The sequence below is a fragment of the Eublepharis macularius genome, chromosome 9 (genome assembly GCF_028583425.1).
Source record: "Eublepharis macularius isolate TG4126 chromosome 9, MPM_Emac_v1.0, whole genome shotgun sequence".
In the NCBI taxonomy this organism is placed as follows: Eukaryota; Metazoa; Chordata; class Lepidosauria; order Squamata; family Eublepharidae; genus Eublepharis; species Eublepharis macularius.
Genome location: NC_072798.1, coordinates 39,532,790 through 39,662,806, shown reverse-complemented (window position 1 = coordinate 39,662,806; position 130,017 = coordinate 39,532,790). Strand labels below are relative to the sequence as shown.

The 130,017-nt window shown below is 41.7% G+C and overlaps 4 protein-coding genes and 1 long non-coding RNA gene across 7 annotated transcripts; 3 read left to right on the top strand and 2 right to left on the bottom strand.

The window, feature by feature from the left end:
• Positions 1-39,496: 39,496 nt before the first annotated feature.
• RBX1 (ring-box 1) lies at positions 39,497-46,922 on the bottom strand. The gene is made up of 5 exons (XM_054988517.1): positions 46,814-46,922; positions 44,681-44,759; positions 41,751-41,821; positions 40,635-40,720; positions 39,497-39,678 (listed from the first exon to the last, which is right to left on the bottom strand). The coding sequence occupies exons 1-5, from the start codon at positions 46,889-46,891 to the stop codon at positions 39,666-39,668; spliced, it is 327 nt and encodes a 108-aa protein (XP_054844492.1). The 5' UTR covers positions 46,892-46,922; the 3' UTR covers positions 39,497-39,665.
• Positions 46,923-49,540: 2,618 nt separating this feature from the next.
• On the top strand, positions 49,541-52,581 carry LOC129335726 (uncharacterized). The gene is made up of 2 exons (XR_008597639.1): positions 49,541-52,101; positions 52,402-52,581. It is a non-coding gene; the product is annotated as an uncharacterized LOC129335726 (long non-coding RNA).
• On the bottom strand, positions 52,496-82,846 carry XPNPEP3 (X-prolyl aminopeptidase 3). Of its 2 annotated transcripts, XM_054988514.1 has the most exons (11): positions 82,653-82,784; positions 79,263-79,379; positions 75,914-76,312; positions 73,804-74,006; positions 72,999-73,061; positions 70,585-70,698; positions 68,165-68,250; positions 66,939-67,122; positions 62,355-62,475; positions 53,754-53,937; positions 52,496-52,578 (listed from the first exon to the last, which is right to left on the bottom strand). In XM_054988514.1, exons 1-10 carry the CDS (start codon positions 82,711-82,713, stop codon positions 53,777-53,779), a joined length of 1,509 nt encoding a protein of 502 aa, XP_054844489.1. In that variant the 5' UTR covers positions 82,714-82,784; the 3' UTR covers positions 52,496-52,578; positions 53,754-53,776. The 2 variants fall into 2 exon arrangements, with proteins under 2 accessions (XP_054844489.1, XP_054844490.1); XM_054988515.1 differs by lacking the exon at positions 52,496-52,578 and having other exon boundaries at positions 52,635-53,937; positions 82,653-82,846.
• A 468-nt stretch (positions 82,847-83,314) lies between these two features.
• On the top strand, positions 83,315-105,426 carry ST13 (ST13 Hsp70 interacting protein). Its single transcript, XM_054988513.1, has 12 exons — positions 83,315-83,637; positions 87,306-87,366; positions 91,801-91,873; positions 91,977-92,047; positions 92,394-92,460; positions 93,663-93,747; positions 95,287-95,397; positions 95,910-96,012; positions 98,029-98,145; positions 101,023-101,080; positions 102,205-102,305; positions 103,888-105,426. The coding sequence occupies exons 1-12, from the start codon at positions 83,528-83,530 to the stop codon at positions 104,014-104,016; spliced, it is 1,086 nt and encodes a 361-aa protein (XP_054844488.1). The 5' UTR covers positions 83,315-83,527; the 3' UTR covers positions 104,017-105,426.
• Positions 105,427-109,170: 3,744 nt separating this feature from the next.
• On the top strand, positions 109,171-129,143 carry SLC25A17 (solute carrier family 25 member 17). Of its 2 annotated transcripts, none has more exons than XM_054988562.1 (9): positions 109,171-109,314; positions 113,103-113,163; positions 117,270-117,336; positions 118,343-118,494; positions 119,800-119,916; positions 122,875-123,020; positions 123,129-123,224; positions 124,779-124,861; positions 126,272-129,143. In XM_054988562.1, exons 1-9 carry the CDS (start codon positions 109,261-109,263, stop codon positions 126,417-126,419), a joined length of 924 nt encoding a protein of 307 aa, XP_054844537.1. In that variant the 5' UTR covers positions 109,171-109,260; the 3' UTR covers positions 126,420-129,143. The 2 variants fall into 2 exon arrangements, with proteins under 2 accessions (XP_054844537.1, XP_054844538.1); XM_054988563.1 differs by lacking the exon at positions 109,171-109,314 and adding an exon at positions 109,736-109,861.
• The last annotated feature ends 874 nt before the right edge of the window (positions 129,144-130,017 follow it).

Sequence of the window (130,017 nt, the reverse complement as noted above, 5' to 3'; positions counted from 1 at the left end):
GTTTCTTTTGTAGTCTAGAGAGAAGATGCCAAATTAAGCATGCAGAATAATCTGTGACATCAAACACCACATATGCTTATAAACTAACTTATCACAGTTAGATTTTAAATTCTATTAGTATCTACTACTTTAAATCAAGATGGGTAGCTGTGTTAGTCTGTAACAGTAGAAAAGAGCAAGAGTCCAGTAGCACCTATAAGACTTAACAAAATCTGTGGTATGGTATAAGCTTTTGTGAGGCACAGCTCACTTCTTCAGATACAGCTAGAATGTGAGTCCATCTGTCCTTATATCTTGGAGAGTGGAGTGATTGAGAGGCCAAATCATAATAGCTGCTGAATGACAATGGCAGACGTGATGGAATAGGGTGGGGTATGCAGAGGGGTAGTGGGTGTGTAAAAATTAGCATTGGTGATGAGACAGGAAGTAATGTCTCAATTCAGTCCAGGTGGATGCATTGTCTTGAGCTTCATTGTCAGTTGCAATTCAGCAATCTCTCTAATCTCCCTTTGAACTTCGTCTGCAGGATAACTGTTACTTTTAGGTCAGCAACTGAATGTCCTGGAAAGTTAAAATATTCCCCCACTGGTTTTTGAGTTGAAGCTCAAGACAATGCATCCACCTGGACTGAATTGAGACAAAGGTTTTCTGTCTCATTACCAATGCTGATTTCTCAACACCCACTCAAACCAGCTGTCATTTATATTCAAAGAAGCTACTTCCCAGGGGAACCACACAACGGCAAATTTTAAATTCCAGATTCTTTAGAGATGATAATGGATTTCTGTATGAAAAACAGTAACAATCAAATGTAAAATATATGTGCAAAATTGAATGGATATCTTTAGATTTTATAGTAGATTGGAAAATGTATATGGCTCAGCTACATGATTCTGTTGCAGAAATGCAAATGCTATTTAGGTTATATTAATAAAAGCTTTATATTAAAAACATGGGAAATAACAGTACTGGCTCTAACTGTTTTGGACTTAACTGAAGTATTATACAGAATTTTATTTTTAACTATTAAGTGACTCCTTAATGATTAGCACATTTATTGAGGCGTAAGCTTTCAGTTGCCCTGACCTGGATAGCCCAGGAGAGCCTGATCTCATCAGATCTCAGAAGCAAATCAGGGTCAGCCTTGGTTAGTAATTGGATGGGAGACCTCCAACGAAGACCAAGGTTGCAGAGGCAGGCAATGGCAAACCACCTCTGTTAGTCTCTTGCTATGAAAATCTCAGCAGAGTTGCCATAAGTCAGCTATGATTTGAGGGCACTCTCCATCACCAAGCTTTCAGTTAATTTACCAACTATGGGTATTCCTGGAAGAGCCTGAGATGGATATAGCCACATATCCCTTGGTAACATCCTGATTGGGTAGGGTTGCCAGCTCCAGGATGGGAAATTCCTGGAGATGTGGGGAGTGGAGCCTGGGGAGAGCAGGGTTTCGAGAGGAGAGGGACCTCTGTGGGGTATAATGCCATAGAGTCTACCTTCCAAAGCAGCCACTTTCTCCAGGGTAACTGATCTCTGTGGCCTGCAGCTATAATTCCAGGAGAACTTAGCTAGGGTTTGGCAACTCTGCAGTGAGCATATTCCAGCTATGCCCAGGCCACTTTGAAAGTTCTGGTATTGACCTTTAAACCTTGAAACTTCTTAGGATAAAGGATGGCTTCCAATCACATCAACCTCTTCGTCATCTAAGACCTACTTTGTGCATCCACAGTGAAAGAAGTGAGGCAGAGCAGGGCTTTTTAAGCGGTAGGCCTACCTATGGAATTTCCTATTTATGTAATTGTTCTGGAGTTATTCATGACTACCTTGTTCCAGAAAGCATTTAATTCCTATTTTTAAAAACCTTTTTCAATGGCTTTCTGTTGATGCTAATGTTAAGGTTGATTTTGCAATTGTTATTGACTGCTGTTTTACTTGCTTGTCTTGCCTGCTGTTGCTTTTATGAATATTTTTATCCATTGGTGATTTGCTTTTATTAATTTATGTTGTTTTAACTTTTTCAGATTGTATTTTTAAGCCACCTTGAAAGTTAGTTTAATAATAGAACAATAATATACTTTTTAGTAGTATAAATAGCCTAAAATAAAATCAAAATTAATGAATGAATGAACCAGAGCCCACTTTGTCAGATGCTTTTCATCAGCGGAGTGGGATTAATCAGAGAAGCTTGCAACAGTTTATGGCATGATACATTTGTTTTTAAGGTGCCACTAATTTTTGTTGTTGTTTTGGTTGCAGTGGACCAATATAGTCCACTCTCTGGACTTATACCTCATTAACCACTACACCAAACTTTACTCCCAAGATGGAGTCTTAAAGGGAAACATTTATGTAGGATCATTGTAGTCATTTACAAATGTCTAAAATACTGACATAAAGAAGGAGTACAGTTGTTTACCAGAACATTGCAAGAAGCAATGGCTTCAAGTGAAGCCGATGCTAGAATTCAGGGGTGAATTAGCTGTTTCACCTACACAGGGCCAGATCGAGGGGGGGCAGGGGGGTAGTCTGCCCCGGCGTTGCCAAGGAGGGGGCACCAGGTGCAGCTGCCAGCCCCCGGGAGCGCGTGGGCAGCCTCCCATTCCCCCACACTGCCATTTGCCTGCCCCACAGGACAGGGGGCAGCTGGCTTGCCGTGTGCCCCGTCCTGCGGGGCAGGCAAAAGGCAGTGCTGGGGGCTGGGAGGCCACCCGCGCCATTCGCCTGCCTCGCAGGACAGGGGGCAGCCAGTTTGCTGTCCTGCGGGGCAGGTGAATGGCAGCACAAGGGGCTGGGAGGCTGCCCGTGCTCTCCCAGGGGCTGGCAGGGCAGGCAAATGACGTGGGCGGCTTCCCAGCCCCCCGCGCTGCCGCCGCCAACTCCACAGTGCGCCAGGGCACCCAGCTGGCCACGCAAGTGGCACACTCCGCCTGAGTGATGATGTCATGGAAGTGATGTCATCATGCAGTGCATGTGCGGGCGCACGCAAGGGGCCAAACTTGGGTTGCCCTGGGCACTGGCAACCCTAGATCCAGCCCTGCACCTACAGGGACATTTCCCACTTGGCCACTGCCCTAAAGAGCTGCTGGAGGCCAAGCCCCAACAACTCTGGCACTGCATCAGGGGCCACTTTCTTTCATTCTATGATAATTAATGTATATTCTGTAAGTGCCAGCACATCAACGATGTATTAGTGTTATCAACTTTTCTGTTATTTACTTATTTACTTCACTTATCGTGCATTCCTGAGGCCTGCTGTGCCACCAGCGCCCGCGTACCTGCGGTGCATCTTGTCTACTCCCTAAGGACCTTCACAGGAGAACTACACTAGCAGCCAAGCCTGGCAGGGCATGGTAAGGTCTCACAAGGTGGCACATGCCCCATTATTTCCCTAACAACCCTGCCAGCATCCCCCAGTAGCCCTGCCACACCCATGACAGGCCCTCGAGCAGCAAGCAAAGGTGAAGTCGAAGCGTGGACCACAATTCCTGCTGCCCATTGACCCCCTGCCAGAAAGCAGGGACCACATGCCTCGACAGTCCTGGTACCATATCAAGGCACCCATCCAGTGGGAAGCCATCCAGGGGAGCCCCAATGCCACAGGGGCAGCCCCCGTCACTGATTAAGCAGGTCATGTGCCCATAGTCCCCTAGACACTGCTGAAGGTGCTGAGCTGCCTGATGGGGCCCAGGTTGCCCGACCCTCTCTGCATGAGTGGGGGCCATTTCCCCAGCCCCATCACTCATGGCCTCACAACGCCCTTCTGTGCAAGCATCACACGTCCCACTTGATGGCCAGTCTCCCCCAGCTGGCCACGCATAAGTGGGTGCAAAGAGGGTGACCTGCTTCCTGACCCCCACCCCATTGCCACAAAGCATATCTCTATGCAGATGAGGGGAGGCGCCCTGGTGAAATCTGCTCTTCAGCATGTCCTGTTGGAGGTGCTCACAAGGATCTCACTCCAGCAGTTGCTGTGGCTGCCCCGTGTCCTCCCACAATTGCTGGCTGGCCTCCCCATGCTGGGGGAAAATGGCTGCTCACTGCAACCAAAAGGACCCTCTAGAGATGGTGGGCAGGGAGACTGGGAATGGGAAGCATCCAGCTCAGGCTTGGGTAGCTTGGGCTACCTGGGCCAGTGTGATTGGGACTGTTAACCTGGTGAGTACTGCAAGAGAGCTGGCGTGTGCTTGCATCACCACACACATGATCCAATCTCCCTGATATCCAGGGGAGGCCATGGCCTTCCCTCCAACTCTTTTTTTTCTTCAGTAGTCTCTGGGTTAACAGTCCCAGGTGAAACGAGGGAATGGCAGGCAGCCACCTGTCCAGACCCCCACTTCCACTGGTGAAGAGAAGAACCTCACGGTGGCTGCTCCCTTTCAAGGGTCCCTTGGGGATGGGGGGTGCCCCCCCAGCATGTATATGCATGCAGCACAGGGATGGCTGCTCCCCCAGTTTAGCCCTGTCACTGGACACAATGGCTATGTGCTTTGCATCTCAGGCCCCAGTGGTGCGGAGGCAGGTTGACAGCCCTCCCCTGCCCTCACGGGCAAGACCCTATGTCCCACCCCATTTTCCATGCCGCAGTGTCAAGGGGAACCAGGGAGGGTGGAGACAGCGTGCAGCAGCACCCCCCACGGGATCAACGAACCCCTCCCCTACGGGATCGAGCCACCCAATGTGGCAGAGGTGCCTGGTGGATCCTCAGGGCCACCACTTCCCTGGCAGTCTAGGGATGGGGACTATCACTGGGGATGTGCTGTGGGACTAGCTCAGGAGGGAGTGGGGGGGGGGAGCTACTGTCAGCCACAGGTGAGCAAAGAGGCGGAGAAGGAGTAGTTGTTTGACACAGACTTTATTGAATTGCCAAAAGTGAAGAGGATGTCTGGCTGCATGTTGCGAACTTCCCTCAGCCGCTGCACCTGTTTGTGTAGCAGTTGAAGCCACAAGAGCCATTCCTCATGCTGCCTTCTCAGGAGCGGGCTGGGCTCAGGTGACAGCTGAGAAGGATCACCAAGGGCTGGAACAGGCATGCTTCTTGGCCTCTCTGACAGGTCATGACCTATCTGAAAGGGAAACAATCATATGTGTGGTGAGGGGACAGGCCTTGCATAAGCCCCAGCCCAGTCTGCCACGCCCTGGGAGAGTGTCCATGGGTGGGGGCAGCAGCGGCAGCACCATTGTCACAGGTGCTACCGGTAACCAGATGATGGATGCCCCTCTGGTGGGAAAGTGCTCCTTCTCTGCATCTGACTGTTCTGCACCCGTGTCTGCTTGGGCCTCTGATCCTGTGAGGGAGACAGTCAAGGTGTTGTGCTCTCACCATCACAAGGGAGTTGCCAGTTGTCACCCTGAGCTGCGGCTGCACTCTCTCCTCTGCCTGCAGGGTTGGGGCAGCTGAGGGAGTCTGAATGGAGACCTGGCATGAGCTGCTTGGAGCCCTCCTTCCCAAAACAGCTGTGTCAATCATGGCTCCCTGGGGAACTGACTCTTTGACAGGCATGGGCCACACCCCACTGCTGGCAAGCCTCAACCACAGAGGCCTTTGTTAGGGGGACGCTGATGAGGGGAGAGGGTAGGCTTGTGTGAATGAGCAAGTCAGGGCAGCCAGCTCTTTGGCACTTTCTTACTTGTTGGTGCTCCCTCGCCCCTCCCTGAGTCAGGACTCAGGAGCTGGGTAGCCTGTAAGGCAACTTCTATGGTAGTTGTTACTCAGACATTCTGGACTTAGCTCTTTCCTCCTGTGTGTTAGTGCAAGGGTCACCCCGTTTTTCTCAAATCTCTTCCAGCACACTCTTGCTCCGCCACCATGTGCACTCTCTCTTGTCTCACGCTCCAAGTCCACATGGAAGAGAGGTCTTGAGCAGAGACTCTGGCCACGTCCCTACTTACCTGGGTTCATGGGTGCCCTGGCTGGAGGTTATGTAGGGTGGGCAGGGGACTGATTGGCTGCTGGGGAGAGGGTGCATCCGCCATGGGGGCACAAGTGGATTGGTCGCTGCAGTAGTCAGCATTCTATGCTCCACTAGGCTGCTTGGGCGGGGCGGGGCCCAGGAGTGGGGGAGGCAAGTTTTCCCCTTCAATGAGTGCCTATGGGCTATGTTGTCATTTTTCATGCTGTAACTTTCCGCCACTGCAGGGGGCATTCCCATGCCCGGAAGGGCTTAAGAAGCAGACTGACTCACAGCCTGCCCCCAGGCCCACCAATGCAAAGACTTACGTCCTAGTTATGCCTGCATCCAGCCTCTGTTGATGTGCGCCAGTGGAGGACCTGGACGTAGTGGGGCTGGGCACCGTCGTGGTGGAGGTTACAACAGCGTAAGTCTGGGATACGTTGATGTAACTCTTAGTCCACTTCTAGGGTGCTTTTGACCCCCCCCTTCAGGATCGCGTTGCCCCTTTCTTACTTCATTTATACAAAACTTTTCTCACCAATGGGGACATCAAGTGACTCACAACATTATCTCCTTCTCTATGTTAACCCTGTGAGATAGGTTAAGACGAAAGTATGAGACTGACCCAATTAGTTTTTCTAACACTTTAGGACAAATACTAATAGGTCCTGGAGACATTTATTAAAAATATATTATGTGTAATCTTAGTTTTATTACATAAATGTAACAGGGATTCTACCAACATTCTCTTTAGTGAACAAAGACTTGAAGGTGCAAATCACTCACCCATTGTCCTGCAGGCTTCCTGATTTTGCTGATAAAACGACAATACAGAGTGTGTGCCATTACAGGATTGTTCTCCTCGCTTATGACTTCTGTACTTTCAGATTTAATTTATCTTTGTTTTTCTTCCTTTACAGTTCCACATATGACAGACCCGTTTTGCACTAAGTACATGTATTTTGACAGGCAAACACCACTACCACCTTATCATGCAATCTGTTCTTTGTCAATATCTTAATTATACTACGAGCCTACAGAGTTCTGTTGACTCTGGTGAAAGTTGTCATTGGTGGGGCTACTGTGGGAGTGAATGGGCTATTTACACAAGGCTTTGGAAGAGGGGCTTTATGCAGGGTCAGTGTGGGGACCTGTAATCAGTCTGACCATATAGCTTTGCCACTCTCCTAAGAGATCTAGAATGTCACAAGACTTTCTGTCAGACCTGAACCTATTGGCTGCAGATCTGCAGCGGAGAGGAACCTAAAGGAAAGTTAGCCTGGTAATCGTTGAGCTGAGTTAGCCTAGAAATGTATCACATAACTCGGGGAATGGGAAAAAATTGTCTACAACCAGGTGGCAGGAGATGCTGGAAATGACCTAAAGAAATTAGGTCTTTGGAAACATACAGATTCCACACATTGACTCAAGTGGCAACACTGAACCAAGGAGGTTCAGAGTGCAAAACACTGTGCAAGCCAGGACAGATTGAAGAACAATCTGATTAGGTTCAAAATTGGGAGGGGAGGACAGTTCATGTTTGTTCTGGGAACCATAAATCCTCTGAGCAGCCCTTGTATAAGCACCAGAGAGACATCCAAGGAGAACAATAAATAACAGGACTAGAGCTTATAAACAAGAATGTAGAAAGACCCCCTTTAGGATTGCCAGGGCTTTTAATGTGTGTAATATTCTGTGTTTAAGGGAATGTCCCTTAATCTGGCCTCACAGAATAATAGGTGTGCTTTATTTCAGATAAATATACATTGTATTCCTATATTTAACAGAATGTGTTGCAGAGAAAGCATCTAGTGTATTCACTTTTCTATATGATGTGGATAAGTTTGCTATGAGTTTGCTATGAGACTCTTTTATTACTAGTACTTGTTATGACGGATGTACTTAACAGGGAATATAATTTAAAATTTTATGGTATGGATGTAATTATATTATTAGAGAAGAAAGCCTTGGGTTAATAATGATACAACTAAAGAAAGAAAGGGGGAGCCTTGAATTGAGATCTGAGTTGGACCTTGCAACTGTGATGTTGATATAGATAAAGGTTTTGGGACCATTCCCGTACTGTATTAAATACCTACATCATAATAAGACTAATTATTCTTAGTTTCACCACCCACACACAAAAGTCTGATGACATGGGCTCCAACCTTCAAAATCTCATGCTGCAGTAAATGTGTCAATTTTTTTCCACACAGGGCACTCGTGGCATGATTGTGATCAACTATTTCCTCTCATATTATAGACACTCCACACAATGTCATGACCAAGCCAATATTTTCCCCTTCTTGCATAGTAGCATTCATATTTTTTCCCTTTTTCTCATTGTTTGTCATATATTTCTAGTAGTGTAGAACTAGCACAATCTTATTAGTGTGACTAAAAAAACAGCTATCCAAAAACCATGTTCTATTGTTCCATAATACTCCAAGAAGGCCTCTTTGGGGACATGTCAAAAGGCAGCTTGTTTCCTGTTCCAGTAGATAATAATTTCCTTCTTGTTCATTGGGATTTCCTCTTTCAGCATCCAAGCAGGGAAGCCACCAGTGGTTGCCATATTTTTTAAATTGGCAGCAAACTACCATGAGAAATTGGTGCTATAACAACAAAGAATTGGTGCTAATTGGTGCAGTATCAATGGCCTTGGAAGTATTCACCTATTGACATTTGCAAAAAGAAAGGGAGGTATGATCCACCCACACAGGCTGAACGATGCCCTACTGCCATATGAACCTACCTGACCACTCCATTAATTTTTAGAGGGCCTTCTTCAGATGCTCCTACCATCTGAAGCAACCTGAGAATGGGCCTTCCCAGTTGTGGCACCAAAACTTTGAAACTCTCTTTCTCCAGGGAGATTCATATGTCTCCTTCTATCGTTGTCACCGCCAGAGGGTGAAGACTTTTTTGTTTTGTTTGGTGTTCCCTTGCTAACTTTTATTAGCCCACCTCCCTATTGGACTGCTGTCCAGTCACAATGATTCTCTCATAGACAGTCTCATACGTGGTCTATTAGAGAATCATTTTGACTGGACAGACAGTTGAGCAGGCTCTCCCTAACTTGTTGCATCCACTTGTGAGTATCACTTCTCCTCCCTGCTATAGCCCAGGAAAGGAAACTTCCAAAAGCCAATGTAAAAAAAGCTGTCACAAACAGCTGCAGCTTCAGGAGTGCTGCCAGGTTGGTTCTACTGGGATTCTCTGGTTCTGTTGGGCTTTGTTAGTTCTTTTAGGGATTGGTCAGTGTGTTTGGCATTGGCTTCTTTGCCCCCCCCTTCATAGGAAACAATGCAGAGTGCCTGGGGGCACCATACTCAGGGGCCCATAAAATTGGACCCATTGGCCCACTCTTCCTGAAACTTGTCTTCAGATAATAGCCTCCCCTCACTTCACTGCAATGTCTGTAGTTTGCTCCAAAAATGGCCCCCCAGCCTCCTAGTCTCTGTATCAGGCATCTGAAGAAGAGAACTTGATTCTCGAAAGCTTATGCTAAAATAAAATTGGTTAGTCTTAAAGGTGCTACTGGACTCTTTTTGATTTTGCTACCACAGACTAACACGGCTAACTTCTCTGCATCTACAGCCTCCTAGAATGATTCTTCCATAGGGAATAATGTACTTAATTATTTCCAAATATTTTCAGATTACCTGGGAAGGCCAATATCAGTCTATCTGAGAATCTGAGATTTGATTGTGATTCTCAAGTATTCCCCAAAAATACCAATTTCAGGTATATTTTCAGACCAGATATACTAAATTGCACATCCTTAGGAGAGACTGAACAGATATAATCAAAGATAAAATGTTCATCTCTCTCAGCAGCCACAGAGCAATAAACTTAACATGACAGACCAGCTTGGTTGCTGTGCAGTAGATCCAGACAAATGTATAATCTTTGTTAGAAAAGTCATTCTCTTATCTGCCTTCTGATAAACTCTGCAGAAGAGAGGAAGTTGCTCCCCATGAAACAGATTGCAGACAACTTTCAGTGCTGTGGATCTCTGAAGCTGGGCCAGCATTTAGCTGTGACACTGTTCCAAAGTGTCAGGAAAGATTACAAGATACTTTGGCTACAATCCTAAAAACACTTTCCTGGGAGTAAGCTCAGTTGAATGAAATGGCACTTAACTTTTTTCAGATAATTCTACAAAAGTTATCCACCCATTCAGATTTTTTCCTAGCCTGCCTATCCCTATATATCTATGTTGTTCCAGATGAACAATCTGAAATAAAACAAAAATCACCCATTCTTTTCCAGTTTGCAAAATCTCTGCCTGGTTACTGGAAGTCATACTTGCTACTGACAATCAGATAAGTGGCTGTTTACAAGCTTGTTGTATACTGAGCAGGCAGGTCACTAACCAGTACAAAAGTGGCTTTACAGACAAGGATCTTAGACCACCTCTGCTAGTGTGACTCCCAGAAAATCCTTGAAGGTTTTTTGTTCTTGTTTTTTTCTGTTGGATATGCTACTAGGTAATATGAGTGATATTTCTTTCCCGTATAGTTGTGCATTTTAAAAAACTCCATGAGGCTTGAACTGACATTGCTATTTTCATCTGTGAAGGAAACAGTTTCAAAAGTCACTTTGTGGAGGAAAACATCATACTACATTGGCCTCAAAATGTCTCTAGTCGCACCATTGTCACAGTGTGCAAACCCACAACTATGTTGCTCTGCTGTTTACCAAAAGAATTTCCCCCTCCCCCAGAACACATGTTTTTGCTTAAAATAAATTATCGAAAGCACATTATTGGAATAGCTCATGTGATCCAAAAACTGTAGCAGGCTTACAATATCTATTCACTGTATAATGAAAAAGGAAAAGACTGATTTTCAGAGCTGATTGATACATTACTAGAACAGGCTGGGTTACCCTTTGCCTTCCAGCTTCTTCCCACACCACACTGGCACTGTCTGTCTGTATTCACATGGGATGGGTGTAGTCACAACACAGAATTTGTTCATAAATTAACTTAGATGTGGAGGGGGGGAGGATGAAAGTGCAGTGGCCAAGTTTATAGATGATGCCAAATGACTGAGATAGATTGTAAAGAGTTCCAAGAAGATCTGTCTAAATTGGGTAAGTGGGCAACAACATGGCAAATGAAGTTCAGTTTAGGTAAGTGCAAGGTGATGTGCACTGCAATAAAAACTAGTGTGGTGAAAAATTCCAAACTGAGGATGATTAAGAAACAGACTGAAAATAAAATAGCCAATATTGAGATGCCCCTGTATAGATCAGTAGTGTTTCCTCATTGGAATACTGTATACTGTTCTGTTCACTTTGTCTCAAAAAAGATACTGCAGAGCTACAGAAAGTGCAAAAGGCAGCAACTAAGGTGATGAAGGGGTTGGAATACCTTTCGTATGAAGAAAGACTTAAACTTTTCAATTTAGAAAAAAACAACAAAAGCGGGACAAGATACAGGATTATTGAATTATGTGTTGGATGAAGGTGAATCTAGAAAACGTTTTCTCCATCTCCCAGAAATAGTTGATGGGTAAAAGATTTAGGATGGACAAAAGGAAGTACTTGTTTACTCAACAAGTAATTAGGTTGTAAAATTCACTGCCCATGGATGTAGAGATGGCCATAAGTATAGATAGGTTTTCAGGGCCGGTGCCAGGGTTTCTTGCGCCTGAGGCAAGATACCTACTTGCACCCTGCCCCCCCCCCCCGCTAACCAATTTTTAAAAACAGAAGAAATGTAGGAAAAATGAAAAGCACGAAACTTGAAACTTTTTACATTTTTAATTTAATTTTTATTTCTTAATTTAAATTTTAAAATAAGTGTGAGGATAACAACAATTTTTGTTTTTCTTATTGTGAGCCAAAAATCTATTTTGTGAGCAGAAACAGCAACTTGCATTGAAGTTTTGTGCAAACCTCCTTTCTTGTGTGTGTGTAAAAAAGTTTCCCTCTTTTTCTTCCCACCTCTCTCTGAACCCAGACACTCTTGGCAGTAGAAGGAGGGCTTCTCTTACAGGGCCCGCTTGGAGGAGAGAGATGTTTGGAAGGGGGAGACTGAGCTGAAGCCTTCTCTTTCTCTCCAACCCTCTCCAAGCCTTAAAATATTGATCACCTTTGTCAGAGATCCCTTTCAGGAACTACCCTCCATGATCATCCTTCTCCCCACTCACTCCCACTTGGGTTTGAAGTGAACGGCAGCTGACAGCTAAGCATGTGGTGTATAAATATTGAAATAAACTATTGGGGGAGAGGAGGAAGGTGGGGTGATATATGTAAACTAGGGAATGAAAGAAGGAAGGTGATAAAGGGGGTGTAGTGTGGGACGCTGCTCTGCTGGAGTGAAGGGGGAGTAGCATTGAGATCGGAGAATAGGAAGGGGGAAGGAGAACGAAAAGGAGAAGGGAGAGGAAAGTAATAGAATTTAATACAACAACTTTAAACCCAACAACAGTGATTTGCTCCTACCTGTTGCACAGGGACTGAAAGGGAATTGTGTGTCTCTCACCTCACTTCCTCCTTCCTCTGTGGTGGTGCACACACAACCAGCCACTCTTTCCACCCAAAGCAGCCCCCTTAAAAAAGCCTGAGGAAAGGTAAGAAGTAGAACTGATGCCAGCTGGGGAGGGGAAACGGGATGTACTAAAAGGAATGACAGGATTACCCCAATGGGCTTGAAGGCCCATTGGAGAAAATGGGAGCCAGGAATGCCAATTTACTTGCATGGGCTCCATTGAAATGCATTACAACACAAAAAAAGAGCAAGAGTCCAGTAGTGAAGAAGTGAGCTGTGGGTCTTGAAAGCTCATACCCTACCACAAATTTTGTTAGTTTTATAAGTGCTACTGGACTCTTATTTTTTTCTACTGCTACAGACAAACACGGCTACCCATCTTGATCTATCAACACAGCCCCAGAGTGGAATGACAGTCCTTGGGAGAAGAATCAGTGGTCTGGGACAGGAAGGGCAGTGGGTGTGGAATGACAGGGGGTGTCATTCCAGTCCCAGAGCCATGACCATATTTCCAGAAGCAGTCGTTCCACTCTTCGACCTGTCATTCCAGTCCCTGAGCACAGGTTCTATTCCTAGGGACTGTCATTTCATTCTGGGGCTGTCATTCCAGTCCAAGAACACTTCTGCTACTCCCAGGGGCTGTCATTCCATTGTGGTGCCTGTAATTCCACTCCAAGAATGCTTCTCTACTACCAGAGGCTGTCATTCCACTGTGCAACCTGTCATTCCTTCCCAGAGCACAGATTCTGCACTCTGGGAGTTGTCATTCCAGTCCCAGAACACTTTTGCTCCTCCCAGGGTCTGTCATTCCAGTCTAGTGCCTGTCATTCCAGTCCCAGAACACTTCTTGCACTGCACTTTGGGGGCTGTCCTTCCAGTCCCAAAGCACTGAGCCTATTCCAACTACTGTCATTCCACTCTGAAACCTGTCCTTCTGGTCCTGGAGCACAAACTCTATAGCTAGGGACTGTCATTGCACTCTGGGGGCTGTCATTCCACTCTCAGAGTATTCCATCTGGTCCCAGAGACCTTTATGGAAAATCCATTCCGCATTTCCTTTGCAACTTTTTTTATGTTGTGATGCATTTCAATGGAGCCCAAGCAAGTAAATTGGCATCTCTGGCCCCCATTATCTCCAATGGGCCTTCAAGCCTCTCCTATTATTTCCAATGGGCAATTCTCCTGTCATTCCTTTAGTACATGGGCGGGGAGGAGCAAGAAAGAAAGGAGGGAGCAAGGGGGACAAAAGGTTAGACGGGAGCTTGCTGTTCCCCAGCCAGCTAGAGTATCTCTTACTCGCAGAAGCTTCGCCCAAGGCTTAAATTAAGAGAGACAGAGAGTGGAGTAGGGGAAAGGGGCAGAGAGAGAAATGTCCCCGCTGATGGGGCTGCACTCGAAGCTCCTCAGGCACTAGCTGAGCAGGAAGACAAGGCTGCCCTTCTGCACTCCAGAAGAAATGCCTTGCTGCAAGAGAGGAGAATTCCTGTGTGAGCGCACAGGAGCATGCACACTGCAAGGAACGCTGGTCAATGGGGGGCCTCAATGGAAGTGCTGGCCCTGTAGGTTTTGTTACAACCCCTTTTATTTCTCAATTAGATTTTCCCTTTAATCCTCTTCTTACACCCTCTGGGTAGATTGCTGCCATCAGGAATTATATTCCAAAACAATTTAAATTTCCCTTTTAATAACATGCCGAAGTGTCAGGCTCCTTCGTGGGACTATGTGGCCCTGAGGATAGGAATGGGATACATAGGAATACCATATACTCTGGAATAAAAAAAACCAACAAAATAAACAATTATTTTTACAAGAAGTGTATCAATTTGACAGTTTCATACTATTTCTTAATCTTGATTAGTTTCAAAGATAGTTATTGGTTCTTAAAAGTTTCTTTTCATAGGCTCAGTCACACAGATATACATAAACTTTCAGGTGCACACACAGTTTGCCTGCTTCAGATAGATCAATCACTCACTCAAATGTACATAAACTTCTCTCAGGTGCACACACAGTTTGCCTGTCTAAACCAGAATCAATATTTCTCTCAGAAATGCATAGACACCCTCAGGCTGCACACAGATTGCCTGCTTTGCCCAGGCTGAATGTTCTCTCTCTGCACTCAGTAACTAAAAACAGCAGTTCACTCCACCCACATTCTCAGTTATCAACCAATCATCTCACTTGCACATCATGGTCTTTCACTCCCATTGTTCATCCCCCCCCACACACACACTTTTAAAATCATTACAGTTTTAAAAGAAGATTGAATAGATTAAGAGAAAATAGTCCATCACTCACTACTAGCCATGGTAAATAAAGGCAGCAGACTTCTAAATACCAGTGCTAAGAGGCAACGTTAAGGGAAAAACTTGGCTTCCATGCCCTGTTTGTTGATCCTTCAGGGCAACTGTTTAGCCATTGTGAAATACGATGGATTGGATGAATGATCCAGCATGGTGGTTCTTATTTTCTTAACAACAGTGCAAGTAACCCCTAAGCTGCATCTTGTGCATTCCATGCAGCATTCAGCAGCAACAATTATCAGTGTCAGCTCTCCAGTTGTCTCTTTCTGCCCAGTCACTGGTTGTTACCAGCCTGGGAGGAGGCAATGGGTGAACCAACACTGTTGGCATACTGTCCAGGTCTAAGCTGTGTGGCCAGACTGCAGTGCTGGCTTGTAGGACTGCAGGGGATCCTCAGCTTGTCTTGTTCCTAAGCCATTTTAACTTCCCAGTCTGCCCTGACTCCACTGTAGCCATCAAGACTCAATTGTGTTGGTCTTTCTCTTTCCCTCTCCACCTTTCCACAGAGGCCAGATCTTTTCAACCAGATCTTCTTGGTGAAATGCATTTCAGAGCGAGATAAGATAAAAGCTGAGAATCATTAGAGAAGGGGCAGGATTGGGCATGATTCAGCATTATCTATTTAGGTTTACCAGGAACAAAGGCAGCCGGAGAGAGAAATAAGCCTCTTCATTTTCCTAGTCCCAGACCATTAATTACAACGTCTCCTTAAATTAATCAAAGTACATTTAGGTATGATGCATTCTGTTTTTTGAACATTGCTATTGACAAAGACCTAGCCTCACACTAACATTCTTAACCAAAAGGTTTTTCACACTCACTGATCCAATATTGGCCACTTGGAATTTCCTTTAAAAATCCCACCTCAGTGATGCAACTGGGACTGCCTCCAACATACCTATGCCCAGGGCTTTTTTTATGGGAAAAGAGGTGGTAGAACTCAGTGGTGGAACTCAGGACCGCACAATGATGTCACTTGGGGTCAGCTGGAACAAGAGGGGAGTTTTTTAAAGTTTAAATTGCCCTCAGCGAAAATGGTCACATGGCTGGTAGCCCCACCCCCTGATCTCCAGACAGAGGGGAGTTTAGATTGCCCTCCACGCCACACAGCGCAGAGGGCAATCTAGACTCCCCTTGTCTGGAGATCGGGGTGGGGCCACTGGCCATGTGACCATTTTCAAGAGGTGCCGGAACTCTGTTCCATCGCGTTCCCGCTGAAAAAAAGCCCTGCCTATGCTGCACTCCAAGACTTTCCTCTTTTTCTTATTTAGAAATATATCCAGGACTGTGAAGCCCCTTCCTCTCACCTTTGGCCAATCAGAGAGCATATATGTTAGTTCATCTGCATTCTCCTCTTTCTCCAAGCCAGAAAAAAGGAATCTTGTGTTTTCATTCAAGCCTCAAGCCCTATAACTAAAATCAAAACCTGTCCACAAATGTTATCCTTATGCTTATGCCTCATTCCTGTGGTATATCCCAACTGCAGCAATTTGCTTTGCCTCAGAAGTGCTCAATATGCTGCTTAACATTGGGGAAAATACAAAACTATAAGAACCTGAACCAGTAGTACTTCAGACCAAGAGGTAGTGGGAAGTAGTTTTGTTCCCCTTATGTTCAGGGTATCATACTGTTGGGACCAAATTGGAAAGTGGGTCTTTCTTTTACTAATGGCAAGAGGAGATTATCATGTTTGAATAGGAGGGAAATTTCTGTAAATTCCCATTTATTTAGTTCTCCCATGTGATGTTTGACCAGCAACAAGAAATTACCAAAGCTAGGAAGAATTCAGGCCCGTTTTCGTGGAGTAGCAATTACACTGTTTGCCACTCTGAAGGAAGAGTTTTGAAAGTCTGCATTTCAGGGGGGAGATTTCACTAGATGTTCCCCTGACAATTTATATTTGTCACATATCTCCATAACTGATTATGAGGAAGTGAGATCTCAGAATCCAGCACAAAGGTTAAGATGGAAGAGGGTTGTTCTGAAACCTATCTCGGTCCCTCATCCAAAACCTAATCTTACAGATGTATAAGCTGCATCCTCTGGACTGCAAACATGGGTACAGCAAGATAAGTCAAAAGGTAGCAATTTCCCTATGAGATCAGTATGATCTTACCCAGCTATAGTACAGTACTACTACTAGCACCAGCACAATCTATGCTATGCTATATTTATATCTTTAGTTGATTTTTCAGCCAAAGATTAGCTCACAAAAAGTGGCTTACAAGAATCAAAATCCAATACAAATGACAATATTCAATACAAAATGTCCCTTGGGAAGGGGATTCTCTGCTGGAGCTGAATCTAGGCACACTAGAAGAGTATCTGGCTGCTGCTTCCCATTCCTGTGATCACTTGGCTATGATACATATCAGCTTTGTGTAGAGGGGGATTCTCAGCTAAAGTTAAATCCAGGCACAGTTGAGCAGCGCCTGGCTACTGCTTTCCTTCTCTCTAAAAACTATGCTATGCTATGCTAAAGTGCCCAGCAGTATGCTATACTATGCCATTACGCAAGGTGCTATATAATGGTACACGGTACCAGCATCTTTTCTCGCAGTACCAACACCTCTTTCAGCCAGCAGGCTTGGGCCCCAAGGCAGCAAACAAGGCCTCAAGGCAGCACCTCTTTTTTAAAAAAATAGAAAAAAGCACTCCCATTATTACACATTACCTGATTTGTCCTCCTGCTTTCTACGCTGCACTGAATTGTCCCACTAAAAAGAATTTACCCAAGTATTTCTTCCCAGACTCCAAAGTGCTAAAAATTTCCTCAGACTACTTAGCTAAGTGCTGTACCCCTAGGATATTTAGTCTACTTTTAAAGGACTATTTATGTGATCTGGATTCTCTATAAATTTAAGGTACTGGTATACCAACAGACCTTTACTCTAGCATAATTAACACATCACCCCACATATACAAAGTATCATGTAAACACTCTAGGACTTACTTTAGTGCAGAAGGGCGTCACCCTACAGTACATGCAAGATAATATATTCTCAATGAATCCATACATCTCATCATCTCACCTTATCCTCTCCCCCATATTTTAATTTCTGTTTCCTGAGTTGTCCTTCAAAGTGCTAAACCCTACACATTATGATTAATACAAGATATCACCATATAACTGCTTAAGAAGCAAAATCCTATGGGTGTGTTTATTATGCATTATGTCTGTCCTCCATATCCTTTAGGTGTTTAATTAATATCAGATCTGTAATAACTCAATGGCCTGCTGATTGGAACTTTTGATTGAAATGTTTGCAGACTCGTTTAACTATAATCAATTGCCACGCTTCATAGCATCTAGCATCTTCACCTTTGCTGATGATCAGGAGACTAGTAACATTGTCTCCGTTCTATCTATTGGTCCTAATGCTGTGAAAATTATGAATGTGTTAGCCTAAAAATGTAGTGAATTATTACTATTTTATATATAGTAATTAACTCATTAACCAATGTAATGAGACTATTTGGCAAACTATAATCTTTTAAAAATAGAAGAACAGTTTTTGTATAGATAGTGCCATTCTTGCCAGTTGCCTGCAGTTGACATTGTTCATGTCAGTTATTTGCCATGTCAAAAAGAAAGGGACAAACCTTGCCTTCATCTCTGCTCAGCTTCTATGCTGAGAGGTCAATAATTAACCTATTCCCATAGCCCAGTCATCCTTGCACAGAGAGTCTTAAAATAATAGGATTCCTAATCAATTAATCCCAAGGTCTTCATTTATTTATTTCCATTGTTCCTTATCTCCGTTCTCATGCAGCTTCTATTGCCCAACTGTTGTTACAATCAATAATGATTTTCACTCCATCTCATATCCCCCCTCCATGCCTATATTCAACCAATTATGAAATTCACTTGCAGCTTTTGGGGAGGTGAGCACAGACTATGAGTTCTTGCTGGTGAACAAACATTGCATCAGTTTAATAGAGAGATTAGAAGGCTTGAACATGAAAAAAAGGACAGTGTTACACTATTATGATCTTACCATTTCATCAGCAAAAGAGGACAGAACCTTCTGTCTTTCTGGATCTCAACCTTCATATGTACCTTATTTGATTGTTTAACAGATGACCATCAATAAAAAACATAGGGAATCTCTATCAATGACAATTCAGGTAAAACTGAGTTTTTAAAATAAAATTTAAAATAGTATATTTGCAATATGGACCTGAACCTTGTAAAAAAAGTTGATTGGCTAAACCTCTGAAAGGATATTTTGGGAGTAAATCCTAAGCAGGACTACTTGGATGTAAGAATCATTTTATTAAGTGGGGCTTCCTCCCAGGAAAGTAGTCTGAGGATTGCAGCCTTAGTTGTGAAAGTCTTGTTGGTCATAGCAATTGGCAGCAAAGAAAGAATTCTTCACTTCCATCATAGGAAAACTATTTCATCAGAATCTTACTGAATTCTTTGCCTTCTAAAAAAGGATAGCTTAAGAAAATTGACACCAGTGAAAATTAAATATGTCACTTGATATACATAGGTATTCCCTCCCCTTTTGGAGAAACCATTACATGCAATCACCTACATTTTCACTCTGGAAGTAATCCTTCAGAAGAAATTAACAGATATGTTACAGACTTCATACAGCAATCTTCCAGATATAAGTTCAGAACATACGACAGAATAATTGATGGGATCCAGAGAGTCCCAAGTGTGCAAACATTATGCATGGGGATTGACCATATTTTAGTTTCAGAAGCAGCTCCATGCACCTCATTGAGAGCTCCTAACCTTTAGGGGCATTTATGGGATTCTGAGGGCTGCTGCAGGGAATGGGAGGTGAACAAGCCCTTGTGCACAAGCAGAACACAGCAGATTTCTACAGGTTCCATAAAAATTGACATCGCTGAGACATGGGTCAAATCCACATTCACCCATTACCCGCATGTTTATCGGATATCTTCCGTTTGCCTCCAATCCACAATTTTTTCCTCTTCGTTCACATTCCTGCTTCCAATCCGTCTTTCTCGCGTGTCCGTCCGGTCACACTGCTGCTCGAAAACGGCTTTTTGGGGTGGGACCTTTTTCCCCGCTCATTTTTTTTTATTTTTTTGAGCACACTTTTCCATTATTTCGATCTTGCCTTATAAAGAAACATCATTGAAGATAATGATGCCTCTCCCCCACTGACAGCACTGATGGCTCTCTCCCATTTCTCTTTTGGAAATTTGGAAGCATGTGGGAAGCTTTCATGGGCATTTCCTATGCAGGACAGTTCAGTGCCTGGATTTTACTGAAGTTTCACTTCCTTGAAGTGTCATTTCGATATTTTGTAATTTTGATATTACAGTAATATAAAATAAAAAAAATAAAAAACAGTTAAAAAGGAAGTTTCGCGAGTCCGTTCTGAGGATGGATTCACCCCAAAATGATTTTTCAAACTACCAGATTTGATTCAGAAACAGCATAATCAATAAATCCACTGCTATGAAGTCAAAAACAGTCTTTTGCAGACTACGGAGCACTTGCAAGTTGAATCAGCCAATAGGAACTCTCGGAACGGCCGGAGAGACAGGAAGGGGGGTGGTTTTTAAAAAAACCACGTAAATTGCGCATTGGCCCGTTCACGGCCACCGTGAAACTCCCGTTGAAAACCTGTGACCACATATTCGGGAGAAATGTGAATGAAATGCGTCTGTTTAATGAGGTAATGTGACCGGCACTCGGGATTGCGTGGGGAATGCGGGGAACATGCGACTTAGAATGAGTAATGTGGATTTGACCATGCTGTCCGGGCATTCTCTTGTATCAATATGGCAACTTATCCAAACAGATATTAAAAATATATCAAAGATGCCCCAAGTACAACCATTTCTAAGGAAGTTGTGGAAATCTGTGTAGAAAAAGATAAGAGGATGTATCCTATCACTCTGTTCCATTAAGCATAGAGACGACTTCTACTAGTGGAAGAGATTCTATCTCTGAAGACAGGCATGAGAGTGGTAGGATACAACTCCCAAGAGAGATGCCATAAATGCAGAAATAACTGAGGAGCTTGGGTTGGTATTTAAAATAAGGAGTAAGATATACTCCTAATATACATTACTTAATGCTCCATTGAGTCTCTGCCACTTGGAATTATGCCTTTCAGGTTTTCTTTAGGTAGCAGTCACGTCCTAGTGCTGTACTAAGAAGAAACAGATTATTCATTGTCACAACAAGATACAGCCGTCACACATCATTCATGTGTGTACAGAGGCAGCAAACCTCTGAATACCAGTGCTAGAAGGCAGCATCAGGGAACAGCCTTACCCAGTTTGTTTGGTCTTCCAGGGCAACTGGTTGTCTGCTGAACTAGATGAACCACTGGTCTGATCCCGCAGGGATCTTATGTTCTTATCCAATTGCAAATAAGATGTATAACACTATTGTTTATTCAGAATTAACAGTGAAATCCTAAGCAGAGGTCCCCTCCAGTGGAATGGGAGAATCAGTGGAAATCACTAACTCCTCTTTAAAAAATTAAGTTTTTGAAATGTGTAGTTGGATATAGGCTAGGGTGATTTACCGTGTACCCTAAACATACTTTTAGTCTACCCTTCCGCTATACCCTCCCCCATTGAACTGCATATGCTGTTGCTGAGGGTCTGCGGACTTCCAGGTCATGCAAAGGGTTGCATCCACAGGATGGGGGGAATCTGCAGAATCCACCACCACCTCTAAAAAAAAAATTAAATGCCCTTAAAACTTGGGTGCTATACAGTTGACTACAGACCTTTGTCTTCAATGGGGTTTGCTCTGATAAATATCAGATTGCAGCTTTTATCAGGCACATATGGCAGAAATGCTGTTTTGCTCCAGATAAATAACTAATGTAAGCATCATATCAGACAGGGAAACGTTCATTCTGTAGTTTTCAAAATGCAAGTTATTAGAGCGAAGTTTGCTCAGTATAAATTTTTTTACCCGCCCTCCCCACAAGCAGGTTCAGGGCTGGTGACAACAATTTAGTATCGAAGCAATAAAAATACAATACACAGGAGTAAAAATAGTCACATTACCGAGTTAAAACCAGGTTACCTGGCTATCCTGGCTAAGATGGCTATCCATGTTCACAATACACCCCGTCGCTCAAGATGTTATGGGGCAGGGCAAGCAGATGATATATGATCACAGCAGGAGGGGGCCAGTTGGACAGTTCAGTTCGCCCAAGCCTCAGTCACACAACCATAGGCCTGGCGGAACATCTCCATCTTACATGCCCTGCGGAACTGTAACAAGTCCTGCAGTGCCCTCGTTTTGATGGAGAGAGAGTTCCATCAGGCTGGTGCCAGGGCTAGGTGAACATCCCCAGGGCCAGGGACTACCAGAAGGTGTTTGTCAGCAGAATGGAGTTCCCTCTGGGGAACATATGGCAAGAGACAGTCTCACAGGTATGTTGGTCCCAGTGCACTAAGGGCTTTAAACATCATAACCAATACTTTGAATTTGACCCAGAACTCAACTGGAAGCCCATGCAGCTGACACAGGTCTTATATGCATCCTAACCAGAGTTCCGGTGAAGGTCTGTGCCGCTGCATTCTGGACCAGTGGTAACTTCCAGATCAGTTTCAAGGGCAGCCCTGCGTAGAGTGAGTTGTAGTAGTCTAATCTGGAGATGACCATTGCCTGGATCACTGTAGCAAGGTCGTGGAGCATGAGATAGGGAACAAGCTGCTTGATCTGGCAAAGATAGAAAAATGCCGATCTGGCAACTGCTGTGACCTGGGCCTCCGTTGAACTCCTTACTATTGGCATACGTGTCAATGGTGCCCCATCCAAGGATGGGAACTGAATTCTCAAACTTGTCGGCCCATGGCCCAAATACAGCTTCAGTTGGCTCTGTTTTAGACATCCAGTCATAGCTCTCAACCCAATGAACCTGAGGGGAAAATGGACAAAAAGAAGTACTTGTTTAATTAATGAGTGAATACAATGTGCAATTCACTGTCAAAGAATGTAGTGATGGCTACAGGTACAGATTGCTTTAAAAGGGAATTAGATTCATGGAGGGTAGGCATATGAGGCTGCTATCCATAATGACTAAAGGGAACCTACACATTCTGAGCCAGTAAATTGCTGAATACTAGTGCCAGGAGATAACATGGGGGAAGGTCTCAGTTTCTATGCCCTGTTGACGGCCCTCCAGAGTAACTGGCTGGCCACCATGTGAACAAAAAATACTGTACTAGATGGACCACTGTTCTGATCCAGCCGGGCTCTTCTTATAACTTCTAGATAAAGTGCATGACATGGCTTCTAAGCAAGCTTCACCTGACCCCCCCCCCCATAGCTCTCTTTTTACATCTGAGTCAGTATATACTCTTACCTCTCTGTGATCTCTTTTAAACATTTAAGGTGGAAGGGGATTGAAATCTAACAAAGAAGAAAGTGGAGGTAGCAAGAAGAGATGAAACAGACACACTGTAAGATCCCACCAATAGTAGGCAAATTTCATGACTGGAGTGTATAATCCTTTTCTGATTCATTTGTTACTCAGGGTGACATTCATGGCATTGCTGTCTGTCTCTCATTTTATCTTCATGAGGTCCCTGTAAAGTAGGTTAGGCTGGGATAACCTGGGATCAAATGACAGGCCCAATGCCACCTAGTGAACTTCATGGCCAAGTAAGGATCTGAATCTAGATTTTCTGAGTCCGTCCTAGACACACTGTCCACTGCACCATACTGGCTTACTTCAAATACAATGGAGGTCACTGTTAGAAAGGGATCCACCGTTTAATGCATTGAACTGTTCAAACACCTCTGCTTCATTACTAGAAACAGCTAGTGCTTAATTTCCAACATACGGCCATTCACCAATTAATATAGCAAATTGTAAAGCCAGGTGATGTAGTTTGATTCCCTGCAGCAAGGAGACTGTGATGCTTCGCTACTATGTTGATTTGCTTGTGCCTCTGACTTTGTCATGTGCACTTAGCTATACTCTTTGATGCCATTTCTTCATTGCATCACTTTGGAAGTCTGGTTGCTATGGCAACTAAGCACAGCTTTAACAATCTGTTTGTGATCCACCTATTTGAAGTAGACATTATTCTGGATTCTTTATATTTCAATTCTTGCTGTTCAGTTAAGTATGTAGCACAAGAGTTTTTAAAAATAATACTGGTTATTTGGTAGCTGGTAACCACCTAGAAGTTAAAGAAAACTGTCTTATAATGTCTTATAATGTTTGCCTGGGTGGGGGCAGCTTTCTATTAAATAACAAACTGTCAGAGGTGTGTTTATTTTTTTAATGAATCTCCTAGAAAGAGAAATATTTGTTTAGAAAAATCCAGTCACATTTTTTTCTGATTTTCAGAGCTGTCCAAAGCTTGTAAATAACAAGCTTTAATAAAGTTTACATGTAAAGTTTCCTACACGGGCAGTGCAATCCTAAGGCGGTGGGTGGGGAAAGTGAATAGGAACTGAACTAAGGCTTGCGACGGCGGAACTGGCTCCTATGTGAGCATAAATGCCATTCCATCGGCGGTGGCACAAGGTGCAGCACTGCTGGCGGGCTGGCACTGCCGCGAGCGAGAGGTGGCCAGGCGGAGGCGGGGAAGCGGTGTAGGGTCCTGCGTCAGCACAGCAGGGGCTGGGGCGGAGGGCAGGGCTGGAGTTAGTTTGCTCCCTAAGCCCTTCCAGAAGCGGGAACTCCCACAGCGGCGCAAAAGAGCTATGCCACGAAAGAACAAGGCGTAGCCCATAGGCGCCCATTGAATGGGGAAAACTCGGCCCCCTCCCCAAGCGCCCAGCCCCGCCCCCATGGCCTGAAGGAGCATAGGATGGGAACTATCATGGGGGCCAAACCGTGTGTGCTTCCGGCATGGACAAGCCCCCCTCCTCGCACCCAATCACCTGCAGACGCACTCTACAAAACACCCGGCTGTGCTGCCCGCACCCTCAGGTAAGCGAGCACACGGCTGAAAGCTCTGTCCGTTTGCGGTCTGCCATGGGCACTTTGAACACAAGGCGGGAGAGAGGGTGCCCACGGTGGCAGGCACGGAGTGCACTTTGGGGACTTTGCGAGAAAAGCGGGAGAACTTTGCATTCGCTGAAGGGAAGAGGCTAGATTGTCTGGCAAACTAACAATACTCCAGACTGTCTGGCTAACTAACAATAGCCACTCATGTTTCCTTGCAGGTTATCTGACTCTGAAGTTCCATCTCAGTAAGGGGCGAGGTAGCGCTTACTGGTAAGAAGGAGATGGGGCTGTGTTGGCCGCCTCATCACCTGAACTTGCCTGACCACTAGCCATGGCAGGGGAGAGGACGGTGGCAGCAGCCCCTGCCTGCCCCAGAGGCAGTTGCCCGGAAAACTACTCTTGACCAGGTGTTTGTAACTACCTGCTTGTTTTCTCCCTTAAAAGTAAAAGCACCCCAAGGCAGAGCGCATCCTCGCCAGAGGGTCTCGCATCAGCCGGTCACTGCCGCTGCCGCTCTCTACTATGTGCATCTTCTCAGATGCTGGAATGCGGGCTCTGCCTCAGCCATGGCCTGAGGCAAAGCCCACGTGTGTCTTTCTCTTGCAGGCACATTGTGACCTGTCTGGGAGATGACCGACCAAGCATGTCTGCTTCCCCCTCCCCCCGTAATCCTCTGCGAGTGACATTCGGATCCAGCCCAGGAAGCAATATCTCACAGCAGTCTGCGTCTCAACCTCACCCCTGGGAGCGAGAAGGAGGGCCGCGCAAAATGCCTTGGCTCCTTTCCAGCCGAGGGACATTGGCACTTTTTCCAGTTTAATAAAACGAGTTGAAAAACAAGAAACTTTTGTGTTTGCATGCCTCACTGACGTTGTCATTAGCCTCTCCCTCAGCACCCTGTCACACATTTCCACTCACACATCGCCACAAATGTATCCAGCAGACCCTGTTCAGCCTCCCCCCCCAATGTTACATCAGGCAGAGGGGTGGGAATTGAACCGTGGCCCATGGATGTCTGCGGGGAGGGGGGAGGCACTGAGGACTTTCATTCTCTGATAGGCTGAGCAGCTGGCATCTGATAAGCCAGGAAGATGGGGTGCAGGTGGGGGTTGTGTTTGCGGAAGCAGGGATGGGCTTGGCATGGGGAGGGTCTCTCAGTTCACTCTGGGGGGCATCTCCCCAGTACTGGGACATGACTGTCAAGGTCCGGCCCCTGCTCTCGCTTTGTAGAGATGCAGTGATGTGTTCACGTTGTGCGGCAACAAGTCTGAGCGTGCTTTTCATTCCCCTCGTTTCCAAACGGCCTCCTGGCCTCCCACGTGGTTTCCAATGGGCGTTTCTGTCACTCATTGCTGGCTCCGCCTCCCCCCCACCTGCTTCTCCGGAACCTGGGGACTAATTAGGATTGCCCGTCTCCAGGTGGTAGCTGGAGATCTCCCGAAATTACAACTGCTCTCCAGGCAACAGAGACCAGCTCCCTACTGTCTGGCCCTACTTTTCAGGGGGGGGGAACCTTTTTCTTTTGGTGGTGGCAGCGGCAGAGGGTATGTGCAGGTGCATTGAGCTGCAGCCACCGGCCTGGCCCTCATCAGAAATGGGGGCTGGACGGGCGAGGGTGTGTGTGTTGGATCTGGACTGTCACCTCTGCCCCCCTCCCTGACAGGGATGCCTGCCCTCTGATGGGGACCTATTGGTGGTGGTGGTGGCGGCGGCGGGGATTGCAGCCTCCCCATTGGCTGTGCCGCTGTTGTTCCCTCACCTGGATGTGAGGGGAGGGGTGTAGCCATTGGCTAGTGTGAGCAGGGTTGTCAGGGGAACAGTGGGTGGGACCTCCCAGGGGCCGCTGCATTTCGCCTTGCCACGCTCAGGCGCCAGCGGGACTATTCTGCAAAAGTCAATAGGGTGCCGTCCAGCGCTACCCCATTTGCCCAGGCGCACGAACAACGGCACTGCCTGGGGGGTTAGGATTGCACTGTAAGAAAATTACAAGAGTGTTTGTAACGTGGAGCCCAGAGAAAGGCAGGTCAAATCCAAACTGTTCCAGAGTTTATCTTTTAAGAGTGTAACTGTGCTGAGAGAATAGTCGTTTCTTGACATACACAGAAGCTTTCAGGGAGGAGTAAAGAATGGGAAGACGAAATGATTTTTCCACACAAAATTTTTGTTGCAAAACTTGTTACCATACCAGTCAAATTCTGCCAATAAAAATTATAATCTGAACTACTTTGGATCCTAACCTCAAATAAACAAGATTATATTACTGTGTACTCCTTGTTAATTAGCCAAGGATAATGACCACTTCTTTGTTCCATACTACCAATGATTAGCATGAATTAGAATGGCTACCACCTAAAAGCAAGTATTAAAAAACAGGGGAATAAGTGTTCCTTTAAACTATTCTTTGACCATCCCTGGGAAAATAACTTGCATCAAAAATGAGTCTTTTTAAACAGGGGGTATTGCCATTGCATTCATTTATTCATTTATTTTACTGAATAATCTTTTGTCATGTTTTTAATGTGGGTTGTGAGTGGAAAAGACACATTTTTTGTTTATTTGATACATTTATATTATTATATATCCTCTTTCTACCATTGCATCCAAGGTGGTCTACAATTCAAAAAGACTGCCTACAGCTTAATACACACAGCACAAAATGAAAAGGATATAGACAGCAATGATGTATATTCAGCTACCTGGCATTTGGAATGTATATTTTAGCTAATGTAATCTCACTGCAGGAAATGCAAAAAAAGTGTTTTTAATGTCTTCTATTAAAAGATACATATTTGGTACTAGGACTACACCAGCAGAAGAGGTGCGATTGCTGTGTGTCTATGTTATGCATAGAAAATGGACCTTAGAAAGTAACACTCTTTAGACTGCCAATCACCAATCAGCTTTACTGACCTCTTAATCATGTCTTGGAGCTTGTTTCAACTTGAGATTTACTCAGTCATTGCACTCCACATGATGTCCTGTGTCTTTCTGCCACCAGCCTTGAATATTCCTTTATGCTCCTTTCCTAAGGAATGGTAAACAACTGGACTTTTAGTAATGGATCTCTTGCATGGGTTCCATTCGCACTCCAATGTGGTTAAGCATATTGGGATTTCAGTTTCACCCAATGACAAGGTACAATTTCTTTCAGAGAACAGACCATCCGCTGCCTAGCTGTATTCAGGGTCTTCTTTTTTTTACAGAGAATTCTTTTCCTTATATTACCATGGCACTGGCAGCCATGTGGGAACATGTTTTTGCAAGACTCCTCTTTCTAAACAACTATTATTCATAATTGCTTATATTTAAAATTATATTCCACTTTCCATCTACCATTTGCTCCAAATCAATTTACAAAAGAAATATTTAAAAAATCACAATAATTTACAGATTCAAAACCAATGAGAATTTCAACTTTTAAAATGATTAGTTTAACACAATTTAAAAGGAGTGTATCAAAATCAGTTAGCAAAAAAAAAAAAAAGAAAGGCAAAACCTGACCTACATTAAAAGATCTCAGTAAGATGTATTTGGTGAGTCTCCCTGGATAGAGAATTCAATAAGCACTCCATACCTATCTGTGGTCACATTATTGTACTTATTATAGACAATACTGGCACCTGAAGCAGCACCTCTCCCAAGATGTTAATTCATAGTGGGGTCTTTATAGGAGAAGGTGCTCTGTAAGGCCACCGAGATCCAAGATGTATAAGGTTGTAGTGGATCTCTTTCCAAAACCAACACTGATAACCCATTAAAATAATGAAGGATCAGTGTCATATCACCACAGCATCTGACAGAAGTCATGCTGCTACATTTGGGATCAGCTGCGGTTTTCAGATTGTCTTCAAGGACAGCCCCAAGTAGTTAATTAAAGTAGTAATAAATTTGAGAGGTTATCATTGCATGCATTAATGTGGGCAGATCTTTAGTCATAATTAGTCAAGTACATTCCTTTATTATTAAAAGCATGAGAATCTTGTCCTGTGTAGATTCTTGTAATGAAACCTTGAGGTAATTTTTTAAAAAAAAGATAATTGGTATTGACCTATTCTTTCTGTGATTCTGTTCTTCAGAAAGTCTTTCCAATTCCCACAAGCAAATAGCTAGGAAAAATGTGTTTATAGGAGTATTAAATAGAGAAATGTTATAATATACAACTATTTGAGGGAAAGGGGTCCTATCCCACATGCAGCCCGGGAAGCCCATTTAGGGAGAGCATGTGCGATTCTAAGGCCTTTTAAAGGACCTGCTTGTGAAAGAAGGAGGCCTCTTCTGGGCACTGTTGATAAAAGAAGACTGGACTAGATGGACTTTTATGGGTCCCATGGCATAGGCTTATCTGGGCTCTTCCATCACAGTTGCCTTCTCTCCCCCAGTTGTGGCCACATCCCCTCCTATTGTGGCTCCCTTCTTCCGCCAAGAGTAATTCTATTCTCCCTCTTCCTAGTCCAACTTTTTTCCCATCACAGATGAGCTTACACTGGAGGGAGAGGAGCTTGACTTTTTCATCTCCTTTTTAGCCCCGTCTCAGCTGATAATTTTTAAAGCGGCATTATAGATTGAAGGCTCCACTTCCTATGCTCCTTTTTGGCCCACTAGTTCCCTGCAATATGAGAGAATAATATTCTGCACCATCCAGAGCCCTCCCTCTGCTCTCCCTAGAGATTCTCTCACATTGAAAACCAGTATAGTGCAATTGCTGTTCCCAAACTAGAGTTGGCAATCCCATGTTACCATGAAGCCCATTGGGTGACCTTGGGTCAGCCACTAACCTATCTCACAGGATTGTAGTGAAGATAAAGAGTGGACTGTGTACACTGCTCTCCGCTTGCTGGAAGAACAGTGGGATAGAATTGTACTAGACAGACATACAGACAGACATTTTTGCAACTGATCCAAATTCCACTGTGCTTGCAGGTAATATATGATTCATACTTATTTAAAATGCTGACTGAAAACTGTGGCCAAGAGGTTAAGGAAGAACAAGGTAAAGTTGAATACAGGTAAGACAGACATGATGCTGGTCAGAAACATCAATGCCCTGTGAGAAGAATAATACTACCACCTTTGGATGGGGTGTTTTGGTTTTGGCCAACTCAGTCTAGAGCTTAGAGGAGTTCCTGGATCCAGCTTTGGGGGTGGAGAAACAAGTTGGCATTGTTGCTAGGAATGCCTTTTTTCAGTTACATCTGGCTTGGAAGTTGCATACTGCCTTCTATACAGTTGATCTGGCCATACTGATCCATGCCACAGTAACCTCTAGGTTGGATTACTTTAATGCGCTCTGTGTAGGGCTGCTCTTGAAGATGACTACCTTATCCCTGCTACTGACTGGGATAAGACTAGATTTTTGAACATCCACCGTGGCTGCTAGTGTACTTCTGGGTTCAGTTGAAGATCTTGATTTTAATGTTTAAACTGTGTCAGCTAGGGGTGTGCATCGAGAAAGTTTCCATTTCAGTTTCATCTCCAGAAGTTGTGAAATCAACCCATTTCATTACCAGTTTGTTTCAGTTCAGCCGGTTCTGTCTTGGAAATTATCCGTTTGGTTTTTTTTGTTTCAGTCCATTGCATGACCACATGCACTAATGCACACTGTTCTTTTTTGGGGAGGGGGGGGAAACAAGGGTTTGTGTGTCATAATTAGTTTGGTATTATTACTGGAATCATATTATCATTGCAGGGCTGTAATTCCCAAGCTGAAGACAGAAGCTTGGGTTCTAGTTTGTTCTATAATCAAGAGGACAGCAAAGGACTCTGGCATTTGGTGGAACCCAAAAAGTTGGACCTTGCTTACCCTGAAGTGGCTTCAAAAGACAACCAGTTACTCGGCTGAATGTAAAGACATTATTGGCTCCAAGTTCCTGTTCTTTATTGTACCTATGAGGTTGGCTAAAAATATTAGTTGTATTGTTCTGATTGTTAAAAGGTTTGGTTTAAAGAAATAGTCTTAACTTACATTTGTGTTGCAAGTTTGGTTCCTAAATTAGCCCCACAGAACCAAAACAAAGAAGAGGTTATGCAGGCAGACAGAATGATTGGTTGAACCCATTCCTGCCCCCCCACAACAGATCTAAGTTTTCCTTTTGCAATGGGGGTAGGCACAATTGTTTCTGAAAGGGAGGAGTTACAAAGACTCTGGAAGCAATCCTAAACTGATCTACTCAGATGTAAGTCTCATGTTATTCAATAGCGCTTACTCCCAGGGAAGTCTCTTTCAACTTGCAATGCAGCCTATTTCTTCCAAATCTTTCCAAGACTGATAGGAGGGGAGAGGTCTCCCCTTGTGCAGACCAGATTGGCAGGGAGGGAGACCCATGTCCTGGGTAGCTATGGTGTGGGGAAGATGCACTCATACCATGCACATTGGTTTCATTCAGCCAACAGAGTTAATTAATAATGTAAGGTCTCTCTTCCCATTAGGACCTGATTGGTGCTGATCAGCAAAACTGCTGGAAGGCACGAATTGAAACAAAACACACAAACTTCTTAGAGGGAGAGACTCGTTTGAATTTATTTTCCCGGATTTGATTCAGCATTCCAGAAGCAGGTTTAATGAGCCAAACCAATGAGTTCTGTGCATAATTTCATCTTTCCCCCCCCATTATGCACAGTGTCAGCCCAAACAAAGGCTCTTTCTGTGGCAGCTCCATTTCTATGGAACAGGCTGCCCAAGGAAGTAAGGATTATGGTATCTCAAATGAGTTTAGAAGAATGTACAAAGCATAACTTTTTAAAAAGAATATTGATGAGCCTCTGTGACTTCTCACTCGGTAAGCTGTTACAAAAGTTATGAATTATGTTTTAGGGATTGTTTTATGGAAACTCCTTTGAGTAAAATGGAAAAGTGGTATATAAATATTTCAACTAAATAAATAAATTTGCCATTTTGCGGCCCTTTACTAGTGCTCCACATCTGTTGCCTGAGGCAGCTTTATAGCAGAGCCAGTTATGTACAAACATGAATGATGTGAAAACTGCTGTGGTCAGGTGGACTATCAGAGTTTTATTTAAGCCAGACCTGATAATGTTTTAAATGCCAGGGTTCCACCACAGAACATGTGAATCAGTGATGCAGCTAGCACATGTAGTAGTCCTCTGCCGCCCCCCGCCCCCCGCATAGCCTGCAGGTTTCTGAATGCTGACTGTAGACATTTTCACACTTCAAGCCAAAACCACACTGCCCCTCCCTCCCTTTAGATTGGAATTCATCAAAATGACATCACCACCTTTTTCGCCTGGAACTCATTTGGGGGAAAAAAGAAAATACAGAGAGGCAAGAAGCTGAAAAGGGGACCCCCTATGGAATCTATACTTCATGACAACTTCTGCAGGCTATAGAATCTCGACACTCCCCTCCCCCCCTCCTAAAACAGTGCTGTAGGTTCATCCTGCAGCGGGAAAAGAAGGGACTTCGGGGTCATAAAATAGCATAATTTATACCTAAACTCATATATGCTTATCCCTAGAATGTTGTTCAATGCCAGCCATGCAAAGTAATACTAGACAGCACCCTGAGGTGTACACAGTACGTTTCTCCTCTCCTGAGTAATCACATTCTCCTAAGGCTAGAGGTAAAGACTTGAAAGAGTTGATGGTTTGCAGGTAGTCCTCAACTTCAGAATTTGTAATCTGAGAAATCAAGACGGAATTGTATCTTGAAATAATCTTGCTACCTTTATCTGGGAAAAACAAAGCACTTCTTGTGGTAAAAGGAAAAGAGAAGTGTGCATTTCAAGAACAAGTGGAGTCTCTAACTTGGTCCCATAACTGGGGTCGTGTGATTATCCACTTTTTATGTCCACAGCATTTTCACTTAGGTCTGTCTACCTTAGTGTTCCTTGCCTCCATGCAGCGGAAAAAGAAGCACCAACTGGCTGCTAACAAAATATTCCAAGGTACTTATTAAATATTATGCTTTGTATAGAACCTTTCAATTTAAAAATAGAAAAGAACAAACAACAACCCCTCCTCCTTTATTTAGATCTAATTGTTTGGTCGGGTCCCTTTAAGAAATGGACTACCTTTCCTTTTTATGTAATCGCTGAGGGCTGGGGCGAGGCTTCAGCAAGTCGTGAATCAGAAAGCGCCCTTCAAACAGCGATAGCTCAGGTTTCCTATATAATGTCCTGTCCTTCTTCCCACCCACCAACCTACCCACAAAGTGGTGCTTGCTAGTGCCGCGCACAGCAGCTCTTGCTTTCATAGACTGCTGGGTAGGATGCGGGAGCAGATGTGATGGTTAATCCAGTCTGTGGTCCCCCCCACCCCTTCTTTCCTAAAAGGCATGAAGGAAAAGGATAATGCAGTTTGCCATTTGCGAGAACGGCCAATCGAGTTACAGGCAATTTCACTTCCAGCCAGTCGGACAACTGGTGATTTGTGTCTCAGCCAATCAGATTTACCCCTGAAGCTCCACTTCAACTCCCCATAGGGAGCTGGTTAATTGCAGGTTAGGAGCTGCCAAGATCTGTTCTTTTACGCCTGATGTTTCTCGACTGGTAGAAAGAAGGAACATTACCTTCTCCTAAAGCGAGTCTTTATCCGTGGTCTCTGCTCGCTCCCCCCCTCCCCTACCAATCACCTGGAAATATATACACGAGCAGAAACGGCATCAATTTAATTGACCCTCTGGGCATACGCTTTGAGCCATTATTAGAGATTTTGCATTTCAACAAGAAATATTCAAAATTTAAATACGTTAAAACAGCTGTGCGCTGGATCAGACCAACGTTCCATCTACTGAGGTCTCTGTCAATCCTGCCCCCCAGGCCTGGTCTTCAGAGTTTAATATTCAGAGACAAGTACAGTAAAGTCACTGTAGCTACTGATGAACCCTTTTTATCTGTTCTGAAACTATTGCCCTTTAATTTCATTGTGTGATCCGGGCATCGCCCCCCCCACCGTTTAGTGATTTTGTTTTCTAAATTTGAAAATCTTGGACTCCAACCACTTAATCATTTCGGTGTCCCCTTCTGCACCTTTTCTTGTTCTACAATATCCTTTTTGAGAGGCAGTAACCAGAACTGTACACTGTATTCTAAATGTGGCTGTTCCATAGACCCACAAACAGGCATTACAGTACTGGTCTGGCTGTTTTGTTTTGAGTCCCTTTCCTAATAATCCTGAGATTGTATGTGTTGTCAAACTGCTTCCGACTTCTGATGGCCACATAAATTCATGACTTACCTCTTCTGCTACACTGATATCCAGAGAAGGGCAACTAAAATGATTAAAGGGTTGGAACACTTTCCCTATGAGGAAAGATTGAGGCGCTTGGGGCTCTTTAGCCTGGAGAAAAGATGACTGAGGGGAGACATGATAGAGGTTTACAAGATAATGCACGGGTTAGAGAAGGTCGAGAAAGATGTGTTTTTCTCCCTTTCTCACAATACAAGAACTCGTGGGCACTCTATGAAATTATTGAGCAGTCGGGTTAGAACAGATAGAAGAAAATACTACTTTACACAAAGGGTGATAAACACATGGAATTCGTTGCCACAGGAGGTGGTGGCAGCTACAAGCATTGCCAGCTTCAAGAGGGGACTGGACAAATATATGGAGCAGAGGTCCATCAGTGGCTATTAGCCACAGGAGATAGATGGTATTCTCTTTGTGGGGAGGTGGTGCTCTGTTGTCTTGGTGCTGGAAGGAAGGCAGTGGGAGGGCTTCTGGTGTCCTGGCCTCACTGACAGTCCTTTAGATGGCACTGGATTTCTAGCCACTGTGTGTGACAGAATGTTGGACTGGATGGGCCACTGGCCTGATCCAACATGGCTTTGCTTATGTTCTTATGTTCTTAATGTTTTCATGAAGATGTTCACTACAACCCCAAGGTCTCTTTCCTGGTCTGTCATTATCAGTGTCTATGTAAAGTCAAAATGTTTGGCCCCAATGGGTCTCATTTACTTATATTAATTCTCATTTTCCATGTTTCCAAGGGCTGGATGCCTCACAGTATAGGGGCTGTAAACACAGAGTAACATGCATTAGAGGTCCCCAATTTTTTTGAGCTTGTAGCTGTCTTTGGAATTCTGGCATAGGATGGTGGACACAACTACAAAATGGCTGACCCATGAAGCAAAACCAACCACAAAATATAAAGGGAGGCAGCCAGCTAAGCCCAGTGGTAGCAAATGCAACAAAGCTGTGAACCAGGTTGGAGTATGTGTGGAGAAAGCTGCAAAGGAAACAGTTTGTAGTTTGTTGCCTAACTGATGCAGTTAATGCAGTTTGTTAGGTTGATAAAGCCCATTAATATATAACATATTTGTTATTTAACAAGTGAACTGCTATACTATTTGCTCACCTAAATTCCATTTTTTAACCCTCAAAATAAAACCTACTGGTGAAAGTATTCAGGAGTGTAGGTATTTTTCCCTGGTTGTAAGAAATGTAAAGAAATTACTGCAAATTGGGGGAAGTGGCAAGATCAGGAAGGATAAGGGATCCCCTTGAAATAGTCATCTATTGAAACATTCAAGTATAGCTAAGTGATTGATAAGTATTTAAGCATCTTTTGCTATGAGCAACTTCCTATTTGCAGGTAGGGAAACGCTGCAGACCTAATGACAATCCAGTATGCTTCAATTGTTCATTCTTTAATGACAAAGCTATAAAGCTGGACTTCTTGGAGAGAACACAAGATGGTAGTTGAAATAACTGGCTGGCTGGACTGAGTTTGATTAAAACTCCCAAGTTTCTTCTTGAAAGGAAAAAGTCATGAATCTTGTTTGGGGCAAACTACAGAAGCATAGCTCAATTGTGGACAGCTAATAATTGTTTGTGAAGAAAATTAGGGCCAGCAGCATCACCAGAATAACACTGATCTGTCCTATTCAACTATAGCAGAGACAAGAACCAGGGATTTTTCAGCAGTGGCCCCTCACTTATAGAATGTTTCCCCTTACAACTCACCTGGCACCTCTGCTGCTCTTTTTTAGCTGCCAGGTCAAAATGTTTGTTCATCCAGGCTTTTAAATTAAGGAGTCTTTTAACACCATTTTTGTGCGGTTTTAATCTCAACCTGTTATTTTAACTGAGCTGTTTTTCTGCTGTGGCTGAGTCAGAAATGCTGGATTTAAATTAATAACTTTTAATGTTTTGCATTATGTTTTATCTTGAAAGCCATCTTAGGCAGGTCCCCCAGTGAGGCAGCATCAAAAATTGGTAAATAAAATTTTTAAAAACCAAGTCATACATGACTATGGATACACTTCTCAAGGCCTGAGAATGAGAACCTATAAAAATCTTGCCTGAAATTTAGATGCAATCTCTTTTGCTAACATCGAAGTTACCATAATGCAACATGTTTCAGAGAGAAAACGCCAATGTTACTACCAACCTTGAACTAAATTAGTTAATGTGATGCTGTGCATTTGATCTCAACAAATCCCCAGAATGGTTAGCTCATTAGAAAAGGCACTGTTCCTTTACAAGTGTTTGTTTACATGATAGCGATTGCTATGCTTATTCATCACTAGTGGCTGCTAAATGGGTCACACCTATAGTAATCAGATCTTGCATTTGACTGGATTCAGTATTAAACTGTGCTCAGTATGGTTCTCTGACAAATCAACTGCTATTCCTTGCACTGCTTAACCTTTCGACCTCACTTTTAAAACAAAAGTCTCTTCTTATCCTACCTACGTTCACCTACTGGCAGGGGGACTCCTTCATGCATCTGCTGCTAGGATCTGGCCCACAGAAACTTATCACGCAACAAATATATTAGTCCTGAAAGCACCTCACAGCAAAAACTCTGCAGTGATTTAATAGTTGTCAAATCCTGTGTAACTGTGATTTCATGCCACTACTTGCAGTAGCAGGGGTAACAGTAGACTGCCTTCAGCAATTCACACACAGTGCCTTCAGCTACTTTAATGTGATTTGCATAATTTTTCAAAAATTTCTAGCAGTTCTCAGGCTGCTTCTATAGCCGTTTTCTAAATTAAACAGCTTCATAAATTACCAGGTTTTTAAAGGATGCAAATACAATTTCTAGCACATATGACCAAGTATGACCAGCACAACCACCCAACTTGTGACAATTTGAAGTAGCACAAATATTTGATCAACATAACCCCTTGATAATGATCCTGAAAAAAAATTAAAATTGAGGTTTAAAAGTCCACTGGTGACTGTACAATATAATGTTGACCTCAAATATGCTTATGGTAAAGACCTAAATCACTGATCATGGAAAGATGTGCTTGCCTTAAGCTATAGTTTATGGGAGATAAAAACGACAGGTAACAGTAGACTAGAACAGTACTAATGGAATATAAACTTTTCAAAAGCAACTTTTTTTAGAGATTACATTGTTTTGTGTCATTATTTTCTTATCAAAATTTCCATTCAACAGCCAATTGGTACTGGAGCTCCAACCTAGTTTTTACTGTTTTCTATACAATGGGATGAATATCTTATTATCAGGACAGAATAGTCATGCAGGTTTTGTTTTCAGAGTGGTTGCATGTACAACCAGAAGTACAAATTGTTAAGGAAGACCTCTTCCCTGCTCTCTCACTCGATGATTCATAGTTTACTTTGCCCTACAGAACTGGTAGAATTGCATGCAACCTACCCACTTGAAAATGAAGGCTGTCAACAGCCTTGCAAGGGCTTGGAACTGGGCCAGTGGAAGAGGAAGTTGCTGTACAGGATAGACACCTGAAGAACAGGAAGTATAGGAGATACAGGCTCCTGACTCATTACAAGAATTTCTCAGCTCAGCCAATGTTAACTATTTTGATTAAGGACTTGAATTACATAATCACAAAACCCTAAACTAATTAGTTTAACTATGAAACGTTTTCCATAGCCAACACCATCTAGAGCCTGCTACTGAAACACTAAAGTGTTAATTTTCATACTTTAAAATAGAAAAGTATTATATGTTCATCCAGAAGCTTCTGGTTGTTCTTCCCATATGTGCTCAAAGCAGCCCCAGCCATCTGACCAGGGTTTATTAACTATTCCCTCACTGAAGTCAGTAAGAACTGTCACTGCTTGGGCTTTCTCTGTGGCTGCACATGTGATGTGGAACAGGTTTCCCACAGATGTAAGGAAGGCCCCAATCCCACAAAAGTTTCAGAGGCTGTGTAAAGCATCATGCCTTTATTAGCTCCTAAGAGAGTTCTGGCTGGCTTGCTCCCATTTATTTGTATTTCTTAGGTGGTATTTGTTTTTAAATTTAATGTGAGCTGCTTTGAATCCTGGATTGGGAGAAAAGCAGGATATAAATATTTTAAACATTGTCTTACACTTATGCTACAGCATACATAAGGAATTGCAACACTTTATGCTACTTAGTTCCTATATGAATCCGCATGTAATCCCGTGTAGCAGATGCATGAACTTTCTTACCTGGATGCATTATAGTGGTGAGTGGAAGATACCATGCACAGCTCTATGCCTCCACCCACCAGCAACTACTCCAGACTGGGCAATAGGATTTGAGTCCAGTGGCACCTTAGAAACCAACCTTCTTCAGATACAAGGAAAAGTGGAGATATTTGAGCCTTTATATACCAGTCAGGAGGTGGGTGGAGTGAGGCAAAGAAGGGAGTCAGGATGTAAAGATACAATGCAGCTTGATTAGAACAGAAACTAGCATCTATATTGACATAATCTTAAATCTCTGTTCAATCCAGGGTGTTCAGTTGTTCTGAACACCAGTTATACCACCTCAGGTTCATTTCACTTGTTTCTCTTCCAATGCTATATATGCGATCAAGTGTCAGCCATGCTTTCAAGCTTACACACTGAAAATCTAGTTGATCTCAAAGGTACCAATAGACTCAAATCCTGCTGTTCTTCTGCAGACCAACACGACAACCTACCTGAAAGTATACACTGGGTGACATCTGGCATAGTAAACAGAATAAGAATATAAAAGCTTCATGAGACCAGACATCTAAAGCAGCCTGTTGCACACAGTGGCCAACCAGGGCCAACAAACAGGGCTTAGCAGACCTTCCTCTGATGTTGTCAGAAAAAAACATACATCCCTCTCTACACAATAGTTTGAAAGTGGACAGTGTGTTGAATGTTCTGCCTCAAAGGTTCAGTACATTTATGAATGGGAGAGGACTAATATTGGGATGAGAAAAATATTAGAACCCCTTCAGAACACACATTCTGGGTGGAATTTGAATGCATAGGGAATGGCAGTACTACCTCATCCTGACTGATCAGGTTCCAGACTTTAGTCCTAATACATAATTTCTATGCACAGGACTACACAGATCATGAAGACTGTCAGCTTAAATGCTCATTACTGCTGCTGTGCATCTGTAGAAAATCTCTGAGTGTGGTATGCACAGACTGATTCCATGTAAGCAAATTCAAGATGACTGTTAACATATTAATAAAAATGAAATCCTGAATGCGTCTGTTGCAAGTGTAATTTGTCACTATTTGTACTCTTAAAATTAAATTGCAATGTGGTTCTCTATTATCTGTTGTTCAGAAGGCCAAAGTTTTAAAAAAATAATCTATACTTGCTAAGAAATAGAAGATCTGTCTCAGTATGTAAACTTGTACATTAATTTGTTGTGTCCTTAGCTCACAGCCATTTTACGAATAAGGTAATTTTGCTTCCCTAGAACATCACAAACGTCTTCCTGCTTCAAGAAGGAATGCCAGTCTGTTCCTATGGAACGTTCCTGTTACTGCTAGATAACCACTGCAAAGTTACAAGAAAAAACACATTTCAAGGGTGTTTTGATATTAAGCACAAGGAGACAGCTTTCTTGGATGAAGTTTTGTTAAATAAAGCCATATTTGGAGGCAAGAAGAAGCACTTTTGAAATGATTATGCATTACAAGAATCTGCATTCAATGAAAGATTGTTCAAGCTAACAAAACTCATCAGGTTGGACAAGCACATTTTATTACTATATACAATTACTGCATCAATGAAAACAAAGACAAGACAATTGTATAACAGCAGGTGGAGGAATCCCAAGAATGACCCTCTTGCAAGGTGAAACCTTAACTGATGCAAGAACATTAGAACTTGGCAATCCTCTCTTCTTTGCTAATGTCCATACCTAGAAGAAAAACATTACCACCTTTTAATACTCCATTTTATCAGTTAGGGGGATTAAACATGCCCATACTTGTTGCTTTGCATAGGCTGGTTACTCTGCCCTTTAGAGGATGGTTAACATACCAAATTGTACCTGTTTGAACAGGAAAAGAAGTAGTATGGCACAGCTGATATGTGAACACCACAGTTAACTGACCCCAAATGTAAGACAGACAGATGCAACACATACTTATTACAGATCTTAAAGATGCTAAATTAGACCTATGCACATTTTCTAGAATAAGAACAGACTGTTCTGTCTGTCAGCTTTGTACATAGTTAAGAGGCTGTCATCCTATTCATTCTCATAGAACAGAAAATGATTTCAAAGGCACTGCTTTACAGGGGAACACAATCTCATGTATGAACATACTCCACAGAGAACTCCATAATGCAGAAATGTATGGCATAGCATATATGGCGGGAACAGCTTCCAGACACCACTGTATCAATCCCCCATGCTTACTGCAAGTAAGGGACCTGCTTTTTAGCATCTCTGTTGATGAACAGTAGCACTTCAGTTAATTTAACTAAGACAAAGAACAGCACCATTTTTTTTTGTTGTCACAGCAAACAAGCATCTAATGAACCAAATTTACCGAGACACTGATTTTTGACAAGGGAGATGAAACAAAATCTATTTGAAAACTCATTCTACTGATATCATTACACAATATCTACAGAGATATTTGAAAACAATTCTGCTTTTCTCGATTATCTAAAAAGCAAGACTAATAACTATTGCTAAATTTACACTTATTAACCTAAATGCAAAGGGCAGGAGTGATTTAGAGTACCAAATAACTTGCCCTGTAGAAAATATGCATTCAAATGAGAGTTCTTGCAACAATTACAGTGCCTAACTAAACTAAGGATGTTTCTCTGCCTCCACTGTTAAGGAAAGTACAGGATACTTACTTCTGGAACTCCCATTCTCGGTTGTCTAACGGGCACACCTGCCGAGTTTTAAGCCAACGAGAGATGCAGTGAAAGTGGAAAGCATGCTGAAAAAAAGGACCAGGTTACTCAAACAAGCTGCGACCTGTCTTTATAGGTCTAGTGAAGTTATATGATGAAGTTATGAAAGAAAGAGCATGACAAGGGGGAAATGTCATCATCTAGCATAGTACAACAAAGGCTTGTGAGGAACAATTACAGTGAACACAGCTGTTTAAAGTACAGGAGCTTAGGAATGTTACATACATTCAACTTGTAGAATGGTACATTCCCTATGTGCAGAAAGCACAGGGCTATCAGCCTAGTTAAAGAACATCTAGGTTCTGTATTCAGAAGAGCAACTTGGTAACACACAGGGAACTGAACATTTGGGAAGCAAAAGCTTCCAGTGTAAGGGGCCAGTTTGTGGCCTACACAGAATTCCTGCTCTGCCATTAATGTGTATCCACCTCCTGCACCATGTTTCTCAGCATTTACCACCCTAGACCTTGGGTAGTTTAAGTATATATGGATGGCATATGGAGAACCTCCTTTACAGTTTTCAAAGCTTCAGTTCCTACTTGTCATGGCAAACTGTTTTATCATCTCAGGATCTGATTCCCTTAGCAGCAGTGAAAACTATGAAATTCTGGATGGACACCTAGTTCCCTTATGCACTCTTAAAGGATTATTCTGTGAGCCTTCGTATCCTAACAACTTGCATATTCATAAACGTCCTCCTAAAGTTCTCCAAACATTACGCTATCATCTGCACTTACTTTAGGCTTCTTCTAAAAGAAACTTACGTTAATAGCTGGAAAGCTCTCTGCTATCATGCTGTCCCCTGGTGATTGATGATCAACTTGCAAGTCAAGTTGAAGAACAAGTAAAATTAGTTTCAATTAAAAACTGCAAAATATAATGATGCATTTGCCCTCTTCTTTCCACCTACTTGTGTGAATCGCCTCTTGCTTTCTCAAAGGTCCCATGACCTTAGTTCTAAAAGTTTGCTTGTTGGTGAATGAGGGCTTTACTAGTCTGATAGCAAACATGGTGGAGGGTCAGGGCTTTAAAATGGTTGAGAAACAGATTCCTTACATTACAAACGCCCCATGCAACAGTGCATTCTTCAGAGGTAGCTGATGCTTGGTTAGCTTGACATTCTATGCCTATGGAAACAAGTATAAGGGTGACATATTTCACAATATAAACATTCAGATGCTACAAATCTATCTCTGGTAGCCAGGTAATACCTTTGCCAGAAAACCTAACACACTTTACCATGTCAAAAAGAAGGCAGCTATATTGAGTGATAACGATTTGGAATAATAAGAGCCAGTTCCCCAGTTTTATCAATGTGACAAGAAATTGCTCTGGCATAACAGGTTACCAATGCTGAGGGACTGAGGGCAAATATTAGCTATATTCCCATTGTGGTGAAGGCACATTTGCCCACCTCCAGTCCTTTACCATGCAGGGCCTGAAAATGGGGTCTTTGAGCTCAACCAACCAGGGAGAATGAAGCCATTCCCAGCCAGCCTGGCAGTGAGTTAGTAAGGCACACTCTCCCTCTGAGCTAGGTTCTGACCAACATTTTTTTTAAAAAAAAGTATTTCTGAAGAAATCAAGGCGCAATGGCAGAAGCGGAGCCTGGCTTGGACACTGGCCCCAGAAAAGGGAAGAAAAGAATACTTGGCAGTAAGAGCTGCAATTCCACCACAAATCTGCTGGGCACTTATGAGTGAAGTAAGAACAATATAGCAGACAAAGTTTACCGGTTAACTCATGCTGATGTGGTAACAGTTGAGATTTACTTAACTAAGGTACTCTCTCAACATAAACCGTAAGAGCTGCCTTGTTCAGTCAGGTCGAGCTACTTAATGCAGCACAGTGTCTACCACAATGGTTAACCAGATGCTCCATTTAGTTTCAAGAGGTATGAACATCCTTGTTATAAGCAGCATCTAGTATGCTTATACTACACCTGAGCATGGAGAGGTTGTTCAGCCATAACAGCTGCTGATAGGCCCTTCTTTGATATTTGGATAATCCCTTTTACAAGCTAATTAGTATCTACTGTGATGGGGATTTGCCTTTCCTAGCTACAGCCACTCACCTTTAAAAAGGGAGTGGGGGAAGACTGGTTAGAACAAGAAAAAAAAGTTTGCTGATCAACTGGGGGAATATGGAGGGAGGGGGTTAAGGAGGTATCCTGCTTAGACAAGGAGTCCAATAGGGACTTTAGGTGTTTGTCAGATTGGCGGGATTTATGTGCTGTTCCTTTCAAAAACAGATAAAATCCAAGAGTCTATTCATGTTCTGAACCTCTCAAAGAGCTTGAATCATAGATACAAACACTCTTAAGCCCAAGCTCTCACATACTTTTTTACTTTGTGATACTAAGTTCTGAAGAGAGCTGGAGAAGAAGCAGTCTCTCTTACCAGTTAAATATATTTTTTATTTTTTCCTTGACCCAGTGTGAATTACATTTAGAACTATAACATGCCTGGGATCATATAAACATAGGGAAGACTATCCAAGAGAATATAAGTTCTGTCCCTGTCAGGAACAGGAGGTCCAAAGAATATATTTGCACCATGCACCTGAATTTTTCTGAATTATAAAGGGAGGATGTGGTTTGGTTGGTGAAGCAGGACACTCTGGTTCAGCTCGAGGAATCTGGAGAAGTTATTTTTTAACACAAGTGAAGGGCTTGGATCAGAGGTAGGTCACAACAATTATCACCCACATTTTCAGGCAGTGAACTTCATGTTATTTGTGCTTTGCTGAAGAAACACTTCTGCCAGGTTGGTGGGACGATTCTAAATTTTACTATCTCAAAGGAAGAGGGGGGGAAATCTCTACACAATGAGTTTTATAAGCCTACACTGTATCTGTGACTTATACCTTTAAGATACCAACTTCAGCATCTGAACTTTTCATTGTAGCAAAATTGCTCCACCACTTGATCTTTCAGTTGGTTCTGTAAGCTCTATAATATCCTCTTTGAATGGGAGTGAACAGGCCTATACAGAGTATTCTAAGTACAGTCTCATGATGGATTTAATAGGATACCTAATATGTTATCCTAATTATTAGGATTACGGGTGTGTGTGTGTTAGTTACTTTCCTAGTAATTCCTAGCATTGGGTTGGTTCCAGCACAAGGATCACAGATCTTCCTCGCTTTCCTCTCTCTCCAGAAGCCTATTCTGACTTAGAAAAGTTTATTCACAGGGTTGCAGGACTAGCATGAAGTAATAGCCAGGCAGGTTGAGAAGCTGCAGTGAGAAGAGGAAAGAAGTAAAACTGTTCCCTTCTTCCTCAACATCATCCACTGACAGACTGCTAGACCCAACCCATTGAATTTGCCTCTTCTTACACTGGACTAGATGGACCCTTTAATCTGATCCTACAAGACAAATCTAAGGTTCATTTTCCTAAGATATCAGTGTTTTCTTAAAAAAAAATGTGAATTGGAAAGATTTATGGTGCACTAAACTGTAATATAAAATTACATGGTAATTTTGTGTCTTAATACGAATACTTAGAAAACAAATTTTCTGCAGAAAAATAAACCACCAGAAATTTTTCAGCAACACATCTTTGCCTCAGACCTGTATAGACTAGCAACTGCAATGCCAAAAAAAGTTAGGTTTTACCTCAGGTTTACATCAATATAGATTTAACATAGATTGTCAAAGAAATTCAGCCAATAGCTTACCTTAACAGCAACCAAGTAGGATTTTGGTAACTCAAGATAAATTCTCTACAAATCTAAAATAGTTTTAATGTCATGACTCCTTAATATCTGCCAAAAGATATGCAGTTCAGTTAAGGAACTGGGAACCTGAAAAGAATTCCCAAGATCAAGTCACTACCATCGCCAGAATCCCTTCCATGTCTGTATTGACACATCATAATTCACCAAGAGCTGAAACAACCACAAGATTATTTCTTTCATTTTCCTCTCAGCCTGTGCATATCTGTAGTTAAAGTGTTTGAAACCCCTCCATCACTGATACTTACACAGATCCATAATGTGGTTTCTGCAGATGGCACAGTTGTCAACCACGATGTCCCAAGCCCAGAGAGCTACTGCATTCCACTATAAAAAAACAAACATTATCTAAGTGTATACCAATATCTTATGCTGGAATTCACTTTCATTTTTCCTCCCAGCCATCCCTGGCCTCTCATTGGCTTTTCAGTCACATATCTAGAAATAGGATTACTCCACAACACTAATGCCCATTTACTTTGTCATACTGACAAGAACAAGTCTAACTTATTTCTCTACTCATGTGCTCCCTCCACTCCCAGTGCAGAGCCAAGATGGACCAAGTTTAAAAGTCTTCAAATTAACAATATTTTTGTGAAGTCCAACATTCAAGAGCTGTTAACAAACTGGGTTTTTTTTCTTGTCCATGAACTATGACACCAGTTAATTATCAAAAAACAACCTTCCATTTATTATAGTACTTTAATTTAGCCTTTATAAACCAGAGTGTTCAATCTTGGCCTGGCATGGGAGGCAAAGGAATCATTGAAGCCCAAGAATAAGACAGATTCTTGTGACAAACTCTGGTTTGTTTGTGACATCTAAACACAATCAAAATATCTCATTATGTCAAGCTATCTTTGCCAATAGTCTCTAGCTGTCCCACCTTGTATATCAAATTAATGAGAGAACACTTGCAACTGTTCTGGAGCTGGATCATCATCAAAGTTTCCAAGAAGCTAAAAAAGAAGTGGACTGTCCTGCTTCTGTGCGTGTTCCTGGTATGAAAATATTACCACCTGTTAATAGCCTCAGATTAAACTGGTGTCAAAAGGCCAGCCACCTGAGCCAGTGCAAAAGTTGACGGCTGTGGTTCCGTTGCTTGTATTTGAAAACAATGATGCTTACCTTGTTCCCTCCAACTGCACTTACAGTATGAACAATGTGGAGAAAAATAACTTTTGTATGTTGTGATCCATATCACTAAGGCAGAATCACATTTTCTAGCAGGCCAAAAGTTATGCATCAAGCTGAAGAATATGTACCATCACAACCAATACAACATATTCAAGTCTGGTATTACCCTTTCAAAACTTATTTATAAAGAACTGAAACTAAACATACATGACCGTTTTGAGGCAAAAAAAGGGGGATTACTCCTACCAAGCAGGAGTACCCACAGCAAAGACTTCAGGTATACCCCAAAAGCAATTATGCGCTTCCACAATCAAGTAAAGCTACAAAGTAGTATTTATTATAGTGACAAATAAAATTTATCTCACCCATCATTGTACAATAGTATTGTTCTATTTGCCATTTTGTTAATGTATTCAACACACAAAACTGATCTAAACCAGAAGCAAACCAAGCGATTTAATGATTCACCTTCCAGGCATATTTCTTTTTTGATAATATAAAATGTTATTAGTATAACATAAAAGACTCAAACCCTTTTTATTCATTGCTATATAGCAAGTCCCTCAAAGAAAGGGAGTGACTTGACTCTTCTATACCATCTACAACTTTTTACCCTACCTTTTGAAGACCCCCATAAGGTTTTCAAAGTAAGAGATGTTCAGAGATGGTTTCCCATTGCCTGTCTTTGCATAGCAACCCTGGTCTTCCTTGAAGATCTCCCATCAAAGTACTAACCAGGGCCAACCCTACTTAGCTTTTGAGATCTGATGCGCTCGAGATAGCCTGGACTATCTAGATCAGGGCTAAACAATTAGGCTGAAAGAAAACTCCTAGTCTAAGATCATCCGACGAGCTTTAAGGCTTCAGCAGGAATTTAAAATCAGGCCCTAGTCTACTACACCACAATATCGGAAAAGCGTACAACGAAAAAGAAACAAAAGATAGAAGCAACCATTCCTCTGCTTCTTCCCTTCATCTTCCTCACATTCCTCCACCTCTAAGCAACAACCCAGCCACACGCCGGCCCCACTCACTCTTACGTACACCTACTTCTCAGCCGTTGGACCAGAACACGGCTCATCCTCCTGGAAGTCCCACCCAGTCACATACTCCCCTTTAGCACAAAACGGAAAACAAAAAACCCCTTCCTGAGAAGGATCAAGCCATCCCAAACCCCTCTGTTTCACTGCACGTCTGGCTGAGTTACGGTCTTCGAACCTCGCAGACCCTCGCGCCCAGATTACCTTCTTCACTTCAAACCGCTTCTTGCCAGCACTACTATTAGCCCCGCTAGGAGCATCCACATCCATCGCAGCAGCCATTTTGGATAAGAAAGCGCCTACCGGTTGTATTTAGTGCGCGCGCGCGAGACTGACAGCCTCGCCTCGCGAGATCTCTACGCTACAATCCACGGTTCTCTTATCCCCTTCTACAAACAGGTGTGTAAAAAGGCAGGCGGGGGCGGGGAGGGAGAGAGAGGAGGGGGGGGAGTCTGATCACGTGCCCTTGACCTCTTAAAGGCGCTAGTCAGGGCGGAGCCCGTATTCAGGCCTTGGCTCGCCTCCGCTCTTAGTAGAGTTGCCCAGCCCAAGTAGGGGAGGAGGGAAAGGCTCTTTTAAAGGGATAGCTACGCATTAATGACCGTCAGGTCCTCGGGTGCTTTTGCAAAAAGGATTGAAATTGCCACTTCTCGGCGCTTCGGGCCCATCAGTTCAGCCCCAAGGAGAGGCGGGAGCTGCCCACGAATGTTCTTTGGTCTCCTCAGAATCACGACGTTCCTTCGCTTCAACCTTCGGGGGCTGCTAGGAACCCTCAGTCCCCTGAATGCGTCGCCCCCTCCCTTTTCCACAACGCCGCCCGTCTGTCTGTCCACCCACCCACCCGCGCACAACCCTAGTCAGGGTGACTAATCCTTGCTAAAGCAGCGCGTATCTTGTCACCACGAGAATCCATTACTCTCCTTCAGCAATGCATTATTATATTGTGTATACCGCCCCCCAACTATATATCCTTTGTCTTCAGCGAAGGTACAGGAAGTTCCCTGTCCAAATTGGCTCAAGCGGCCTGTAAATGGATCGTGAGGCTCCACGGCACTTACAGTCCGAGCTGACGTTTACTCGGAAGTAAACCTAATGTAGTTCAGTAGTGCTTGTTTCCAATCGAAAGCTGTATCCGTTGCGCGTTTACTTGGGCGTAAAAAGAAGCTTGCTGTCTCTCATAGGATTGCTGCTGCATTTCTGTTCTTCGCGATCGTTGTACATTGGTTATACCAGCAAAGCGTCTGGGCCCCGTTACGATCAGGCAAGCAGCAAATCCAGGCCACTCGCAGTCACGATAGGGGATTCTGCCTGCTCGGGGGATTCTCTACTCAGGCTTAAAAATATGATTTTGTAAAAAACAAAGGGGGAGGACGCCTCACGAGAATACTGAGAGGCAGTTAAAAAAAACAATAGGGGGGAGGAAATTATTCCCATCAATTTAAGAAGATACACAATCCTCCAGGGTGAGATTTTGGGATTGCCAAATTGTGCCCCCACAGCTTTCTCACTAGCCCCCAGCTTATTCATGCCTATAGGCAAAGCAGACAGGAACAGCACTTGAACATCTGTGAACTTCTCAGAAGTAGTACCAATGCATCTTAAACTAAATATTCCTTGATTTTCTTTCTCATGTGTCTGAAACTTTTCTCCACACATTACAGGAAGAGTAGAGCCCAGTGAAAGAGACTCAAGGTGTCTGCTACAATAGCTGACATTGACCTGGATACTTGACAGGGACCAACAAAGCTGCAAACACAAATGGAAATAGAATCCTAAGCAGGTCAGCTCAGAATTTTCAATGGGGCTTGCTCCCAGGAAAGTGTCTTTAGGATTGCAGCCTATTTCAGATACTATTTCTGAGTAAACATGCATATGTTTGCATGCATGCATGATTAACCTTCTCTTCCCCACACCCACAGAGTCTGTCCAAGAGAGCGTAACAGCATCTCCCTTTTTGTAAGATTTGCATCTGAGACGGTGGTGTTTTTTTTAAATGATGTAATTCAGAAAATGATTTAAAATTGTCTTTTTTTTCCTCCAGCTTTTCTTATACTGTGGATGGTTTGGTTAGATAGCTGTTACATAAAATTAGTTACCAAGTGTCATAAGATCTTGAAATCACACAGCCATTAAATCGGTAATAAGCTCTTGCTATGGTTGCTTTTAAATCCCTTTTTGCCATACATCTTTCTCTCCCTTAAGCACATGCTTTGCAGCTATCAAAATCAGTTTGTAAACAAATATACAGCTTAGGTTGCAATCCTGTCACACTTACCCTGGGAGTAAGTTCCATTAAGTAGGATTTACTTCTGTGCAAAAGATTGGACTGCATAGGCTTGACTATATGATTAACAATGCAGTTCTATACAGAGTTACTCCACTTTAAGTTACAATACAGTGTGTAGTTCAGTGTCTAGTTCTGGATATAAATTGTATAGTCCTGATAGTCTATCACAGAAATATGTAAAATGTAACAAATAACAAGAGTCAGAGATTGGGAAATGGAGATTTAAAACCAACGTTTTTCATGCGAATTAAGTTTGTGCTAGGTAATTTCTAGCTTACCTAGGTACTAGTGTTGTGGTAGCAAATTAGCTAATACCCTAGGCACTGGAAGGGTGAATGAATGGAGAAAACAGGGCAGGAATTGCAGATGAAACCAAATCTGTGTTACATGTGCCTCAATTCAGCATTAAATGTGATTAAGCACTACTGTATACAGCCTATATGTGTGTAAAGCATTTCATAACTGAAGTCTTAGTTGCTTCTAGTTTTACTTCAATGCTGTTGTCTCAAAACAGGTAAGAATTAGATAGTCATATCAACAGTTTGTTTACAGACAGCTCAGATTTGTTCTGAACTTTTAAGGATTTAAATGGGAGATGGCACCTGAGGGAAAGTAACAATGTTTATTCAGATGGACACTGAAGTTAAATTATACAGTACTTCATACAAAATAATCCAGTCAAAATTATTTTAAAGGTCACAGCTGTACACATTCCATTGCTGTGTTTAAAATTATGAGGATGACAGGCATAGAAATGAGCACTGAAGATATCCAACAGGAAGGATATCTCATATGATCTATCTCTTCTAGGAAATTTTGTCTTTTAACAACAGTTTATGGAAAATACTTCTTGAAACTTTTCACCAAAGCTTTGCAAAAGTGGTAGTTAATGAAGCAGGACTCCAAAACCTCCATTCAGCAGAATACAACTCCAACTCATAATGTTTAAAAAGGTTTTTAAAGTTATAATTGAATTGTTAGCTAATATAACTACATGCAGTAATGAAAGGAAAAATGCAGAACGTCCACTGTTGCTTTCAATGGGCTAGTTATATAAGCATCATCTACTCTGGTGTTAAAGATAAAATCATTCTTTATCTCACAAAACTCTTTAAAAGGACAAAATGCATTTAAAAATAGAGAAATACTAATGAAATGATTAAAATGGAGAAATAATTCATTAGTATGTGTATAGAATGTGTACAATCACATATTTTATACACGTGTATAAGAATATAGTCTGTATGACAAAATTAAATTGCTCAATTTAGCCTTCTAGTTGGTAGATCCATTATAGCTAAAATAGTTGTCTATTAGGTCTTTGAAACAAAACAGAATACAGCATTTTGGACAAGTAGAACAAAAGGTGAAAAACTGTTCTTTGGTATTCTTCCTTTCCCTATAAAAATGGTTAAAATCCTCACATACTGCCCAGCTTCTTTATGCTGAAGAGTACTATGGTCTGGATTTTTCCCAAAGGTAAGATGCTGTGGCGACAGGCTTATCCAACCACATCCTACTCTTCTGGGGCTGCCCTCGGCCATCTGCTATGCCCGTATACGGACTCTCAATATTTGTTTAAATAGCCTGCTCCTGGACAATTTAAATGACTTAAAAAAATTACTGATTTTATGTTTTTGTGACTTTTAATGTATTTTTAAAAATGTTAGCTGCCCTGATCCCATCTGAGGGGAGGGCGGGGTATAAATCAAATAAATAAATAAGTAGTTGGCTTACATTGAAAGCCCTCCCCCCATTAAGCAACCCTACAAATGACATGCACCCATGTCCTCATCTGGATGTTGTTGCAAAATATGGTGGAAGAAGGAACATGAGCAGCCCATAACTAAGAAAGAAGCAGCTCACTGTCAGGCTGCTATAAAGATATTAGGAACTACTCTTTGGGTGTGTGATGTGTGTGGAAGCCTCAGTGCTCAAAAAACCACATCTTGAGTCCCCACCCCTTAATGAAACATATACGTATCTAGTGACTGATACCCTTTTTACACACCATGCATCTGTATGTACTCACCAAAGACTGGAACACAAAAATTATTTTATTGGTGGAAAGCTAGTTGCTTCTCCTTGAATTATGTTATCGCCAGATGTATAAAAGCTTCCTAATTAGCAATTGCACACTTCTGAGTTTCAAAGCTTTTCAAAACTTATGCCTTTATTGGATACAGCCTTCCTTTTGCTACTTAGTAGAATAAAATATGTATATTACTCTTTACAAATACAGAACCTCTCATTCAGAGATCACAAAAGCGCTTCTCAATTTGCTTGATTGTTCTGTAACATTTCCTCCATTACAAAAATGCATGACAAATTATTTATTTTAATGTAACTAAAACAACATTACATTTTCATTTCATTCATGTTAAGTGTCCAATTTCATTCTTGTGTTTCTGTTTCCAGAAAGCAGCTCATTCTGTTTATTATGTTGACAGAAGTTGAAGCAAAAGGGAAAACAAGGTTGCACCTACCTGTAACTGTTGTTTATTGAGTGTTCTATACAGACACACATGGAAACTGCACATGCGCAGTAGCCACAGACATATCGAAGCTCCAAAAGGCGCAAGATGCTCACCCGACCTTTTTGCACGCTTTTTGAGTGGCTGCAGCTATAAAAGGTGGGGCGAACGGATCCCTCCCTCAGTTCACTAATCCTGAAGAAGGAGAAATTAAAGAGCACATGGCAGGAAAAGGAGGGAGGGATGTGTGCCTGCACAGAACATTCAATGAACAACAGTTACAGGCGAGTAGAGACCCGGAGATCCTTCCATGCCATAGGCGTAGTAACGGTAGGAAACTCATAGGGGTATGGAACCCATAGGTGCCTGTGACTTCTAATGATCTTTTCTGTGCAGGACGCACTGGGGACAGCAGTAACGGAGATAAAGCCACTCCTAGATTCATGAAGTCTGGAATCTTGCCCTCTAGGAAGACAGGAACCGAAGCAGAACGGCATCTAGACATCGACAAAGGTGTTCTTGGAGCTGCAGGGCGGCTGGACACCACCGAGGTGGATTAAGCCAAGCTGAGGACTGTTTTTTCTTTTGCGGTTTCGGAGTCAGGTGTTTTTCAGTATGCCTTGACTTCAGCTTGGCTTTCTTTGACAGCAGCTTGGATGAAGACCAAAATGGGCTCGAATCCTTAGGAACTGACTGGTTCATATTGTCGGCACTTGGAGCCAAAACGAGAGGTACTAAGGAGGCCTGTTCTGGGTATTGCGGTCCTTTATTAGAGGCCTTTGAAACTTTAGAGTTGGAGACACCTTGGAGGGCTGACTCCCATAGTACTGCTTTTAGGCGCGATGCCCTTTCATGCTGGGCCTTAGGCGGGAACTGTTTATACACACCACAGCACACTGTATCGTGTGCCTCTCCTCGGCACATGAGGTGTTTCTTGTGCCTATCGGATTGGGCCATCTTGGATCCACTCTTGAGGCACTTTTTGAAGAGCACCTTCAAAGTAATATTCTTCTTGTTTTCTTCTTTCTCAGAATCGAGGAGGAGCTTGAAGCATGTCCTTCAGCAGTGGCTAAGGAACTGAGGGAGGGATCCGCTTGCCCACCTTTTATAACTTGCACTCACGCTAAAAGGCTGGGTGAGTGTCTTGCACCTTTTGGAGCTTTGATACGTCCATGGCTGGCCTGCGCATGCGCAGTTCCCATGGGTGCCTGCGCAGAAGACACGACAATGAACTTTGCTGTTGCATGATTAAGTCAACTTCGTGACAGAAAGAGCACATTTGTCTGAAGGTCATACTTCACTTTATATTTTGTATTTAGATAGGAATACATCAAAATAAGAAAAACTTCAAAATAACATGCTTCACGTAAGTTTAACTTGCTACATTTCTCAGAAAAATATTTGGAAATAGGGCCCAATATTTTCCTTATAACTATTTTTATGTATTTTGCCAAGAAAAACTGCAACTTAAAACGTGCCATTTTCAACAGATTCCATTTGCAAATATTTTGCTCCTGATGCTTGCACTCAATTGCAAAAGGTAAAGTTAGAGGCAGCCCTAACACATCCACTTTCATCAACGAAGTGGTTGAAGAAAACTTATAGATGTGAAGAGTCAAGAAAAAAGAGGAATCCACTTAAACAAAACACCATTCTGAATCTTGTTAGACCCATCAAACTAGCTCACAAACATCATAATGATATTTGTCTGCCTATTAGTGATTTAGAAACACGAGTGTGCAGAGTTGCCCAAGCCTAGGACCATGGACATCACTTTGCATAGGATCAGGCTGTTAGATGCTTTCCGCCATAACACTTGATTTTAATACTTATTATTATTTAATGATTTTAATATCCCCTTAATGCTAAAGGCCTTCCTTGATCTACAAAAAAGAAACAATTTATAGAAGTTTTGTCTCATAATCCTTTATAATCTCCATCCATCAGCTAGAACATTTGCAGAGGTATCTTGAAAATATAAGTTGCATCAAGGGAACAGAACATTTTCTTCTGTTAAATTAAAATAAAAGGCCATCTGCATGAAAGCTGAAATTCATACCAGTGTGCCCCATAGGAGAAACTGAAAGGCTCATGGACCACAGCAAGCAATGAACAAGATTATTACAAAACATGCACAATGTCCAGTGGAGGGTGAAATACATATTCATCTGATTTCTTTAACATTAGCAATAAAGTAGAATACTTGCCAAGTAAGTAAATACATTTTCTTCATTTTTATATGATGTTCTTACAGTCTAAGATGATTCCTCCAAGTAATGTTTTGCCAGCAACAATCCTACCCATCAATCTTGACATCCTGTAGCTCTTGTATGTAAAAATATAAATGGGCATTTGCTTAATGAGCACATTTCCTGATCTGTACCTGAAAAAGGAAGTGATGAGTGGTCAAGAGCCACAGACTTGTTCGACATCATATATCTCCTTTGGACAATCTTCAGAGAGGATCAGTGGTGTGTTCTCTGTCACTACAACATCATCTTCTATGCGTACACCAATGCCACGGAATCTTTCGGGGGCACTTGTATCATCTTCCGAGATATAGAGACCTGGAAATAAAGGTAATCCAAAAGGAAGGACCTAGATTACATATTACAAAGCAAGCCCACAGTATGGCATTCCAAAATTTTAGAAGACATAAGGAAGCGCTGAGCATGTAGGTATAGTCACTTATTCTAGTTGGAAAAACACTCTAAAATTCCAATAAAATAATGACTGTGTATCTGTGCCAATGGAAAATATAAGATAATGTACATTATACATGATACCCTTCTGGATTTAAAACTGAAGTTGAGACAGTTCAATCACTGAAGGCTTCTAGACACAGGCTTTTATTGGATGGCTTTCAGTTGGATTGCCTTGAAAAAGTTGACAGGCTGCTTGGAGAAGTGGGGCCTTCCACTCCTTTACTCAACTGTTGCTGTTCATAGTTTATAACAAAATGCTGGAAGAGGCAAGAAATGGCCAGGTAAATCCTGGTGGTGATCAATACCTTCTTTAAAAGGGAGTGGTGACTAAAGCATTGAAGGAAGCAATGGTTTGGCCTCTACTGAAAAAAACCCTCTTTAGGACTTAAGCATCTAAATAATTATAGCTTATGTCACTGGCACTCCAGAATGGCAGGGAGAAACCAGAGATAAAGGGCCCTACGTCCCCAGCCTCCCTGGAGCCCGTTTGACTATAGCTTGCCCTGGAAGCAACAACAGCTCTCGCCCACTGGGTAGCTGCCACCACCTGTCACTCTGAGATCTAAGACAGAGTCTGACAGGCCGACTTCTGCTTCTCTCTCTCACACACACATACACGCACAGACACACATACACCTTATTCAGTTAAACACAAAGCCTGGTTCACTTAAGAGCTGTTATACACAAAACCCAGTCCTTTTATACCCAAGCAATCAGAGGATAACATAGGCTCTCTTAAGAAGTTTCCATTTTATTTGGGGAAAATAAGAAGGGATGCAATTACTTTCAAGGGAGAAATTAAGAAAACGGAAACAACTAAGGCAGCCTGACTAAACTGGTGCCCAGCTAAAATGACAGTTTATAGATCCTGAGCCATGTCAGCCCAACATGGGCCTATCCTGCAGGGGACTACTTCTTCCAGGAAAGGCAAGTATAACTCTCACTTCAGGGATTTATCATTTTTTCTGTCCCTTGCATGGATATGTGCTCTTTTCCCTCTCTAGATGGTATCCTTTACATTTTGTCGTTTTTGAAAGAAATCTTATCCTTCCCTCTGATGCTTTGCTATTTGCTGTCCTGTTCCCAGTTTTACTAGAGAGACTGCCTAAAGGGACTGCCTGATTTTGGAGTTTGTTTAAAACGGAATCACAGGGACCAGGATGGGATTCATGACAGGCTAATATCCCACTTTTTATTTATTTACTTCATTTATACTCTCACCTTTCTCCCCAGTGGAGACGCAAAGCAACTTACATTGTTATCTATTTTATCTTTACAACAACCTTGTGAAGTAGGTTAGGAGAGGCTGGGATTTGAACTCATGTCTCCCAGATCCTAGCCTGACACTGTAACAATTACATGACACTGGCTTTCATTGAACAAGATACTTAGGGGAATGTGCCATTCAACTCCAGGCAGTTTTGGATGATTATCTGAATTCAATTATAACAGGGCAGGGAGGAGGGATCCTTGAGACTGGCAGAAGAGAACAGAAGGGGATAGGCAAGTCTCTCTGAGGCAAGCATTCCAGAGTTTTGGTGCCATGACCAAAAATGCCCTCTCCCGGGTTGCCACCTACCTAATCTGAAATGGCGAGGGCATGTGAAGCAAGGCCTAAGAAGATGACCATAGCGGTTGGATAAATTCTTAAGGGAGTAGGCAGTCCTTCAGGTAATGGTCCCAAACCATATATGGCTTTAAAGTTCCTCACCAGCACCTTGAATTGGACCTGGCGGCAAATTGGGAGCCAGTGTAGATGGGCCAAGACTGGGGTGATATGGTCACTATGATCTACTCCAGTTAACTTCCTGGTTCCAGCATTCTGCACCAGTTGAAGGTTCTGAACAGTTTTCAAGGGCAGCCCCACATAGAATGTATTGTAGTAATCTCATCTAGATTTAAAAAGGGCATGTAAAACATTGGCCAGATCTTTTCTTCCCTGGAAAAGCCACAGCTGGCTAACAAGTTGAAGATAGGGAAAGCAACCCTGCCCACAGCTACCAGTAGGCCAGGGTCCAAGAATACCCCATACTACGGACCTATTCCTTCAAGAAGAGCACAGCCACATTCCAGAATATAGACGGTTGCTCAGATTTCATTTGCAATGCATAGCACCTTTAACTATCTTCAGCTGGCTTGCCAGCTACAACTCTTCCTCAAGAAGTGCAATCATTATACAGTGATCTTACTACTTCCAAATTCAATTCCAGTAGTGCACTCTACATGGACCTGCCCGTGAAGATAGTTCAAAAGTTTCAAAAAATGCAGGAATAAGATTTAGTTGGTATGTACTATACACAGCAGATTACTCCAGTGTTGAAAGATCTTCACTCACTGGCTTTTTACTTCCAGTCTCAACTCAAGGTGGTTTTAACTTACAAAGCCCCTATTACAGCCTAGGACCAGAGTATTTAAAGGACCACCCGTACCCATATAGTACTGTATAGATACTATACTCTTCTTCATCACAGTCCCTCATTTGTGTCCACCAACCCTGTTGTCGAAAGTGACATGGGAGACTACAAAGGATGCTACCTTTCTAGTGGCTGCTTGCACGCCCCCACCCCCCGGGCGGGAATCCCTCCCTCCCTCCATTCATCTGGCACTATTGCTACTTCTCTTTGAGCATCAAGCCTAGATGTTTTTATTTCAACTTACTTTTAATTAATTGATTGGTCCGGTTGTTCTTCAACTTTCCTCTCTCTGCTCTTGGTTTTCATTTGATTTAAGTAGCCGCTATGGATTTTTGTCAATTATGAATGTTTTAGTTGCTGCCATATGTTGTGGATCTGGAATCTGTTACATTATATTTGAGTAACAAAACCCGTTGTGGGAAAAAATACAATGAGCTCTAGAAAGGGGAGGGCGGGCGGGCGGGCACTGCCTCCTGCTCCGCGCCTCATCCCAGCCAGATGAAGGCAGGGGGTAGGCATTGCCTCCTGCACCACTCCTGATTCCGGCTGGGTGAAAAGGGGTTGGACATTGCCTCCTGCTCCGTTTCTGATCCTGGCTGGGTGAAGGTGGGAGGCAGGCATTGCTGCCTGCACTGTGCCTGATCCCGGCCTTGGCTTCCTGCCATGGCACACTCTCAGAGGGACAGGCTACCTCTTCTGGGCTTCACTCCATAGAAGCACCCTCTGGAGGTGCACCAGGTTTGGAAGTGAGATGTCTGGAATATGGTTAGCCTTTTATATAGTAGGATCATTTTTAGCTTGTGAACATCCTTGGAGATCTTTGTTTGAGAAGTGGCAGACAGACAGACAGACAGACAGACAGACAGACAGACAGACAGACAGACAGACAGACAGACTCACTCACTCACTCACTCACTCACTCACTCACTCACTCACTCACTCACTCACTCACTCACTCACTCACTCACTCACTGAGCCAGATATACTTATTAGCTATTCTGAATTAAGTGATGCAGACAACATTCGTCTTTTGCTCTCTGATTGGATATATTTTACTTGTAGGCTGTTTTTATTAAGCAGGTGTCCAGTAGCACTTTAAAGATTAACAAAATTTATTCCACTATAATCTTTGGCAAATCAGAGCTCACTTTATCAGTTGCATGGAGTGTCTTGGCAGCTTATCAGATTTGTTGTAAGGCTATCCAGCTGACGGCTGTCCTTGGTGTTCAGAACATTTAATACTGCCATTTATATCTTAGTAGTTAAATCTTAAACTTAAATTCCATATAGGTTGTCCAGCTATCTATTTCCACAATACTGGACACACGGCATTTTGCAGCAACTGATTGATATGTACTTGCTACAAGGGTATTACAATTTGTTACCATAACTGTATTTTTCACTTTAAAATAATAAACTGTCTTGCATTCTCCGACTCTTCTTAACTATAGTTAAGAAAAACAGTTCACCTAGCAGTGCCTGTACTTATCTTCAACACTAAGGAAAATTCAAGAAAAGGAGAAAGTTATGCAGGCTCACATTGGGGAGGCAAGAAAAAATGCATTTGTCCCCCTGATTCCCAGTACTGATGCAATATGAGAACACACAGTATTTTGTACTACACCGGTTGGGACAAGGTGAAGGTGAATGGCACAGATACCTAGAGTACTGTGGGTGGATTAAATGGCTCATGCATCAACTCACAGTAGTCCATAACTCTTCCAAAAAACGTGTATACACTTGGAAGAATATATATAAACACTTTGAGAACCATTACCACACAGCAAAGAAAATTAAGACAGGACATGTTGATAGTATCCAGGGTTTTTTTTCTGGGAAAAGAGGTGGCGGAACTCTCAAGAGGGAAATGAGGAAGAAACACATGGGATTCTTTGAAATAATATTATTTTCACCCAGTATTTTCAAGAGGTGCCGGATTTCCCGCTGAAAAAAAGCCGTGATAGTATCTAAATATTTTAAAGCATGTTGTTGCGTATTCATGCTCTTAATCATATGTATGCATATTAAGATATTATTCTTACGTAGTTATGTAACTGCTATAAAGTTCAGCAGCTGATTAGGAAAAGTACAGGACTGCCTCTTAACTTGACAATTCATTAGTCTACCTGAAGAAATAGTAAATTTATTACTCTTTATCTATGAACAAGTGCCAATTTTAGACTTAGAGAATGTAATGAGAGTTATCAAGGTATATTCCAGTCCACTTGATGCTTATCTTCATAATCCCTTTGGGGACAAATTATTTTATTTAGAGGACAATCACATGTGAGATTTAGAAAGATTTATTTCTGTTCCTGTCACTTTCTCTATAAAAAGTAGCATGTAAGTGGCTAATCTGGCTTTCTGCTGGTAGTTTCTCATCAGAGAAGACTTAATCAAGGTGAGCATAGTCATGTGCAGGGCTTCCAAGTCTTACATAGCATTCTGCTAATTAGCTAAAAACTTGATATGCCATAATCTTAGAAAGAGTGTAATGGCTATATATTTAGCAAAGTTGCAGAAATGTTAAACCACTTGATTTTTATTGCATGCATTTTTTCTGCATTGGTAGAATTAATTAGCACTCGTTTATACATATCAAGTTCCTGCCTAATAAAAAGAATCATGCTTTATTTTAAATAAAATCATTAACTCAAAAGAACTTCTCTGTTTGTTTTGCTGGCAAAAGATCAGACATTGAGACCTGTAATATTTCATTGTGTTGCAAGAGATAAGTCTCAGAGAGTTTGTCTGGTACAGACCTAATAATTGGAGATTTTGCAGCTGTGTAAGCTAATCAGAAAAACTCCTGTGGAGCTAAGCAATACAGATCCCTAGACTGGGTATGAATTAGATAATTCATTGCAATGTCAGATAGAAGCAGGAGAGCAATAACTGTGCCCACTGAAATGTCTTTAAACCACAGAGGAACAGATTCTTAATTATATAATAGGAAAGATTTCCCAGCTCTTACTCTTTGGTTCACACTTTTGCATGTTGACAAGATATCATGTAGAAATAAACTTTCCATAGGCCACATATCCCCCCTGCCCCCTCTCAAACCTGCAAGCAGCTGAGCCTCAAAATTCCTCCATCTCTTGCCTTGCTGCATACTTCAATCTAGGAGCAATGTTCCATGTTCATCACCCTCAGAGAAATGCAGTGTGTCACTGTGTGTTTGTAGCGAGAACAAAGATGTTGATCCAGAACAGGGATTTAATTATTCTTTCTGGCAGAAATCACCCATGAGGAAGAGTACAACTACCTGTACCTGCTGTTAGGACTGGCAATCTCCACAGCCATTGTGAGGCTTCTTTCCATGTGATGCACTGCTGAGACCAATCACGTGAACTGTGTATACACCCTGATGCTAAATACATGGCTGAGTCCCACCAGCACAGTTTCTCACTGAGCGCATCAAGGATTTACTTCTTACAGAAGAATGCAGATCTAAGCTACTGAATCATGGCTATTCAGGAATGGAACAAGACTGGAATATTTTTCTCTGGAGATTTTAATGAGATCACTGGATCATAACTCAAAGGTTGTTGAAAAGATTACTGAAATAATGTACGTGAAGTACTCTAAGCATTTGATAAAAGTATATGGTATTACTACAACTGTAACTCTTAACCACTGACATTTTACTCACCTCTCAGGCTACAGTCTAATGTTCCTCCAGGTATTACCTACATTTCTACCTTTTCACTGCAGCCATGAGAGCTAGAAACATTTTTAAAACAGAAAAATCTTCAGGAGGGCAACTTTAAACAATACTTGTAATGTTTTGCATGTAATTAGCGGTGGGCACGGACCAGGAAAACCCCATGGACCGCCGGCCTGTGGTCCGTCGATTTTCATGGACCATGAACTTTTCACGGACTGGTTTGTTGGTCTGTGGTCCATCCCTTCTGGCAGCCCTGGCTCTGCCCATTCACACACAAAGAGCCCAAACGCGCAGAGAATCTTCAGCAGCCTCTCCTCCGGCCACTCTCCAAGTTTGGTCAAGATTGCATTTTGGACGTCCGAGTTACAGACCCCCCAAAGCAGCCACCCCCAGGAAACTTCCAGAAGATACTGGAGTCACAAATGCCAACTGACTTGCAGCATCAAAAAGTTGCAATGAGGCAAAATCAAACAGAAAAGGGTGGGGGAAGAGCCCCCTCACTCACCACACAGACACCTTCCCAGTCGTTGCCTAGGGAATTAATTTTTGCTCTTTGCTCACATAGAGAAGAATGAGAGCTCTCTGGTTGACAGGCGGAGCTGCCCATCAAGGTTTTAAAGGCTGAGATTAGCTGCAGAATGTCCATCCCTCCCTTGCAGAATGGGAGCTCTCTGGTTGGCAGGCAGAGCTGCCTATCAAGGTTTTGAGGGCTAAGATTGGCTGCAGAACGTCCACCCCTCCATAGCCTAGGGAATTCATTCTTGCTCCTTCCTCCATAGAGCAGAATGGGCGCTCTCTGCTTGGCAGGCAGAGCTGCCTATTAAGTTTTTAAGAGCTACAAAAGGTCTGTGGATGTCCCCTCCATTGCCTAGGGAATTGATAAAGTGGCACCAGGATGTCTGGACTCACAGACCACGGACCAACAGACCGGCCCAAACAGACCAAAATTTGTGAAAAAGGTAAGTCCCGCGAACGGTGTGTTCATGAACCACGCCAGACCGTGTCTAATTTAGGTTTGTTTTCCGGACCTTGTCCACCTTTACATGTAATGTATTTAATTTGGATTTTATTTCTGCTTGATAATGTGGGTTTTTAAATATTTGTTACTATAGGTTTAAATGCAGGCCTCTGAGGAAAGAAGGAGTAGGGGAGGAGCTGGATGGGTGAGTGGAGCCTGCTCTGATTGGATGGTAGTTGTACTCTAGGGGTGGTGTGAACTGCAGTTAGAGTGCTGAGGAAAGTGTTCATTCTAGTTGTGTTAGGAAAACTGTATGGAGCCTGAGCTGTTTATGTGTTTTTGAGAGAAAGTGTTCTTTCTGGCCAAATCAGGAAAACTGTGTGAAGTCTGAGAAAGTCAATCTGAGAAAGACAAACTGAGTATGAATCTGCATTGGCCTTTGGGATTCTCAAAGAAAGGATTCTGGCTAAATCAGGCAAACTGTGTGGAAGCCTGAAAACCTAAATCTGTCTAATTCAGGCAAACTCTGTGTGTGCCTAGGTCAGTTTGTGTATATTTTGAGAGACAGATTATTCTATCTAGGTCACACAAGCTGTGTGGAAAGACCAGAGTGAATCTATGTGTGGATTAGGAGAAAGTTTTTTCTGTAAGTGAAGACTTGTGTGGAAAATTACTCTGTGTGACTTGAGTCTGTGAAGAAACCACCAAGCTTAAGAACTATGTTGAAACCAACATGCTTATCAAAAAATCTGCAGTCATCACGGTTTTGTTCTTATAAATAAATTCTACTTTTTGTTTAAGCAAGAAAGATCCCTTTTCCTTCACAACTACCCTCACGCACTGACCAGCTATAGCAAGCTTTCCTATATTACCAGTTAAACAAAGGAGGTCTAAGGTGAACACTTTGGTGGTAGTGAAAAACTTTTGAGGGATTAAGGGAGGCAGCACTATCTATGTCACACAAATGAAAAAGGAAGGTGTTCCTGAGATAAAAGTCTGGGTAACGTAAAGAACACCTGAAGCATTAAGTGAGTGGAAATAAAAAGAGTGTTGGTTGTAACCCGAACCCTTCTGAGGTATAAGTTTAAGGTAAAATAAGGAGGAGCTGGATTAAAGGTCCAATGTTAAAGGTTTAAAAAGGTTATAAAAACAAATAAAGCAGCAAATCATTACAATGCCATATTTGGCACCAGCATGGCAATCTGATAAACACATTGCACAAACATAATGATTTTTTTACCTGGTTCGATGGTGATCACCATGCCTGGCTGGAGGGGGATTGATCGGGATATGTCGGGTGTGTCATGAACATCCATTCCAAGATAATGGCCTACATGGTGTGGGCAGTATTTCCGAATTGCCTAGAAGGCAACAAAAACATTACCAAATCAAGTTGTCAATCCACTAAGTTTGATACTGGAAATATACATTGGCATGGTTCAGATGCAATGTCAAATGTTGATTGCTCTTTGACTAGTCTTCAAAAAAGTCAATATGACTTCATTAGCCGATATTGCCTTGCAATCAGGTCTCTTAGAAAAAACAGAACTAGAGAATAAACTGAAACAAAACATAATGTGGTTTAGATATCTACAACTCAAAAAAATGGCAGAACAGATAAATCTAAAAGAAATAATGAATACACCGCTAATGGAATTTGAACAGATATTAAATTCCCCATCATTACAAAAGAAAGGAATGATAGCTAAACTATATGATCCTCCTAAACACTTGTATAAAAAAACAACTGAGCTGCCCAAATAGGTGGACTAAAGATTGTGGTATAAACCCATCAGACACAACCTGGGAAAAGATTTGGAAATCTGATATACTAAATTCAAAGGTTGTTGTAACAAAACTACAGACATTTAAAATCATTCATAGGTGGTATTTGACAACTAAAAAATTATCTTTGATTTCCTCATCAACACCCCCACTTTGTTGGAAAAACTGCGGAAAAGAAGGCATGTTCACCCATTGTTGGTGGGAGTGTCAGTATATTGATCAGTTTTGGAAAGTAGTACTAGGTGAAATTAAGATGATTACCGTCTATGATCTTCCTTTTGATCCTAAAGTAATTTTCTTAGATCAACGGGAGAATCTAAACATTCCAAAAATTAGAAGAGAACTTATTGCCTCTTTCTTTATAGCAGCTAAAAGTGCTACTGCGACGCTTTGGAAACTGAAGCAGACACCGACACTAGAGAACTGGTTTGAAAAAGTATGGAATCACTTTATTTTAGAAAAAATAAATAACGACCTTTATAAAGCAACACATTTTCCTGCAGAAACAAATTTTGTTGAAAAATGGTTTCCCTTTCTAGAACATATAGAGAAAAACATTCGACCGAAATCGAAAATGTTACAATCGATAACAAATGTTGGTGATTTTTAATTGCAATGGATAATCACTGGATTTATCAAAACTCTTCAAACGTGACTGTAAAACTGTAACGTTAAGTGTTTATAATAACTGTTATTGTTATAGATGATTTGTTATACAATAAAAAATTTATTTTAAAAAAATGTTGATTGCTCCACACAGCGACCTGGTATTGCAGTGCCTCGAAGAACAGTACACCTGGGAGATCCTTGAGCTCACTTCTTCCCTCCTCTTCTAATGTGTGACTTAAATACTTTCACTATATAATTTATCATTACATTTGAACCACAAACTCTTCTCTCAAAAATGTGGCAAGTGAAGTTCCATGTAGAGTAAGTGTAAAGTGAGGCACTCTGGAACAAAAAAATCCAAACTTTAAGTCTGAACCTGCTGAAAATGACGGGGGAAAGAGACCTTGGGGGTCACAGCAGATAGCTCAATGGCAACTAGTGTGCTGCAGCAGTGAAAAAGGCAAACTCTGTGCTGTGGATGATCAGGAATGGGACTGAAAATAAAACTGTCAATATTAATAATGCCCCTTTATAGATCTATGATGCTGCCTCATCTGGAATACTGTGTGCAGTTTTGTTTTACTTCAAAAAGGATATAGCAGAAATGGAAAAAGTGCAGAAGTGAGCAACCAAGTTGATTAAGGGATTGGACATCTTTCCTATGTGGAAGGCTGAAGGTACTGGGATTCCTTGAAATGGTACTGGGGAAAAATATGACTAAGGGAGGACATGACAGAAGTTTATAAAATTATGCAAGGCACAAAAAGTGGATACTTTCCAAATTACTAGAACTCAGGGAGCACTCCATGAAGATGATGGGCAACAGATTCAGGACAGACAAAAAGAAGTACCTGTTTATTGAATGACTGATTAAAATGCTGAATTCAGTGCAAGTGGATGTAGTAGTGGCAAAAGCATAAATGGCTTTAAAAGGGGATCAGACAGGTTCATGGAGGAAATGGTGACTAAAAGGAACCTCCACGTTCACGGGCAGTAAACCTCTGAAAACCGGTGCTAGGAAGTAACATTGGAGGAAGGCCTCGGCCCCTATTCCTTGTTGTTAGTCCTGAAGAATAACTGGTTGGCTACTGTGTGAGACAGGATGCTAGACTAGATGGACCAATCCTCTGATCCTTCAAGACTTGTCTTATATTTTTAAAAAATCCTAATTCCAAACCACAGTTTAATGCTTTCTAGTCAGATTGAGCAACACAATGCCTGATTCTGCTCATTATTCACTCCCTCAAGAGAAGGTCAGGAGATCATGAGACTTAAAAAAACAAAATCTGGAATTCTTTTCATTTGCTTCTGAGCTTCAACAAACATGTATTTCCAGTTTATCTCTGCAATCATTTGGAAAGAAGCAGATGTTAATTTCAAGTTATGATACAAAATCTTGGGGGTCCTTCTCAGGTAACAGGTTTTAGACAAACAAAGTACTGATAGATCACTTGTATGAATCAGTGAGGCAATTCTTATTCTCAGGATTCCAAGACCTAATTCATACAATAATGTCTTAAAGAGGGATTTGTCCGGGATCACTGTCTTCTTCCACTAACCAACACAGGCAGTGGCAGTGATGATCAATTCCTCCCATAGGAGGAAAGCAAGTGCACTGACTCCTGTCCTCCCTATGCAAAGCAATACTCCCAACAATCTTCTCCCTGTGTTGTCTCAAAGAATGGCAGCTGAGTCACTACCAATGTGGGAGAACCACCATTGTGGGATGGGTGTAAGGTGGGTGCAGGAGCTGTGGCTCATATGAGACACTGGTTTCCTTCTATGTGATTGGGATGAAGAGGTAAACAGTCAATGCTACCTCCTGTATTAGTAACCATTTTATCCGTCTAGAAGCCAATATAGAACCCAATGGGTTTGATTTCACACATACTCCCATTTAGGGATCACAAATCCATCAACTCTATCTATAGCTCACAAGTCATACAAATTCTCTGGATTATTTTTATCCTCTTTTTTGTGTAAACATATATGGCTGATATGCGGTTGCTAACTAACGTGAATAATCATTTGCACCAAACCAAAGGGTATTCCAAACTGATCAGTCTAGGAGTAAAATCATATGTGGTCCTTATGTCCTTAGAATAGGGAAAGGAGGGGTAGGAGGACAAAATTCCAGGGGCCATGGGCATCCCGGGGCCCCATGGAGCTGTTCAAGTCATGTTGTTGACTTTCATATGATGTCTGAGTTGGATCTGAGTGATGTGAAGTGGAAACTCAGGGAGATATCTGTATGGTGCTAAAGGTAGGTAATGGCTGCTCTGCGTCGGAATGCCTCCATGGAAGTGGGGAAGAATTCTTGATGGCACTAACGCTACACAATAATATTTTTTCAAGCTTCCTCTCTTCTGCTTTGTCCTCCTAATTTCTTTGTCAGGTGCTGGAATAAAAGACAGGTTGGCCAAATTCTGAGCCTCACTTGTTTGTGGCACATTTACTCTTCTGCTTTATTTGCAGATGTGTGCACATACACACATGCAGGTAACCTTCCTCTATCGTTCTAATCTTACATTCAGGTAAATCTGCTCCTCATGATAGCAATTCTAGTCTGTTGAATTTCTTGATGTTGGAAACATTGCCACTCTCCTCTTATGCCTGATAAGGAAATAGGCTCCACATTTAAAGGAGGGTTTAGATTAAGTCCAGAATTTGATTCTATCCTTACAGCTCATTCACTTATTTTTATTTATAAAGGGAAGATTTGTCCTGATCCAAATCTTGGGATCATATTGTACTTTGAATATGGCATCCTTCATTGTAAACAACTTTTATCCCAACACTGGAAGGAAGTTTAACTTAAAAATACCTGCCACAGTGGTGCAAAGTCTGAGCCCTACAATATTTTAGGGACTTGTTATAATAAAGTGGGAATAATCTGGACTGAAGTATCATCTGAACCTTTCTGTCGAAGAAAAGATAACACACCTGTTATATTTGGCAATACATAACTCACAGAGAATCAAAGTAAGCCACAAACATACACACCCAGAACAGTCATTTCATCAGAACAACATCCCCCTCCCCACCAAAAAAAACCCTCTCAAAACCACCACAAAATGAAGCACTTCTCTCCTAACAGTCTGGAAGTATTGCTTAAGGATCTCACGGACAAGTTAGAACAGTCCCTCCCTCCTATTCCCCACACCCCTCTAAATTGAGACTTCTCTTAAAACAGCTGCATGCCTAAGTGGTCTGCCATCTGCTGAGTGAAAGAGGTACTGCCATCAGCCCTTGGTTTTTACAGGACACATTTTGCTTAAAACTGCAACCATGTTAAAAAACCTTTGGGCAACCATATAGGTACAGGGCCAGCATATCACAGATAGAATTGTCTGTTTTCATGTCCCTGTGGACTATTTTTTCTTTGATAGAGAAAAGAAGCTGACCAAGTAGCTAAAAAGAGGCCAAGTACCTTGAAGAGGTGGTTCTCAGTGGCACTCTTCTGTAGGATCCCCAGATCTTTCAGCTTCTGTCCAATCATGGTCAGCATGAAACTGTATATGTTCTCTAGGCTTACACCAGGAGAGCAAAGCCTCAGGCAGGATTTCTGCACTTCTAGTACTGCCTGGTACAGCTCTGCCTGGGGACCCGTGAATCTGACAATGAAAAGAAAATGCAGATCACCACATTTAAGCAGAAAGGAGAGACGTTAATTAAAGGGTTTGACCAAGATTTTTGGCCCATTTGGCTTGTTTTGATTCCACTTTGGAATGAAGGTGCAGGAACATCTTTCTGAATGTTCCCCCCATGTCAGAAGAGCCCCGTGGTACAGAGTGGTAAGCTGCAGTACTGCAGTCCAAGCTCTGCTCACGACCTGTTTGATCCTGGCAGAAGCCAGGTTCAGGTAGCCAGCTCAAAGTCGACTCAGCCTTCCATCCTTCCGAGGTTGGTAAAATGAGTACCCAGTTTCCTGGGGGTAAAGTGTAGATGACTGGGGAAGGCAATGGCAAACTACCCCATAAAAAGTCTGCCAAGAAAATGTGATACGATGTCCCGCCATGGGTCAGTAATGACTTGGTGCTTGCACAGGGGACTACCTTTACCTTTACTTTACTCCATGTCAAAAACATTCTGTACATAAAAAATTAGTATGCCAGGGAGAAGGCTAGGCAAGAACACTTTCTATTGAACTGCCAATTTCCTCAAACTGGCTATCTTTTTTTTTTTTGAGGAGGGGGATTCAATCAACTGATTTACCCATTGCATTCTGAAATGGTTTCGTACAATGTGATATTTCTAAATGTACAGAGTGACTCTGCATCACCACCGTTCCAAGCCATTCTATACACACTGGATAGTGTGGAGCAAATGAGGTAAGAGATTATTAGTACAAGAAATTTAACATTGTAGTCCTAAGCAGAGTTATATCCCTCTATGCCCAATGACTTTGATAGATTTAGAAGGGTGTAACTCTGCTTAACTCTGCTTGAAAACCCTTGGAAATGCAGTCGAATGGAGGAGTAACAATGATGAAAAGAGCCACTTTAAAACAAAAGCAAATGAATCACAGATTTATTGCAATTACTCTTGGTCTCCCCCTCCCTCCTCTGAGCTGCTCCCGATGAGTGAAGGCAATGCAGTTTCAATACCCTCTTAATCACAGCACATGAAATCTCCCCTGCTGGGAACAGAACCTACCTGCCATTGATGGGCCATGTGCGAGTGATGTCACTGACGTAACAGGAAGACTCGCATCCCCCATCCAGTAAAACCATTTCTCCATCCTGGAACAAAGAAAATGACCAGACAATATCCCTTAATATTCAATAGTTTCACTGAACCCCAGATAGAAAATAAAGAGAATATTTTTCAGCCTGAATAACCTATTGCCTAGTGGAAAAAGATAATCAAGCTCCTTATAACATGGCCTATATGCAATGACATGAGAAATAAACAAGATTGCTTATTAAAGATTTCACCTATTACACACAGCCTATTTGTGCTCACCTTAACGGTTTAGGTGGGGGTTCTCTTTTTCTAGGAGTAGCTTAAAACCAGAGACCGTTTGTAGCATAAGGCCCAATTTTTGACATTAAGTGAATGAAAAAGTCCACATTAATATGTTCAGGCTTCTTTTAAATATTTTGTTGCTTTTGGAGTTTAACAAGAATAATCTGTTGGAGGTCCCACTTTACACTCAGGTCTTCTGGCATCTGTTTCAATCATACCCTTTTTAATCTGTCTATGATCTCTGAGACAGTTGAGCTCAACTGGACAGGGTGCATACAAAAGACTCAGTTGTTCTGGTGAACCTCAAAATCCACTGTGGAACAGCTGTGAACAGAGTGCTTAAGTTCCAGAAGAGAACAGTGGAGATAAATGAATTTGTTTCAAGATTTGATTCCCACCCAAGAAAGAGAACACCTGCTCTCTTGCAATGAGGAGGTTCCCCTGTGCTGGAGGGCTTCAGCTGTTCATTATCATTCCTATATCCCTCCTTCCTCCCAAGTAAAGTAAACAGGAGAGATCCCCCTCCCTCACAGAAGCCTCCCCTTTTCTACTGATTATTAGTCAGCTGTTAAAAAGCTTCATGACTTTAGAGACTGACAGGCGTCAAGTGGTGCATTCTCCAGTCTCTTTTAAAAAGGGACTTGGGAGAGAGAATATCTGCTTTTGAGGAAACGGACCACTGAGAAGTGACTGTAAAATAAAATATCACACCTCAGCCCTGCATTCACATGAACAAAGGCAAACAAACATAGGGCTAATTCAAGAGAGGTCATTCAGGTGGGAGTATGCATTGTTTTGGTGTTTTTCACACAGACATTTTGTACAGAAATGTAGAGGTGGGGAAAAGTACCATAAAGTCATAGCTGACATATGATGATCTGTGCTGGGGTTTTCAAGGCAAGAGCCTAACAGAGGTGGTTTGCCATTGCCAGCCTCAGCAACCTTGGTCTTCACTGGAGATCTCCCATCCAATTACTAACCAAGGCTGACCCTGCTCAGCTTCTGAGATCTGATGAGATCAGGTTTGCCTGGGTTATCCAGGTCAGGGCATGCAAAGAAATACATCTCTGCTCCTCTCACCACAAATCAATGCATGTAGGAGTATTCCAAATGTTATAGGCTCTGCATTGGAACAAAAATATTTTGTCCATATCCAGCACTCTATCTTGAATTTTACATTCTTGACCTGGCTATAAGATTTATGGACAAAGGAAGTACTACTCTTATTATGTTTCAGTACCCTGACTTCTTTTCATGCTGCTCATGGGTAGAATTCTAAGGAATTCACTCCATTTAAAAAAAAAATTCATCTCAGTGTTCAGTATGTGCTAGGCCATGTATGTTTTATTTAGGCATTTTATTGATGGGGTGTTTGATATTTATGTACCACTGAAGCTGAAACGCATCTGGTTTTATGGGTTTTGTACATATGGCTATAAGTTGTACTATTATATTTGTATATTAATGATTTTATTTCATATATATACAAGGTTTTAGTACATATATGTACAACAATATGATGCTTTTAATCTAATCTATGTATTAAATTTTATACCGGTGTTTTTAATTTATATTTTTAGTTATTTTCAATAATTTGATATATATTTATTTCTGTTGTGCCAACCTCCTTGGTTACTCTTGGTTTGCAGAGTTGTTGTTTTTCACTCCTTTTTTGTTGTTGGCACCCCTGCAATGACATGGGTCCTCAACATGGCACCCATGGGCATCATAGCGTCCACTGACACCTTTCCTGGTGCTTGCCAGGAATTTTTTTTTAAGTGGGTGGGGCCAAGTGGGGCTTTTGCTAAAACAGGAAATCTGATTAGCTACTGGAGATCTGATTGGCTATGCATATTTTAAAAAATGCTTCAGTGGCAGCTGCTACCATAGTATTGGTTTTATTCCCTCTTATTACTCTTTTCCAGAGGTTTTTTTTTAAGTTACCCTTCTTCTACCCCTACATTTGGACATCTTCTGTATGTGTGTCTGGTTCTGCCTCCCACGGCAGCTATTCTGTGGCTGTACCTTCAGTTTAAGTTCACAAGTGTCCTATAGCGGTGTAGCATCAACAGGTTACGACAAGAAATGTTAGACTCTTATTTAGTTACCTTGATGAGCTGGTTGTTTTTTACATAATGCAAAGTATTGGATCTGTTGCCACCAGCAACCACCGGGGGATAAGCCAAAATGTCAGCACCACGAGCACGACACTCAAATTCAAACTGGAATAATTAAGTCAGAAATTAGCGAATTTATTAATTCAGGTACAGAAATACACAGTTCCTGTGTAATGTCTCTGTCGGCTTGTATACAGTTCAGCAGCCCAGACATAAATACAAAGGAGAGGACTTCTACAAAGGTGATCTAGGTTCAAATACCTACTCAATCATGAACCCTGCCCCCCGGCTGGCATCAGGCCTGTCTAAACCTAACTTATTTCACACAGGTTGTGAGGAAAAACAGAGTAACTATATATAGATTGTCCTAAGCTATTTGGAGGAAAGATACAGCTGTGATAAATGAAATAAGTAAAACAATCACTCTATAGAAGATGAACCCAAAAAGTCAGGTTCGATCTTCTATGAGACAGCAAGGGGATGAGGTAAGTGTGGACAAAGAAAACATCTTGGAACTCATTAACTGATTTCCACATCTGGCCCTTGGCAATCCTATTGATTGCATTTATGTATTTCCACGTTGATTTTGATTTGGGCCTATTTCTACAACTAGGTATTCCTAACAGAGTGGTCCTAAGCAGTCTATTCAATGGAGTTACTTCCAGAAAAATGTTCTTAGGATGGCATTATTAGTCAGTCAGTCAAAATACGTCTTGCAGAAGGTAAAAGCAGTACAGAGAATTAGGGAGGTGCTCTGAATCAAAATAAACAGCTTTTTAATGACAGGCTCTATCCTGATTCTAGCTAATGTGTTCCTTATTGAGGGATGATATACTTCTAGTTCTATGCATTCTGTTGTATACTGGCACAGCCAAACACATATGAGAGAGAATACATATACTTGAGTATACATAAATGCCTGTGCATGAATGAGTGTATGAAAAATAATCCTTGCTTTTTTATTAGCGCATACACCATTTTAAGCAATTTATTAGGTCTGTATTACAGCACAATCCTAAAAAGAGTTACTTCAGTCTAAGCCCACTGGAGTAACCTTTTTTAGGATTGCTCTGTTAATCTCAGTTCCATACCCTGTATCCTTTTGAAGCAAATGTTTTGGGAAAGATGCATAATCAGCGAAGCAGAGCAAAGACATCTGTTAACCTTTTATGGCTGGTTCACATGGAAAGTTTTGCCATGGATCCTATACCTTCTTTCTAGTCAGCAATCCTCTGCTGCAGAGTATACCACTATTATGATAGGCACTTTTCAGGTCCTTGAAAGACATTGGTCTTGCATAAGTAAAACTAATTAGCACCAGAAGAAACATGCTCTGCAGTGGAGGATTGCCTCTGGATTATAGGAAGAGGAGTGCAAGCAGAAAGAAGATATAAGATCCCAGTTCAATGCAAAAATCAGGCATTGCTTCTGGACGGCCAGGTGGCAGCCAAGGCCAACAATCAGCATGGGGTAGTGATTTGAATGTTGGAGTACGATCTGGGAGACCCAGGTTCAAATCCCCAATCTGCCATGGAAGCTTGCTGGGTGACCTTGGGCCAGTCACACACTCTTGAACTAACCTACCTCACATGGTTGTTGTGAGAATAAAATGGAGAATGTTGTAAGTCACTTTGGATCCCTATTGGGGAGACACGTGGGGTACAAAATAAATAAAGTAAGAGTGCCTTTTACCAATTTAGGCTGGTATACCAGCAGCAGTGAATTCTGGGAAGGTGTAATCTGCCCACATGTACTCATTCCCTGCTGACTGAAAGAAAAATTGTAAAACTAAAGGTGTGCCTTTGAAAAGTTCTTGGAAATTTCAAATGCTCCAAAACATTATTTGAAAAAAAGGCCAGCCAACCTGAGCACATGGCTTCACTGGCTTCAAATGTTGCAGATCTGAGCACTTCCAAAGACTGCCTTCTCCAGTATGTCTACCCAGATCTTCTGGGAAGGCCCTAATTTGTGTTCACCTGCCTTATAAATTTCAATGACGGGTTACACAGAACAGGGCTTTCTCTCTGGCTGCTCCAACTGTGGTCCTCATGGGCATATTTTCCTTGTTAGTCTTCCAGAAGACCATTATTCAAATGGGTTTTTATGATGCCCCATTATAGGCTCACACTAACATGCGGCTAAGCTATTTCCTCTCTCTGTGGGAAGAGATATTTTGGCAGGTTTTTGTATGAGTGATCTGATGTTTTAAAACCAACTTTATTGTTGGGTTAATTTTTTTTAAAGTTCCTTTTCCTGTTATTTAATATATTTTAACTAGTTTGACAACTGTAATTTGCTACAAGAGATCCCTCAGGAAGAAGGATCCACACAGAGTGGAATACAAATATTGTAATAAATAATAAATGTACATTGATGCATCTTCCACAGACCAAAAAGACATATACCTTAGCATACAGAAATGCTTCATCCACTGGAGCTTTGCTGGCAAACATTGTTTCTATGAATGCCTGTGAAAAAGCAGCAACAAAAGCTTCTGGTGAAGAACGTTGTGAGGCCAAGGAATGTCTCTTTTATGTATGCAATCCAAGTCCAAATATTCAAGTAAAGGCATCAAACATTCAAATATGCAAGATAAAGGTAATAAAGTATTATTTCTCACTCTTACAATATTCTGCATCAGAAAAATCAGAATCAACATGCAATTTATCAAGATTTCTTTTCAAAGACTGACTCAAATTCTTTCATATCTGACAATTTATGAATAAAACAAGAGAAGAGTAAGTTGCAACACACACAGATAAGCACCTGCCTTATAATCAGCCAGACTGATGTGGATGTGAGAGTGCTTTGCAGTGTTTTGTGTGTGTGTGTGTGTGTGTGTAAGAGATGGGGGAGAGGGATGTAGAGCAGACTGATAGTGAAGCTGCTTGTGGTATAGGGCTTCTTTTCATTTCTGGGATCTGATCTACAGTAACGGATCTGCTGTCTTGGAGGAGTGCCTCTCTACTTCCAGTTGTGCTCTATTTACCTGTTTGTAAACACTGCAAATGCTCCAAGTGCTCTCTCATCCAAAGGAAACTAATCTCATTAGCATTGTGCTATGGAACTATATGTAGCGAATATATGTAACAATACTCATGAACCAATAATCTATTAATGGTCCCTTCTGTATGGCACACTTTAAGCCGGCGCTTCTGAGTATTAACACAGATTGGTGCTGAATTGGCATGGGCTTGCATTGTTCAATACCTGTGATGTGACTTTTCCAGCAGTCTTCATTCTTTCAATCTCTGCAGAGGATTTGACCAGCCGTAGGCTTTGCACTAGGTGCCGTATGGCTCGAATACGATTCTTGCTTCTAGCTTTGACTTCAGCCAGGTGTAGAAGGTAGTCAGAATGGAGCTGTGGATGTACTGGCTTGGCAAAATCATACCAAACCACTGTAGACTCATCTGTGCAACACAGCAGAAACTGATTAATTTGCATAATGAAATGTATCTTTCAGGATTTCAGAGAGCTGGGTCGAATGATCTGACAGCTTGCAGATCTTTGCTACATTGCCTTCTTTCCAGCAATCCCTTCCGATTTGTGGAATCATAGGACATATGAGGACAAATAGCCACATCAGGGGCTGCACAGAGGAAGGTAATGAAATTACCCCTCCTTCCTTTTCGGTCAGTATAGCTGCACTCACAGAAGAGGGAGAAGGGAAGATTTTGCCTCCTTTCCCCTCCTCAGTGCAACCCTCCCAACCCCTGTGGCTATTAGTCCACGTGGGCTCTGCAACCCTGGGATTAAATTTTCCTGCAGTCAAAAGGGAGTTATGGGGGAAGGGAACATGGCAAAGATCTGCCTGCAGTCCTTCAACCTTCAGATCACTGGATCGATCCAGAATTTGCAAGTTATTCATGAATATGATAGTTTGAATGAGGAACTGAAAAGGTCCCTTCACCAAATTTTTGATAACATTCCAGTCTTATTGAGTATTAGTGATATCCTTCGAAGAGATGAGGGAATTAATTCTCAGACAATCCTATTTTGCCTTTGTAGTATAGTTTATATTTTGTAAATTTGCCTGAAAAATATCATGACTACTACTGCTAAAACTATTTTTTTATCCAACAAACGTTTCCTTAAAAAAGAAGCTACATGTATAAACCAAATATAAACTGAGAAAAGATAGTTCACCTACAAAATTCCTATATCCATGGAGATGAATCTGTTTCCTCAATATAAGTAAATGTATTTTCTGCTTTCATTGATAGGTCTTTGGATCACATATTGTAGAAGGATTTTTTAACACACCAAAAATTCCTATAATAGAATGAGTTGAGCAGTTTGCCGTACAAACATCATATGGGTGTATTACTCCTCCCTCATGGTCACTTCTCAGAAAGAGGGATCCTGTGAAGCAGTGGTTACCAACCTTTTTAGTATGGTGACTCATGAGTCCAAATTTACTTCATAGGGTGATCCTTTCAGTGATGTCCCGAGAGACTGAGAAGATGTGTGTGTGTGGGGGGAGGGGGGACAGTGTTGAGTAGATGCAGGAAGATAGCCGATGTTGGCAAAGAGGTAGGTGGCAAGTAGTGCAGTAAATCTCCCACAGCAGGTAGAGGGGCAGGGAGGCATGGTACGGGCTGAGCAAAAGGTTGGGCTGCTGAAGGAGCAGCACCAGGACATAACCTATGCTCACACACACCTTTCTCTCCTCGTCTCACTTTTCCATACACTGAACAGTTTCTACCCACTTTCCAACCTTCCCCCCTCCCTTCTTCTATCTATTGCCAGACAGTGTTCCCCCCTCATTATTGTTGCAAAGGGGGAGGGGGAAGGCAAGAATGTGAGCAGCTAAAAAGGAAGGAGAGGAGAGAAAGAGAAGGGTGCAAAGGGTAGGAGCAACCATTAGGGATGGCTGGTCTGCGACCCACTTTCAGAGGCTTCATAACCCACTTTTGGGTCCTGACCCACAAGTTGGGAAACACTGCTGTGAACTACAGACAATAATTAAGTTTTCTCCTTAGAATGAAAGACCATTTCTGCAGTAGTCATTTCTGTTATTCTCCCATTGTTTGAGTAAAGATCTCTGACCCACACACAAGCTATTATATAGGCAAAGGACCACTTGCAATGTTGACTATATAACTTTTCTCAAATATTTCTCTATTAAGGAGTGAGGAGTGCTGTTCCTGCACTGGGCAGGGGGTTGGACTTGATGGTCTTTAAGGCCCTTCCAACTCTATGATTCTATGAAATTGCAACTATGGAGTTAGAGATGAATGCTCTTGATCTAGGTTCAACTACTAAGAGGCCCTGCCAAATCTCACACTACTTTGAATCCTCATCTCCTTTGTCTTACCTTTCAATTTAGCCACCAGATGTCTAAACTCCTCTATGGTATATCCTTCATCCACACCTGTGAGAGCTACTGCCCCATCAGTACCAGACCGTGGTCCATCCCATAGTTCTCTACTTGGGTCCCTCCGAGGGACAAACAGCAGAGCTTTGTGGGATGGCAACGGTTTGCCAGGCAGGCTCTGCAGCACTAAAATGCTGTCAGGCTCCTGGAACCCACACAGATACAGGAAATTAGTGTCCTGGTGGAAGGTGTATGGAATATCATTGCTCATGTAGTACGTAGGATTGGATAGCAGAATCACCGTGTGGTCCATCCCAGGCACCTCTTGCTGTATCCGGGCCATCAACTTGTGTCTACGGAGAGAGTATTCCACTTGTGACAACCCTGGTGTTACTTCCCCTGTGAACAGAAAATTAAAAAATTCCTATTTCAGAAAATGCTGCTGAAGTTGAACTTTGCAATTATACTCATATTTTCTTTCTTCAGCATAATTTCAGGTGGGTAGCCTGTCTGGATTCAAATTTTGCTCTTCTTCAGCATGTTATCCTCTCAGCTGTAGTCTCCTTTTCATTTTACACCCCTCTTTTCTATTCATTATCATTATTTCCTCCTCCTATCTCTTGACATCCCCAGCTAATTCGTCTGTCACATGGAAGAAGAAAATTTAGTTTTAGATAAACTAACTTGTGCATTATTAACATTTAGGCAAATATAGTATACGGCAAACTTGAACTCCTTCATGAGTTTCAGAGGCAGACTAAAGTGAGATAACAGTATTAGTCTTCTAACTGTGAAAACAGATGATAATGTGAGAGAAGAAAAAGAGATAAACTTTAACCCACTAGAAATACTACACTTTTATAGCTTCTGGACATTGAACAGAAGGCAGAGGTGTTGTTTGCACCCATTTAAAGGTTCCAATGGGATATCTGACTGTTTTAACCAGAAACAGCAAGTTCAAAGAATGACAAAGTGGACTATTGTCAGTGTTAGAAGCTATGTACCTAGAGAATCTATGGAAAAATTCTCTGTCTGGAAACTGCAGATTAATCTTTCAATCACATTTTATCTGCAAAGAATGCAAAGTACAGAAAACAAGACAATTTCAGTGAAGCTGAACTGAAGACAAAGGAGGTGATAAACTGCAAAACAGGTATGTACTTGGTATAATCTAAAGGCAGTCCTGCACTTAGTTAATTCAATCATAAATCTTACTGAAGTAAATATTTAGGTTCTCAGTGTTATTGTCTGATAACTTTCCTGACAATCAAACCTCTGCTATAGTGGCTTCCTTTTTAGCCACGGTGATAAAGAAACAAGATTTTCATGAGTTTAGATAGTTTAAAGTGATAATGACGAGTTATGTCTATGTGAATTGGGTATGTTCAAGTGTACAGTTCATATTTTGTTGGTGTTTGTATGGCTTATGGCTTCGGCCGGAAAAGCAATAAACATATTATTATTATTATTATTATTATTATTATTATATTTAGGTACAGCTTTATGATTTATCCTGTGCATACTTACAGGGAAATAAGTGCCACTGAAATTAATACCGCCTGGAGAAAATATGTCCTACCCCTTTAATCAAGGCTCAATTGGATGTTACCCACTTATATGCTATGAAAAATTTCAATTGCCCATTTCCACACTTTAAACCTCTGTTAAAGGAACATTTTTCTCTACTCCAGCTGGCAAACCTACTTTCCAGAGAAGTTTAATTATATCATGCTGTTACAGGGGCCATCCTAAGCAGAGTTGCACCCTTCTAAATTCATTGACTTCAGTGGACTTAGAAGGATGTAACTTGGCACTGATAGCATTTTAAGCCATTATTTTTAAACTTTAAAAAAACCTCTAATATTTCAATTTTGTATTGTTATATTCTAGTTTGAAAATTCCCTTTCTTTATAACGTATTATGAGAGAATCATGTTAACAGTTAAGCAAGAAGAGAAACAGCTCATTTTGTAGCTTGGAGACAACTATGTGGCTAATTCAACTATCCAATTATATTTTAATTTTTCAGGGATCCAACTCACCACCTGAAATCTAGTCTCATCTTTTTCATACACCTGTTGTATGACTAAAAATATTATATATGCACATAAATACACACTTGTGCGATTCCTGGTCAAGACAAAATATAGGGATTTTTTTACCCACTGTGTGGATGTGGGGGGGAGAACTCTTAATATTGGGACTCAATTTGGGTTAAAATGTCTGGAGAAAAATGTTCTGTCCTTTTAATTATGGAGAGCTGAAGCTTTTCATGGCATGGAGGTATACAAGATCACCTTGTAAATAATATCCAATTTATTTATTATTTATTCATGTCATTTATAGTCTGTTTTTCTCACTGAGATTCAAGGTAGATTACATAGTGTGAGATTAGTACAGTCAATATCAAGGACATTTCAACAAACAATGCCATAGGGTGTATAAATGCAAATCTGCAAAGACATAACATCACCAAAAATCCAATACAAAGTTGAAGAAATGCTTGTCCCGGGAACTGGGCTTTCTGACCTCTTTTTGCAATATGTCCCTGTCTCTCCCACATCCATATTTCTGCTGTGTGTAGCTTTTGTACAAAACTTTCTGACACCTGAATGTAACTTTTCATGCATCTGCTGAAGTGGGCTCTGGTTTATGTAAATTTATACCACAATAAATGTTAGATATTAAAATGCCCTCACAATACTCTTTATTACTGTGTGTAATAGAAAGTTGAAATAAAATAATATATAAATATTATCAATGCTGCACACATTATTCAGCAATCTCTGTGAATTCACGGGGACAGGCTGCATGATTGGAGAAAGAAGCAAATAATACCATAAGAAATGCAAGTGTTTATGAATAAAAGTGTTTAGGAAAATGATAATGGCTTTCGGTAGAAAATGGAAGAACAACAAGAAAGCATGGCTGAACAAATTCCTCTTTTCTCACAGTAACAAAACTCCTGGTAAAAACATGAGTTACATCTTTTTAAGCCCATTGACTTCAGCAGAAGAATGTAATAGAATAATCTGATTCTGCTTAGGATGGAAACACAGTTGAACTAGGCCTAATTTACAAATGTACCACGTGAGCCAAGAGAGCACAGGTATTGGCAGCTGCAACTACTGTAGATTTCTTTTCCCTGCTGCTGCAGTCACAGAAATGGCTGCAGACTACATCTGTCACTGCTTGGTTCACGTGTCACTTTTGCACACAGCAGCCCTCCTGAGCTGCAAAATAAGAAAGTCATGAGTAAGAATCCCTCTATGTACAGTTCACTGCCTTTACAAATTACTTCTTCATATAGAAAGTTCCCCAGTTACTAATTACTGTCTAAGGATCCTCACCTGGTTTGAGCAGGTGTGGGTGTGTGAAGGGGCTGGGTTGGCCAAGGTACCGATTTGGAATCTTCTTCTGCTGAACAGGCTCAATGGACAGTTTTCGAAGGAAGCAGAACTTGCAGGCTAAAAGAAAACATCTGAATTATGTCACGCTGAGAGATCTTTCTCTTCCTAGCTTTTACAAAGCAATGTTGCCAAGTCTCACCTTGCTTCCAAAGATAAATCTCCAATATTTCAACAGCTTATGATAAAATGTAATGTCAAAAATCAGTACTTCGGCATTAACAAAACAGGGCATATATTCTTGATAGCCAAATTTATGGGCAAGATTAACGCTTCGGATTATTTACAAACAGGCAGCAAAAGAAATCTCTCTGATATTGAGAAAAGACAAAACAGTTTAAGGCTGTTTCTGTCTGAACATTTATTTCCATTATCAAGGACAGGAAATGTCTTGATAATGACATTTATTGTAATATCAATATGACTATACAGCTATCTGACATCTCATAACATGACTAGAATAACAGAATCAAAATATTGCATATTTTTGTGCTTATCCTGCTAACTATTCTTTCTTCCAAAACTAGAGGTGCCACCCTGAGAGCACTTTCCTGGGAATAAGCCCCATTGGATAAAATGGAACTTACTTCCAAGTAGACATGTTTAGGGTTGCTTCCAATGACATTCAATATGAAGGAGAGGCTAATACTGTTGATTAAAAACAACATAGGGAGAGAAAGAGGAATACAAGAAAAGTGGATTGGATCCAGCAGAGTGATTTCTGTGAAGAGGGGAGGGGCAATTTTTGCTGATCCCCTGCCCTTTGGCTGCAGACCTCCAACTCCCTTCCCCAAGCTATTCCTGAGTGACTCCTTTCCCCCGGCAGGAGCATTGGGGGGAGGTATTAACAGGGAGGTGGGGAAGTCTCACTCAGACAAAAATCTCTTCCATCAGTGGGAGTCCCTGGTGGATCCAAGCTCTGCTACATTTTCACTAATGTTTATTTTAGAATGGCAGTACTCTAACTTCATTTTGTAAAACAAAGGCAGACTTTTATTAAAAATGAATAGGATTTCCATTTAACATTACACAATTGTTCAACTCGATTCTTTAGGTACTTAGCCAACAAAGACTTTACTAAGATAAACTGGAAATTTATCAACAGTGTTCTGAGACTCACAGACTTAGTTGAAATAAATAATTTTCTTCATTACTAATGCCGAAAATTTTACATTTGAATGAATTGCTAAAATCACAAGTCGATAACTCAGTGACTATATATAATTGTACTTTGGTACAGATACAAACCAGAGGAGGTTAGCTGTATTAATATGCAGCTGAGTATACTGACTCATTCATTCCAGTGATTTTAGGTGCATCTAACTCTGCACAGGATCAGATGCAATTTTATGTACCTGGGATCATAACCCCAACATATTTCTGAGTAAATGCACATAGAATTGTGCTCTGCCTCCACTGATATTAGTAGAAATGACAGCTACTAGAAATGCCACTTCAACGGGACTTATTTTGTTAATTCCCAGGGTGCCTAGGATTGTAGGTTTCTAGCCTGGTGTTGTATATACCTAACATAAATAAGCAAGTCCTCAGAATTTGTGTATGTGTGAGATTACAACCTTTAGTGACAATGTACCTCATAGTTAAGCATATTTAACTATTTTCCAATCAACACATTTAGGGCTGCAATCCAAGAGTATATCCTAGTCACCTCAGTAGACTTAATTCTGAGTAAACATGCATAGGATCAGAATGCACATTTAAATATAAATTGATATGGAGTCTTAGGTATTTATTGGTACACTATGCAGTCTGTTTCTACCCATGTTTATTCAGGCACAAATCCCACTAAGTTCAATAGTACTCCCAAAAAGGTTCTCAGACTTGCAACCTAATTCTAGGAATGTTTATTCAGAAGGAAGTTCAATTGAATCCCATGGGACTTAACTTTCAGGTTAAGTGTCTATAAAAGATTACAGCTTTGTAGCCTAATCTCAGGGAATGTTATGTCAGGGCTATTCTTTGTAAATGACATTCACTTGATTGCATTGCAAATAGTTTTGTCCTTGTATTCTATCCCAAAGAGTAGTTAAAGTACATCAAAATGTTGTAAAATATTTTTCTTTTCATATGCTTTCTAATCTTGTGATATGCTTCTATTTTTAAATCCACTTTTCTCCCCAGTAGGAGCCCAGAGTGGCTTACAACATCATTCTTATCCTCACAACAATCCTGTGAAGGTTAAGTGGAGAGCGTGTGACTAAGCCAAGGTCACCCAGTAAGCTTCCACAGTAGAGTGGGAATTTGAAATTATATTTAACACCTTAAAAAAAGTATATGAGTATTTTTACTAACACATAATTTATTAAAAATCAATCCTTTGAAAATGTATGCAAGAGCTTGATTGATTTTCTCCAAATGGCTGACAGTACACATTAAGGTACAGAAACCTTTTCAGGACTGGTTAAATTTTTTATTTCATTTTATATAGCTGCACAAATATACAGATAAATATAGACTGAGAATTGACAATTTCAAAAGTAACTGCTCATTTATATGAAATGCCTGAAGGACAATCAAAACCTTCAGGTAAACGTACATTTAAGTGCTTTTTAATACACAAGTTAGTTCAATAGACACAAGGCTACACAGAAGAAGCATGACCAACTAAAGTTCAGTATTTTAAAGATACTTTATTGTTAAATGAAAAATGCTTAGACTTTTACCTCACCATTTAAGTCAATAGTACTTAAATGTGCCTAATTTTTCATGTCTCATGGCCATAGTAAACTGAGATTTCAACCAGCTTCAAAATAAATGAGATTTTGATTACAGAAATTCTGCATTACTTTTGATTCCATCTTGCAATCTTTGGCAAAATGACTAGTTTTTGAAAATAAAGCTTCACAGTCAAAAACTTAAAGGTGAAGCACTGCTAGTCATTCTAATTTAAATTCTTGTCCTTAGGCACTGTATGAAAACTCCTAGTTAAAGTAAGAGGGATTTCTGGTGATTCTCTATCTTATAGTAAGCAGGCATATTTAAACTGGGTAAGTAACCCAGTTAGAGATACTAGGCAAAAAATTCCAGTGCTAGCCTGCTGCAGCCAAAAAGTAGCATTGTGCCACCGAAAACACCAACATATGTATTAAAGCATAAGCCAATACCCATGAAATCTTATGATGCGATAGATTTGTTAGTTTTTATGATACCACAAAAGTCCTTTTTGGGGTTTTATGTTAAATAAAGTAGTCCGTGGAGGAGACAGAAATGTGAACCAGAACCTAGAGAGCACACAGTACAGAAGCGTGTGCCTAACACGAGTGTCTTCGGGATTACGGAAACTCATCTTTAGAAGGAAAGAAAGTCTCTGACCTGAAAAGCTGCACATGCCCCTTACAGCTGGGAAAAGCCTCTGTGATGGGAACCACACCATGGCTGAGCCCCTAGCCCTCAAGGACAATACTACAGGGAGGTCTCTGAAGAGAAACCAACTCCCCTCACTCTCTCTGCTCTGCTCTTTTCCCCCAAGCCCCAACTCCTCAGCATGGCCAACTTCCCAGCCTACACCAGACTTGCACACATCTCCTGCATGTTTAGAGGACCTTCCCGTCCTAAGACGCACTTCGATGACATCACCACGCCCGTTTCCAAGGAGCTATTTGTCTTTCACTCCTCATCTTCCGGGAATGAAGGCTATTTAGATGTCTAAATAAAACGCCGGTTTATATAAAGATAGCCTCCTTCGCCCTGTCACGCGCATTAAACGACGTTCGGCGGCGCCCTAATCACTTTTCCCCTTAACCAATAAAGCAAACAAAATGTTGTCGTTCAGCGTTGGGGAGGGATTGGTAATAGACCGTATACAGCAAGGCAGGATTTCGGACGACTGAACTTTCGTTTCTAGAAGCTTCTGGTCCCCCGAGCTGAGGCGATGGGGGGAGGGGCGACCCACGGGGTGGGCGGCTGAGGAGAAGGGGGTGGGGTGGGCGCGGCAGGAGGAGCGCCTCGGGCGTGAGGCAGGGAAGCGAGAGGGGCCTGGCCAGGGGGCGGGGTGGGCGTGCGTTGCGTTGCGCCGCGCCGTGCGTGACAGCCGGGCCTGGGGCGAGAGCGAGAGTGGAGGAAGCTGGGAAGTTTCGTTACTCCTCGCGGAGGGGAGCAATAGTAGCAGCAGCAGTCGAAGCTACCGCCGCCGCCGCCGCCGCCGCCGCCGCGAGAGTAGTTCGCGGGAGGGCGATCCCTGGCGAGCCATGGATCTGCGGAAAGTGAACGAACTGCGGGCCTTCGTGAAGCTCTGCAAGCAGAACCCGACCGTGCTGCACGCGGAGGAGCTGAGTTTCTTCCGTGAGTGGGTGGAGAGGTAAGCGCCAAATCGGTCTGAGGCGCTTGAGGCGGGTCGGTCGCCCGTCCGTCCCCCGTTCTGTCCCCCTACCCCGTTCCTGCTTCTTTGCCGCGATGAGATCTGGTTGGATCCGCTTCCTCCCTTGCGTTGGGGGGGGCAAATCTTGGGGTCGAGGTTTGGCCAGAGGCTGAGGTCGGTCGCCTCCCTGGCAGAGCCGCTCGAGCGGCATTTCCGGCTCGAGGGGCGTCGGGATTGGGCCCCTCGTTGCGGGGAGTTCTGTGGTGCTTGGAAGTCGCAGATTACTACTTCGGAATCGAAGACGTTGAATAACCTTTTCGGGTTCCCGCTTACTTTGCTGCTGCTTTTCTTCTCCTCCTGTCTCTGAATCCCTTTGGAGGAAATATTACCGAGTTTCTGAACCGAAGGCCGTATCGTGTCATTACTTTTTTTTTCATTGCTCCGTTTTTCAAAACCCCTGCCTTTTCGTCAAGGGAGGAATTCACGCTGCCTGTTACCATAAACGTGTTATCTGTAGACCACTTGGCTTTAGGACTGCTTTAGAATATTAACGGTTTTCCTACACAGCACTGTTGGGGAAAAGAATGGGGATATATCATGTGTATATATCATGTGTGATCATTGTGCCAGAGTCTAACTTTTTGTCCTGTGACATCTTGGCCAATTGTTGCACCTGAGCATGTGTATGCAATGAAATATATGTATTGCATGTGACAAGTGTGTGGTTTTATCTGTATTTTCTACTCAGGAGTGCGTTCTCTATAGGAAAACAACGTGTTTGGAAGTAGTCTTAAACTTTGTGCTTCTAAGGGTTTGTGTGTGCGTGTGAAAAACGGAGCTGCATTTGTCAGACTAATACTTCCAGTCCAGGCAATGCAAATTAGTATATTTAAGTTTAAGTAAATAATATGGTCTTGAGTTATTATGCCTTTGCATGTACCTAGTGTTACATGTAGTAGCCAGTTTCTGTAAGCATGTTGTGGTAAGCATGATTATAGGCCCTAAAGCACTTAACTGGATTACCCATCTCAATCTGCACAACAACAAAAATGGCTGTCAAAATTTTCTAGACTCTTCTTGAAAATCTAATTTATGGTGTCAGATCTGCTTAAAAGTAGCTAATACCAAGAATGTCTAAGGTAGTGATTTTAGTCTATACAAGGCAAGAATAGAAAAGAAATCAAGATAACTGATGTTTCATAGTCCATAACAAAAACACAAAGGATATTCTAATTTTTTTTAAAAAAAAAGATTTGATTAACATTAGCTTTTTTAATGAAAGGAAAGTGTGATTCTGTGACAGTGCAAAAGCATGCATTTGGAGGGGATGATGGGCCATGACAACTCTGTTTTCGCTAGCTCTGGCCACATAATGGATTTTCTGCCAGAGTTGGTAAAAGGTACATTATTTCAGGTGTACATTCTTTGGTTTTGTGAAATGATTTTTATTTTGGACCAGTTAGTTAACAATCCAGTACTATGCAAAGTTAAGTGCATCTTTACCCATATGAACCAGTAGGTTTAGGTGTACCTAACTTGGAATTAGATTGGGAAACAAGTGTTAACTTTTCCACAAATAAATATTGAAACTATCAATAGGATAAACATAAACCAGTGCCACCCTGAGCAGAGTTGCACCCCGTCAAGTCAATTCAAGTCAGTGGGCTTAAGGGTGTCGCTCTATTTAAGATTACACTGAAAATGTGTTCGTTTGATGTTTATTCTCCCGAGATCGTCAAGAACCAAAGGCATTCTCTGATTAATTCTTTCAGTTTGCATTTTGCTAAAGTGTTCTTTTGCTGTTTGTGTAAATTGCAGTAAAGTTGCAAACAAGTTATGGCAACCCCGTAGGGTTTATAAGACAAGAGATGAACAGAGGTGGTTTGCTGTTGCCTGCCTCTGCGTAGTGACCTTGGTATGGACTTCGGTGGTCTCTCATCCAAGTATTAACCATGGTTGACCCAAGCTTAGTTTGAGATAGAGCTAGACTGGGCCATCCAGGTCACAGCATATATCACTATTGCTTGTCTCATCACAGAAATGTTTTTGTATGAAAAGGAGACAAAGTATAGCTATAAGGATGTATTGAAGCATGTCTTCTACATTCCAGGGCAGGTGCTTCAGTAAAAACAAGCAAAAATACGGAATAGACTATAGCACAAGCTAAGCACATGCAGTTCTTGTTTTATTAAAAAAAAACGTTGAGGTTATTCTGCATTCTATTCTACACTACAGAGAAATGATCCTTATGCTGTTGTTGTGCCTTGGGGTTGTGATCTTCTTGCCTGAACACATTTGTAGTTTAGATTGAGATGAAAATAGAATTTTGTTGAGGATAGTTTTCTAGTATGGAAGGATAGAACATATATCCTATTCAGGCTAGTTCCAGAAATGCTGTTGGCTGCTTCAGTTTTCTCAGACATCTTCTGTATGCTTCCTGGGGTGGGAGACAGTAAATGCATCAGGCTGCTTAATATTTATTTGTGTGCGGTAATATAAGTAGCTCCTGGCTCAGCACTTTATAATGATTTAGTAATGTCTGGTGAGTGTATTTCATAATTTGCTCCAATCTTTGCCAAAGGTTTCAGCAAAGATCTAAATACATGGTGCATATTCTTTATTTTTTACTTCCTTGGGGAACTTGAACAGCCTTATTTAGTTGTGTTTCTCCCTTTCATTACTGTGGACCTTGCCTATGGATTGAGCTCTGCTAGTTGAACTGTCTTTGCTGTGCTTAAGGAAGCCTAAACTGGTTGGTAACATTTCATAAGTTACTTGGACCCCCTTAATGATAGTACTGAAACATTCCTTTTTAAAAACTTTTTATTTTGAAACTTTTTGTACAAAGTTAAACACAACATTTCAAACTAACTTTACAATATAACAAGAAAGCAAAAATAAATTAAATGAAACAATCAAATATATACACAGGTAGAAGTGACTATAGGATATACATTATCGAAGTATCCACAGATAAAGTTTTAGAGGGTAGTCCGTATCTTGAAGCAGTCTCTCAGAAGCTGAACGGATTGGCTGGATACGGTTTGCATGGTTTTATATCTTGGCTAAGCATATAGTCTAGAAACGGTAGCCAGTTTTCCCAGAAGCTTGACTGGAGACTTACTGTTTAAGTTGATAGGTTATTTTTTCCATAAAATAATAATCTCAGATTTTGTTATGCCATATTGTGATTGAGGGGGGCTTGGGTTTTTTCCACAAGCTATAGTAGCCATAGCTGCGGCTAATAAAGAAGTTATTAAATCCCTTGGCCCTCCTAGTAAGTCCTGGTCTGACCAGAGATTAAGCAGAACTAGTTCAGGTTTTAGGGGAACTTCACGTACTGTGATTTGTTTGACGCATTTAAGTACATTTGACCAGAACTTCTCAATGACTTTGCATGTCCACCAGTAGTGGAAAAAAGGAGCCTGTTTCCCTGCATAGCTTCCAGCACTTTGGGGGATTAGATTTGTATTGAAACATTCCTGAAAGTGCAAGAAGCCGAATGGGGCTAGTTCATCTCAAAGTAAAACATTTTGTGTAGTTATTTTTTGAAGTTGTGGAGTTTTATTCAATGCAAAGCATTATCTAGGTGCAAGTTTCTACTATTAATAGTTAATCAGAACAGTGTAGAAAATTATCTTCATTGGTCTTTCTTTTTTATTGTAAAGCATGGGAGGTACAATACCACCAGTTCCGTGCAACACCACTTCTCCAGAAAAGCCTGATGAGGTAAGAAAACTTGATGACATGATGCTTTGTGTGTGTATGCTTGTGTGCGCACTACACTTGCTGGAAATATGTAATATAACAGAAATTTTCTAAAGTTTTGTTGCATGAAAATCCTGCATAAATAACCTAAATGATGCCGCCCATAAAATCTGTTATTTCTTATGCTGAAACTACATGAAAAATAATGGTTTTTCCAGATGATGTTGTATAATAACTACCTTGACGTTGAATGAACCATTAATTCTAAATTAGTAGAACATTCTTACTCAGCATGTAACAACTGTGGACTGTAGGGGACAAATTGCCTTGCATGTGCAAACCTTGTGTTGGGGTGACTAGAAAAAGAGCACATTGCTGTAATAGTTAAATGTTATTGTAATCCCACTTCCAAGTGGTGTAAGCCATGCTTTAAAACATTCCTACATCTCTTCCAGCTAGTTGGATATTCTTCTGGATAGAATCTGGCTCCTAAAAGAGGCAGTCATATTATTCTATCTCTTCCATTTTTTTTCAATTTCATTTTCTAATTCCTAGACTTGCATTGGGTGTGCTTTTCTCCTTAAGTTTCCTAGAAGGGCATGTAGAACAGAAAATGATTTTGCAGGATGCTAATTGGCTGGACTTTGTGTCAGTCATACTGGAACTCCCTTTCACCAGCCAGGCTTTGGGCACTGCTGATTGGCAGGTCCACTTGTTATTTATGGCAACTTGTCTCCTTGTTGAGTTAGATTTCAAAGTTTATTTTAAACAGTGAATTTTTTTAGTTAACTGTTAGAGTAGGTTAATATGCCTCCCCATAAACAGAGTCTGTCTTAATCACGTTGGGGCAAGAGGGCACTTTCCGAAGTGCCCTGTTGAGAAGTAAAAGTAGAGGTAAGCAAAGTATGCCTAATAACTGAAATGTCTGCACCTGCTTCTTCTTTAAGGTACGTCTGCATACTCTGCTCTGATATTTCTCTTCCTCATATTTATTTCCCTTTCCATATTGCCCGGATGGGTGATGGTGCCATTATTTTTAACCTTACTATGCCTTTCTGCTTTAAATAGGCCCTTCTACTGGGTGTGCACATAAATTTGTGTGAGAAATGCCTACAGTGTAAAATTAGTATAGGATAGAAGATAACATAGCTGCTGCATGTACTGCATGTGGGAGCAGTGCCCTTTTCAAGTTATTGCAGTGGTGAGTTAGAGTTGTTTCCCTCAGACCCAAGCCAAGATGTTCCTCTATGCAAATTCCCCCTCAGTGTACTGACAGAAAGTTTTTTACTTTGCTCTTGTGTTTTTTGGGCAGGGTCTTGATACTGTCGGCATTCTAGGAATGCCTTGCGTGTTTGTTCTTGGATACAGTACCCCTACCTCCTGAGTGGTCGTAGAAAGGGCCAGTATATTGTATTTATTTTATTTTACTTTATTTATTCCCCATCTTTCTCCTCAGTGGGGACTAGAGTTGCTGTTCCCTCGATGGAGGATCCCCTGTTCCCTCCCTCTGCCCCCCACCACCATGTGACTGGGGGGGGGAAGGTGGAGGAACAGGCCTCCCAGGCATGCTTCTAGGGAGGTGTAACATCATTGTCAGGTTCTGACAGTTAGATCCCCATAGTACTCCACTGCACACACTCTAGGGTATGAGTTAAAGCAACTTTATTAGAGATCTATCAGTATCAGCATCGTCAGACAAGGTCATTGGCAGAAGTGATGTATGGAAGTTTGGAGGGGTCAGTTATAGAGAAAGTGCCCGCCTTTGGGATAAGGACGGTTGAGATTCTGACGCGAAGGGGTCAGGAGGGGGGAGGAAGGGCTTTCGAGATAGGAGGGGAGAGGGACTGGAGGAGAGAAGCAAAAATGAAGTCGTTTTCAGTTCTCAAGCTCAGCTGGCCTTCAAGGATACACTTTCAGACGGCTGTGAAAACGAAAGTGGATGCCACCATAGGCACCTGCAAGATAAGCAGCTCCCCGCCAAACAGGCTATCTATAGGCAACTTCGTGTACTCTCAGAGAATCATTACCCAGCACAGAACACAGAAAATACTCATGGCAGATATGCAGACAGACATATAAGACATATATGATAAAACCACAAAGTCATTGCTCCTAGGAATGATGTCATTGTGCCACCCCAAGAGTGCTCCCGAGCTTGACATTGGGCCAATTTGAGCCTCAGTCATACTTGGGTACTTTCTTTCCAGGCTTGGGGAAATTTCTGTTCTCTTCTGGTTGAAATCAGATCTTGTTGCTCTTAGGCAAGCAAGATTTGGTTTCTTTGTCACACTAATATACTGCATTGATATTGGAAGGGATGCATTGTGTTTTGCTTTACAATTTGGCCCCAAAGTATTATTTGCAAATGCTGGTCTACTGTCTTGAGTGAAAGAAGTATTTCATTCTTCCTATGTAGTTTGATCTACTGGCTGATCTCCTGTTTATTCCTAACACTTAACTAGATCTTTCAGCAATTTAACTCTACTATTCCCTGTCCTGACCTCTATGGGCTCAGCAGATGTTTGTTTCTTAAAGTCCTTGTTAAATAGCTGTACTTTGCTATCTCCATTGCTTTAGTGTTGTTTAACAACAACAATAACAATAACATTCCATTTATATACCACCCTTCAGGACAACTTAACACACACACAGAGCAATTTACGAAGTATGCCATTATTATCCCCACAACAATCACCCTGTGATGTGGGTGGGACTGAGAGAGCTCCAGAGAAATGTGACTGACCCAAGATCACCCAGCTAGCTTCAAGTGGAGGAGTGGGAAATCAAAACCGGTTCTCCAGATTAGAGTCCTGCGACTCTTAACCACTACACCAAGCTGGCTCTCAGGAGGGCAAGCTTTTGTCATATGACTTTTCTTCTGGAAGCTTCATCATCTTTGCATCTTTTCTAGATCCATCCTTTTCTGTTTACCAACTTCCCTCCTTAACAATGTACCCTGCTAGATACTGTACTCCAAATGCAAATTCCAACAGTCCTGAGTAGAACAGTAGGTTTACTCTGAATTCCCATGAATACTGCCTAAAACGCCTCCATTGGCTCTTACGCTTCAGTATCAGCTTGATCCATATATCTCAATGCTGCACCCCAAGGGTCTCCAGTCTTTTTGAGCCTGCAGGCGCCTTTGGAATTCTGGCGCAGTATGGTGGGTGTGAACACATAATGGTTGCCAGAAAACAGCTGCTACAGGAGGCAAAGCCAGTCACAAAATGGCTGCTACAGTTTATCTTTAGTCACACAATGAAGATTCTTGTACTGTAGTGGTAGCTGCTGCTAAAGCAAGGGTTTTAAAAATCTGCACAGCCAATCAGATGCCTAGCTGGGCAAAAGCCCCACCTGGCCCTGCCCTCTTTCTAAAAACATTTGGCAGGAGCCAGGAAAGATGTCAGCAGGCGCCATGGCACCCATGTTGACATCCCCCACCCTATCTTGTTGTGTGCGTATGGTACCTTTTGTACTCATTTTCCCCTATGCATAATATTTAATTTGTCATTATTTAATTCAGTTGTGTTGCTGTTCAGCTATATAGCTTGTAATCATGTTAACTGTTTAGATTGTTTTCCCAGTCCTAGTGTACACTAGTGGTATAGTGATTAGCATATTGAACAAGTATCTGGTGGTCAGAAGTTTGAATCCCCACTCTACCATGGAAGCTTTCTCCAATCTTTTTTATTCTAAAAGTGTATGAGACTAGGTCTAAAAGCCTTGTGACTTTCCAGATAACACTAGCCTACTAAACTAATTTCTTTAAAAAAGAGACCAAGTTAGGCCTGACCTGTTCTTAATAAAGTAGTGCTGATTGCTAGTACAGTTTCTCCTAGTAAGCCATCTTCAAGTTAACATTAAGCTTCTGCTAATAAGCCATCTCTCTCTGTATACGCACATATGTATTTTGCTTATTAAGGGGAAATGACAGGTGATATATGTGTTCTTCATTCTTTCTGGACCATGCCAGTATTTAATGAGTTCTGAATTAAAGTGGCTTGAATTCAAAGACCTACTTTACTTATTGCATTTCTATTTGATTCCCCCACCATATCACAGTCTGCTTCTGAAAGTCTCTAGTTTCCAGTGATATTCCATGTTGCATTGTTAAAGTGTGTGTGGGAGGAAGGGGGAAGAGCCCTGATTTTGGGGGAGATAAGGCCAGAGTTCCCTAGGGTACATTGGATCTCAACCACTGGTTATGATTTAGAGAACTGTTGTTAGTGAGCAAGAGGTCTTTAATCATTTAAATACCTTTGGGTTTTTTTCTGATACACTACTTTTGTTGGGCTGAGAGTGTTTCCAGATCTCTGCAGATTTCATACTAGTTGAAATGCTAGATTTTCCAGTGATTCAAGTAGCAAACGTCAAACAGAAACTCCATAACCTGAATATTATAATGAGTTCGGGTTTTTTCCCCCTCTTGACTTCATTTGATACCATTTTCATTAGGCAAAAGCGGAAGAAAAGGAGCCAGAGGAACCACCGAATCCCCCAGAGCCTGAGAGTGAGGAAAGTGATTTGGGTGAGCCACCATCCTTCCATAGTTTCCTTCATGTAGTTTAATTTTTTTCCTTTTGTTTCTTAAGTAAAAGAGCTGGGATTCTTAACAAATCTTCTGTTTGTAGAAATTGACAAGGAAGGAGTAATTGAACCTGATAAGGACGAGCCTCAAGAAATGGGTGATGAAAATGTTGAGGTAATGTTAAATTTTTCTTGAGTCTGGAACTCTATGAACCACAAATTGTTCTTTAGATCTTTTTATATATTAGGAAATACATAAATAAATCTGTTCTGCCACAGTAAACATTCACTTTCCATAAAGTATGAAAGAAAAAAAAACCAAGACTGGATGTTCTGTAAATGAGATGTGGCTTTAAAAGTAAAAATCCCATGTTAATGAGCTTCTCTAGTATCCTTTTGTACCATAAAGGCTCATAGAGATACAGTTGAGTAACAAACGCACACACGCTGTGCTTACCATCTCTTTACTCCAGAATTACAAGTGTACTCCAAGTTTGTTGGGTTTGGTTGTTATTTTTTAGGTGTCAGATGAAATGATGGATCAGGCCAATGAAAAGAAAATGGAAGCAATCAATGCACTAGGTGAAGGTGAGGACTTTTCTTTATGATGGTGATTTAGTGCAGTAAAATATCTGATGTACTTTCATATGTGTATTACAGATGAAAAAGTGATACTTTTCACTCTACAGGGTGCATTGTGAGATTGTTAAAGTTTTGGTAGAAATTTGTCTTCCCGACTGTCAGTTCAACAGTTATTTAGAGTGTCTGCTCAGGAATCTCTCATTCCATTAGTTTAATCTTTTCTGTCTTCGTGACATAACACGGTACCTTCTCAAGCTCCTGATTTGTAAATGTATTGAAGATGTTACTGAGTAAGGAAAAGAATGTTGCTTGATAGTGTAGTGTACTCGTTTTTCACTGTTGGGGTCCCTGATCCTGTGTTTGAAGTGGCAGAAAGCAAGAGGCTGTGCTAATGTCTGAGTGGGACCTAGCCAGGTTTTGTGGCAGCTGTTCAAGCAGCCAGACTCTTGGCTGACAGCATCAAGGATTATGGCTCCAAAGCTTGTTTTGTAAGCGAATGCATTATTGAAGCTGATGTTTCTGTGCTATTCTTTTACCTACTTAATCTTAAAAGGACGTTGCGGCTTTTGATATCTGCCTTCAGAGTGTAGCTCGAGTTTAGTGTTCTGGTGCTGTGAAATCTCCATAGTTTGCCTACCAAGTGAGATTGATAAGTCAGAAGAACAATGAAGGCTTAGTCAGGAGTAAATAAAACGTAGTAGTTCAACTTGATAGATGAGATTAGTCTTGTCCCTTGTCTCTCAGCAAAGCAGTTATGGAACCCTGGAGACCATGTATTGCAGCATATTTGTATTTTTTAAATATATATAGATATAGATAGAGATAGATACACACACATACACACAGGGGCTAGCCAGTTTAGCATTAGGTGTGATTGAGGGTTGCAATTCACTACATCCTATTCTGTGATCCTTATGGTATTGGCTGTGGCATGACTGCTTTTTTTGCTTCTTTTATAGTATGTGGTGTAAATCTATCAGGATGGCCCTATAGTGTGGAAAGTTGGTTCTTCACCTTGAGCTTTATAATTTATTTCATTTATCTAGCAGTAGCATCCTAAGCAGAGTTACACCCTTCTAAGTCTTAATCAGTAGATTTGAAGGGTGTAACTCTGTTTTGGATGGCAATGCCAGTCTCCTAGTCTAAAATATGTCTATGTTGCGCATTGCTTCTTGAGCTGTGATTTTAAGCCTTATTGATATTTTCAGGTAAACTTCAGGAAGCCATTAATTTGTTCACAGAAGCCATCAAGTTGAATCCTCATCTCGCTATCCTGTATGCCAAACGAGCCAGGTAAGAGTTTAAATTTTAGATGCTGTGCTTTCTGAAACAGACTGCATGCATTCAAATACAATTTTCATAATCCAGGCCAATAAACTCTGGAATTCTGGTTTACTGTAGATATCTCCATACTTCTTACTAAATGAGCCATTGGTGTGATTTCATCTTCAATTGCTTCCAGCTGTGACATAGCTGCAAAACCTGTTTAGCCTCTTGTGTTGTATATTGTTCCTAAGAATCGCCTGATAAACCAGCCACAAGATGTCTGCTATTCATTGAAGGGTCCTAATGTGCTGTTTGTTTTATTGTGTTAAAAATGTGCCCAACCTAGTGTTCGTTGGGGTAGGAAGGGGCTTTTAATTTCACTTCCCTGAACTGCTAAGGATTTATGACTGAATGACCATGCTCTCTCAACAAATTACTTCTGCTATTCTCCTTATCTTTAACAATACCATTTGACATTCTTTTCAGGGAAAATCCCAAAGACTTAGATCCCACATTGTGCATGCAGAAACATAAAAGGACTTAGTCCAGTTAGGCTTGTACAAGACCTTGCGCAATACCTGACTCTTTTCTCCCTATGTATTATAATGCCGAGCAATTTGTTGCACAGGATTTTGTACAAGTGGGAACACAAAGGGGAATAAAGTAAATCTAATGTAGTGTAAGCAACTACTGCAGTCTTTTTTCTTGCATTTCTGCTTGTACAAGATCTTTAGTGCAAGCGGAAGTTTTATGCAGGATCCAACCCAGATTCTTTAAAAAGCACCAAAACATGACAATTAGAATACAGCATACATCCTGAGCAGGTTTATCTAAAAATAAGAGTGCATTTTTGCATGTGCATGTTCACTCATTTGAACATAATTTAGATATCATTGTTATCTAATCAAATGTTTGGTGGGGTAAGGGAGGGGAAAGTATCATTGACCCAGCATTATTTTTGTTTTTTTCTGGAGGCCAAACCATACGTGATGTAGGGATCTGTTAAGGATTATGTATGGTTTGACCCCTGAAGCCTTGGCTGAAAGTTTAACCTGGTATAGTAGCAGAGAAGTGACAAAATAGCAACCATGGTTGGACATTTCTGCTATTTAGATTTGTAAGAGAATACAATATGGAAATGTCTGTTGTACAATATTCTCATTTAGGATGTTGATGTAGGACTGTTAACACCTGCAGATGGATAACTGAGATTCTTACAGTGTTTCTACCTCTGCTGCAGACAGTCATCTTACAGTTAAAAATTGGGGTAAACTGGCAATTTATATCACTGATACCAACTTTTTGTGGTCATAGAAATAGAAAAATATAATAGCCATTCTGCCACAGTTAGATAAAACTCTAAAATGAACATTAAAATGTTGACATTCTTGTTGAATAGGATGTTTATAAGGCAATGGAAACACCCACAATTTTGTGGGAGAAGTGGGTAAATAAGAACAAATTGTTACATAACTGATAGTAGTGTCTTTGGAGTCTTAGGATGAGAATCCTTCCAATGAGCTGCTGCTTGTGGCTTATACATATTTTCCTTATTGTCATTGACAGTGTTTTTGTGAAAATGCAGAAGCCAAATGCTGCCATTAGAGACTGTGATAGAGCCATACAGATTAATCCTGATTCAGCACAGCCATACAAATGGCGAGGGAAAGCCCACAGGTAAAGTACTGCAACCCCTCCTTACAAACTGAGGAAGAAGAAACATGGTCTAGTTCCCTGTTATAACATGAATTACTTGGGTGGCTGGCATTTTATGAACTGAGTACACTTGTGTACACGAGTGAAACTATTGGTCCCAAATGCCCTAAAATAACCACAGACTCAATGCTGTGGTTTTGATTTGCATGTTATGTACATACTGCCATAACAAATTACCCCATATTTTGGCCTGTTGTACTTGGACATCATCAGTTTTGGGAGAGTTAGACTTTGGGGTAGTCCGCTATATTCTTCTTAACGCTTTTCCTTTGTTTTGCTAGGTGCAACATTCCCTTTAATTCCTAGAAGTAAACAATACTGGATTTCCAGATATTCATGTAACATGTAACCACTAGTTGAAGTTATCCTGGTGCAGATTTTAGGTTCTTAGGCCATTGGGTGGCATCTGATGTTTAAAATATAGCTGTCCAGATAAAATGTTAACTCTTAAATTGCTATCTTGTCATTGCCAGACTGCTAGGTCACTGGGAGGAAGCTGCACATGATCTAGCATTAGCCTGTAAACTGGATTATGATGAAGATGCTAGTGCTATGCTGAAGGAGGTGCAACCACGAGTGAGTGACAACGGGGAGAAAAGCAGACATGGGGAAATAGCCTGCCTTATGTATTGTCCCACTTCTTTGTGTTACACAACTTGTTCTGAAAAGCTGTGCCTATTTGAGTTATATGTGATCTAGTAACTGCGGGCAATTATTGAAGGATGCTGTAGTTCTGTTCTGTGACTTCCAAAACATTATTGACCAGTGATCTTAAATTCTGCAAAGCAGACAAGTTTGCTGCTGTCCACCACGTCTCCTCATAAACCCCTGTATATTTGAAGAAGTATGTCTCTGTGTATATACAGACATGTTTTCCTCTCCCAACATCATGTTCATCAGGGGTAAGATAATGGAAAACAAGCAATGTTTGCTGTGTAAAGTGTAAAATCAGTGCTTTAGGTGCATGAAATCAGTGTGTTGGGTGCAATGCAGTGTTACTGTTTGATTGTTCCTTAATCTGCCACAAGGGAGCGCTGCCAGCTTTTTAAAAAAATAGAACATTCCTTTCTGTAGCCTTCTTGCCAGTGTAACGCTCCTTTATTTGCAAACTAAGCAACGTGATCAGAAATTGTTTTGAACACTTCTTTAACCTGACAGTTTCCTTGGGTTTGGCATCTTATACCTTGAAGTTAAGAGATCAGTAAGGTCCAAACTGTGTTTAATGATCTTCCCTCAGCCTTTTTTAATTGCTGCTGTTTAGGACAATTCCCTGTGTTCTTTGTCATAAAGGCAATATACAGATCCAGAACTTCTAATACATTTGAATGAAATGTTGTTTATGATCCATAAATCTTCTATCTGTGTACGTTGATGTAATTTATATTTTTCCATGTAACTCAGAGTGGTGGTCATAGGATTCCTAGATGACCTCCCATCCAGGCACTGATTGACCAGACTCCTCTCTTGCTAAGTTTTATGTGTCTTCTGTATGCCTCTTTTTTTTTCATTGACAAGTTCTGCAGCACAGGCTGGGGATTTCACATGGCTATTATGTGTAAAGAGAGAGAACACTTCAGGGGATGGGAAATGCCTTTGTCCATGCTAGCCTTGATGCCTGTTGATTTTCTCCTAATCATGTACAAGAGAGTAGGCATTTTGAAACTACACTTGTTACTGTAAGACAGGCTGTGCTTTTCTTCTTCCCACCCAGGTGAAAACTGCAGCAAAGGAGTGGATAAAAAAGCATAAGAGAAGATATCCTAGCTGAGTGGTTTCCCACATTTAGTTGGCCTATATTTTCCCCAACTTCAGGCTGCAGGTTTTTGTGCTTTGCTTGCTTCATGCCCCACAAAAAGGAGTATAGTTTACACTGGATTGCAAGATTCTCATTTTTTGTAAAGGCAGTATAGAATGATTCATAGGTCTTCAAGATGGATGCACAGTAGTCTTAAGTACAGTGCAAATGAACATTAGCTTTACAGTACATACTTGAAATATTGCACACTTTGTCACTTTCATTGATGTTCAGGTTTATGCTCTAGGTTAGGTTTAAAGTAGGAACTTTATTCCGTTGACGTTTTCTCTATGAAACCTTTGGTTGGTTCTGCACACTTTGACATTTCTAACTCTTTTATGGAGGAGTTTCAAAGGCTGTTTTTTTCCCCCAGAGACAGTTAGGAATGTACAGAGAATATTTTCCATTTGTACTGGAGTCTCTAGGTTTAGGAAGCACTGGAAGAGACTGTTCTAAAATGGTTGTTTGAAACCCATTTGGAGAATGGAACAATCAGCCTTGGTTTCTCTTATTTCCTGAGTTATCTGTACCTGACAATTATATAATATGACCAATTCTAAGAAAAAAGCACAAAAGGAACTGTCATTTTATTGTCACTAGGTTATAAAACTCAGAGATGTTCAAGTATTTTTGAACCCTGTGTTGTTAGAAGAGTGACCATAGGAAGGAAAATGTTAGAATTAATCTGGTTTGCAGCACTTAAAAAAAAATGAGCACACATGTTACTTAAAACGAGCTGTGTAGAGAAAGTTGTAAGGTGGTGGCAGCATATGATGATAGTTTTCTGGTGTCCCCAGGCTCAGAAGATTGCAGAACATAGGAGAAAATATGAACGAAAGCGTGAAGAAAAAGAAATTCGTGAAAGGATGGAAAGGGTAAAGAAAGCCCGAGAAGAACATGAGAGAGCTCAGAGGGTGAGAGCTTAATAAAGAGTCTGTAGAAGGAAAATGGCCTAACATTTGTTGCTCCTTGTAACTGGATTACCAGGCTGGTGTTGGTCCTCATAGGGAACAATGGAGAGTGGGTGGTCAGCCCACTTGGAGGGTGCTTGGTTTTTTGGGGGGCCTTCATATTGGTTCTGTTGGGCTGTTTGGTGTGTAGATTGTAATTGAGAGTGTGCTTCTGGCCATAGCAGCCATGATCCATGTGTTTCTGCAGTGGGAGTAATTTTCCCCCCACAATAGAAACTAATGGAGAGTAGCTGCTTAGCTTGCTCAGGGGATGCTGGTTTTTTTGGAGGGGGATCTTCATTTTAGTTCTGTTCGGATGTCCGGTGTGTAGATTGTAATTGAAAGGGTGCCTATGGTAAAGGAAGCCATGATCTATGTGTTTCTGCAGTGGGAGTCATTCCCCCCCCCACCATAGAAACTAATTGAGAGTGGCTGATCAGCCTGCTCATGGGATACTGGGTTTTTTCAGAGTGGGGGCTTCATTTTGGTTCTGTTCAGCTCTCTGGTGTGGAGATTGTAATTGGAAGTCTGCCTGTGGCCACGGCAGTCATGATCCATGTGTTTCTGCAGTGGGACTCAGTTTTTCCTCAGAATAGAAACAAATGGGGTGGATGGGTGCACCTTCTTTGTGGGACCATAAAATGGGCCCTCCAGGGTCCAATCTCCCTGAAACTTGAGGGGTCTTTAGAGGACAGTTTGGAGTAGTCCCCTGCAACTTTGGTGGACTTTGCTTGCAAAATGCCACCACTGCCCCCTAGATAGCTTTCCAGATAGCCCCCCTAGTTTTCCCCATAGGGAATAATGGAGATTGGAGGTGACTGGGGGTGCCTTCTTGGGAGGGGGGCACAAAATGCCCCCTGAAGTCTAATCTTCATGAAACTTGGAGATCATTAGAGGACAGTTAGGAGTAGGTCTCCAGCAAATTTGGTAAAATTCGGTCCAAAAATGCCCCCCAGGTCTACAGAAAGTTCCAAATCACATTTCCCGTTGGAAACAATGGTCAAATTTTACCACATTTGCTCTGTATTGCTGAGCGAAACTAGAGAATGAATTCAGCATTTGGGCAATATCATCCCCCCCGCCCCCAAGTTTGGTATTACTGAACTCGAATCAGCCAAAAAAAATTTCAGGGCACACCTCTACTTTAGTGTCAGTATTAAATGAACTTGTATCTAGTTGCAGAGAACATTAAAACAAACTGATGCGTAGTTTGAAATCCAGTTCTGCAGGTGTTTGAGTTGGTGAGCAACAAGAAATTTAAGCGTTAAAAAGAACATGTCACAGGTACTGAAATAACTGTTATTCCTCAGGGCTGTCTGTTTCATTAGAGTAAGGCTTAACACTAGAATATCTGGAGCATGAAGGCATGAATGGCCCAAGGTTTTTTGGCACTTTAGCCAAACTGTGACCCCCCCACCCTCCCATTCATTAGAGAGAAGTGAGCAGGACTGGCACAACCATATCAGCAGGATCCAAAAGGCTGAGCAACAATAAAATAAAGTAAGTAAAACAAGAAAGTAAAATAAAACAATCAAATAAAATGTGTGTTCATGTGCAAAACTTACTTTGGTCTCTGGTAGTTGAATTCTCACTGGGAATTCAACGACGGCCTAGGACAGAATGGTACTCCTTTGTTACCGCCTCTGATGAGTGAGGGCTCCTCGGTCTATGCAGAACTGATTTATAACTTAATTAGAGCTTCACTTTTTTAGTGAATCATATACAACCAGCCTGGCCTGAAAAAGAAATATTTTTTATTGATATAGGTATAGTTTTATGTGTGTGTTAATATAATTTTGACCACTGAAGAAGGCCCTCAGGGCTGAAACGCGTTGGGTCTTTTGGTTAATATTCATGTGTAATTGTTATTGAGATTCTTTGTTATTGAATGTGTTAACTTCATCCTGTTACTGTGTATTGTGAAATGAGTTTTTAATGGTACCCTATATGTGTTTTTTTAATCCTAAGAGACTGTGCGCTCTATAATAAATAGTTGTATTTTATTTTCTTGTTGCTCAGCCTTTTGCTTCCTGACTAGTTTCAGGTTGTTTTTTTCCCTTTTTCCAACCATATAGGCAGCTTTGGGTGCCAGAGTTACCAGGGTGCAGAAAAGGCAAGGGGGGCCCTGTGTGAAGCCAGGGAAGATGGCAGGAAGGGATCAGCAGCAGGGCCCTCTTAGCATGATGAGTTGGCCCTGCTTCCTAGGGTCACAAATGCACAAGGGTGGCTTTTGGGCCAGACACCCACTTAAATACCATGCAGCATCAGAGGCTAGAATGCTGCAACAAGTAGGAATTTTGGAAAGGGTGTAACTGTTGAAGAGAGCAGGTGGACACAGATGGCAGTCATATCCATCACTCATTCCTGACCTAACTTACTTCAGCTGAAAGAGGCAGGAGACCCCTTTTGGGCAGGCACATGCTTCTTCCTGTCCCTCATAAGCAGCCAGGGAAGAGGCCGAGGAGCTGCTTGACGTCTCTGTCTGCAAAGTGCTGCCATAGCGCATTTCTGCCTAGTTGGTGGGTACGGCTAGGTGTTATGGCTCTGCCCCCTCTCCCTCACACGTGCTTCTGTCAGCTCCGTGGACCATGCAGACAGTGGCAGAATCATGGTAGCACGAAAGTGAGGGCATCTGAAGAGCCAGGAGGAGCAGCTCAGTGTGTGGCTTTTTGGCGTCGCTCAAACTGGCGGCTACTGTAGCACCTTAGGGAGTCTCCTAGGTTAGGCTCATGGTTGGACCAGCCCTATATGTGCGGGGTTTTGGATCCAAGTCCAATTCCTTGGCTTTCAAAGACTTGAGTAGTTAAACCTCACATGATACGTTTTTATTAATTTTTGTAGGAGGAAGAAGCTCGGCGGCAGGCAGGAGGAGGAGGGGCTCAGTTCGGAGGCTTTCCAGGTATGTATTCATTTTTAAAGTACTAATAGAAGAGCCCTGTGGCGCAGAGTGGTAAGCTGCAGCACTGCATCCCAAGCTCTGCTCACAACCTGAGTTCGAGCCTGGCGGAAGCCAGATTCAGGTAGCTGGCTCAAGGTTGACTCAGCCTTCGATCCTTCCGAGGTCGGTAAAATGGGTACCCAGTTTCCTGGGGGTAAAGTGTAGATGACTGGGGAAGGCAATGGCAAACCACCCCGTAAAAAGTCTGCCAAGAAAACGTCATGATGCGACATCCCCCCATGGGTCAGTAATGACTCGGTGCTTACACAGGGGGACTATCTTTACCTTAATAGACAGAGATGGAGGAAAACTGAATTTCTTTATGAACTTGGGCCCAGAGCCAGATCTAGGTTGCCAGCACCTGGGGCATTCATGTACGCACGCTCTCTCTGGAGTGCGTGATGACATCACTTCAGTGACTTCATCACGTAGGGCGCCCCCTGGGAGTGTGCCGCCTGCGCAGCTGCTGGAGGGCCGGGAGCGCACAGCAAGCTGGCTGCCCCGTCAGCGCTGTAGGTGCATGGCGCGGGGGTGGTGGTGGCTTCCCAGCCCTCCCACACTGCCACCCGCACTGCCGCTTAAGGGCCGGGAGCGCGTGGCAAGCTGGCTGCCCTGTCAGCACTGCAGGCGCATGGCACGGGGATGGCTTCCCAGCCCTCCCACACCACTACCCGTGCTGCCGCCGGAGGGCTGGGAGCACATGTTCCAGGCCAGCCACCACTTGGCACCTTCTGTTCGGCAGCGCCGGGGGCAGGCGAATCCCCCCCCCCCGCTTGGGCCATATCATTTTTTCAATCCACTGTTGGGACGAAAATGAAAACTACACCCTCGCTGTCGGGAAAGCTACTTGGATACTGGCTGTTTACATGCGAAGCTAATTTCTACTCATATTAGCCTCAAATGTACAAGGCAGGCTGTAAAAGCGACAACATAAGAGGAGACATTTGAATCTGAGAAACATGTAAGAATTGTGTATACTATATAATTGTCATCTTCCACAGCCTTGTATTACATGTACTTAAATAAATTAGATCAACTGAAATAGTTTACTGTAAGTTGTTTAAGTGTATTCCTTTCAATTGCAGGTGGTTTTCCTGGTGGCATGCCTGGTGGCATGCCTGGAATGGGGGGCATGCCTGGTCTCAATGAAATTCTTAGTGACCCTGAAGTTCTTGCAGCCATGCAGGTGAGAATATAGACCTATAAAAATCACAATCTAGATTTTGATTTGTTCTTCTGTGATTCGGCGTAGCAGTTGTGCTTGTTTTTAAGGACCATCTTCAAAATACTCGATTCTTAGCTATTACTGTCTTTAATAACAAACTAACCATTTTAATAAGGTTAGGGTGGAAGGACATCTCCTTGTAAGCAGTACTATTTGGCATGGGTATAAACTCTCTATCTTGGTATATAATCAGGAAAACAGTCCTGCATGTTTTTTTTGCATTCAATAGCTATACTCTGCCTCTTTCTCCTTATGTTTAAATATTCATTATAATGGGAGTGTCCATCATTAACATGATTATTTTATAGCTATCTAGATGAAGTAGAGTAGTTGAGATTGCATTTTTGATAAATAGCACATCACAAGATGGAATTTTTGAAAAATTGCACATCACATTTATCTTAATGCAGCAAGGTTCCTTGCTTTAAAATACCCAGTGTATTCCATTGCTGTCAGAGGTAGAATAGTAGTCTAGAATGCTAGTATTTGGCTGGCCACGAAGGAGTGGTCTTGAATCGTGGGCCCCTTGCCTCCAGCGCAGAGGCTGATCATATTGTCTGATCTGGATTGCATGCATAAAGCTAGGCAAAGATCATGAGTGAAAACATTTTCTAGCTGCTTTGGTCAGAATACGTTTGCTGCTCCCTGCTGGTTATGCAAGGGTTTTGCAGCCATTGCTGGTTTTGTACCCTCCAGGGCAGTGTTTCCCTTTTTTGAATGGAGGTACCCCAGCTATGAAAATGTTTACAAGCCAGAAAATGTTGGTGGAGAGTACAGTTGAATTACTGCATAATTATTGTCAATAAAATTTATCTGTAAAGAGCTGACATAGACATAACCTTAACTGTGATATTTCAAGAGATATTTAATTTTTTTTTTTTGCAGTATTTCCATTTTTTAATTTATTCCACAATTTCTTATGGACCCCTCCCTGACCATGTCCTGCAGAACTCTGAGTTTCCACAGAACCCTAGTTGGGAAACTCTGCTCTAGGGGGCAAACTGAACCGCATAGCCTACCTAAGGCCATGGCTCCAAGCTAAATAAGTATCGAGAGATTTTGATGATGTAATTTCCTCTGGATAAATGCCTGCTGTGGCTTGAGCCACAAATTTCCACAGCCATTCAGTCTCTCTTGAGGAGTCTGATAATGGCCACTTGGGGAGAGGGGGGTTTACCCTGCTGTCCTGTGGCAATAACAGCCATTCTGGGCTGAATTAAGGAATTACTCATCCTGTTCAGGACACTTCAGCTGCAGCTCTGATTTGGTCCCATAGTTGGCCATTAGCACACCTTTGGTGTTTTCCTCTTCTTCTGAGTTGGAAGTATGTGGTCTGTGATTTAAAATCCTGCCTTGGGATTTCAGCATACTTGAGTCTGTGTTGGATTGTGATCCTGGACCATGATGAGCAGTTCTAAGAGGCCATGAGGTCTAACTTGGCAGATGTGCTGGCTGGATTTCAATCTCTCATCTTATCAGTTCCTTGTTAAATTGTTTTTGGAGTAATTTTTCATAATGCATGCCCAATATTTTTTCTTTACAGGATCCAGAAGTTATGGCAGCTTTCCAGGATGTTGCTCAGAATCCAGCAAATATGTCTAAGTATCAGAATAACCCCAAGGTCATGAATCTCATTGGCAAACTTTCATCCAAATTTGGAACGCAACCATAAAGTCCCTTTCATTTCCAGAGGTGGGGGGGAAGTATTGATTGCTTACCATATGTTGCAATAATGCATACCATTGTACCTCTGCTTCTCAGAAGAGAACTAGGGTGCTCTAGATAGAATCATTCCTCTCCCCCCTGTGCTTCAGTTCATAATTGTTTTCAGTTTTTATTTCAAAACACATTTTCCTCTCTCATCTTCTATGCCCTGCAGTTCTACTCAGCAGTATTAGTTTTCTTTTAAAACTGTTATACTTAATTGTTATCTTCCAGTAGATTGTACCAAAAAGCATATGGGTGGTGAGTCTTACAATGCTATTGGGATCTGTTTTCCACTAACTGGATTCCTTAATTAAAGCTTGTAACACTGATTACATTCTATACTCAAGGAAGAAGGGGCACAGTATCTTGTTACCTAGAACAAATAAAACCTAATTTGTATTCATTTTTACATTCAGAGCTATGACTTTAGACACTTAAAATTTTTCCTAGATCAGATCACTTCAGTAGTGGAAAGCACCTCTCTCACACAATTGGCTGTCAATATGTTGGTACAAATGGTACTGCTGTTGGATTGCTTTTAACATTAATGTTTTGTGATCTTTTTATCGGGGCTTTCTTCCATTGCAGACAGCCTTCCTATTACTTCTACTGATTAACTATTGAACTTATTGTCTGGTTTAATCACTTACTATTGTGGGAGGGAAGCAATTGGTTTCCCTCGCAGTCTCAATTCATTTGCATTAAAAAAAAATCACAATTGAGGTATTGATCTGCCACAGAGTGCAAAAGTTCTGGATTCTGAAGTCATTAGAGTCATAATAAATACTTTGGCCAAGGCCGTAAGATTTACTGTTGTCCAGTCCCTTTCGTACAATGGAGGAATTTTCCATTTCTTTATACCCCATTTGTCCGTCTTTCCTTGGTATTATGGGGTTTTCTGGTTAATATTCTATTTATGGGTCTTGTGCATGGAAGAGAGAGAGGGAAGATCTGCGCTGGAAATGACACATCTTAAATACAGTTACAGCATGAGATTTCATTGAACATTTTGCTGAAAGGTTCATGGGTAAACTAATAAATTAAAACCTGTTTTTGTCTATTCTGAAATGATTTCCTGCTCTAAATATTGGAAAGCTTGTTATAATTAGGTCTTGGTCTCTTCTAGAGCTTTTGAATGTTTCTTGTTCTCTGCTTTTGTAATTTTGTCTGAATCCAAAAGTGATGTCATTTTTTTTTCTTTCTAATTAAACTTGGGCTGGTTTAGGAACTCAGAATTTTTTTTAAAGCAGTTTTTTTCCCCTCATACAACAATTATCTTGTCAAATGAAAGGAGAGAGAAATTCAATTTTGCTTAATAAATAGTTCTGAAAATACTTCTAGTTGCCTTTAAAAAATAAAGACTGGTTTTGAAGAATTTTCTTGGTTTATCATTGCGTAAGCTGTATTTGAAACTACCAAAACAAAGTAAGGGCAAGATTGCAAGTTCATGAACACCTCACAGTCACACTGTCATATAGAAATGGAAGAAGGTCTTTATTTGACTGGGAACAACAGTAGGCAGATTGGAATGGTAATGATTGTAACTGTGGGAACGGAAAAAGCATTGAGATCCTTTGTAAGTGCTGCAAAACCATTTTTAATCCTTTTCTATGTGCCTCTACAGATGAATAGATATCTGAGGTAGTGTATAACTTCTGCAGGCCACCCTGGCTACTCTTTTAATAGAATGGTGGCCCAGAAATATTCCAAACTCTGCAGCATCTCTCCCCGCCCCTGCACTACTCTGACACTATACAGCGATGGCTTGATAATAGTATAAATACGATAAGACAAGGCACTTTGTTGCAGGGGAGTCTGTACGATCCATTATCCTGTTTGCTACGGTATCAACTACTTCCCTGTATGTAGTACAAGTCACTTGGCTTAGTATCTTGACTTAATGAAGTGCTGACTTTCAGGACTAGTTAATTTAAGGAGAACTGTTCAAAAGATGTTTTAAACTGCTAGTGGTTAGTAAGCTTCATGCTATTTTTGATTTTCAAAATATTCTTCAACTGCTTCAACTGCTCTGACTGATCGGGGGAGAGACTTATTGTTGCAGCAATGTTGGTTCAGTATTGCCACAGTCTGAGTTGTAAAACAGGGAGCTTGCTTGGGTTTCCACAAGGCATCATTTGAAGTTACATTCTTTGCAAAATAAACTTGAGCTGAGACTGAGGTGAGGCAGAAAAAATCTAGGCCTTTCTTTGTACAAATCCTGAATGTAAAGGATACTTGAAATATGGACTCATAATTTCACACTATTAACCCATCCTCATGCCATGTAACATACAAATGACTCAGGCTCAGTAGGAGTGGTGGAAGCAATTTGGCTTGTATTTTGCATGGCTGCTTTGCATGGTAAAGGTGAATGACAAGCAAGAAGAGTATCTTTCAGAGGGAAGGCTCTGCTGGGATGATAAAAGAGGATGATTATGATGTTTAGTGTATTGGTGATTTACGAAAATAGCTTTGGAATTTTCCTATAAACTCCCAAGTATTACATTGGCTGATTCCGCACATGTTGGATAATGCACTTTCAATGCACATTATCAGTCATTTAAGGTGGATTTTTTGTTCTGCATACAAAAAAATCCGTTCCAAATGATCTATAAAGAGGATTGGAAGTGCATTATCCAACGTGTGCGGAATCACTCATTATCTATTTCAAGGAGATACATGATTGTATAGCATGTGCTCATGATTAGCTTGCACTGATATGCCAGCTATGGCTAGTCCTCAGCCTGATCTGGCCCCAGTGACTCCATGCTCCAATCACATCCATATTAATGTGCTTTATGTTGGACTGCCTTTTAAACTCGCCAGGAATGAGAGCTGATACAAAATGCATCATCCAGGATACTGGCAGGAATGGGATACAGGGAACATATGACCCCTCTGCTGAAAGAACTGCACTGGCTTCCTGTCTGTTTCTGGGCACTACTCAAAAGTGCTGGTTCTTTCAGGTATAAAGCAGCTTGAGGCCAGGGTACAGAAGAATTTTCTGTCCAGCCCACCAGTTCAGATCAGCCTCCAAGTCCTGCTGTTTATTCTTTTGCCTTTAGAGTTGAGATGGGTGACAACTTAGAGACCAGGCATTTTCAGTAGTGGCACCTTGCCTTCGTATTTCTTTCTCCCTTCAGGCAACAGGCTCAAACATTTCTTTTCCCCCAGGCTTTTAACTAAGGGGTCTTTTTAGCTGTTTCATAGCCTTCTTCCATCTTGCTAAATTTTTGGAGCTGGTTTTATGCTGTGGCTGTTTTTAATTCATTAACTAATTATAGTATTAATTTTTTTTTTACTTTGTAAGCTGCCTTGAGCTCACTCTGTGGAGAGGCAGCATAGAAATTTTCTAAACTTAACTAGAAAATGAACCAGCCATTGACCAATAAAATAGAATGTAGTTATTTTTGTAACAGAATAATCCTACTAGGTCAGGCTGATCAATGGATTTCCCATGTGTGATTCTTGCGGTCTTTTATCCAGTGTTCTAGAACTAGTGAAGTATGCATGTACCAGGATAGCCTATGTTGTCACTGTTAGCTGTGTTAATGGCAGCTTTGAGACGAGGTACTCAGGTTTTGTTTGCTTGGGTGATTTGTGGGAAAATGGAAGACTAGTGGGCATATGAGAAACTAGTTTGGTGAGACCCAGTTTGGTGTAGTGGTTAAGAGCCTGGGACTCTAATCTGGAGAACCAGGTTTGATTCCTCACTCTTCCACTTGGAGCCAGCTGGGTGACCTTGGGTCAGTCACAGCTTCTAGCTCTCTCAGCCCCATCCACCTCACAGGGTGTTTTGTTGTGGGGATAATAACATACTTTGTAAGCTGCTCTGAGTGGGTGTTAAGTTATCCTGAAGGGCAGTATATAAATCAAATATTATTATTATTAGTGTTCAAGGTGTGTATAATCAACCCTGGGCCCAGCAACAAAGTGATTGATGGCAACTGCCTGGATATACGTTTCCTTCCAGGAAGCTGACATGTTTCACATGTTCAACCAAATATTCAACCATAGGCCTCAAACTTGTAATTGTGTGATTTGGTTATCTGTTACCTTACATAAAACCATTTATTCAATTTTATACTGCTTCTCTTCAGTGTCAAAGTGGCACATTTTGGAGAAACACCAACCCTCATTTTTATTGGAATTGCACCTGCCTTTTCACAGAAGAGATGAGAGCCATTGTAGTCTATATCATTACTATTTCCTTTGGTCAATATGTGGGTATATTTGCACCAGGATCAAGACGAGATCAGTAAATACTGCAAGTGATGCAGTGTGAACAGTGGAGCTTGGGTAGCTTATCACTGGATCTCCAGTCTATCAAGTTACATTATGAGTGAGATACTGCAGGCATTCAGTTTGAAGGTCCCAAGGTAAACCGTTAAGAAGAACCATGAAGCTGCCTTCTACTAAATCAGACCATTGGTCCATCAAGGTTAAAGTATTGTTTACTTAGACTTGCAGCAGCTCTCCCCGTCTCAAGCAAAGATCTTCCACATCACCCATTATCTGGTCATTTTAACTGAAGGTGCCAGGATTGCGTCTGGGACCATCTGCATATTAAGCACATGCTGTATTGCCAAACCATAGCCGTTCTCATGGTGTGTCTACTGCGTATCTAAGGTAATTTATAAATCTCAAACGCTAAAGACTTCCATCCTAGGCAACTTTATGAGAGAAATCCCGCAAATCTGTGGCTATTAAAATCTCTAGTGAGGGTTTAGCTTTTAGGTGCTAAATTTGTGGCCGCTGAAATCCCTAGTGATTTAATCTTGCTCTTCTATTTGTTTACTTTAAACCGCGCTTCTCTGGCCGCAGTGAGAGACGGGAACTTCATCGTTTCTTTTATTCCACAGTCCACCAGATGTTTGGGCTGTAATTTCTGGTCCCTCGTTGACTTGGATTTTATCCAAGAATCTAGGCGTCGACGAGGTATCGTCTTAGTATGCGGTATGTTCCAAGCGTCGTCGCTGCTATTAAAAAGGGCGGGCGACTTTCAACTCGGGCTTCTGACGGAAAGCTGGCTTTGCCGCTGGGGCGGCGTGTGATTGGCTGAGACGGAAGAAACGGCGGACGCTAAAGTCGGGCGACGCTGCCGTGTCACGGGCGGGGCGGCCCTTGCTTTAGTCTCTCTGCTCCCTCCTCATTCCTTCCATGCAGCCGAGGAAGTTTGCGGCGGACGGAGCCCGCCAGAGGGGCAGCTATGGCCGGGGTGCTCTCCTACGAGAGTTTGGTCCATGCTATGGCCGGGGCTGTGGTGAGTAGATAGGAGCGGGGCGGGGAGCGTTCCGGCTTCCGAGAAGGCGGCGGAGCGGGGGGCGTTTCTGGTTCCGACCGAAGTCGCTTCTTGCTTAAGAGTCTTACGCGTCGTACAAAATGAGGGTTTTCTTCCTGTTTTGTTTTCAGCCCCCCCGCCCCCCCGCGCGCTTTCATCCAAACTCCCAAAGAAGTCGGCTGAACTAATAATTTGCCGTGGCGCGCATGGCCTGGTTCAGGTGTACAGGAGAATGAACTGGGAGAGATCAAAGGTGTAGAATGTTCCGCACAGCTTCGAACTGGTGATACAAACGCATAGAAGATCATACTGTGGTCTTAGCTCCTTACAAACTGAAAACCAGCACGTGCAAAGAGAAGAGGCAGAATTCAACACACACGCCCAGCCGCTTCTGTGCTAGTTTTCTAAGAGTTTAATATGTGCTACTTTTCTGATTGTGTTGAGTTTTAAATGTGAAGGAACATTCCAAGCTGTTATCCTACATCTGCATTCTAAAGGAGGGCAAGCCACTCTTCCATCTATCTTCCAGGTCTATCTGTTGAAAATCATCTGATCAGTGCACTTTCCTGGCAATAAGCCCATTGAATAGATCTGAATAGATCTGCTTAGGGATGCTCTCTAAATCTGCTGTCAAACCTTGGGCATTACTACTCTCATTCCTTCATGGGAAGACTCAGTTGCGGTGGAATGGGATTTACTGTTTGTGCATTTGAACCTTACTCTGCAAGAGCCTGTTCCATGCATACACTTTCCAGCCTGGTTCAAGAGTGTCCCCTACATATATTTTTCTCTAATGCTTTATTGGCTTTACTCTGGTTCACGCATCATGTGATTCCTCGACTCTTAGCTTTAGCTACCATTATTGTAATTTCTGTTCTTCATATTCCCTAAATTGACCTGTGGATCCATAGTAGGTTGTTTTTATTAATTTTGATCCATAGCAACCAGCTTGTTGCAGGTCCATAATATGGATATAGAAATCCCATGTTCTTTTTGCTATTGTTTTGATTCTTTAGAAATTCTCTTCTAAAATATGCGAGCATTCAGCACTGACTATGTGAATTTTTAAAATTTACATTATATAATCTTCATAACCATGAGGGCTACAAGTGCATTCCTCTTTGTGTGTGTTTAAACTGGTTCACAGGATACTAGGGGAGAGACCCAAGCCCGATTCTTTGCTGGAAATTAGATTGTGTAGTTCGTGGGCTCATGCAGGATTTTGTCCATATTAATGAGCAGCGTTGAATCCTTTCTGTGCCTTACCTTCTTGCAGTTGGTTGCTCCAGCCACATTTTCCCATCCACAGTTCACTTAAAAGTATCAGAGAGACTTCTCTGGGGCTCTGTACTTAGGTGAGCTAAGGCATGAGAACAGGAGGAGGTTCTGAATCCCCTTCATGAATGTTTACTGTTAAATAATACCTGTACCTCACTTTATATGTGACTGGCTGGGCACTTAAGAAACACGCATCCACTACCAGTGTTTCTGGTTAGCCTCAGAAAGAGAGTGCTGTACAAGAAGTCATCTACATTCTACCTTGAACCACTGCTTGCTTTTAAGTTCATTCTTGCAACAAAGTCATCCTTCCAGGGAAGCAGATCAGTATTACTCTTACAGAGTAATATTATATTGGGGAATCAGGAGTTTGCCAAATGTGCTCTCGAGTTGTGAGTTAGCGAGGAACAAGCAGAGGCTTGCTTCTGAATTTGCTCTGTGCTTCTGAGGCATTCTGAAACGGTGAAAAATGTTGCTGTTTCTGAGTGCCTCTAACACCCAGCACAAGGTCAGGAATGAGCGTTCTCCTCAGCCTTGGACTAAGGAGAAAGGCGTAGGCATTATCTAAACCTCATGGTGGGCTTGAGAGCCATTTGAAAGCAGAGATTCCTTGCTGCTTTGACTGTCTCCTACACTCAGCTCAGCATCAGAGACAAGACATACACACCCTTCTCCTGTGGTGGGGGAAGGACACATTGGCAGCCACGAAGTTTGTCAGGGCTACTAATTGTTGAGCTCTATGGAAAATTAAAGCTTGGAGTATGATTTGTCTAGCACCATTCAGATATGTTTGTCTATTTGGGATTTGAAGCAGGGCCTGTACTCTGTCCTTTGAATCACATCTTGTTGGAAAGTCTCAATTTATTCCGATACCTTGTTTTGACCTAGTTGTATGTGTCCCCCCCCCCCCCCCCGGTTTTTGCCTGTGGCCATGTTACAAAATTACGCTACATAAAAAATGAAGATAATGACCAGTTAAAAGTTCAAAAATGTCAACATAATTGCAAGTACCAATGTCAGAACATTGTTCAAAACAGTGATTAATCCATACCCAAGTTTTGAACAGTTGAGTATTCATCCTATTTCATACAGAGCTTCTGAACATCTAAAAAATGGGTTTTGCAGCCTTTCTCAAGTAATGTCATGGCTGTTTTGAACTTCTGAGTTATTCATCAAGGGTAACAGCTAGAGCAGGTGGCCCCGACATTTTTGAGCCTGTGGGCACCTTTGGAATTCCAACACTGGGAGGCGGAACCAACCATGAATGGCCACCACGGGAAGCAGAGCTATCCCCGCCCCCCTGCACACACACAAAGGGAGCCCAAGTACAAGAGAAGTAACTTTTAAAAATATGCTGGGAAAGATGGGCGAGAGAGAAAATAACCAACAATGTGGTGGCTGCTGCCGCCAAAAGGAAATCATTTAAATCTGCACAGCCAGACAGATTTCCAGTGGCCAATCTGAAGCCCTGCTGGGTAGGAACCCCACCTGGCCCCCACCCACTTTCTAAAAACACTCGGGCACCAGGAAAGGTGTCAGCTAGTGCCCACAGGCATTAGGTTTGGGGGCTCCTGGATTAGAGAAATCCAAGACTGATGTACCAGTGAAATCCGTCACCTGGCTCCATCATCCACCAGTTCTCCTATGCATTCCGCTCATAAATTATTCAAGCTTTTGTTCAAGAAGGCTCAGAGAGGGACTGTACTAGATTTCTTGTGTTTGTCTATTGATAGCAAGCTTGCAAAACCATCTTTTAAAATCTTCTCAACCTTTGCAATACTCTCCCCCTCCCAAATCAATTTCAAGCTGTATGAGTGAAAAGTCCAAGTAATCAGTCAAGAAATTAGGCTCTTTATATACTTTTTAAGGTTTATACACTGGTCTGGTATCATCTGCCTTTGTCTGGTTGATGCTAAAGTAAATGTTAATTGCATGTTGGCATTGTTTTGCAGACAGTTATGCCCTGGGTTCCTTTCCAGCTTGGAAAGTTCCTGATTTATAAATAGTAGCAATTTGGGAGTGCCATCAAACGTGTAAGAGGGCTGATAGTTTAAGAGGTCATATTTTTACTAGCATAGTTCCTTGATCACCATTAAGGATACTCTTAGTACTTAGTACATTTTTGTTGCTAAAATGTTACATGCTGCCCAGAGATGATACAGTATCCCAATCAAAGTGTTCATACTCAAGGATAGGAAAAAGATGAAAGCAGGAATCAATGATACATCATTTTCATTTTTTTTAATGTGTAGTGTTACCTTCTATAATTGTTAATATGGTTAATGGTAAATCCTTATACTATACAAGCAGCAACTGCAGCTTTTGTTCTAAAGGGGTGATCTATGAAAAGCACATGACAATAGGGCTGCTGTTCTGGTCTTGCTGCTTTCTGTTGCCCAACTCCGGTTGTTGCTGATGTCCACGGGTTTAGAAAGGGATTTGTTTAGGATAGTGCTATCAATGAAGTTAACTACCTGTGTTTACCTCCTTAGGGTAGTATGACAGCAATGACTGTATTTTTTCCTCTGGATACAGCTAGACTAAGGCTTCAAGGTAAGCATGTACATTAATTTAAGACCTTTTTAGCCCACCTTTCTTCTAAAAACGACATAAGGTGCCTATGACATTCTTTTGTCCTTAAACAGCAGATACGGCACCAGAGGTGTTTTTAAAATTCAAAAATAACTTAATAGTTTATTTATTTTAGAAGGGAAGGATCAGGTGAAATCAGGGGTTGAAAATTTCTGAGGCAATTCAACATATATATGAGATAAAATCTGTACATGCACAGACTTTAGTTCTTAGGCTCTTCGCAGATACTTAAATGCTTGTGTTTTTGAGGCTTTTGTTCCCTTAATTTTTCCCAAACACTCTAGTATGTTTTCTTTTAGTATCCTCTTTCTTTTGTAGAGTTAATGAATGTTTGTACCCACTTTCTGGCACCCCAATCTCCCTCTCTCCAAACACCAGTGCTTTGCTTCAGTTGTTAACTGAATCTGGTGGTCTTTACAGGGAGTTTCCAACCACACCTGACCAGGGATCTCTCCAATCTCCATAACTACCTCCCTGTTTAACTAGGTAGGGAAAGTCTCCTCTCCTTAGAAGATCTATCCCTTTCCTTTGGCCTGAATGGGAGTCTGCACCTACTTCCCAAACTTCCTTGTCAACCTTTTCCTGGTTCTCTTCTTGGTGTTAAAACTGCTGTCCCTTAGGACTCCATCTCCCAGTCTTTACACTCTATCCCTCTTAGCTAGGACTGAAAACAGACCCTCCTCTTTCCAGTTCATGCTACCCAATCAGATTCCTTCGAGTAGGCTGTCACTCAAAGCTCTCCGTCTATGAAGAATGAACTCTTAACGGTTTTACAGGTTTTTTAAAAAGCATGCAGTCTGTCACAGTGCCTTACAGTGCCATTTTAAAATACTCCAGAATAAAACAAATAAAATCTGCATATAATACAAGTCAAAACAACTTCAAACGACTAGGAAATCTTTGTTTACTGGAAAATCTGTGTAAATAATTTGGTCTTGAACTGCCAAGGGAATGGTAATTAAATGGAGGCTTGCTGACTAGCACAGGAAGACTATTCTACCACACAGGGAATTTAATCTTTTTGCATAATGGCACTGTAAGTAGGACTTGATGTATTGTGTGAAGCTACTGCCAAGAAGTGTATTTGGAGAGGTGATTCTGAAGATAAATGTGCAGTGAAGACCAGCACCTTGAGTTGGATACAAAAACAAATAGATTGTCAATGCTCATCTGAGCAGGGCCTTCTACAGATACAACCCTGCAAGTGGGGAAAATCAGCAGATGCTCATTCATGCACATTCTCTTTGGTGGCCCCCACCTTACGGAACAGCATGCCTGAAGCAGTCAGAAAAGCTCCCAGTTTCCTGGCTTTCCACAAATTGTGCAAAACCAAATTATTCAGAAGAACTTCCTTACACAGGTAATAGTGCTGTACTGTAAGGAAATGGTTCAAAGAGATGCCTCGGGGCTGTTACTGTTTATTATATCATGTCAAATTTCTTATGTTTTGTTTGTTCAAAACCTTGGCTTTACTGACCAGAATTCCCTTCATCTTGTTTGGATTCAATGTCACCTTATTCTCCCCCTGCCACTTCACTCTGGTTGACAGACACTGGTTTAGTGCAGAGATGTCAGCCTTCGGTTGCATAGACAAAGCAGTGCATAGTTTGGTGCCATCAGCATATTCATGATACTCGACTCCAAAGCTATAGACAATCACCCCCAAATTTTTCACATAGACATTTAAAAACATTGGACATAATATAGAACCCTGCAGCTCTTCTCAGGAATGACCCCATTTTCTGATTCAGACTCCTCAACTACAAGCCTCTGGTCAACAAGAAAAGATTTAAACTAGTACACTTCCTCATAGTCCAAGAACCTGCTTTAAACATTTTACTAGCATTGAGTGGTTGACTGTGATGAAGTCTGTTGAAAGATCTGATATCAGCAGAAGGGAAGGCACAGCTCTTGTCCCTATTTAAACAGAGATTGTCTACCAGGGCAACCAATACCATCTCTGTGCTGTAGACAAACCAGATGCCAGATTGGAAAGGATCATATAGTTGTTACATTTATCCTTTGAGGACTTACCGTCAGATTTTCTCTTTATTACCGGTTTGAACTATGTGGATCTTTTCTGCTGATGGAAGGGCTTTCTCTCAGCTGAATTGATCTTCATCTTCTTCTTCCCCCTGTAGCCTCAAATACACTCTAAAACGCTTTACCAGTGAGGATAGGGTAGAATTGGTGAAAATCATTCTTCCTTCTCTTAGTGAAAAATTTACACAGAATCTGTCTCATTTATTTCATCTTGCCATTACTTTGAGGCACTCCGGGCATTAACTTGTTTTATCCTTGCAATAACCCTGCATGAAGCTAGGCCTGATTTACATATACAGCAGAATGAGATGGCACAATGAACTGTGCCACTTCAGGCTGGAGGTAGAGGTACCATTTTTTTAACTCCCTGTGTACAAAATATCCTGCAAGTAAAAAGCTAGCATCGGAAGGCAGATAGCAGGAAGTTTATTTTTTGTAGAGAACTGTTTAAAGAATTGAGCCCCTCCCTGCAGGTTTTCTCATCATAGGGTTTTCAAAGTATGAAATGATCAGAAGTGGTATTGCTATTGCCTTCTTATGCTCAGTATTAACCAGGGTTAGCTGAAGTATCACAGCTGTTGTCTGTGAACGATCTTCTCTGTGTCACTGTCCACTATTGCTGCTGCCCACTAGCTACCCTTCAAGGAATTTTCTGTTCCCATCACCATTGGGACTAATTGACTGGAATGAGTGTAGTCTATCCTATTATCGTATCTCAGGAGTCTGCATCTTAATATGCTGCAAGTGTAAAGTAGGCCTTCGTCTTATCACATTTTGATTTCACCCTTCCTTCAAGGAGTTCAGGTTCATACTTATCCCTTCCCCATTTTATCCTCATAGCAACCCTGAGAGGTAGGTAAACTAAGTGGTTGATACTGGGTCAACTATTGAGTTTCGTGACTGAGTGTAGATGTAACCCCTGGTCTTCTCCAATCTTAACCTGACACCATGTCTACTACACTATACTGGCTTCTGTGTTAGGCTGAAAGCTAGTGATGTCTCTAAAAACTCACAGTAGCTTCATTGTTGAGCAGAGTTTTGAACCCAACTTTCCCCAGATCAAGTTCCTAAATCAGCAGTTTTTAATAAATGAAGATGGTTCTTCAAGTGAGGACACTGTGACATTCCTTCAACAGTGAGGAACTGTCAGCATGAGGATAAAATCTCTCAGGTGTATCATTGGCCACAGTGTGCCCCCTCAGTGCTATATGTCAAGCTTTGGAAGAGGGACTGCTGCCTCTGGATTGATATTTTCAGGGTCTGGAAATTCCTGAGCACCTAGGAACTTGAAACTTTTCTAGCCTTTGACAGCCACATGTTGTTTCTACAGTAGCAGATCTGTTTTGAACCACCCAATAGAGAAAAACATGAGCCTGCTGTGATCTTGAGTGGACCAGAATCTGACAAGTGCCTGAAAACATTATATAATACAGATTGAATAAATTAATAATACACATTTTATGTGAAACTTACATCTGAAAAAGATGCTGCTCCTAGATGACAGCCAGCCTTTTTTAAAAGCGTAGGCTTCAATCTGTATGTATATCACATGAGCCTGGAAGAGTAGTTTCAAAAACGAAGGCACCTTGAGAAATAAAGGTGTTCTGCAATGTTGCCAGGTTCACTGGCCTACCACTCCACTCAGCAAAGCTTGAAGCCTTCCTCCTACTTAGGAGGCTCTTCTGCTGCCGGAAGAGCCTCTTCAATTGGAAGAAGGCACATTAGGCTAGAGGAAGGCTTCACTCTTTGCTGAATTCAGTGGCAGGAGAGATTTTTCATGTTGTCTAAAATACAACTTTTATGTGAGAGTCCATTTCCTGGTTTGTGATCTGTTTGCACATCTCCCCAGGAAAGGAAAGGAAAGGTTCTATTTCATAAGCCTGGATATGGGATAAACAAGGCATTGCCTTTTCCTGTTCTACTGGCTTCTCCATCATGTTCAAACTTGCAGTTTGAATAAAAGAGGAATGAGAGAGAAAACTGTTCTGTTTCTTCAAGAGTTAAACATTTGTCTTCTCTTCCAGTTGATGAAAAACGCAAATCCAAGACAACACACACGGTTTTGCTGGAGATAATAAAAGAAGAAGGCCTGTAAGTGCAGAATCTGAATCTTCACTGATGTTCGTCATGGAGTGTGTCTGTCTACTTGACGAAGTAGAGTCTTCATTTACCTACTATTTTTGCTGGGATCAAAACCTCATACTAAAGTTCATTGTTTTGTAATCTAAACCCCTCTCCTCTTCCATACAAAACAGAATAAGAAAAATTCCACACTCCATAGTAGAAGTGAAACACTGTGTTACATAGGAAGAAAACACAGTGAAACGCTGACTTCCTTCTTCATTTCTGGTGCTTCAAGAAGGTATCCCTAGGAAGGCAGAGGGTTGCAAGGAGGGCTGACACCAACAGCTGCACATTTCTAGCCATAAGGAGATGCTTTTGTAGGCCTTCTGTGTGAACTGGCTCTAAGCGCTCTGCTTCATGTTAAATAATTTCTGATGGTTAAGCACTGATGCAGTCAACCACTCCCACTTTAGATACCATTTTTACTGTGTTTTTTCATATGCAGTGGATGCCTTTAAAGCATCTTTAGTCCTGGGCAATTCTAATCTGTGCATATTTGCTTGGAAGTAAGTACCACTGAGTCAAACAGGGTGAAGGGCCGATTTCAGTATGTTGCTGGGAAGCAAAAGGACTCAGCCACAGGACTTTGGATGTTACATTGGCATGCTAACTGAGTACATGTAGCTGCTTTGCATGGGTAGCAATCCAGTTTTACTAAGATGCTATACAAGTGCAGTATCTTGGAGTGAGTTACTTTGCTTCATCGGCATCGCTTTTAAATTGGGCCTTAATCCCAAATGTGCGCACCAAGGATAGCTGCATTAATGATATGAGCTATTTAGGGTTCATGGTTGTACTTTTTGAAAATCAAGCTTTAGTCAGTCCATTTGCCTTTCATGGACAAAAATCCCTTTTTGCACACAGGGGTTGTTGTGATTGCTGGATTTTGGATCAGGCTGCTGGCTGCGGCTTTATTTCTTGCTAATGGCGATCATGTGACCTTTACTTTTGCTCTTGTGTTTTTGTTCCTTAGCCTGGCTCCATATCGAGGGTGGTTCCCTGTCATCTCCAGCCTTTGTTGTTCCAACTTTGTCTATTTCTATACATTTAACAGTCTAAAAACGGTGTGGGTCAAAGGCCATCATTCTACCACAGGAAAAGATTTGACTCTTGGGGTGGTTGCAGGTAATGGAATGCTACCGATTATGATGCCTTGGAGTGCAAGCGTACTAAAAGTCAAGCAGTCTGACTGCTTTGTATGTGAACATTCCCCTAGAAATGGAGACTTGCTTCATTTTCTGTTTACACATTGTTTTCAGGGTTATTTTCTTCAGTGCTTCCTCATGTATTCTTTCTCCCACCACAAGATAACTGGATCACATGAAGGAGCTTCAAGCTATGCCGACTCACTTAACTCTTCATCTTTATTCTTTGGAGCCTTTGTCATATTCTGTAGCTTTCATTAGTAGAACATTTAATTCATTTCATCCCCCCTTCCCCCTTAATCTAATTACTTAGTTTAAGTCATTGAATCTATGTTTTTTAAAAAAATATATGCTCTTTGTGTCGACTCTTAGAGTTGTTCCTCCCCGTTTCGCACCAGCAGAGAGACTTCTGCTGGTGGAAGGTCCTATATTTGCACAATGGCAGCATAGGATCCCCCAGTTCATGTCTTAGTGGATGGATTCATGTTCAGTGTTAATGGTACTGAAAACCTCTGATTTTTCATGCATGAGAAACTTCTGGTTTTGAGTATAGGAGGAAGGAAGGTCTAAGAAATTAACAATATATTATGTGTGATGTTGAATATATGATGTTGTCTCCTTAATTTTCCTGAAGCAACCTGCATTTCACATGTCTGGAAAATTGAACAGTTCCTGAACTATAACCCCTGTTAGCTTTTTTTATATGTGATTTTTCTCAGTGTTTCCTGCAAAGACCAGTCAGTTTCCTCTGTGTTGCATTCCATGAGATCTTTTACATATGCCACTCCATTACTCTACGTTACTGTTAGCTTCTCTTCTGGTAATAGGTAGGCTAAGTCTAAACATGATACACCCTCTAGAAGCATTTGTTTTCATCATAATTTAATGCTTTCTGATTGTCATCTGTACTTACACAACCCAGGACATAAAGTGGAAAGTTTGCATAAAACCCAGAGAAAATATTTGTGAGTGCTAAGGCTTGTCTCTGCTATGAGAAGCAAACTTGCTTTTCCTGTTTGGCTCGGCAGCGTGTGTACATTATCTGGTGCCCTGCCAGCTCTTTCTGTGGTGAAGAATTAGTGAAAGGCAGATTGTTTGTCTCTCTGCTATTGTATCTCTGTTTTACAGATCTTCCTTGTTTCCGTCTGTCTCTCTCTTTTTAAGAATGGGCTTTTCTGTATATTACTATAGTATTTTTGCATTGAAACTTAAAGAAAAGATTGATTCTGTGTTTTAAAAATTGTTAAGCCCTTCTTTCTTCTCCCTTTTGTTTGTCTTGCTGTAGGTATAGTGAACGTATTGTTGACTACTCCACTCTGGGTAGTGAACACCCGCCTGAAACTCCAGGGGGCAAAATTCAGAAATGAAGACATTTTACCAACTAATTACAAGGGCATTGTAGGTAAGAAGTTGCTGCTGCCATTCCTCTTTGTTTCATGTTGGCACTGGTTGATGGCTCTTGTATGTAGTGGGCATTTGCTCTTACTAATTTCTGCACAAGCATGTGTATAGATACTACTCTTCTTAACACTGTGAACTAGTTATATACATAATGTAAAGAGATGGCTCAGAGCATCTTTCAGCTATAGGATGAGCCTAGCTTTGTAACCAGAATTTAACCAAATTTAACTCCTGCTCAGCCATTGATATTTCTGATTCTCCAAAGCTTCAGGTAGCTTTTCTGCCTTCTTATTTTTTTCCCCAAAGCACCATATGAATAAGAAGAGCCCTGGCACTTACACCAGATCAGTGGTCCACCTCATTCAGCATCTTGTTTCACTTAGTGGCAAAACAGTTGCTCTTGAAGGCCATTAAACAGGTCACAGAAGCCAGTGACTTCCCTTGTTGTTGCTTCTTCTCAGTAGTATTCAGAGTTTTACTGCTCCTGAAAGCCCCCTTAAATCGTCATGGCTAGTAACCTTGAATGTGTCTGATCCCCTTTAAAGCCATCTCTTCTGTTGGCCAACACTGCATCCAATGACAACTTAATTACTCATTAAGCATAAAGTACTCCCTTTTGTCTGCCCTGAATCTATTTCCCATTCAATTTCATTGGGTGTCCCTGAGATCTATTATTATGGAATAGGGAGAAAAAGTTCTTTCTGTACACTTACACCCCATGAATAATTTTATAAACCTCTGTCATGTCCCCTTCTGTTATCTTTCCCCCCCTAAACTGATGAGTCTTCAGACCTGTCACTCTAAAGAAATATTGCTGGATTATGTAAGTTTTAGTTGATTGAAGAATTTGATCTACATACGTTTGCCCATGAGAAGAAAAAAATAATTCTAAAGGGGGAATAAAAACCTCTTCAGTTTGAGGATTTTTTTTTTTTAGATGGCAAACACCCATGTTTTATAGCTGGCATCGTCTTAGAAGACATATCCGATTTGTAGCCATTTATTACCTTGCTTAGCCACTGTTGTTTGGCTACTGTAAGTGGCAGAAGACTTTGCTGCCATGTGATTCTCCTCTTTTCCATTTTGTTCTCACAACAACCCCGTGAGGTAGGTTAAACTGAGAGTATGTAACTGGCCCAAGGTCACCCTGCAAGCTTTCATGGCAGAGTGGGGAATCAAACCTGGGTTGCCTAGATTGCTAATCCATCACTCTGGCCATTACAGCATGCTAGCTCTGGTATGGCATCAAAGTGTGCTGCAGGAGCTAGTCTGTGGATTTGAATCTCCAATTCGGTAGCCTGTGGCTTAGATTACCGATGGGTAGTCCAGTGTTGGTGTTGAGTAGTATCTAATAGTAGCAGTATCTACTGTTGTGTAGATTCTACTACTACTATTGAGTAGTATCTAATCTAGTGTCTAATAGTTAACCTGGCCCCATCTGCAGATACTTAACATCTGCAGATTGGGGCCATGTAGAGTGAAAGATTTTTCAACCAAGTTGAGGGACTTCACCCCCATTTTGCAAAAAAACCTGAACAGGTTTTTTAAACGGAAGTAGATTTTAACACACCACCACTCCCCAAAAAAGAGGAATCTTTGTTGAAGGGAAGAGGAGCCTGCTTGCCCTGGGGCAGTCAACCACTCTGGAGGCTGATGGTGGGAGTGGGGCAGAAGTCACCTCCAGGTGGGAGTGGTGCAAACGGGAAGGAACAGGAGCTGCTGCCACCACCACCACTTCAGGCAGCAAGCAGGTGAGTGGGTAGGGGAGCATGAGCCGCTGCTGCCCCCTCCCCACCGCTGAGCCAGCAGCACAATGACCAGGTAGTGGAGGGAAACCAGGAGCTGCCACCACTGCCTCCCTCCTTGCCAAGCAGTGAGGAAATAGACAGATGAGTGGATGGATGGGAATGGTCACTGCCATCACCTCCCACTGCCCGCCATGTATGCCACAGAGTGGCAGCAATGTGGGCAGGCAGGCAACGGGCAAGGAAGGTGCTACCAATGCTGGCTTGCAGGAGCTGGTGAGTGGGTGGGTGAGCCAGGTGGGTGATGAGGGGAGCAGCAGGGTTGCCAGCAGGGGGACTGTTCAGCTAATGGCTGGCCCAGTGGGTGCGGATGGGAGGCATTGGTTCCCCTCCATGTGAGCCATGCAGCTTGTGGTATGTGCTGTCAAGTCACTTCTGACTTATGGCAACCCTATGAATGAAAGCCCTCCAAAATGTCCTATCGTTAACAGCCTTGATCAGATCTTGCAAATTGGAAGACATGGCTTCCTTTATTGAGTCAAGCCATCTCATTTTGAGTTTTCCTCTCATCCTACTGCCTTCAACTTTTCCTAGCATTATTGACTTTTCCAGAGAATCTTGTCTTCTCATGATGTGACCAAAGTATAGTTGTGTCATTTTAGCTTCTAGGGAGAATTTAGGCTTGATTTGATCTACAACCCACTTATTTGTCTTTTTGGCTATCCATGGTATCTGCTAAACTCTCTTCCAGCACCACATTTCAAATGAATCCATTTTTCTTCCTGTCAGCTTTCTTCACTGTCCAACCTTCACATCCATACATAGTAAGGTATAGAAATAGGTGAAATTAGATATAAATCAGGAGGACTGAGTGCTTATGTAAGCCGATTTAATATCTAAAGTGTGCATGGAAACTGGACTTAAACTGATGATTTTTAAATGACTTTGTTTTAAAATCAACACATCCTGCATGTTTGTAGCACTGGTATAGAAGCACTGGAAGATTTGCTATGGCAGTAAAGGGATTAGCAATACAAAATATGTACTCTGCTAAGCTTCCTGATAAGATTGAAAAGCAAGTGTGGGAAACGTGCTGTGGACAATGATAGACTGCCAGAGAGAAAGTGAGCTACAAAACATGCAATTAATTGCAACCTCTGCAAGCCAGATGTGTATTAAAGATTCCTGTTGCCTCTCTCTACCTTCCTCATCAGACGCTTTTCATCAGATAATAAGGGATGAAGGAATCCTGGCTTTGTGGAATGGTACTTTCCCCTCATTGCTGTTGGTGTTCAATCCCGCCATACAATTCATGTTCTATGAAGGACTTAAGCGGAAGATTCTGAAAAAGCAGTTGCAGGTACGATGCAATAGCCTGCAGAGAAAGTTAAGTTTAACTCCATTTGGTCATATTAAAAGTATTGCCAGATCTGTTTCTGAAATCGTGTATCTATCCATACTGTTACAGCTTTCCTCACTAGATGTATTTATCATTGGAGCAATAGCCAAAGCAATCGCCACTACGCTCACTTACCCTATGCAGACAGTACAGTCAATTTTGCGGGTGAGTACTTATTGACGACCACATTATTGTTATTTATTGCTGCTTTGTATAATTGCCTTTGGCCAGTGTTTTGCAATCTAAACTGAAAAGAATTAATCCCACCTGATGCTTCTTAATTTGTTGCTGTGGTAGGAGAGCTGCCTAAGCCCCTCTGGAGAAGTTTTTAGGAAGCAGTTTATTAAAGTAGGAATCATTAAAATTAAAACAACTTCTCTTCTGAACACCCTGTATCCAGTGCATTAAATATGGGTTTACACTTCTGACCATTAATAGGGTTTTTTTTTCAGAAGAACCTAATATAAGACTCTAGATCAGTTGGATCAACAGCAATAGCAGAGTCTCCATGGTGGATCTTACTACTCTGTAGGCAATTTTGTCTGTTTCCCAGGCCTTACCACTGCATTTAGCACCTGGATGGGATTTGTCCCTGCAGGGATTGACACTTGTTTTCTTTGGTGGTGGTGCAGACAAGCCATGCCAGACTCTTGTTCTTTTGCTTTGGGATATCTTTTCTTCAGCACTCAACAAAGCCCTAGTGGTTTACAGAATTTTAATGCATAATTTGGGTTTCCTTGTAAGTGTTTTGGCCTTTTAAAAAACTTCTTTCTTGAGAGTACAAGGGACATGTCAATGAACATATTAGCACTGAAAAATCAGGTGTATGAAAGTTAGACCCTGTCAGCACTCCCGTCTTTACTCCTGATTTCTCTGGAAGTGAGAGCTCTTTAATTTGGCCCATTTTCGTTTGTTTCATACACACCTTTGCATCAGGGTCAGATTAGTATCTGACATCACTTGTCCACATGATCTTTTCCGCTCTTGGAAAGGACAGTTTTGTTTGGCTATTGAGCTTCCTTCATTGCTTTTGTCGTTGCTGTTGTTGTCCTTTCACAAGTCTCCCATCCTCCCTCCCTCTCCGCCTATCTGCATTTTTAACTTTGTGTGCTGATTCACTAGATTGACTGGGAACCTTTTTTTTAAATTGGAAATCATATGGTGCTTAAGTCACCTTATCATCCCAACGTAAGATATGCTGAAAAAACTTTTTACAACTAAAAAACAATTTGAAAGGGGAGGGACAAAAATGAGGAAAGGAGAGGGCAGGATGGGTACAGGGCACTGTACAGTGGGCGAGTCATGGAAAGGCGAATGGAACTGTATGCACTGAAGTCAAAGCCATCATAGAATCGCGTTAGAAAAAACTCGCTGGAACAAAAGACAAAGCCTGGGATACACTCAAACTGACTGCCAAAGGTGCTGAATGCTGTGCAGATACCTGCAAGACATCTGACACTGTAAAGGGCCAAATGAGGGGTAAATAGCCAATGAGTAAAAGGTCCTAGTTGAATAATGGGCCTGTGTAGATATGAGATTTCATTCTGTTTAATTCAGTACAGTGATCTGGTGTGTGTGTAAATAAGCTAAATACAGAATTGTAAAATTGTTAATGTTCTGCTTTGCTCTCTAATGCTTGATCTTGCAAAACTCCACCGGTTCTTCTAATGAGGAGCGGAATATTGTAGGGGAAATTGCTAACTGGACCTTTCTTTATAGTTTGGACATCACCGACTAAACCCAGAAAACAAGAGACTAGGCAGTCTTAAAAATATTCTGTACCTTCTTCAGCAGAGAATAAAGTAAGTTTTGCATTTTGTAAAATTTTGTGGCAACAAGTGTCTTCCACCTGTTTGAATGTTTCTTTTCTGTTCAGCATCCCTAGTTAAATCCACTGCAAATCAAGCATGTCATATGTAGAGGGTTTTTATTAGTTAAAATTTGTAACTGTAAACTGTTGCCTCTTTCATTTAATATTTTTCTCTATGGAGCCTTTGTAGTTCTTTCCATTTAAAATGTTGAATAAATACAGCTCACTTATTGTCAGCTATTTATTTATCTATTTGTTCATTCAATCTCATTTCGATCACCATCTTTCTTCACGAATGGGCCTCCAAGGTAGCTTGCAACAACAAAGCAGTAAGACTTAGCACAGTCCAATGTTACAAAAAATATCAAAATGCATACATATCAGTTCAATTTACTCAGAACTACTATGAGTAGCCAGGGTTGGGGAGGGGGGTCACAAAGGGGAACTACTAACATTCCCTACCTCCTTCCAAAGGCCTGTCAAAATAAAGGAGAACCTAGTTCTGCTTCCATTGTATGTCTGTGAAGCTTGGGTATCACTTCTTTGTGAAGTATGACAGGGCTGGCATGGCGTAGTTGCGAGAAGGTCAGACTAGGATCTGGGATGACTGGGTTTGAATTCCACCTGCTGACTTTGGGCCCATCACAATCTTTCAGTCTAACTCACCTTTAGAAGGTGGTGGTTGTAAGGATTATGTGGAGGATGGGGGGGGGGTGATAAGAAAAGCTATGTGAGAAGTGATGTGAAAAGCCATGAGTGAAGGGTACATAATCTTGCTTGTTGCTTTCCCCCTTGCCCCCTTCCCTTTGTCCTTTTCTGTAATGAGGATTTAATTCCTGAGCTTGTTGCAAACATGAATCTGGAGTCTGGGTGGGAATAGCAGTGAATACATGGGGGAACTTGAGGGAGAAGTAGCAGCAAAGAAAAAGGCTCCACCAGAAATAGTCTTGTCCTTCCTTTTGGGAAAAAAAAGGCACTTGGGTCTTAAAGACATACAATGGAGGCAGAACCCCCAGTTTGTCTGTGCTGTATTTCCAGAAAGATAACAGGCCGCTGGCTCATGGACCTGATAGGTACGAGTGTTTGATTCAGTGATTGCAGTATATTTTTGATGTGTGTTGGGTCAGCTTTTAGTGGGCGGGTGCTTGGTTTAGCCTCTTTTTGATTCTCTGCGCACATCCTGGATGCCCTTAATTGGAATGGAGGAAGCAGATACATCCTTGAAGTTAATGTTGGGCAGAAGAAGAGTAAGAAAACATTTCCAGTTGGTTCAGGTGGTGTTTCAGGAGTTTTGACTTACGAAAGCTCATACCCTGGAAATTTTGACTGTCTTTAAGATGCTACTGGACTCAAAACTTGCATTTGCAATTGTGTGAGACTTGTTTTGTTTTGTTGTTCATAGGCGCTTCGGATTAGTAGGACTCTATAAAGGGCTTGAAGCAAAGCTGCTGCAAACTGTCCTCACGGCTGCCCTGATGTTCCTAGTCTATGAAAAAATTGCTGCGGCTACTTTCACAATCATGGGCTTAAAGCACCCACCAAAGCACTGACAGTGACATGCTGGCTCTGCAACTCCTTTAATTTAGGAAAATAAAATAGGTTCTTAGGAAGCACAAAAGCAGTATCTGAGGAATGACTGGGTTATACCCTGAAATCTGCAATACCTTTTTACTACGTTCTTGTTGAGTGCTTCAGAATGTGTTTGAAAAAAAAAAGCTCGAAGAGAAATCCAGAAACTTCAGCTGCCAGTCACTGTAGATAAACTTTTTTCTTGAACATTTGTTTTAGGAAGCAAAATGGAAAATGATATTTCACCATTTAGCTGGATATCCATAAACTCCTTGGAGGGAGTTTCCTTCCTATGTAAAAGGAAGTGAGGGTGTTTCTCATGGTGTTTGTTTGTTTCATTGTATCCTCCATCATTCATTCTCCACTTTATGTCAGATTGTGTCACAGATCTGATATGGTATAATCTCATACATAACCGGACCATTAAAAAAGTTCATTGAGAACTGTGTTTTGGGTATATTCTTTATTTTGTTGTTCTTTTACTAATTTGGGGAAGTTTAGAAGAATTTTTACATTGGCTTACGTTGGCTTTTGCTGCCTGTTAGTGGCTGCCTGCCCAGTTAGCATAAGTACTGAAGGTAGGTACTGTATGAATACTGTCAGACTGTTGCCGTACACGCTACCTTTTCCAGTATTTGAATGTTCTTCATAGGGGGACGTTTACAGAATCTCTGTCAAATGACTGTCCAGCTCTGTTTTAAAAAATTAAAAGAAAAGGAACCCAATCCCTTCTGATACAATTTGTTCCACTACTGAAAAGGTCTTGTTAAAAAGTTATTCCCGATATCCAAATGAACTTTGCTTTCTTTTAATCTAAACCCATTACTCCTTGTCTTGCCTTCAGGAGCAACAGAAAACAAGTTACCATCTTTACACTGACAGCTTCTCAGATATCTGAAGACTGCTATCATATCCTATATTTCTTATTTAATTAAACAGCATGGCAACTTGTTTCAATCTTTCCCATACAATTTAATTTCTAAACTCCTGATCATCTTTGTTACTTCATCTAAACTCATTCCATTTGGCAATATTCTTGTTAAAGTATTTGACTTAGAAACTACTTTTATTAACATATCCAATAAGTAAGTGAGCCTTTTTTACAGTCACTTCACACCACTAACATGTACAGTCTGTGATCCACTGTAATACCTATAGTGGTATTATATCTCCAATTCTAGACATAGATTTGGGGTTTTCCCTGCTTAAATACAAAACCTTACATTTATTCAATTTCATTTTGTTAAAATAGGCCCGATTTTCCAGTTGATAAAGATCTTGTTTAATTTATCTCCGTCTTTTAGGTTAATTACCCCTCCCAGTTTTTCATCATCTGGTCTAAAAATTTCCTGGATCCTACTTTTTACCCTTTTTCTTGTAATGTCAAATCGAGCAGAAAAGCTCTCTTGTATAGTAACTTGAAAAATTTAATTTTAAATTTAATTTCTGATTCTTTGTTAAACAAGCATAAATGTACTGCAGCATTGACATTGTAACTCACTGTTGAAAGGAAATTTAAAAATGGTGGGCAATAAGAAAGAAACTATAATTATTTTCTGTATATTGTGTTAAAGTGTACAAAACATTCCATGGTTTTTATTGGTTACTCATATTCACGGTTCTTAAACTAAGAACTGCTTGTCTGTGAAAGTTACTAGCATCTGCTTCTTGGAACAGATTCTTTGTACCGCTGACTGATTTTTGCATTGGCTTTCTCAGGATTTCATGTCATGAATCAATAGGCAATAGAGTCTTAACTTGTGTTCAGTCTATTTTCCATAGATCAAGCAGTAATCTGTTTCAGTAATATATTATTGTTCAGTCCTAAAGATTTACTGTAGAAAAATGCTTCCTCGCAAAAAACTTTTTGTAATTCACCCCCAAAATTGCAGACAATCAAATATATATAGTACCATGTCTATCTTTTAAAAAAGCGTTCTGCTCTGTCTTTGTAATATAACACATTGTTTGCTTTGTGCCCATTTTCAGATTGAAAGATTTTGATTTACTTAAATACAACATGCTTCATGAAACTAGATTGTTGTTAGCCTTACAAGACGTCAGGTATGTTTATGTTCTCAGTTGCTGCACTTTACTAAGTAAAACAGAGTCGCTTACCTGTAACAGGTTTGTATTAATTCGCATAAATAGGGGGATGAGCACTCTGCCCAGGGTAATTTTACAACCAAAAATTGCCAACTCTCTACAGACCTTGTCCTGAAAGGGCCTTCCTGCGCTTCAGACAGAGCGCTTTAATAAAAAAGCCAGAAGTGTAGTATCTGGGGGAAAGGTGATACTACATATGTACACATTGTTCTTTTGTGTAGGCTGTATCACCTGTATTGCTCAGATCCTGCAGTTCAGATATCCTCAAGCCACATGGCAGAACCTGGGGCGTGGACCTTGTATTGGTGTAGAGCCAGTTTGGTGTAGTGGTTAAGAGTGCAGGACTCTAATCTGGAGAACTGGGTTTGATTCCTCACTCCTCCACTTGAAGCCAGCTGGGTGACCTTGGGTCAGTCACAGCTTCTAGCTCTCTCAGCTCCACCTACCTCACAGGGTGTTTTGTTGTGGGGATAATAATAACATACTTTGTAAACCACTCTGAGTGGGTGTTAAGTTGCCCTGAAGGGCGGTATATAAATCAAATGTTGTTGTTATTTGGACATGCCACAATAAATAGTACACTATGTTGGTCTCTTCTGGATGCTGTCTAATGTTCTTTCTTTTCCAGCTTAATTTAGAGAATGTTCAGCTCTTGCATGTGTAGAGCCAATGCATAAGAACCCCTAAGGAAGATTATCATAGAATTGGAAGGGGTCTTACAGGCCATCTAGTCCAACCCCCTGCCCAATGCAGAAAAAAAAATAAAGCATCCCCAACAGGTATTCATCCAGCGGCTCCTTGAAGACTGTCAATGAGGGGGAACCCACCACACGCCTAGGCAGCTGATTCCAATGTTGAATTATTCTTAATATGAAGAAGTTTTTCCTAATGTCCAGCTGGTGCCTTCCGTCATTGTTTCAAATCCTTTTCTCTGTTGCCAACAGGAACAGCTCCCTTCCCTCTTCTAAGTGATGGTATGGTCGGGGTGCTCATGTGATCTGTATTCTGACTTCTAGCATGTTGGCAACTAAGTTCATATCCATAAGTAGCTACAAGATTACCTATCCTTTTAGTCCTTCCGCTTTCCCAATAAAGGGTTAAGATCTTCAGGTGCACTATTAGCCCCAAGCCAGCATAACTCAGCAGGCTGCCAGATGTTACTAAGAATCATAAGAGCTAGAACGTCGTGCCTAACAGGTTGAGTATAAGAGAGGAAGAGGAAGCAAGTGGGCTTCACCAAAGAACCGGAAGTGCTATGGAACCAGGCTCTGGGGCACATTCATCACTGTAAGAAGCCTCAGTGATTAAAAAGGATACAAGAAACTGCTGTCTATTGTGGATTATGTTTTTAAAATTAAACCACATTTGTGTTACAAAGATACCTTGCCTCTGTCAGTTTACTTGGACATTCAAATCCCTTAAAGGACTGACTCGGGCAAAACAGTCTCTGCATGGTGGATTAATTTATGAGCC

What these genes read in the sequence shown, in the direction of transcription:
- RBX1 (XM_054988517.1), bottom strand. Translation starts at nt 46,891, where the DNA reads ATGGCTGCTGCGATGGATGTGGATGCTCCTAGCGGGGCTAATAGTAGT. An exon ending in AGCGGTTTGAAGTGAAGAAG is followed by an intron (nt 44,760 to 46,813) that starts GTAATCTGGGCG and finishes GTTTTTTTATAG; the next exon opens with TGGAATGCAGTAGCTCTCTG. An exon ending in TTGCATGGGGCGTTTGTAAT is followed by an intron (nt 40,721 to 41,750) that starts GTAAGGAATCTG and finishes CCTTTTTTTCAG; the next exon opens with CATGCTTTCCACTTTCACTG.
- XPNPEP3 (XM_054988515.1), bottom strand. Translation starts at nt 82,713, where the DNA reads ATGGTGTGGTTCCCATCACAGAGGCTTTTCCCAGCTGTAAGGGGCATG. An exon ending in CTGGAAAAGTCACATCACAG is followed by an intron (nt 73,062 to 73,803) that starts GTATTGAACAAT and finishes GCTTTTTCACAG; the next exon opens with GCATTCATAGAAACAATGTT. An exon ending in GGTGATCACCATCGAACCAG is followed by an intron (nt 53,938 to 62,354) that starts GTAAAAAAATCA and finishes CTTTATTTCCAG; the next exon opens with GTCTCTATATCTCGGAAGAT.
- ST13 (XM_054988513.1), top strand. Translation starts at nt 83,528, where the DNA reads ATGGATCTGCGGAAAGTGAACGAACTGCGGGCCTTCGTGAAGCTCTGC. An exon ending in TGGGTGATGAAAATGTTGAG is followed by an intron (nt 92,048 to 92,393) that starts GTAATGTTAAAT and finishes GTTATTTTTTAG; the next exon opens with GTGTCAGATGAAATGATGGA. An exon ending in TGAAGGAGGTGCAACCACGA is followed by an intron (nt 96,013 to 98,028) that starts GTGAGTGACAAC and finishes TGGTGTCCCCAG; the next exon opens with GCTCAGAAGATTGCAGAACA.
- SLC25A17 (XM_054988562.1), top strand. Translation starts at nt 109,261, where the DNA reads ATGGCCGGGGTGCTCTCCTACGAGAGTTTGGTCCATGCTATGGCCGGG. An exon ending in GACTCTTGGGGTGGTTGCAG is followed by an intron (nt 118,495 to 119,799) that starts GTAATGGAATGC and finishes GTCTTGCTGTAG; the next exon opens with GTATAGTGAACGTATTGTTG. An exon ending in CAGTACAGTCAATTTTGCGG is followed by an intron (nt 123,225 to 124,778) that starts GTGAGTACTTAT and finishes CTTTCTTTATAG; the next exon opens with TTTGGACATCACCGACTAAA.